This window comes from Schistocerca gregaria, chromosome 3, assembly GCF_023897955.1.
Source record: "Schistocerca gregaria isolate iqSchGreg1 chromosome 3, iqSchGreg1.2, whole genome shotgun sequence".
In the NCBI taxonomy this organism is placed as follows: domain Eukaryota; kingdom Metazoa; phylum Arthropoda; class Insecta; order Orthoptera; family Acrididae; genus Schistocerca; species Schistocerca gregaria.
The window spans coordinates 913,512,063-913,656,241 of record NC_064922.1 but is presented as its reverse complement, the minus strand read 5'-3'; the positions used below and the strand labels follow the sequence as shown (position 1 = coordinate 913,656,241).

At 42.1% G+C, this 144,179-nt stretch overlaps 1 protein-coding gene and 1 non-coding gene across 2 annotated transcripts; one reads left to right on the top strand and one right to left on the bottom strand.

Annotated features, from left to right (window-relative positions):
* Positions 1-25,447: 25,447 nt before the first annotated feature.
* On the bottom strand, positions 25,448-25,531 carry Trnas-gga (transfer RNA serine (anticodon GGA)). The gene is given in 2 exon segments: positions 25,448-25,482; positions 25,492-25,531. It is a non-coding gene; the product is annotated as a tRNA-Ser (tRNA).
* Positions 25,532-91,951: 66,420 nt separating this feature from the next.
* LOC126355429 (cuticle protein 21-like) lies at positions 91,952-125,273 on the top strand. Its single transcript, XM_050005737.1, has 2 exons — positions 91,952-92,005; positions 124,294-125,273. Exons 1-2 carry the CDS (start codon positions 91,994-91,996, stop codon positions 125,050-125,052), a joined length of 771 nt encoding a protein of 256 aa, XP_049861694.1. The 5' UTR covers positions 91,952-91,993; the 3' UTR covers positions 125,053-125,273.
* The last annotated feature ends 18,906 nt before the right edge of the window (positions 125,274-144,179 follow it).

The window sequence follows — 144,179 nt, the reverse complement described above, 5'->3', positions numbered from 1 at the left end:
GGTAAAAAAGAAATTTATTGCACAACTGATTAAAAAGAGAGACCATGTGACAGGATACATCCTGAGACATCGAAAAACCATCAGGTTATTGATGGAAGGAAGTGTGGGGTAACTATTGCAGACTGAGACCAAAGCAGGAACCGAGTAAGAAGCTTTAAATGGATGTAGACTGGATATCGCTACTTAGAAAGAAAGAGGGTTGAGCAGGATACACTAGCGTTGAGACCTCTACCAAATCAGTTTTCGAACCGAAGACGATGAGAACAACATGTTCATTTGCCGTCATGTAGGAGTAGAGTCCTTAGCTACTAGTTAAGGCATCCTGAGCCTCGGCTTACATTTTGAATAAAACTAATCAGAAATGGCGGCCAAGATCTTCCGATATAACAAGTCAAACTCACTGCCTTGCCAAACAGGGCGGAAAAGCGGACAGTGGAACATTGAGCCTAAAGGCGGAAGAATCAGCAATGATTAATGCCATGAAGACATAAAAGGAAACGGGAAGCAATACATTAAAGCCACACAATTTGTGTCCACAGGCCTGTTAATTGAAAGTGTGTGACGATGATCTCTCCATTCGCAACAGATTTCAGATTAGTCATCAGGTCGAATGTCTGGGAGGGAACTTCCCAAGGAGAAGAAGATTCAACGAAACGGTATCATCCTACGAGTCGGAGAGTTGAATGTCAAAAGCTTGAATGTGATAGGGAAGCTGGAAAATATGAAAAGGTAAATACAAAAGTTCTATCTAGCTGCAGTAGGAGCTACTGAAGTGAAATGGAAATGTGATAAGGATTTCAGGTCATATGAACATTGCGCAATACCGGCTGTAGCAGTAAATGTGTAGCGAGAGTAGGATCCTGCATTTCGGAGATAATGGTTCCGGGGAGGAAACCTCGTCGTCCAATTCTCCGTCTTTTTCTGGCACGCGATCTAAATCGATTTCCTCCTCGACAATGTCAATCTCATTCTCGATTTGCGCCGAATCAAGGAAAATGTCTTCTTACGTTAGAGAGAGTTAAGGCACAAGAGTCCCTTACAATTGCTGCATATAGCTGAACACGTTATAGACAATTACCTGTGGGAGCAAGCTGCTTGGGATTCCTTATTTAAAGTGCAGGATATTGTGTTGAGCAGCTGCTGGGGCGCTCATAGTTGGGTCGTTGCAATGGGAAGCAGGCCATTTTTCGTGGTCTCCCATCTCCATTTCAGTCAGTCCCGTTGGTTGCTCCTCTAGGTCTGAATCTGCAAGAAGAAATTGCGGCTACACTGACGAACGGCAGCTTTGGTGGACATATCAAACTGAAGTTATCATTTTTCAAAAAGTTCTCTTCTAGAACAGTTACAGACAAATTTCGTTCAAAGGTGTTGAGCTGCCACCCGTGTTCAAAGACATAATGAACTCCACTCCTGCTGAAACGTTTGTGAATTCCTAAGGGACAAAACTGCTGAGGTCATCGGTCCCTAGACTTACGCAGTACTTAAACTAACTTAAGCTATGAACAACACACACACCCATGCTCGAGGGAGGACTCGAACCTCCAGTGGGAGGGGCCGCGCAATCCGTGCCAAGGCTCCTCAAACCATGCGGCCATTCCGCGCGGCCCCCTTATAAAGACTGGCGTTGGGATCAATGAAGTCTGAGGCGATGTGTTGGAGGTTCGCATTCTATATAGATTAGTATCGAAAACATGTAGACGTGGCGTCGCGGCCACTGAAGGCGTGAAGAAATAACAATCTTTTTTGGCTTCCTCAGAGAATTTGGAACTGTTGGGGATGTAAACGAATGTGTCTCGGTTACCTTTCCCAAGTTTCATAAGGGAGATATTCCTACTACCAGCCATGTGATCAGTCATCAGGACCAACAAATCAATATCTTCCCCGGCAGTTAAGACTTTACCTGTCTGTCTAGGCTTTTCTATGACTCTGCCAACAATCAAAGAGTCTGCATTCTCATGGCCTGGTTTACCTGATATCCTTCATCATAAAATTTTTCTCAACATTCAGAAAAGGTGTTTCTTATTAGGTTATTTTAGTAAAAAACATTCTTTTGGCATAGTTGGTGGCACTGTCACATGGCGTGGGCTCTTCCGGCACATTCGGCAGATTTTATTCTTTTCGCGGCTCAGTCCTCATCGAACACTATGTTGCATCTGCACCCAAAGCATTTTTTGACGTAGTTCACGAAGTTCTCAAGACTGGCGGAAAACACTTCATAAGTATTCCACACAGTTTAGTATACTAGTGACCCAGCGTCCAGGCCGAAGTCTGTATTGCTTGTGATTTTAATACTGACTCGACTGAGCAGTTAAAAGACGTCTGATTGTATTGTCTTGCGCATTATTCCGGCTTAATCAATACGAGTTAATGGATATGGGAGTAAATCAAAGGCGAAGTATGACCTGAGCTGTTGTGGTGACTTCACACGGAAAGGGATTCGACAGAAAATTGTGTCAGGAATGACAGGGATTGTTTCATCTTGACTGCACACTTCATGGCTCGTAAGGAACTGCACTTCCTTTAAGTTTTTCGTTGATTATTTTCCAAGCTTTGTTTCCTTTTTGTTAGATACTCCTTGTAAGATTACCATAAACAGAAGTAATTAAGACGAAACACTATAAATTACCTGCTTGCACAATTAAATTAATAAATAAAGCTATCTACTTGGGTAGGTAGGTACCTAACTGAATTGCACTTTAATCTGAATATTTAGTTTGGCGTTCAAAAGTAAATGTATTTCACAAAAAAGCACTTTTCTTGTTTTTAGTTCTGCCTGTGAAAAACTTTGCGTAAATTTTAAAGTTTGAGCCTTTTTTTACGCAGAATTTGCTTCCCCACAACTTTTATAAACAACTCCTTCATCTCGAGTAGCCGTTTCTGAGTTACAGGCTTTGAAACATGCGCATAACTCTCTTTTCCGCCAAGTCAGTAAAAATTTCCAATTTTTGAAAATCGAGTGTGGCTGAACGCCTGACAATATCTTAACGTTCAAGTAGGTTGTTATACGTATAATTTTATTCTCTTTCATCTTAGTGTTTCGGAAATTTTCTGTAGGTTGTATTGTTTCCGAGTTATAAGGGAAAATTTTTAAAAAGTCCAAAAATTTCGTGATATCTCGGCCCTTAGAAGAATAATACAGGCGAGAAACAATCGCTAACTTATTTATCTCTTATTTGGAGCGCCTAACGACGATTAAATTTATTTCCAGTTTGCACATATTTATTGGCAAGCATGGCCTTTTTTCGGGCCAATTTTTATGTGCTGCATATAAGACGGTGATCGCGGCATGTATTTTACGACTTTAATCGATACACAAACTTGACTTGCAAGTTTTCCATTTTACATCTGGAATTCACAATTTTAAATTTGCCCCTGTTCCTACTACAGCTGTGCGGAATACTTACTAATGACGTCATCACATGTAGATTTTCCTCACGTTGCTGAATGGGTCATAAAATGCTGTAAGCTTTATGATGTAGCGTGGTAATGCCCAAAGGAACGAAATCATTAAATAATAAAATTGTTAGATAGTGATCAAATTTAAATGAATGTATAAATTATTGTCGGTGAATTTCTAACGTCTAACTTGAGAAATCCTCCAGGATCAGTAGATGTCTTTAACTGGAAGTATTAGAGTACAATAGTTTACGTCCAGTGCTAGTAGTACCAAGCATTCAAACTTATTTTCTTCTTTGAATGTAGTAACGTCTAACAGCGATATATTTTTGGTATAACTCCTCTTTGCGGAAAAGATTATTTCTTGCCTGGTAACGCGTAACAAGATTAATGTTCAGTGGTCTCACCTATCCCCTTGTAGAGATCTCTTTAGGTAGTTGATTATACTGTCAGTGGCCTCATAGGACGTTTTTCCCCGTAAGCTTTAATGTCAGGTATCAGTCACAGATCTAAGACGGCAGTATCTTTTATAAATACACTGAAGATTCAAGGAGACTGGTATACCTCCCTAATATCGTGTAGGACCCCGCGAGCACGCACAAATGCCGAAACACGACGTGGCATGGACTCGACTAATGTCTGAAGTAATGCCGGAGGGAACTGACACCATGAATCCTGGAGGGCTATCCATAAATCCGTAGCAGTACAAGGGGTTGAAGATCTCTCCTGAACGGCAAGCTACAGGGCAGCCCAGATATGCTCAATAATGTTCGTGTCTGGAGAGTTTGGTGCCACCGGAAGTATTTAAACTCATAAGAGTGTTCCTGGAGCCACTCTGTAGCAATTCTGGACGTGTGAGGTTCCGCCTCGTCCTGCTGGAACTGCCTAAGTCCGCCGGAATTCACAGTGGACATGAATGGATGCAGGTGATCAGACAGGATGCTTACGTAGGTGTAACTTGTTATAGTCGTATACAGGGTGAGTCACCTAACGTTACCGCTGGATATATTTCGTAAACCACATCAAATACTGACTAACCGATTGCACAGATCGAACGTGAGGAGCGGGGCAAGTGTAATTGTTTAATACAAACCCTACAAAATTGCACGGAAGTATATTTTTTAACACAAACCTACGTTCTTTAAAATGGAACCACGTTAGTTTTGTTAGCACATCTGAACATATAAACAAATACGTAATCAGTGCCGTTCGTTGCATTGTAAAATGTTAATTACATCCGGAGATATTGTAACCTGAAGTTGACGCTTGAAACCTCCGACGCTTGAAACCTCCGACGTGTGAAAAACACGGGCCACGGTCGGCGAGCAGCATCTGCAGGGACATGTTTACGATGACGACCGTGTTTACGAGTGTGGCTGTAGTGCACTGCTGTGGTTTGGTCTAGCTGTCGCAGTGGCCGCATGTAGCGCTTGTTGCTAGTGTTATTCTGCATTCGTCTCCGCACGCAGACCAACTCTGGTACAACGTGTTACGAGACGTCTGTGATAGGGTAGTGTTGTAGGAAGTGTGACCATGGTGTATTCGAACTCTGAAAAGGCGGAGATGATACTCATCTATGGCGAGTGTCGACGAAATGCAGCTGAAGCCTGCATGGTGTATGCAGAACGTTACCCGGACAGAGAGCATCCAACGTGCCTCACATTTCAAAACATCTACCGCCAACTGTATGCAACAGGTATGGTCGTAGCACGCAAACGGGTCCGTAACAGGCCCGTCACAGGAGAAGCGGGTGCAGTTGGCGTGTTACTCGTAGCTGCTGTTGCCATGAACCCACACATGAGTACACGGGACATTGCGAGAGCCGGTGGACTGAGTCAAAGTAGTGTCATGCGCATACTGCATCGTCACCGCTCTCACCCGTTTCATGTGTCGCTACATCAGCAATTACATGCTGATGACTTTAATCATCGAGTGCAATTCTGTCAATGGGCATTAACAGAGAATGGGTTGCAGTTCTACCTGTTTACCGATGAAGCGGGTTTCACAAACCACGGGGCAGTGAATCTACGGAACATGCATTACTGGTCCGTGGACAATCCTCGCTGTCTCAGATAGGTAGAGCGACAGCGACCGTGGACTGTAAATGTATGGTGCGGAATCATTGGTGACCACCTCATTGGTCCTCACTTCATTGCAGGGGCCCAAACAGCTGCAACATACATAGCGTTTCTACAGAATGATCTGCCAACGTTGCTAGAAAATGTGCCACTGTAAACGCGTCGACGTATGTGGTATCAGCATGATGGTGTACCTGCACATCCCGCAGTTAACACTAGGCTGACCCTTAACAGCATGTTTGACGGGCGTTTCATAGGACGTGGAGGACACATAAATTGGCCAGCCAGTTTGCCTGATCTTACACCTCTGGACTTCTTTCTGTGGGGTATGTTAAAGGAGAATGTGTACCGTGATGTGCCTACAACCCCAGAGGATATGAAACAACGTATTGTGGCAGCATGCGGTGACATTACACCAGATGTACTGCGGCGTGTACGACATTCATTACGCCAGAGATTGCAATTGCGTGCAGCAAATGATGGCCACCACATTGAACATCTATTGTCCTGACATGTCGAGAAACACTCTATTCCACTCCGTAATTGAAAACGGAAACCACGTGTGTACGTGTACCTAACTTCTCATGGTAATGTACATGTGCGCCAGTGAAAAAGACCAATAAAAAGGTGTTAGCATGTGGACGTAATGTGCTGTTCCAGTCTCTTCTGTACCTAAGGTCCATCACCGTTCCCTTTGGATCCCTATGTAATTCGGTGCTCTCCGATTCACACGATCGAACAGCGGAGGAGTGGTACTCAAGCGTCAACTTTAGGTTACAATATCCCCGGATGTAATTAACATTTTACAATGCAACAAACGGCACTGATTACGTATTTGTTTATATGTTCAGATGTGCTAACAAAACTAACGGGGTTCCATTTAAAAAAACGTAGGTTTGTGTTAAATAACATACTTCCGTGCATTTTTTTTATGGTCTGTATTAACCAATTACACTAGCCCCTTTCCTCACGTTCGGTCTGTGGAATCGATTCGTCAGTATTTGATGTGGTTTACGAAATGTATCCAGCGGTAACGTTAGGTGACTCACCCTGTATAGACGTATCAGGATCCCATGTCACTCCAACTGCACACGCCCCACATCATTACACAGCCTCCACCAGCTTGAACAGTGCCCTGCTCACATGCCGGGTCCATGCATACATTAGGTTTTCCCCATAACCGAACACGCCCATTCGCTCGATGCAATCTGAAACGAGACTCGTCCGACCAGGCAACATTTTCCACTCATTAACAGTCCAATGACGGTGTTAACGAGCTCAGGCCAGGCGTAAGGCTTCGTGTCATGCAGTCATCAAGGGTACACAAGTGGGCCTTCGGCTCCGAAAGCCCATACCGATGATGTTCCGTTGAATGTTCGAGCGCTGACGCTTGTTGATGACCCAGTATTGAAATCTGCAGCAATTTGCCGAAGGGTTGCACTTCTGTCACGTTGAACGATTCTCTTCAGTCTTCGTTTGCCGCGTTCTTGCAGGATTTTTTTCCGGCTGCAGCGATGTCGGACATTTGATGTTTTACCGAATTCCTATTATTGACAGTACACTCGTGTTATGGTCTTCCGCGAAAATCCCCACTTCATCGCTGTCTCGGGGATGCTGTGTCCCATCGCTTGTGCGCCGACTGTAACTCCACGTTCATACTGACTTAAATCTTGATAATCTATCATTGTAGCAGCAGTAACAGATCTAACAATTGCACAAGATACTTATTATCTTATATAGACGTTGCCGACCGCAACGCCGTATTCTACCTGTTTACATATATCTGTATTTGAATACGCATGTCTATACCAGATTCTTTGGCGCTTCCGTGTACAACAGAAGGTAAAATAATCTATGATGCCCATTTTCGTTGTACTTGATTGTCCAACTAACAAAAAAACTAAACTTACAAAATATTTACAAGTCACGACATAGACAGAGACTGTTTCGTTACATTAATGGCTATAGAAGAATTACGAGACAATTAGAGGTGGAACACGTGTATAACAAATTAAGCAGAAAAAAACGGGCAGGTCGAATCAGCGTGAAACTCAGAGAACACCACTGTTAATGATCTCCAAAAGGAAAATTTAATTCGACGGAGTGCTCATATGGCTTGTCCAGCTGTTCACAGAACATACTATCACAGTATTTTAATTTGAACGCAATGGAATTAAAATATACGGAAGTGTAGGTACATTCTGCCATATTTCGAGCTAACGTTTCTCCACTTACAGAAACTGAGGCAGGTGTGAACATTATTTTCAATGTTATACTTATCGGGTTACCGATAGCGGTGATAAAAATAAACATATCCGTTTAAGAAATCCAGAAGCAATCGCAATGAATCAGTTTATTATAATCGAAGGTATGATGTAAAGACCAACCTTATTAAACGGAAGAAAGGAAGATTAGAGTTTGTCCTGTAGACAGCACTGTCATTAGAGACGGTTACGAAAGGATAGGGAAGTAAATGGACCGTACCCGTCTCAAAGGATTCATTCCGCCATTTTTCTGGAAACATTTAGGGTAATCACGGAGAACCTAAATCTGAATGGCCGGACTGTGATTTGAAGTGTCGTCCTCCCGAATACTAGAGCAGTGTTCTAACCACTGCACATCCTCACTCTTTGATATCGGACAGGGCGTAAATATAGTACAAGAAAAGCTTTTGAAAAGAAAGAGTTTATGTCTAACAATATTTTAATGTAAGGGTCACGGAAGAATTTTTGGCGAATTCTGTATCTTAATTATGCTTCTGTATGATGGAGAAAAATGAGATTCGGGCAACACAGTTGAAAAAAAATGTAGAAGTAGCTGATCTGCAATGAAACAGTATTGTAAGAATGTGACTCACATAAGAGAAAAGAGTAAGAATCAGAGACTACTCTTTCATCATCCATTACCGTACATGCCATTTGGAGATATCGTGGCAATCTCATTTTGGGATCCTTGCACCAGGCCCCCGAATAAAACATTTAAGAGTGCGTTTAACACAGTGGATCTTGGAGATATGGCTAAGCAGCACAGCAAGTACTTCTCGTCATCGTTTCGCTAAAACGCGCGTGCTAAAAATAAAATTATACCTTGCTAAGATCGTAATGATCACAGAACGTGTAATTTAAACGCTTCGTGAAGCCTTACTCCAGCTTTTACGCTTCTGCGATATCAATCAGAATTCGCTTTGGTAGTTAACAACAGGCAAGGGTGAAATTTTCGGGCCACCAATTACTCTGCTAACGGCGTTTACCTCGGTTCCACAACACACCATCTAATTACGGATGCATTAGTGAAGGCCCCACAACTACGTAATTGCAAAAAGAACCTTGTACGGCATTAGAGCTTCTTGTTTCGTACTATTCACCATGTTTACATAGTGTCTACTGATACCAAAATCAGTTGCTGATACGAGGGGCGTCCAATAAGTAATGCAGATGGGGCATTTGTTGTTGGACATAGTAGAATATTTCCGCTTCAGCCGCTATAGTTTCATAATGTTGCGATAGGTGTCGCCTCTATACGAAACCTTCAAAATGGCGTCTGAAACAGAGGTGTATTTCAGGCAGAGAGCTGTCATTGAGTTTCTTTTGGAGGAAAACTAGGGCATCGCAGATATTCATAAGCGCTTGCAGAATGTCTACGGAGACCTCGCCGTGAACAAAAGCACGTTGAGTCGTATCATCGCCACAAGGCCGCGCAAACCTGTCCGATCTCCAGCTTGCTACCCAGTTGCACATAGCTGTGATTCCATCTCCATGACAGCGCAAGGCCTCACACAAGTTTGTGCTATCGAGAAGAGCTCACAAAACTTCACTGGACCGTTATTCCTCATCCACCCTACAGCCTCGTTCTTGTACATTCCGGCTTCCATTCGTTTGGCCCAGTGAAGGATGGACTCCACGGGAAATAGTACGTGGATGATAGATACGTTATTGATGCAGCATTACGTTGGCTCCTTAGTCGACCAATAGAGTGGTACCACGTGGTCATACTCTGCCAGTAAGGTGGCGTAAGTCCGTCGCAGTGCACGGTGATAAAGCTGAAAAAACAGGGTTTTGTAGCAAAAAGAGTGAAAATAATATGGCGTGTTGTAATCCTGAATAAAACCAAACTACTTCCAGTAAAAATGTTTTGCATTGCTTATTGAAAGTTCTTCGTAATACTGAATTCACTAATCTATGGGAAATATACGCATGTTCGATCTGGAGAAGCCAGTGACAACTTGAAACTCTCAGTCACTCCATGAGGCATATTTATTGTTGCAGTTGATCGTAAGGTGTTCTACCTATTGGCAGCTTCCTGACAACTTCGCTCTCTCTATCTGATCCTCTTCAATGCCAGTTCCTTCATAGTCTAGTATCGTCCTCTTTTCACATCATTCGACATAGTTATTCTTTTCTTTCCTCCGTCCTTCCACAGCACTTCGACAGCTCTGTTAGAATACCTTTTTCTCGCAATATCTGTCCCATCTAGCCTGTTTTCCTTTTCTTAATCTGGTTTCGGAGAGTTCTTTGTCCTGTTACCCTTTCCAGTACTACAGTGTTTTCCATATGCAGAAGCAGAGAGAATTATTCAAAACTCAGTTGTGTGCTACTAACAGAGAACCTTAGCTACCAAAACATACACAGTAAAATAAGTAATTTTCATCTGTGTTTTTAACACACCTTTCCCTTTTTCAGCATGTCACATGTATTTACTTAACTGTACACATAAATACATTTTCTTAATGAAAACTGCAAAATGTCCTCGCAACATTTGGACGTGAATATTCACCTAAAAAGAGCAAACCACTCCAGTACTTGGTTTGCAACACTATACACCAACTGAACAAATAGTCCTGTTACGGGAAAATCCACGTATAACACTATTATTCGGGGAATTGTGCATTAGTATACAATTCATAAACGTGCCTACTTTCCACGACTGTCATATACTGTTACACCTTTTACAGGATTTGACCGTGATGTGTGACTAATATGGATATGGAGATCAGACTATTAGTTCTTTTCATAAGAGTCTTCTAGCGGTTAGAAAGAAAAGCAGTAACAATGGAATACTACTGAATCTAGGACTTTTCTGTACCAAGATCATTAAGTGGTTTGTCTAATGCATTTACGGTCGCCAACCTATTTAGGCAAAGAAATGATTCAGTTTCAGAAAAGCAGAAGAAGTAAATCTGGTGTACTTTCCTGCTGTTCCCTAACATAGTTTCGCAAATAGCTATAAGTTTTGACGATATCGTTCTGAAAGAGACACAGAAATCTTTTAGCTATACCAAAAATACATACATAGCTTTGACCTAGAAATGCCACGAATTTTTAATTATCATTATGTGCTAAAAAAATTTTGTATCGGAAACTCCTAGTTTGGATTTTGTACAATCAACAAATTAAATACTTTAAGTATTCTAATAGCATAATACACACATTTAAATTTATTAAGGCAGTTTGTTTCTCTTAAAAAATGATTCGTCAAAAGCCAAAGCTACGGTGTGGTCACTCTATATTGTCATTCACTATTTGTATGCAAGCCTACTTCAGTGTTACTGAGACACATAAGCAATTTTGTTTTTATAACTCTTCGTACTTTACTGAATTTCATTTAAAACTGAAAGAATTTTATCTTTACTTTACTCAAAACTTAAACTTGCAAAACTTCAGTAGTTATACGTGACAAGTTCGTCTTTTTAGCAAAACGTATTTACTCTCTTCCACTTAACTTGTTATCACAGAGGGAGTAAGGATGTTAAAATGGTTAAATCTGTGTGAAAACATCTACTTCAGTAGTTAAGCAAAATTTCACTTCAGCACTTCTACTACGTAAATCATACAGTATATAACACTTCTGTCTGTCATTCCTGTACCATAACCTTAAAGCAGTTTGTGAAATAAAACAATATTATTGAAACAATTATGGTATAACGCAATAGAGCAGTGTTACCCTCTGGGAGGAATTTTATTGCGTTGACCGTGTTGTACCTAACGGAGGTGGCTTATCGGAAATGAAAGTCAGAATAACGGAAATATTTGAACAGTAACAAACAAAATTTTGCCTATCTGCACTGTTCAACAGGTAAAGAAAACGGTCACCAGCCTAACTAGGCAAGAGAATGATTAACATTCTCGTTCAAGAAAATAGTTATAAGTAACTTGAATGGATAAACACAGCCTATACTTTGTCACACGTGAGTGCAGTGAACTCTTGACACATACATATGTGTACGGTAAGATTGAAACTAACAGTTAAAGCAGCACAAACAATTTGCGAAATTATAACATATACCGAAACACACTATTACTTTCAGGGCTTACACAAACTGAATGGTCTTTATAACGTTATTATTACTATTAACTGCAGAATCATTAATTGGATATAGGTTAAGTCTCTCTCAGTTAAATACGTTACTATTTAAAATGAAAGTTAATTTGAGTCCACATAAAGGTTGCTCCTCAGTATCATTTGAATAAAGAAATTAAGGTTTCCTTAATTAGTGGTCTTTCCGTTACTTGTTACCGAGCATTAACCCAATAGACAAACTGTGGATCCTGTTATATTGTTAATAAGCACTTCTAATACACAGGTGAGACAAACACTTAGCAAACTTGAGTATATAACGTTCCACACTGCAGTTTTCCACTTTTACTACATTGAGACACAAAATTAACATATATGTAAGATACTGACTCATCTTCTGCGATTTACAACAGGCAGTAATGTGATCATTTACTAAGGAAAACTTTATAAGCCTCAGTCTTCACAACTTTTAATTTGAAGTTGGCAACAACACATTAATAAGCAGTTTTATTAGGAAAATTACTTTCATTAACTTTCTTTTTTTATTATGTTCAAGAGGCATTAATTAGCAAAAACACTGATCTTTAATGTTCTTTCAGTAGGGACACTCGGAAATCACTTTAGTTCAAACGGAGAGGAACCTGAGAGGTGTTATGATAAGGAGAAAAATAAAGGTAGGTACATAAACTCAGTTATAAATCACCTTATATTTGAGCACACTAACACCTCCATTTAGCTGATCCTTCACTGTAAATTGCTATAGTGCTCCATTACAGTGATTGCGCAATGTGGTGGCGATTGCATGTCGGTAGGTGGAATTACAGGTAGGATTGCTGGACTCAGTCATTTCTTGGTGGCGATGATAGATGCAAATTCCAGAATAGTTCCAGCTATTTATCCATCCATCCGAGGCATTGGAAAGTAGCAGAAAAAAACCTCTCTCGGAAGCAGCACAATATGCAACATTTACATGGCAGTGCACGATTTGGTAGCTCGTCCCGACTCGTAGCTCGTCCCGGACTGACTCTTGTTCCACCTTTTCCACCTAGGCCAACCACAATTTGCGCGCGCTACACAGTTCCGTCCCCGAGGGGAACCACAACTACTTTTACATACAGAATAACAAAGAACCCTAAGTGAGGATCAGCAGTTTACATAACAGTAAAGAAATACATTAAATAAAACAGAGCATTTGCACATACTGACATTTCTACAAAAAAATTATTCACACAGAAATTACAATTATATACAGTAAATTTTGTACCCTCCAAATGGGACAAAGAATTTAAATGACAGATACACTACTTTGCATAGAATCATATCATGACATCGAAGTTCTTACAAGGAAATGAGTATACAATTTTATGTTATCGATTCAAACCAACACATTTACAGAAGCTCAGTGATGTAACATTAAATGAAACAAAAACCAAAATAAATCATTGGAGTATTAGAGCTATGGTGTTACAAGTACTTCTACCTGCATTTTAAACATTAGTCCATAACAACTATTTTCAGACATTTATTCAAAGATTTTTGCTCGTAGATACCGATTAAAGCACATCAAATGCATTTATAACAGGTTTACTTGGAATAATCAAATAACAGTAAAGGACCCTACATGGGTGAATGGTTAGGAATGAAATAACCAGGCGAACCAAATGTTATGTTTTACTCAAAGTTATTCAACAAAGATTACATTTGAGTTAATGGTTCACGCTTGTACAATTCTAATTATACAGTTCGTAAACTGCTGTCTGCAGATGTTGGCTGTGACGAATAGTAACGGTGGCTGCACTACCCGTGGTACAGTGTACGATGTTCTTGAAGTTCGGACTAATTAATTTTTCTTGGCGTCGTTTTAACGTCCATAACACAGCGAAATAACTTGTACCAAAGCCGAAATAATGCAGCAGTCGTCATCTGACGCTATTGTACAACAATTTCCATGCAAGGCATCGCCTGCTCCATCCGACCCAAAGACTGTGTCCTCTCTTTCCCGCTCGCTAGCGTGCCAAAAATCCAAGCCACCTTCAACCCTTTGCCTTACGACTTAAGTTCCCTTAGCTTGAGCCGTGAAACATTTATTGTCTCTAACGCAACGATATATTCACAAACGTTTTATTTCCCTTTATAAGCAAACATACAGTGATAAACATAGGGTGGTCCAAAAGTCCGTAAACACCCTCATAAAATTCAAATGGAGTAGCAAGCAAGGAGACAGAGTCCCTACACACGAGGAACGGGAAGGGGGAAACTTTATAGGCTATGCCACCAACATGGTGGCCATCTTGAAAGCCGCCATCTTGGATTCAACTCCAAAATATCAAATGGGAATGCGGTCATGTGACATATCAAACAGAAAGATAATTTCACGAGAAAAACATAGCTTTAGTCATTCTCGGGTTATAGCCAGTTACATGTGGCAGCGGTGGGACGTTCGGCAGCATGTGTGTTATGTGCCGAAGAGACGTTACGCCGATGTTACACAGTCCCGAGAGACCACCAACAGTCATAGGAATGGCTCGATATGTTGTACATTATGTTGGATTGTTAATGCTATCTTCCGGACCCAGTCCTGATGAACTTTGACTAACACATCTGGCTCAATTTGACCACATGCATCAACAATGCGCTGCTTTAGATCATGCAAATCCCGTATTTTCAGAGAATAAACCAATGCTTCGACATGACCCCAAAGATAAAAATCCAAAGGAGTCAAATCTGGTGCACGTGGTGGCTTCTCCACTGCACCCCTACGACCAATCCACTTTTGAGGGAGCTGCACATCCACGTACGCTCGCACATTGTGCCCATAATGTGGTGGGGCTCCATCATGCTGGCAGAATTCTGGAAATGTCCCGTCCTCCGTTAAAAACGAGGGAAACACTTCTTCATCCAATAACTACGGATAACTGTTGGCTGTTAACGTACCATCAATAAAAAAAAAGGTCCAACGACTTTGGTACACCACACACCGTACCAGACCATCACTTTTTGTGAGTCGACCGTTTTGTAACCATCAATCCAGTGCGGATTTGTGTCTGACCAGTATCTGTGACTTTGCTTGTTCACTTCACCATTGATAAAAAAATTGGCTTCGTCACTGAACAATACCTGACAGGGGAAGCGTGCGTTTATCTACAACTGCTGTGTCACCCATTCTGCAAACTGTACCCGACGGTCTGGCTCGTCCTCGTTCAGGTGTTGGAGCAGCTGAATTTTGTTCGGGTGCCATTTGTGCTGCGATAAAATTCGCATTATAGAGGTACGGCTAACCCCACATTCTTGTGACAGGCGGCGAGTACTCCATTGCGGACTCTTGCTAAATGATTCCAACACGCACACTGTTGTTTCTTCATCAGTGGCGGATTTTGGTCTTCCAGCCTTAGGTTTATCTGCGACAGAACCTGTTGCTCGGAATTTGGCCAAAAGCTTGGCAACTGCGCTGTGAGTGATGGGCTGTCGGGTCGGGTGAGGACTGTTGAAATCCTCAGTAATGACCCGTGTGCTTCTTTCTACTGATATCAAGATGATTTCAATGCGTTCTTCATGTGTTAAGGACATTTTGTAGACTGTAAATAAGGAAACAATGATTAAAAAGTTAGTATGAGTAAATGATACCTAACAGTTAAACACATGTAACATATCAGGCGTGGGACAGTCACTTTGCACCGTTTCAGACTCCATTTTATGACTTCTCAGTACGTAATACTCACGCTGCCGAGAGTCCCACCGCTGCCATATGTAACTGACTATAACCCGAGAATGAATAAAGCTATGTATAAAATAGCAACGGCATTGTTTTTCTGGTTAAATTATCAATCTGTTTGATATGTCACATTAGTACTTTCCCATTTGAAACTTTGGAGTTGAATCCAAGATGGCGGCTTTCAAGATGGTCGCCATGTTGGTGGCATAGCCTATAACGTTTCCCCCTTCCCGTTCCTCGTGTGTAGGGACTCTATTTCCTTGTTTGCTGCTCCATTTGGATTTTATGAGGGTGTTTCCAGACATTTTACATCTTAATAACAATATTCACAACACTGCAATCATCTAAGACTGTATAAAATTTTGTTCAAGACATTCTGGGACCTGTTACGTTAGTACGTTGGCAGACATATTTTCAAACGCAACGTCTTGACAATGACTTGTACACGAATTTAATAGTCTTCGATTGTATGATACCGTTCAAAACAATCTGGCACATGTTTTGCAACCCTGCACTTTTTGCATTCCCACGTTGTTTCTCTGCGTCGTTGATGCTTTCTGCACACAACACAAGCTCTCGCAGGATTTACTTTTGATGGTGTTGGATCAATATATTTGAGAAAATGGGCCCAATGTTGCGCATGCTGTCTTTGTGGTACATCGTCGGATGCTAATCGTCCCTTCCAGTTATATTCTAGTAAAGGTGTAGTCTTCAAAAATGATTCTGCAATGTGAATCCTGTATTCTGAGTAGATCTGTCGTTTGCCGCAATGTATTTTGTAATACAAAATGTACGTGTTAAATAAAGCAACATCAAATGTTGTTGTTGTTGTGGTCTTCAGTCCTGAGACTGGTTTGATACAGGTCTCCGTGCTACTCTATCCTGTGCAATCTTCTTCATTTCCCAGTATTTACTACAGCCTACATCCTTCTGCATCTGCTTAGTGTATTCATCTCTTGATCTCCCTCTATGGTTTTTACTCTCCACGCTGCCCTCCAATGGTACATTTGTGATCCTTTGATGCCTCAGAACATGTCCTACCAAACGGTCCCTTCTTCTTGTCAAATTGTGCCACAAACTCCTCTTCTCCCAAATTCTATTCAATACCTCCGCATTAGTTATGTGATCTACCCATCTAATCTTGAGCATTCTTCTGTAGCACCACATTTCGAAAGCTATTCTCTTCTTGTCCAAACTGTTTACGTCCATGTTTCACTTCCATACATGGCTACCCTCCATACAAATACTTTCAGAAACGACTTCCTGACACTTAAATCAATACTCGATGTTAACAAATTTCTCTTCTTGAGAAACCCTTTCCTTGCCATTGCCAGTCTACATTTTATATCCTCTCTACATCGACCATCATCAGTTATTTTTCTCCCGAAATAGAAAACTCCTTTACTACTTTAAGTGACTCATTTCCTAATCTAATTCCCTCAGCATCACCCGAGTTGACTACATTCCAAGAAAGTGAGAGACAGAGGGAGAAAAAGACATCATGATTATTCCCAGAGCGAAAGCACAACGGAAAATGAAGGCAGCCAATCATTTTCGAGCCAAAGCTAAATGAAATAAAGTAAAAATTCAATCTTCTGTTTATTACCCATCCCCATTAACGTCTACCTCAATGTTTATACAGCACGACACCCTTCTAATTTCTCTTTCCATTCTTCATCTTTAGAGTTACGTACCTCAGTCGGTAGAAGCGCAATCCTTATAGGTTCAATTTGCTGTCCGTCTGTCTGTCTGCCCGACGGTAACAAATTTTTTGTCAGGATCGTGTAGACGTATCAAATTGAAATATTTTACATAATAAGTTATAGGTCCCTTGAAAATACAAAAATTTAAGATTCTACGCCCATCAGTCACATATTTTTATACAAACTCCGTCATCAAAACCTATAGGTTACACCTTTTTGATATAAAACCATGAAATTTGGCAATAGCAAAGGTTCCACAGTAAAAGTAAAGGAAGAACTCTGAAAATTGTTAATGTGTAATTACACTACAGGAAAAAATGTTTGCTTTTCTATTTGTTGTTCGACTGTGTCCATCCCTTCTGTTGAGACAATTTTCCTCAGGAGCCGTATGCGTTATCACATGGAAATTTACGTGGCATACTAAAGTCTATAGCCCACGACAGTGTAAAAACTGTAAGTTTCTAAGTCAATGAAATCAAAAATTCCGACCATTTATGTCACATGTTTTGATATCTTGCCCGTATCGAAATCATAACTCGCAAATATCGACGAAATTCTCGATTCCAGTTATGGATGAACTATCTACATATTAAGTTTGTTCGAAGGCCTCAGTGCGCTAGTCCTACTTTCACTTATACTGTCCTTTTTTTATTTCTTCCTACCTCTATTTCTCACAATAAAATACCGCATTCATTTATGCTACACACTGAAATTGTTGTATTGGCCTCAGAAATCTATTATCGAACTATACTACTGGCCATTAAAATGATGACGTGCTACAGACGTGAAATTTAACCGACAGGAAGAAGATGCTGTGATACACAAACGATTAGCTATTCAGAGCATTCACACAAGGTTGGCGCCGGTGGCGACACCTACAACATGCTGACAAGAGGAACGTTTCCAACCGATTTCTCATACACACAGCAGTTGACTAGCGTTGCCTGGTGAAACGTTGTTGTGATGCATCGTGTAAGGAGGAGAAATGCGTACCATCAAGTTTCCGACTTTAATAAAGGTCGGATTGTAACCTTTCGCGATTGCGGTTTATCGTATCGCGACATTGCTGCTCGCGTTGGTCGAAATCCAATGACTGTTAGCAGAATATGGAATCGGTCGGTTCAGGAGGGTAATACGGAACACCGTGCTGGACCCCAACGGCTTCGTTTCACTAGCAGTCGAGATGACAGGCGTCTTATCCGCATTGCTGTAACGGATCGTGCAGCCACGTGTCGATCCCTGAGTCAACAGATGGGGACGTTTGTGAGACAACAACCATCTGCACGAACAGTTCGACGACGTTTGCAGCAGTATGAACTATCAGCTCGCAGCCTATGGCTGCGGTTACCCTTGACGCTGCATCACAGACAGGAGCACTTATGATGGTGTACTCAACGACGAACCTGGGTGCACGAATAGCAAAACTTAATTTTCTCGGATGAATCCAGGTTCTCTTTACAGCATCAGTATGGTCGCATCCGTGTTTGGCGACATCGCGGTGAACGCACATTGGATGCTGGCGTATCATCCGGCGTGATGGTATGGGGTGCCACTGGTTACACGTCTCGGTTACCTCTTGTTCGCATTGACGGCACTTTGAACACTGGACGTTACATTTCAGATGTGTTACGACCCGTGGCTCTACCCTTTTTTCGATCCCTGCGAAACCCTACATTTCAACAGGATAATGCACGACCGCATGCTGCAGGGCCTGTACGGTCCTTTCTGAATACAGAAAATGTTAGACTGCTGCCCTGGCCGGCACATTCTCCAGATCTCTGACCAACTGAAAACGTCTGGTCAATGGTGGCCGAGCAACTGGCTCGTCATAATACACCAGTCACTACTCTTGATGAACGGTGGTATCGTGTTGAAGCTGCATGGGCAGCTGTACCTGTACACGCCATCCAAGCTCTGTTTGACTCTATTCCCAGGCGCATCAAGGCCGTTATTACGGCCAGAGATAGTTGTTCTGGGTACTGATTTCTCAGGATGTATGCACCCAAATTGCGTGAAAATGTAATCGTATGTCAGTTCATGTATAATATATTTGTCCAATGAATACCCGTTTATCATCTGCATTTCTTCTTGGTGTAGCAATTTTATTGGCCAGTAGTGTATTTCTTTCGTTATGTAGGATACTCATCGATGCCCCATGATACGGGACACTATCCTTTTCCGAGAGAAAATATCGAAAAATGTCTTCCCAAAACCTTGCAATTGGCAACTATATCGTTGTACCACCGTGTGAGTTGACGAGCCTGGGTAATCTATAGCTTGATCTGAGGAAACTGCAGCGGCGGTGGAATGGGATTCCGCGGACTTGGTCGGTGCAGGCGGCGAGAACATGCAGTAGGGAAAGGCCGGGAATTTTCGGTAAGGAACCTCATGACGGTGCCGGTGGCGTGCGAGTGGCCGACTGCCAATATGTCTTCTACCTGAGAGAAACTGTTACTCGTATATGTTACACAGAAAATAATTAAGTTTAGTCCAATACAAAACTGTGCGTCGCTACACCACGAGATGTGTGTAGAACTGCACGACACTGTGCGAACTCTAGTTTTTAAGTGTCGGCGATTTTTATAAGCAGTGGTTACGGAAACATATTTAATTACGCTGCTCACAAAACTGCTAGCATGATAAACAACGCGTCGAACAGTAACTGAACTGTACAGTGAATACTTAGTGATGTAGAATGACAAATGGAACCAGAATAACGCCATTTTCATTACGCCACTCAAACAGATTAGCCGTAACTGAAATACTCCACACTTATAAATAAACTCTAAGATAAAAAAAACCGAAGGAATTATCCGGATGCAACGGAAATTGGTGGAACGGATGTATAATTGCAAACAAACAAATGATAGCAGTTTCAGTACAATTGGATGGCCCTTACGCAAGCAGTTATTCGAACTGGCACAGACTGTTAGAGTTCTTGCGTGTCCTCGTGCCAATTCAGTCCAGCTGGCGCGTCAGGTCGTCAGAATCCCGAGCTGGTTGGAGGGCCCCGCCTGTAATACTAGACATGTTCTCGATTGAGGAGAGATTGAGTGACCTTGCTAGCCAAGTTAGTGTTTGGAGAGCACGAAGTCAGGCGGTAGAAGCTCTCGTCTTGTGCGGGAAGGCATTAACTTGCTGAAATGTAAGCTCATGATGGGTTGTCCTGGAGGACAACAAAAGGAGGCGCAGATATCGCCGACCTGCCGAAGTGCTGTAAGGGTGCCGTGGAGGGCGAGCAAAGCAGTCCTGCTACGAAACGAATCGGTGCTGCCGACCATCACTCCTGGATGTCGGGCCTTATGGCGGACGACAATGAAGTCAGGTTGGTATCCCACCGCTGTCTGGGACGTCTCCAGACATGTCTCCGCTGATCATCAGTGCTCAGTTCGTAGCGGGACTCATCACTGAAGACAATTCTACTACAGGCAATGGCGTTGCAGGCCGAAGGAGTAGTGAAAGTGAGATGTGAGGTCTGTTATTACGAGATGAATATAGCAGGGGACTGAAACACATAAACAGAAATAGCACCTCTGGAGTAGACGACACTCCCTCGGAATTACTGATATCCACAGGAGAGGCAGTCATGGATAAACTGTTCCATCTGGTATCCAACATACATGCTACGGGCGAAACACCCTAAGACTTTAAGAAGAATGGAATAATTGCAGTTCCAAAAAGTGAGTGCTGACAGGTGTGAATATTACTGAATTGTCAGGTTAATAAGTCATGGCTGCAAAATATACAGACGACTTATGTACAGAAGAATGTAAAAACTACCAAGAAGAAATGCAGATGATAAACGGGTATTCATGGGACAAATATATTATACTAGAACTGACATACGATTACATTTTCACGTAATTTGGGTGCATAGATCCTGAGAAATCAGTACCCTCCACCTCTGGCCTTAATAACGGCCTTGATACGCCTGGGCACTGAGTCAAACAGAGCTTGGATGGCGTGTACAGGTACAGCTGCCCATGCAGCTTCAACACGATACCACAGTTCATCAAGAGTAGTGAGTGGCTTATTGTGACCAGCCAGTTGCTCGGCCACCATTGACCACACATTTTCAGTTGGTGAGAGGTCTGGAGAATGTGCTGGCCAGGGCAGCAATCGTAACATTTCCTTCATGCATAAAGGCCCGTACAGCACCTGCAACATGCGGTCGTGCATTATCCTGCTGAAATGTAGGGTTTCGCAGGGATCGAATGAAGGGTAGAGCCACGGGTCGTAACACATCTGAAATGTAACGTCCACTGTTCAAAGTGCCGTCAGGTGACCGAGACGTGTAACCAATGGCACCCCATACCATCATGCCGGGTGATACGCCAGTATGGCGATGACGAATACACGCTTCCAATGTGCGTTCACCGCGATGTCGCCAAACACAGATGCGACCTTCATGATGCTGTAAAGAGACCCTGCATTCGTCCGAAAAAATGACGTTTTGCCATTCGTGCACCCAGGTTCGTCGTTGAGTACATTATCGCAGGCGCTCCTGTCTGTAGTGTAGCGTCAATGGTAACCGTAGCCACGGTCTCCGAACTGATAGTCCATGCTGCTGCAAACGTGTCGAACTGTTCGTGCAGATGGTTTTTGTCTTGCAAACGTCCTCATCTGTTGACTCGGGAATCGAGACGTGGCTGCACGATCCGTTACAGCCATGCTGATAAGATGCCTGTCATCTCGACCTCTAGTGATACGAGGCCGTTGGGATTCAGCACGGCGTTCCGTATTACCCTCCTGAACGCACCGATTCCATATTCTGCTAACAGTCATTGAACCTCGACCAACGAGAGCAGCAATGTTGCGATACGATAAACCGCAATCGCGATAGGCTACATTCCGACCTTTATCAAAGTCGGAAACGTGATGGTACGCATTTCTCTTCCTTATACGAGGCATCACAACAACGTTTCACCAGGCAACGCCCGTCAATTGCTGTGTGTATGATAAATCGGTTGGAAACATCCCTCATGTCAGCACGTTGTAGGCGTCTCCACCGGCGCCAACCTTGTGTGAATGCTCTGAAAAGCTAATTATTTGCATACCACAGCATCTTCTCCTTGTCGGTTAAATTTCGTGTCTTTAACACGTCATCTTCATGGTGTAGCAATTTTAATGGCCAGTAGTGTAGTAGAAGATAACCTCGGTGAGATCAGTTTGGATTCCGGAGAAATGTGAGGAGATGCGAGACAATGTTGACCGTACGACTTATCATGGGAGATAGGTTAAGGAAAGGCAAAACTACTTTTATTGGTTTTGTAGACTCAGAAAAAGCTTTTGACAATGTTCATTGGAATACACTCTTCGAAATTCAGAATGCAGGGAGCGAAAGATTATTTACAACTTGTACAGAAACCAGAAGTAGTCTAGGGCCGTGAATGGGAAGCATTGTTTGAGAAGAGTGTGAGGCAGGACTGTAGTCTTTCACAGATGTTATACAGTCTGTACATTGAGCAAGCTGTGATGGGAAAAAAATGTTGCAGATTACATTGTAATTGTGTCAGAGACAGGAAAGGACTCGAAGCAGCAGTTGAACGGAATGGATAGTGTCTTGATAGCAGGAAATAAGATGAACATCATCAAAAGCAAAACAAGGGTAATTGAATGTAGACGGAATTAAATCAAGTGAACCTGAGGGAATTAGATTAGGAAACTAGTTTTAACATAGTCATTTTGCTTCATTTCTTTAAGCACGTGGTTACACATTCCCCCCCCCCCCCTTTCGCCACTGGTATTTTCCGAATCGTTGGGTGCCATGGCCAGCCAAGTGGCAACCCACCCCCGTTGACAGCTCACTAACTTGGGTGTGCTCCCCAGTGCCCAGTGACATACCTGTCCCGGCCACACACGGCAAATTGCGAGTCACATGTCATCAACTGTCTGTGTTCTAATAAAACTGCTTGACACACTCAGCGTTCGTAAAGTCACAACCTTCGTAATACACACACCAAACAAAGTTTGGCATCACCATGGGTCCCAGAGTTCCACAACCTGTACAGAAAATTTGAATAGAGATCAACATAAACATCATTTCGCCCTTTTTATTGCTCATGAAAACCACACATTGCATTTTCTACCACCGTACAGCGAGACCTTCAGAGGTGGTGGTTCAGATTGCTGTACACACCGGTACCTCTAATACCCAGTAGCATGTCCTCTTACACTGATACATGCCTGTATTCGTCGTGGCATATTATCCTCAAGTTCCTCAAGGCACAGTTGGTCCAGATTATCCCACTCTTCAACGGCGATTCGACGTAGATTCCTCAGAGTGGTTGGTGGGCCACGTCATCAAAAAACAGCCCTTTTTAATCTATCCCAGGCATGTTCGATAGGGTTCATGTCTGCAGAACATGCTGGCCATCCTATTCGAGCGATGTCGATATCCTGAAGGAAGTCATCCACAAGATGTGCACGATGGGGGGCGAGAATTGTCGTCCATGAAGACGAATGCCTCGCCAACATGCTGCCGACATGGTTGCAGTATAGGTCGGAGGGTGGCATTCACGTATCGTGCAGCCGTTACGGCGCCTTCCATGGCCACCAGCGGCGTACGTCGGCCCCACATAATGCCACGCCGAAACAGCAAGGAACCTCCACCACGCTGCATTCGCTGGACATTGTGTCTGAGGCGCTCATCCTGAACGGGTTGCCTCCAAACACGTCTCCGTCGATTGTCTGGTTGAAGGCATATGCGACACTCATGGGTGAAGAGAGCGTGATGCCAATCGTGAGCGGTCCATTCGGCATGTTGTTTGGTCCATGGTGCATGGTGTCATGGTTGCAAAGATGGACCTCGCCATGGACGTCTGGAGTGAAGTTGCGTATCATGCATTCTATTGTGCACAGTTTGAGTCGTAACATGACGTCCTGTGGCTGCACGAAAAGCATTATTCAACATGGTGGCGTTGCTGTCGGGGTTACTCCAAACCGTAAACCGCAGGTAGCGGTCATCCACTGCAGTAGTAGCCCTTGGGCGGCCTGAGCAAGGCATGTCATCGACAGTTCCTCTCTGTATCTCCTCCATGTCCGAACAACATCGCTTTGGTTCACTCCCAGACGCCTGGACACTTCCCTTGTTGAGATCCCTTCCTTGCACACAATAGCAATACGAACCGCGGTATTGATCGTCTAGGCATGGTTCAACTATAGACATTCCTGGTGGAATGACTAGAACTGATCGGCTGTCGGATCCCATCCCTCTAATAGGCGCTGCTCATGCATTATTGTTTACATCTTTGGGCGGGTTCAGTGACATCTCTGAACAGTCAAAGAGAGTGTGTCTGTGATACAGTTTCCACAGTCAATGTGTATCTTCAGGGGATCTGGGAACCGAGTTGATGCAAAACTTTTTTTGATGTGTGTATTACCAGGGTCAAAGGTTATCTGCCGTACGCGTTGTTATACGTGTACGCTATGATAATTATCATTATTCATGAATGCACCTAAGTTACTAAAAACAAACTTTATTTTTAATATCAGCACCATGCTTTGTTTTACTGCAGGTGATTACACTAGTTTGTGAAGTATGTGACAGAAAAGGAAATTCTGTGAATCAGCAAAAGTTAACGGTCATCATTATTTTCCATACAGGCTATTTCTTTCTTATTTTTTAACGCGGAATTTGACCTCATCTTGGTACTCCGTGTTCAACACTACCTTTTTAAGCAAGACATTTCTCTTGGATTTTACGTTACATTCTTTAAATTATAAACTGGGCAGTATTGCGTGAAAACGAATTAAGAGAGACCATTATGCTTTTCTGCACACACTGCTTTCCATAAAAATCTAAAAAATAGTGGTGACTCTGAAACTGCTATCGATTATTTGGGTGAACGGAAGGTACCAGTCGTCAGAAAACTTTAATTCAAAAAACTTTCACAGACCTTTATTTCAATTTTTAATTTAGTAAGCTTCACAAGCCATAGCAAAGAAGCCAAGAGATGTGCCGTGTCCGGCTCGTTCGCCAGACTTGAAGCCTCTGGATTTTTTCTTGTGGGGATTCGTAAAAGACATTGTTTATGAAGACGTTCCAACTACACCTGAAGATATACGAGAGAGCATGTCTGAGCACGTGCTTCGAAAAGTGCCGGTTTGGTAAGGAATACAACTCAATCCATGATAAGAAGATTGCAGCACTGCATTTATTCAGATGGCTCTGAGCACTATGGGACTTAACTGCTGTGGTCGTCAGTCCCGTAGATCTTAGAACTACTTAAACCTAACTAACCTAAGGACATCACACACATCCATGCCCGAGGCAGGATTCGAACCTGCGACCGTAGCGGTCGAGCTGTTCCAGGCTGTAGCGCCTAGAACCGCTCGGCCACCCAGGCCGGCACACTGCATTGGATACCAATGGTCATCACTTCGAACACATTCTGTAAATGGATGTTCATGCCACCTTTGTGACATTCGGTGACCTTCAAACACCTTAGTGTTACATTCGTCTCGACAGACGCTATCAGAAAATAGGTACCAAACTGTAGTATCCCATTTTTTAACAAAGTTGTCCTTCATATCTCTGAAGCGACCCCATCTAGCAACAAAAGATCAACATCATATTATGGCCCCCGTTGTCCCATGCAACTTTTGTCCCTCAAACTTTTCAGCTTCCGGAGTTCATACTTGCGGAGTTTAGGTGGCAATAGTTAGTGACTCAGCCTATATATCTACTTCTTCCTCTACATCCATACTCGGCAAATCACCGTAAAGTGCATGACGCAAAGTCCTTCGCACTGCACGATATACCTCGTGCGTGCTGTAGTTAGTCTAGCCTTGTATTCACTGTTTCTCCGGGAGCAACACGTAGAAGGCTGCAGTATGATAGAGATTATTCACTTCTTATCGGTTCTTAAATCTTCGTATTGCATCGGTGCGGTTACTGAAGTTCGTCCTACAGAAAACAGGTCCGCACACCTTCTGCTATTCTTCTGCAGCTCAACCAAACGCCGTCCCTGATAGGAGCGAATTAGTGTTGCTCAACTGGACAAGCTGTAGTACTATCAGCCACACTAACTGTATCTACAGATTACATTAAAGATTTTTGGTATTAGGTGAATTCAGCTTTTAAATGATAGATAGTTTTCGACTGAAGACTTCAATATATTGTTATTTCTTTGATACAAAAACACCGCCAAGTACGTGTTAATTTCAAGTTACAGTTTCAGCACACACACACACACAGTAGCGGATCGAGAGAGCAGACTAAGGGACTGAAGTCCACCTCCCCCCCCCCCCCCCAAAAAAAAAAAACTATGACAAATCTCAAATTATACTTCATATTATCCTACTTTTTTGGTTCTATAGTACGTACACTAAAATTTTCATCGCTTATCCTTACTTAATCCAATTTACAAGTAAATAGGTTTAATGTTCACAAATTTAAAATTTCTGTAACAAGCTGTTTACGTGATGCTTTTTTAAACCGCACGCACTCAGTCGATATGTAGCCACATCAGCGCCCTGTTACATGAGCTCTGAAGTGGTTTTTAATTGCTATCATGGAATGCTTTTTGTTTGTTTTTATCAACTTTTTTAAAGTCATATATAAACGATTAAAACTGGTTCTTTGTTCGTTCCTTTTTTATGAAAAGAAAGATTGAAGAGGGCGAATCGAGCGAGAATGATGCAATATTACCTGAAAACAGTGTCAGCAATATTCCATTGTCGACTCAAAGCTCATCTGTCTGATTACTGAATTTTGTATGTACTTAAATGAAATTCATTTAAACACGATTAGTCAAGCTTGTGACATTTTATTCGGTTGAGTTCGTTGATATTTCCGTCGGTGTGGTGTGGGTGGCTTTGAACTGGAGTCTGGGCACTCTATCCTTCCTGTCTGTCTTCAAGGAACAGCGTGAAGCAATATTTAACGAAAATAATGTAATATAAAATCAGTCATGGGATTTTTTCGGTTCTGAATTCTTTCTAAACTAGCTATCTTTGCGCACCCGCCTCTGCCGTGAATTTTATAGTTTTATACCGCGTTATTTACTTAAAATCGGTCAATAATTTCTTAAGGGTTAAATTACTCATCAATAAGAACAACTTTTATTACTCGACCAACTTCAAAATCGAGAAAAGAATCAGTTGTTTGATACGTTTTCGTCAACTAGCTTAGTAGATATGTGACTTTTGTAGTCAATAGATGCTTTTTTCGAGATTTCGAAGTTGCTTCCATAATAAAATAAAAGCTGTTCATATTGATTGATGGGTATTATTTTATCTCCTTAAAGAAGTATTGGCCGTTTTTAAATAGGCCTTTAGAGCAGTTCCGAAGAGTAAATTTAGTTTTAGTAAATTGTTGATTTGGTTATGTATGATTCTATACTTTGTGTACAAGCTGTAGGTTTTGTTTGCTGTTGTTACAGAGCGAGAACCAGTGCTAGTCGATAGATACACTACTTCCGCCGAAAATCTTTTTTACATTTCTTATGTAGCGGGAAAAGTGCTTAGTGGCGAGGAAAAATACGAAAATCTGGCAGTCTTCAGAACCACAAAGTGGTTATGGATATCCGGAGCTCACAGGGTGGAGAAGGAAAGAAGTTACTGTCAGATTGGCTACAGGAATACTCTTGGCTAGTCTATAGCCAACAACGGAACGGTGCAAGTGTTTGCCTCTCGACGTATTTTCTGATCCAGATAGTGGGGGCAAGTATTCCATGGCTCTATGATCTCTAAGAAAGGATAACAACGACACACCACAAAGCAGTTCTCCGTGTAGGCTACAAATCCGTAGATATGATATAAATCTAGAGAAAACAAATGAATTTAATTTAAGAAAAATTTGGCTTCACAAATTTAGCAAATCAATAACGAGTTTATCCGCCTCTGGCCATTATGCAGGTAGTTACTCCGCTTGACACTGATAGTGTTCCTGGAAGTTCCAAGTTCCTTTCTAATTGTCTCTTTAGATCGTCAAAGTCGCGTACAAGCTGGAGAGACCCTTAGTGTGTGAGGTTCTCATATGTTTTCTACTATTGTAAACAATTCACTTTTACTGTATTGGTACAAAGACGAATGAACGTACGGCATGAGTAGTGAATAAGATCTTTAACCCGTGTTTCGTTTTATCTGTGGTTTCATAATATGAGTACTGTTTTCTGTGAATCTGGAACAAGCTCTCTGGAATACTTTACCATGGAGATGAAAACCCACTTATAATACTTTCTCGTTCTTTATACTGACGGAGAAGTTTTGGAGGTATTTAATGGTAACAAAGGCATGCGCAAGAATCAAATGTTTGTCAGAACTGGTGGCTGAAAGAAGTCGTCCCTCAGATAACTAATAACTTTCATGATTAGTGCTAATTTACTCTCTTTTTTTTATTATGTCACAAATAAGTCGATTGGTTAAAATGTTTTTAGTTTCTTTGCAATAAGAAAATTTTGCAATTGTTAGAGCCTTCTTCTGTTGTGCAGTCTTTTTGCCAATAAACAGATTTTTATCTGTCCTAAACTCTTTTACTTAAAGTAAAGTTTTAAATTTTCCGTCGAATGTGCATTGCACCCTACGGCGCACGAAGCAACAGATTGTGTCTGACAAGCTAAACTAATTACAGTACATTATTTATCTTTAGCTTCTGCATCTGCTGATTTGTGTCTAATGTAGCGAACGTTAATACTCCAGACACAAAAACAGCTTCCTGGGCAAGAAGTAAGTCACTTTATTTGCAGGGCAGACTTCAGCTTCCACTCTAGAGCAAACCATATGTGAATAGGACTGTTCTAGTAAGAAGATTTAATTTCCTTGGTATTTTCAAACAGTTATTCTCATCCAGATTGAGCAGTAATTTGTTTTAGTGGATATTCCGATTCAAACATTACACTTCACATCACGCAACTTTCAAAATGTACTTCGTTACTGAGCTTTAGTCCTTTGGCATTTAATTAGATTCATTTTCTTTATTTAAATTTTTTCATGTAATGAGCTTTAAAATTTTACTCTAGGACACTGTTCAAATGTGCAACACAGCGATAATTAATTATCGGCGTTAGTGATATGGGTGTGTAATTCAGCAGATTACTCCCGTTTGCTTTCTTGGGTATTGGTGTGACTTGTGCAAATTTTCAGTCTTCAGATACCCATCTTTAGATGAGTGAGCACTTGTACATGGAGTTATTGTATCAGCATACTCTGAAAGGAGCCTGACTGGTATACGATCGAACCGAAATCCTTACCTTCATTAAGTGGTTTAAGCTGCTTCGCTACACCGCGAATGTCTACTTCTAAGTTTTTTTTGTTGTTAGCTGTTTTAGATTTTCATAACTGTCATTTCGCGTTGCAAATGGAAATATTGCTTAAGCCGCTCTGCATTTCGTCACAATCAGCCAGCGACTGTAATGTCATATACTGTGTAACATTAAAAATTAAAATCTTGAGAAAGCTGGTCGTCCTATCTGTTAAATGGTTAATGACAAATTGAGACTGTTAACTGTCTTCATAAGGTTCTTGAGGCACACTCTATCGACTTTCGTAATTCTAGTGCATTCCCTGTCCAGCTTGGTCATCTTCGTAAAAACTTTGGTGAAAACTACATCATTTCGTATTCCTTCTGGAGGCTGTGGTGACTGCAGGCAGCAACTGAAATCGCGACACCATCCTGCGCCTTCGGATACATAATAAAGAATGTCCGTCATTGACGTCTGTCGTAGTCCTACAAGTTGATTCTATGGGACTCATTCAGGACGTCACAGACGCGTCGATGAGTTTGAAGGCGAACAGTGTCCTTAGCGCAGCGACCTACACATTCCTTTCCAAGGCCGAGCAGCATCAATAGCAAGAAGAGGCGGACCAACCGGCTCTGCCCACTTCGTTACTGCCCCTGCCTGCAGACGCCATGTGGCTGCTTTATCCTTTGTTTCTCCATCTTCATTCGCTACCCGTAACAGCAGGGCGGATTGCTAATGAGGTTCGTTCTTTTCAGCCAAACTGCTGGTATTGAGAGTATTTCCAACTCCGGTAAACTCATGAAGACTAAGTAAAAGCTCCCGAAAATCTTGGTCATCTCTGGTGACTTAGAACTATTTCAGTTCATTTCTGGGAGAATGTGAAGCGTTAACACGTTGCTCGCTTCTATTTTGCATTCCCAGTGTGTGCGATAGCGGAGACTTCGTTAATTGATACAAAGAACAGGTGAAAGACGAGGATTTGACGTGCTTTAAGTAATTTTCTCCATTAGGGTCATCTATTACCAATACACGAGGGTTGGAACTTTAATAGTGGCAACTATTTATTTACATCTCGTACAAAATAGATATTTGTTTCAAAGTTTTACTGACCTTCAAAGTAGTCATCAGCATTGTGTATAACACGTTGTCAGCGGTGTGGAAGTCGTAGGATACTTTCAGCAGTGATAGTTGTGTTGACAGTTGCAGCAACGCCGTCTATTGCCCGACGAATTTGTAGCAGTTCTGAAGTGATTGCCGTGAAGTGTTTCCTACAGTTTAGAAATCGAGTTGAACTTACAAGGACTTAAGTCAGGGTAGTACAGTAGGTGCTATAGCACTTAGCAGCCCCATCAGTCAAACAAATCACTGTACATGCTTGAGCATTGTCCTGCAAAATGATGGTCTGGTCCTGCAGAAAGTGTCATCACTTCTGTATCTAAGCTGGTCGTAGGCTGTGTTCCAAAAATGAACAGCATAGAGACTGAAGTGATGACACTTTCTGCGGGACCTGACCATCATTTTGCACGACAATGCTGAAGCACGTACAGTGTAAGCTGTTACTGATTTGTTTGACTGATGTGACTGCTAAGTGCTATAGCACCTACTGTACTCCCCTGACTTAAGTCCTCGTAAGTTCAACTCGATTCCTAAAGTGCAGGAACATTTCACGGCATTCGCTTCAGAAGTGTGACAATTTCGTCACTCGAACTGTCAACACAGCTGGTACTGCTAAGAGTATCCTACGACTTCCACATCGCTGACAACGGGTTATACACAACGCTGGTGACTACTTTGAAGGTTTGTAAATCTTTGAAACTCGTATCCATTCTGTACGAGCTGTAACTAAATAGTTGCCACTATTAAAGCTCCAACCCTCGTATATTTCACGTAAGGTTGTATCTAGGATAGGTTATCTTCTTCTCCATTTCCTTTTTGACTGGCGGTTAGTATTCTCAGCTTAATCTATTATTAAAAACCGCAGTTTATAGTAAACAATTTATACTGTATCCGACTTACAGTATATCCATCAGGTGATAACTTATGCCACAAAAAATACACCAGTAAAACTCATATGAATGGCACTCTGCAAACAAATTAATGGTTTCAGGAATTATTTGCAGTTTGCGGTCGCTTTTACGTAATCACTTGCATCCAGAATGCAGCTTTTATCCTGCAGCAGATTTTGGCGTTTACAGAAGTACATATCTATCGTTCTCGTTCTACGGGGAAAAAGAGTTTTTTTATTGGGGCTTATGGGCGCTCAACATCGAGGTCATCAATGAGTTTTTTTATTAGAACAGACTTGAAATATTCACTGTCTTAACTCGTCACAAGAAAAGTTAATTTTGCTTTGAAAAAAGAATTTTTTATTGAAAACGTCACAAACATTCAAGATGAAAAATGCTGATCAGTCTGTATCCATTTCATTTTAGTTTTGCACGTAACTGTCGTGGGTGAATGTCGTAGACAGACGTTTCTTCCACATTCACCGATTTCCTGTTTTGTTTTTATATTCTTTTTCGAGCCACACAAACAACATATTCCTCTCCTTGTAGGGGTTGATACAGCTGGATAAACTACGTCACGCTCACTCTAATTTTCCAAAAATACTAACAAATCTTTTGTTAAATGCTTCAATTTAGCTCTTTCTTTCAGGTTCAAATCAGTTCCAAAGGTAACGTATGTAAGAATTGTCTTCTCGTTTTTTCTTTCATATTACCTGTGCTGAATTGAAAAATTCGTAACGAATTTATTCCTGCCAAGTCACGTAAGTTTAAAAATATACATGCAGCCCACCTTTGTGTTCTTCTTGATGTTGAAATTCTGGAGCACATGAGGACTACAGTATCAACTCCACCTTTGGTTGAATTATAGTCTGTGATTTGTACAGGTTTTTTAATACCTTCATCAATGATGCCGGTATCATGCATTGTGGAGAGCACTACTACAGATTTCCTTCTTTTTTTTTTGTAATCAATGTTTTGTCATCTTGACAACCGAACATGTAGTCTCCTGCCAATGCATTTCCATTTACTGTCACAAATTCTGGGGAAATTTCTTTTTTATTTTTTCTCAGTGTACCTAAAAAAGCGAGGCCTTTGCTAAGGAGGTATTCAGCCAACGGGTAACTTGAAAAATAATTATTAGTTGTTACATTTCTATTTGTTCCGTCTACGCATTCAACCAATCTAATGACCGAGTCGTATGGTTTGTTGGAGAGTACGTTAGGGCCTGGCACTTGTTTTTCGCAGTACACTTATAAATTATATGTATAAAAAGTGCGTGCATCACACAATGCATACATTTTGAACCCGCGTTTCGCTGGTTTTTGAGATATGTACTGGATGAATGAACATCGTCCTCTAAACGCAACCAACATCTCTTCAACACTGACAAATTCCCCTAAACTGAATGATTTTTGGATGTTAGGAGCAAGTTTGTCCGTTGCTTGACGTTCCAATCTCGTGTTTAGTTCATCAAATCTTATAGCTCGTAACAAAAATCTAAATCTATTAATGCTGAAATTGGCTCGCAAAATTGTCAGACTTGTTCCATTGCTATTGAAATATTCAGAGAAATTTGCACGGTTTCCTCTTTTGACCGCAATCAAAAACAGAGCACCAAGCAATGCTAGCATTTCAGCCGTCGTTGTCGGCTTGTAATCCCTTTCACGTACGTCAGAGTTACTTCTTCCTTCTGCCACTGCTTGACTTGTCAATTTTTTCCTCTCAATATAAATATTCAAGTACCCTACGATCCCTTCTACCGTTTCGGGAGTTGTTACACACTGAAAACTTTCCAGTCGAGTTTCACATTGTCGGGCTTGTCCTCTAGGACCTGGTAGAGTTTTGATTATATTTTTTGACTTTGATTTTGTGCTGGTAATATTGCCTCTACTAGCCCAAATAGTTTTCATGTCCTTACCTACACAAAATCTGATGTCATTTGTTGGTAGCTCCTGTTGATCTATGTTATTTTCTCCCCCGTTTTCCAAATCAATTTCCGACTCACTTTGATGCATATCATCTTCAATCCCTTCTTGTTCATAATCTGGGTCATCGGAAACGTCATCTTCTAGGGATTCCTCATGGCCTTTCCCCTCTGCCTGCTCTCTCTCTCCAATTCAGCCAAGATTCTTGTATGTAATCAGACGTAAGGTTTCTACGTTCCCTTTAAAAAATAAAAATAATTGTTACTTCTGCCAACAGAAATTTCTTAGAATGTCGAAGTGCTAAAAAGTAGGAAGAAAAACAGAATTTGTGAATGGCAAAATGTATAGAAAGTAATGCACATTCACCAGAGAATGAAGAGCCTATAAAATTGAGGAATTATAGGGGAATTACAAAAAGAAGTACTTATATTCCGAAGAAGGCGAGTAGAACAAAGTCTCGTAAGCACTCGCAAGGCGGTAAACTGACCGCCGAACGTGTTCGGACCTATTTGAACTTGTCCTGAGATGCAGTGGGGCGCGACTTGGACGAACTTTGAGCAATATATGTCGGAAAAAGGTGCAACTAGAGAATACATGTCCCTTCCGCCGCGTCGTTACCTTTGTGGAGTAAGTACGGCGCGAAATTGCAAAAAGGCGGTCACTTCACCGCCCGCGCGAGCGCGTGAACGTTAACGTCGAGATTACAAACAACTACAGAATGGATTTAACATAAATAAAAGAAAACAGTTATCAGAAAAATGAATGGTTTATGGGGTCACCATCAGCGTGATGGTGGACAATTACTGTTGATATGTGAGAAGACATGTGAGGTACACGAAATACGTTTTCAACAGTGATTGTAAAACATTATGATCATATAAAAAAGAAAAAATATGAATCCCAACAGGGCACACAACAGATCAATAAATAAAGGAAGAAACAGAAAGAATTATCACCAGTCGGGTGGACCCTAATGAATTAACCCAGTAAAGAAGAGAAACATGAGTGGTTAGGGAAAAATGTCGCCTTTGGAACTGGACTTTGACTGCAGGTAAAATGCATACTAATCCATAAAGCGCGTAGGTCAGGTTATGGGAACGGAACGTGCGAAAAGGGAGTGAACTCCTTTCCCTTCACTGTATCGCAATTTCCAAAGCCGGGAACCGCACTGCAACTGTAGTCTTACCGAAACGGCAGTTGACATGGCTGCAGACGAGTCACGGTGCACTGTGCGGCAGTCGCTGTGGACTGTTGCTGGCCTGGGCCGATGAGGTGTGATCACGGTTAGTGGATCCGATCATCTTACCGGGGTGAAATTATCTCCAGCGATGAGTACCGCTTCGAACTGAGCCCCGATGAGCAGCGAATACATGTCCGCAGACGCCCCAGAGAGTGATTGGATACCAAACCGACTGTCACCTGCCGTACGGTCTGGCGACCAGGAGTGATGGTTTGGGGTGCCATTTCATTTCATAGCACAACCCTTTTCGTTGTCATCCGCAGCATTCTTACAGCACAGCTATGCACCAACGCGTCTTCGTGGTTGCCAAACGCTACCTTGGCCAACAAGGTCCCCATGTCTCTCCCCAACTGGGGCGTTTGGAGCGTTATGGGCAGGGCCCTCCCACCAACTCTGGGTTTTGATTACCGAAAGATCCAACTGAAAAGAATTCGAGACGATATCCCTCAGGAGGACATCCAACAATTCTGTCAATCAACGGAAAGCTGAATAGCTGCTTGTATAAGAGCCTGAAGTGGACCATTGCGCACTTGACGTACTCAGTCTGTGAAGCACTTCATCATGAATTATTAGTGGTTGGCAGCTCCAACGTTAGGCGGGTGATGGAGCATCTAAGGGAGATAGCGGAAAAGTCGGGGAAGAAGGCCAGTGTTCACTCTGTCTGCTTGCTGGGGGTTCTCATCCGAGATGTGGAGGAAGCCCTGCCGGCGGCGATAGAGGGCACTGGGTGCACCCGACTGCAAATTGTTGCTCATGTCGGCACCAATGACCCCTGGCGTCTGGGTTCAGAGGTCGTCCTCAGTTCATAGAGGCGGCTGGCGGAATTGGTGAAGGCGGAAAGCCTCTATCGTGGGGTGGAATCTAACTATTTGTAGTGTCGTTCCCAGAACCGATCGCGGTCTCCTGGTTTGGAGTCGAGTGGAAGGCTTGAACCAGAGGCTCAGACTATTCTGCGGCGATCTGGGGTGCAAATTTTTCGATCCCCGTTATCGGGTGGAGAAATGTAGGGTCCCCCTGAATAGGTCAGGAGTGCACTACACGCAGGAAGCGGCTACAAGGGTAGCGGGGTACATGTGGAGTGCACATGTGCGTTCTTTAGGTTAGAGCATTCCCTCCCTAGGCCCGACAAGACGCGACGAGGTAGTAGTAGGCAAAACGCAACAGGGAATAACAATATTACTGTGCTAATAGTAAACTGCAGGAGCGTCTATAGAAAGATCCCAGAACTGCTCTCATTAATAAACGGTCACAACGCCCACATAGTACTTGGGAAAGAAAGTTGGCTGAAACCAGATGTAAACAGTAATGAAATTCTAAACTCAGATTGGAATGTATACCGCAGAGACAGGCTGGACAATGAAGGGGGAGGCGTGTTTATAGCGATAAAAGTACAATAGTATAGAATGAAATTGACGGATATCCGAAATGTGAAATGATTTGGGTGAAGGTCACAGTTAAAGCAGGCTCAAACATGGTAGTTGGATGTTTCTATAGTCCCCCTGGCTCAGCAGCTGTTGTGGCAGAGCACCTGAAGGAAAAATTGGAAAACATTTCGAGTAGATTTCCCGACCATCTTATAGTTCTGTCCGAATATCTATAATGATGTTTACATGTTGAATAAACTGTGTGCACGCCGTAGTTTGTAACTAAGTTGCGTTTTTTTCATATAGTTCAATAATTGTCACTCTGTATGTACCACCCAAAACTTTAACCCCACTCTTGAACCTCATCCTTATTTTAGCCATTGTTTCCTAAATATACCTTACATCCGCGTTAATCAGACCACCCCCTTCTTGAATCCCATCTCCTTGTTCCCCTGTACCTGTATTTTCATGAGTCTTTCAAACTTCTTGCACAATTTCACGTTGGCGAAAGTTAAATACCACGAACAATGGAAAAAGTTTGTTGCTCGTAGGACACATCAATTTAAGAACCGTGCCAAGGAAGAAAGTTCTAAAGTTTCTTCAAATATGCCATATGTAGCTGCAGCGACTTATTTATGTTCATATTCTGAAGAATTACCATACTTCGAGGACTTCGACTGCTACGTTTCAGTGACTCATCTGACACTGCCAGACACTGCGAGCCAGTTGACATAGCATAGAGTGCTTGCAAGTTCGTCAAATCAGGAACATCTGCGTGCAGCCCAACAAAGCCAGTTGTTTTCAACTTGGAAGATGGGAGTGTTCATAGCAGTTTTTCGTTTTTCGAGTCATCAGTCTACCGACGGGTTTGATGCGACCTGCCACGAATTCCTCTCTTGTGCCAATCTTTTTTCATCACAGAGTAGGACTTGCAACACACGTCCTCAATTACTTGGTGGGTGTATTTCAATCTCTGTCTTCCTCTGCCGTTTTTATCCTTTACAGTTCCCTCTGGTACCATGGAAGTTATTCCCTGATGTCTTAACAGATGTCCTATCATCCTGCCCTTCTTCTCGTCAGAGTTTTCCATGTATTCTTTTCCTATCCGGTTCTGCGGAGAACCTCTTCATTCCTTACCTTATCAGTCCACCTAATTTTCAATTTTCGTCTGTAGCACCATATCTCAAATACTTTGATTTTCTTATATTCCGCTTTTCCCACAGTCCATGTCTCACTATCATACAATGCCGTGTTCCAAACGGACATCGTTAGAGATCTCTTCTTCAGATTATCTGTGTTTGATACTAGCAGACTTCTCTTCTCAGGAATGCATTTTTCTTACTGCTAGTCCTCCTTCCTCTGTCCGTCATGGGTTATTTTGCTGCCTACGCAGCGGAATTCCTTAACTTGGTCTATTTCGTGATCCATCGATTCTGATATTAAGGGGAATGATGACCTCAGATGTTAAGTCCCATAGTGCTCAGAACCATTTGAAACATTTCTGATGTTAGGTTTCTCTCAGTTCTCATTCCTGCTACTTCTCATTACTTCCGTCTTTCTTCGACTTATTCTCAATCCATATTCAGTATTCATTATACTTTTCACTCCATTCAACAGATCGTGCAGTTATTCTTCACTTTCACTGAGGATTTCAATGTCATCAGCGAATCTTATCGTTGATATCCTTTCACACTTAATTTTAACCATTGTTTCTGCTTTATTTCATTTCAACTCGTCCAAAGCACTCTTAAATTCTGATTCTAATAGCGGATTCCCTATATCTTCCCCGTCGACCCCTGCTTCTTCTTCCATCACATCATCAGACAAGTCTTCCTCCACGTAGAGGCCTTCGATGTATTCTTTCCACCCATCCGCTCTCTCTTCTGGATTTAACAGTGGAATTCCCATTGTGATCTTAGTATTACCGCCGTTTTCTTTAATTTCACTGAAGGTTGTTTTGATTGTTATGTATGCTGAGTCTTTCCTTCCGAGAATAATTTATTCCAGAATGAGATTTTCACTCTGCTGCGGAGTGTGCGCTGATATGAAACTTCCTGGCAGATTAAAACTGTGTGCCGGACCGAGACTCGAATTCGGGATCTTGCCTTTCGCGAGCAAGTGTTCTACCACATGAGCTACCCAAGCACGACTCACGCCCCGTCCTCACAGCTTCACTTCTGCCAGTACCTCGTCTCCTACCTTCCTATGTCCCGAGTTCGAGTCTCGATCCAGCACACAGTTTTAATCTGCCAGGAAGATTCAATAATTTATTTTTCGATTTATTTACAATTTTCATGCAGCCATATTACCTTAGCTTCCCTGCACCTTCTATTTATTTCATTCCTAAGTGACTGGTATATCTGTATTCCTCAGTTTTCCTGAACAATTCTGTATTTCCTTCTTTCGCCTATCAACCGAAGTATTTGTACTGTTATCGATGCTTTCGTCGTAGTTACCTTCTTTGTACCTACGGTTTTATTTCCAGCTTCTGTGATTGCCTTTCTAGAGATGTCCATTTCTGAACTGTTTGCTGATCTATTGGTTATCGCAGCATCTATAGCCTTAGAGAACTTCAAACGTATCTCACTATTCCTTAGTACTTCCGTATCCCACTTCTTAGTGCGCTTATTCTTCCGAACTAGTATCTTCATAGTACATAATGAAGATACAGAAGAAAGAGTACCGAAAAACATGTGAAACAAGAGCTCATTTCTCCCACAGAATTATTCTACAGTTTTCACAAATACATCAGCTATTGAAAACATCAGAGGAAGTACCTTACATGACGAAAATTTAGTATCATTTTGCCACGGACGTGGAATCTCAAGAATGTCATTTCAAATTTACGTTGCTTGTGTAACTCATATCATCAGACTTTGAATATTTATGTGATGATGCAAGAGAGAGGCGTAGAAGAAATAAGATGCTAATTACTGCTAGCATGAAAGATGTTCAAAGAAGCATTAGTTAAGAATATTTAAATAATATACCGCTGCGCTTCGTTGTTGGTTTCATGGGATGCCTCGCAGACGTGACATTCGAGTAGGTGTTATTTATTGTAATTGCCTGACGTGATAACAATGGCTAGCGGTTCCTACAAATTTGGATTCCTGACTTGGCACCCGGGCCGGAACAATAGTCTTCCGTCATACATTTTCAAGGGTTCGCTGGTTGTGCGCCAAATTTACTTGCATTTTTCTGAGATTTATGTAATTTTTGCCTACAAGTTTTGTCGATCCAGTTCTATGCATAAGTAAGCAAGATTTATTTTTCTTTTCATGTTGTTTAGTCTTAATTTTCTGTATTTCGTAAATATTTTGAAATAGACGTCGTATAGATATTACGTTTCGCTTCCCACATACCGAATGACATACCAGTTTGTGAAGTCTCAATGAACTTCTCTGCTTTCACAACTAACTCGTCAGTCATACTATGCAAAATTTCACGGCCGGTATTTACGTCTTTGATGCGCATTAGGGCGTGGTTCAAGGCGTATTTCTCTGCCCAAGGCTTCGTCTGCCAAAGCTGAAGACATTAGCAGCGGCTATAAAGACTCAGATAGTAGTATCAAACTCAGTTATCCGAGCGGTTAATAGGTATCCACACAACGGTATGTACGTGACATTATCACAGCGCTTCCGAAGACTGCAAAACAGTGGTACTTGTGTTTTGGAGCTTGTAGTGGGAAAGAGTCGACGCTGTTAGCTTTATTTAGCACTAAGGCTCGAGACTTATCTAATTTAAATCCTTAAAGTTGTTCTTTGTGATGTTGAATTTCTATGGCCTCTTGTACCGGGTGATCAAAAAGTCAGTACAAATTTGAAAACTTAATAAACCACTGAATAATGTAGATAGAGAGGTAAAAATGGACACACATGCTTGGAATGACATGGATTTTATTAGAACCAAAATGCAGGATGGGGCTCCACCCTATTTTGCTAGAGGCGAGAAAGATTTCTTGCGCCCGTTGTTTGGTGATGATCGTGTGCTCAGCCGCCACTTTCGTCATGCTTGGCCTCCCAGGTCCCCAGACCTCAGTCCGTGCGATTATTGGCTTTGTGGTTACCTGAAGTCTTAAAAGTATCGTGACCGACCGATATCTCTAGGGATGCTGAAACACAACATCCGACGCCAATTCCTCACCATAACTCCGGACATGTTTTACAGTGCTGTTCACAACATTATTCCTCGACTACAGCTATTGTTGAGGAATGATGGTGGACATATTGAGCATTTCCTGTAAAGAACATCATCTTTGCTTTCTCTTACTGCTATTCTGATCAGATGAAGCGCCATCTGTCGGACATTTTTTTAAGTTTTGGTCCTAATAAAAAGCCCATGTCATTCCAAGCATGTGTGTCAATTTGTACCTCTCTATCTACATTATTCCGTGATTTAATCAGATTTCAAATTTATACTGACTGTTTGATCACCCGGTACATCTTAGCATAGTATTCACGCGATCTTGATAAAATGGTAGTAGCGGAGAAAGGAATTTGATGAAATTCTAGTACCAGTGCATGAATTAATGCTGTCGATGTGTCTGTGTTTCCCGGCAGACAATCGCTATTTCGTTCCTTAAGGCGGATGTTAACGCTTCTTTCTGTAATTTCTACGCACAGCAGGCGACATGTGCAAAGGATTTTATGTATTCCTGCTGTGACAAGGGACAGCCGTAGGTGCATTGCAGTGTTAGAATATTGCCGGATCTTTCTTGTTTCTTTATATACTGTGTTTGTACACCATCTTAAAGGCGGAATCAAATTAAAACGAGACAGATGGGAAAAAGTAAGTAAACTGCTATCCTACAGTGAGACAAGACAGTCAATGCACTCATGAAAAAATCATTGCAGTTGGCTGTGGAACCATGATTGTGACCAGTCCGTCTTTCTTGTCTCCAGGAATATGAGGATGCCACGGAAAGACATCGGGACCGCGTGAGAGATGTGTAACGGCTTCCCAGCGATACTTCTACAGCATGCTCGAAAGAACCTGCAAAGGAAATGCCAACACATTTGCCGTCAAAGTTGTTTCGAGTATGCCGCAGAAGTTTCGCTGGGAAACTCTTGCACATATCCCCATGAGATTTCAATATTTTTGGAACCCTGAAGAAAGACATCCACGGCCAACGAGATGCTTCGGACGAAGAGGTGCGCGCCTGGATGCAATGATGGTTCAGTAGCAGACATTTTTCCATAACGGCATTGACCGTTTAATCTCACAGTACAAGAAATGTATTAACAGATACGGCGATAACATTTCAAATAATAAACAGTTTACTCAGCTTTTCAACTGTCTCGTTTGTGTTTGACTGTCCCTAATAGTACTTTACCGATGCGCTCTGTAATTATTTTTTTTTGCCGGCCGGTGTAGCCGAGCGGTTCTAGGCGCTTCGGTCCGGAACCGCGCTGCTCCTATGGTCGCAGGTTCGAATCCTGCCTCGCCCATGGATGTGTGTGCTGTCCTTAGGTTAGTTAGGTTTAAGTAGTTCTAAGTCTAAGGGACTGATGACCTCAGATGTTAAGTCCCATAGCGCTCAGAGGCATTTGAACCATTTTTTGTAATTATTTTTATGAATGCAGGAAAACTTCCCGATTAGTTGGTTCTTTCCCACTGGAAGCCCCATATCATTTACAATGTGATACCTTATTTATCTCTTTGCCAAAGTAGCCGCTTCTTCTGTAAGCTGTTCTTGAATGATCGAGTTCGTCCTCCAAATACTGTCTTGAAGAAAATTAGTACCGACAGCAGTAATTTTATTAATTACTTTATTTAACTAACAGTTTCGGTGCCTCATTGGCACTATCCCTAGACCACTATATACAAAGCTAGACAAATCATCTAAACGTCTGTGCTAGTATAGGGGTCACTGATTTCATCTGATTATCATAGATTTCTAAACCTTCTCTGTAGACTTTGACTATCCACACTCTAACGAAACAACATGGAACTACTACTATGGTTCACAGGCTAGTTGTGTACGCCATTGTTTTGAGCACTTTTCAGCTTGGGATGATGACTGAAATTTTTGTGAAGGTAATATCTGTGTTAGTGGAGTTTCTGTGGCTTTTGTACCCTAAAGTTCCGTCGGATTTTCTATGTGTATGCACACACAAAACTGAAATTTGTTCTTTAGTCTCTGTAGATGTCGTCCACATCGGGAGACGGAACGTTAGACAGCCTTGGAGCACAGCCTAACGCCCGTAAAACGGAAATCACCAGTAATTTGTCAGTCATTCGATTCCGCTATAACTATGAAGCGTTTAGATCATGATTGGAAACCAGTAGTCCACTAGTTCAGTTTCTGATAGTTCGTCAGCATCTGAGCTAAGGGATGACGACGATGTTTGGTTAGTGAGGCGCTCAAATGAGTGGTTATCAGCGCCCGTACATATTCCCAATCTGCACACAGTGCAGTCTAGCCACTTTGATGAATGATGAGAACAATACAAACACTCAGTCAGCGGGCAGAGAAAATCCCCCAACCCGGCCGGGAATCGAACCCGAGACCCCGTGATCCAGAGGTAGCAACGCTAGCCATTAGACCACGAGCTGCAGACGTAATGCGAGCCGTAGAGAGGAATAATCATAAGGGCGGACGAGTAGTAAAACATGTGCGACATATCAGTATTCCACACAAACACGCAAGAATTACTGCCAGACAGGAATAATTAAGTACGTCATAGCAAGCGAAAGACTGATGACGAAGTAATCGTGAGTAAGACGTACCAGCGTTATTAATTTCTGTGGTTGCTGAACATTATAAGGAGGTAATAGCCTTCTGAATTCGCAATTAATTGCGCTTGTTAGTATACTCATGAGTGAGTATAATGAATACAAAAATAGGAGTATGGGTAAGCTACTACAAACAGCATAGTGACGCCTTACTGTGGCCACGATAGACACGAGTCCCACGCCTACTACAGCAGTACAAGTTTATATGCCAACTAGCTCTGCAGATGACGAAGAAATTGAAGAAATGTATGACGAGATAAAAGAAATTACTCAAGTAGTGAAGGGAGACGAAAATTTAATAGTCATGGGTGACTGCAATTCGATAGTAGGAAAAGGAAGAGAAGGAAACGTAGTAGGTGAACATGGATTGGGGGTAAGAAATGAAAGAGGAAGCCGCCTGATAGATTTTGCACAAAGCATAACTTAATCATAGCTAATGCTTGGTTCAAGAATCTTGAAAGAAGGTTGTATACTTGGAAGAAGCCTGGAGATACTAAAAGGTATCAGATAGATTATATAATGGTAAGACAGAGATTTAGAAACCAAGTTTTAAATTGTAAGACATTTCCAAGGGCAGATGTGGACTCTGACAACAATCTATTGGTTATGGACTGTAGATTAAAACTGAAGAATCTACTAAAAGGTGAGAATTTAAGAAGACGTGACCTGGATAAATTGATTAAACCAGAGGTTGTACAGAGTTTCAGGGAGAGCATAAGGTAACCACCGACAAGAATGGGGGAAAGAAATACAGTAAAAGAAGAATGGGTAGCTTTGAGGGATGAAGTAGTGAAATTAAAACGTCCCCTTAGAAAAATTATACACGACTGTGCTTAAGCTGACACACAATATTTTTAGCGCAACGCAATCTGACTTCCAAAAATCCCTACGAAAGAATGGCCCTGACTAACATTAACCTATACGTTTCACAAATCACTTACCTCACAAAAATCTTCGTTACTCAAGCTACTGCAATACAGCGAGCGCCACTACTGCCAGCTAAATAAAAGATTCTAACTACTGAAGGCACTAACTACTGATAGGCATAGTTAGCAAATGAAAGATTTTAATACAGAACAAACAATGTATTTACCTTAATAGTCATAATATATATATATCAGTTCGTGACACCAATTCTTACAAATTTCAAAACTCCGCAATCTCTCTCCCCACGTCCACCACTACTGGCGGCTCACCTCCAACTGCGCAACGCTACGCGCTGTTAGCATCCAGCTGCCACTGCCCAACATTACAATGGCAGACAACAATGCAAACCAGCCACAGACTGCACACGGCACAGCCAGTGATTTTTTATACAAAGCGCTACGTGGCGTTACCAATAAGAAAACGTAAACAGCCTACTTATATAGCCCCCATGCTCCCCACAAAAAAAATTACAAATTGTTTTGAGCAGTGGCCAATACAGATTTGAAAAATTTTTTCATAATTACAATAACAAAGAAATGAAATGCACATACTTATCGATACAATGTTGGTCAAAAGCTAAAAAATTCTCACAGCCCATAAAGACAGTCCTCATCATTCATCAAAGTAAAATTGCAGTGTTTTTCTCAAAGTCTGAGTAGTAAAAGAAAATGCACACAGAAGTAGTGGATTTCCATGCAGTCTTGAAGAAGTAGTGTTGTCCTTTCAACGGAAAGACAGTGCTGACTCTTGACATGCAGACAGGTAATGGGCCACAACAGAGCAAACCCACAGCAGAGTCAGTCGAAGTTTTGAAGAATATTGGTAGGTAGGTCATCACAGAGTAGACCCACTGTAGTCCTGGTAGAGATTACAGTATTGGTGGGCCACCTTAGATGGAGACCCACTGTAGACCTTGTAGAAATAATGGTATTGGTGGGTCATCAAAGGTGTAGACCCACTGTAGTCCTTGTAGAGATGGCCAGCAGCCATCTGTTTGACTGTGCAGGCGCACAGTCACCATTGAAGAGTCTTGCGGATAATATAGCAAGTCCATAACCACCACTTGTGCACTCACAAAAAAGGTTTTTGAAATGTCCTTAGAACCAGCAATGCTGTTATCCAGTCCCTTACTGAATTATTAACACACGTGCAAACACTATCAGTCCCTACTTCTCACATATTGTCCATATACTATGACCAACAGAAACGTGTGCAGTGAAATGTTATTTACAAGTTACTTAATTTGATGAACTGGTGTCAATTACAATTTTATAACATAAGAATCTTCCCCCATGAACCATGGACCTTGCTGTTGGTGGGGAGGCTTGCGTGCCTCAGCGATACAGATGGCCGTACCGTAGGTGCAACCACAACGGAGGGGTATCTGTTGAGAGGCCAGACAAACGTGTGGTTCCTGAAGAGGGGCAGCAGCCTTTTGAGTAGTTGCAGGGGCAACAGTCTGGATGATTGACTGATCTGGCCTTGCAACATTAACCAAAACGGCCTTGCTGTGCTGGTACTGCGAACGGCTGAAAGCAAGGGGAAACTACAGCCGTAATTTTTCCCGAGGACATGCAGCTTTACTGTATGATTAAATGATGATGGCATCCTCTTGGGTAAAATATTCCGGAGGTAAAATAGTCCCCCATTCGGATCTCCGGGCGGGGACTACTCAGGAGGATGTCGTTATCAGGAGAAAGAAAACTGGCGTTCTACGGATCGGAGCGTGGAATGTCAGATCCCTTAATCGGGCAGGTAGGTTAGAAAATTTAAAAAGGGAAATGGATAGGTTAAAGTTAGATATAGTGGGAATTAGTGAAGTTCAGTGGCAGGAGGAACAAGACTTCTGGTCAGGTGACTACAGGGTTATAAACACAAAATCAAATAGGGGTAATGCAGGAGTAGGTTTAATAATGAATAGGAAAATAGGAATGCGGGTAAGCTACTACAAACAGCATAGTGAACGCATTATTGTGGCCAAGATAGATACGAAGCCCACGCCTACTACAGTAGTACAAGTTTATATGCCAACTAGCTCTGCAGATGATGAAGAAATTGAAGAAATGTACGATGAAATAAAAGAAATTATTCAGATAGTGAAGGGAGACGAAAATTTAATAGTAATGGGTGACTGGAATTCGAGTGTAGGAAAAGGGAGAGAAGGAAACATAGTAGGTGAATATGGATTGGGGCTAAGAAATGAAAGAGGAAGCCGCCTAGTAGAATTTTGCACAGAGCACAACTTAATCATAGCTAACACTTGGTTTAAGAATCATGAAAGAAGGTTGTATACGTGGAAGAACCCTGGAGATACTAAAAGGTATCAGATAGATTATATAATGGTAAGACAGAGATTTAGGAACCAGGTTTTAAGTTGTAAGACATTTCCAGGGGCAGATGTGGACTCTGACCACAATCTATTGGTTATGACCTGTAGATTAAAACTGAAGAAACTGCAAAAATGTGGGAAATTAAGGAGATGGGACCTGGATAAACTGAAAGAACCAGAGGTTGTACAGAGTTTCAGAGAGAGCATAAGGGAACAATTGACAGGAGTAGGGGAAAGAAATACAGTAGAAGAAGAATGGGTAGCTCTGAGGGATGTAGTAGTGAAGGCAGCAGAGGATAAAGTAGGTACAAAGACGAGGGCTGCTAGAAATCCTTGGGTAACAGAAGAAGTATTGAATTTAATTGATGAAAGGAGAAAATATAAAAATGCAGTAAATGAAGCAGGCAAAAAGGAATACAAACGTCTCAAAAATAAGATCGACAGGAAGTGCAAAATGGCTAAACAGGGATGGCTAGAGGACAAATGTAAGGATGTAGAAGCTTATCTCACTAGGGGTAAGATAGATACTGCCTACAGGAAAATTAAAGAGACCTTTGGAGAGAAGAGAACCACGTGTATGAATATCAAGAGCTCAGATGGCAGCCCAGTTCTAAGCAAAGAAGGGAAGGCAGAAAGGTGGAAGGAGTATATAGAAGGTTTATACAAGGGCGATGTACTTAAGGAGATGGGACCTGGATAAACTGAAAGAACCAGAGGTTGTACAGAGTTTCAGAGAGAGCATAAGGGAACAATTGACAGGAGTAGGGGAAAGAAATACAGTAGAAGAAGAATGGGTAGCTCTGAGGGATGTAGTAGTGAAGGCAGCAGAGGATAAAGTAGGTAAAAAGACGAGGGCTGCTAGAAATCCTTGGGTAACAGAAGAAGTATTGAATTTAATTGATGAAAGGAGAAAATATAAAAATGCAGTAAATGAAGCAGGCAAAAAGGAATACAAACGTCTCAAAAATAAGATCGACAGGAAGTGCAAAATGGCTAAACAGGGATGGCTAGAGGACAAATGTAAGGATGTAGAAGCTTATCTCACTAGGGGTAAGATAGATACTGCCTACAGGAAAATTAAAGAGACCTTTGGAGAGAAGAGAACCACGTGTATGAATATCAAGAGCTCAGATGGCAGCCCAGTTCTAAGCAAAGAAGGGAAGGCAGAAAGGTGGAAGGAGTATATAGAAGGTTTATACAAGGGCGATGTACTTGAGGACAATATTATGGAAATAGAAGAGGATGTAGATGAAGACGAAATGGGAGATACGATACTGCATGAAGAGTTTGACAGAGCACTGAAAGACCTGAGTCGAAACAAGGCCCCCGGAGTAGACAACATTCCATTAGAACTACTGACGGCCTTGGGAGAGCCAGTCATGACAAAACTCTACCAGCTGGTGAGCAAGATGTATGAGACAGGCGAAATACCCTCAGACTTCAAGAAGAATATAATAATTCCAATCCCAAAGAAAGCAGGTGCTGACAGATGTGAAAATTACCGAACTATCAGTTTAATAAGCCACGGCTGCAAAATACTAACGCGAATTCTTTACAGACGAATGGAAAAACTGGTAGATGCAGACCTCGGGGAGGATCAGTTTGGATTCCGTCGAAATGTTGGAACACGTGAGGCAATACTGACCTTACGACTTATCTTAGAAGAAAGATTAAGAAAAGGCAAACCTACGTTTCTAGCATTTGTAGACTTAGAGAAAGCTTTTGACAATGTTGACTGGAATACTCTTTTTCAAATTCTAAAGGTGGCAGGGGTAAAATACAGGGAGCGAAAGGCTATTTATAATTTGTACAGAAACCAGATGGCAGTAATAAGAGTCGAGGGGCATGAAAGAGAAGCAGTGGTTGGGAAAGGAGTGAGACAGAGTTGTAGCCTCTCCCCGATGTTATTCAATCTGTATATTGAGCAAGCAGTAAAGGAAACAAAAGAAAAATTTGGAGTAGGTATTAAAATTCATGGAGACGAAGTAAAAACTTTGAGGTTCGCCGATGACATTGTAATTCTGTCAGAGACGGCAAAGGACTTGGAAGAGCAGATGAACGGAATGGACAGTGTCTTGAAAGAAGGATATAAGATGAACATTAACAAAAGCAAAACGAGGTTAATGGAATGTAGTCAAATTAAATCGGGTGATGCTGAGGGAATTAGATTAGGAAATGAGACACTTAAAGTAGTAAAGGAGTTTTGCTATTTGGGAAGTAAAATAACTGATGATGGTCGAAGTAGAGAGGATATAAAATGTAGACTGGCAATGGCAAGGAAAGCGTTTCTGAAGAAGAGAAATTTGTTAACATCGAGTATAGATTTAAGTGGCAGGAAGTCGTTTCTGAAAGTGTTTGTATGGAATGTAGCCATGTATGGAAGTGAAACATGGATGATAAATAGTTTGGACAAGAAGAGAATAGAAGCTTTCGAAATGTGGTGCTACAGAAGAATGCTGAAGATTAGATGGGTAGATCACATAACTAATGAGGATGTATTGAATAGTATTGGGGAGAAGAGGAGTATGTGGCACAACTTGACAAAAAGAAGGGACCGGTTGCTAGGACATGTTTTGAGGCATCAAGGGATCACAAATTTAGCATTGGAGGGCAGCGTGGAGGGTAAAAATCGTAGAGGGAGACCGAGAGATGAGTACACTAAGCAGATTCAGAAGGATGTAGGTTGCAGAAGGTACTGGGAGATGAAGCCGCTTCCACAGGATAGAGTAGCATGGAGAGCTGCATCAAACCAGTCCCAGGACTGAAGACAACAACAACAACAACATAAGAATACAATAACAAAGGTACAAAATACATCTTTAAAGAACATAACAATACAGATAACATTTGCAGTAGTACAGGCTTTGCAAAAGAATCGAAATAGCAAATACATCAGTGTTACAAAAATTATAAGTACATACATAAAAGATCAGAATAACTTTTGAAACATCAACTTCACACATGAGCATAAGAACAAAACAGAATAAATAATGTGTAAACATCTTTACAAAGTAAATAACATGTTATTAATGCAAATTATATTTGAGGATAACAGTATTCCTCATCATAGTGAATGTAGCTTGGTATTAGAAAAATTCTGCAACATAAGTCTTATCAGATAAACATATAAAGACCGGTAGAACATAAATACACGAGGGAACCCAAACACATAGTGGGATAACAGAAGGAAAGGACAGGGTTTGTTTTCAGTGTCACATTTGGTACTTCAGTCCAACCCAAAACTTCATTCTGTAGATCTTTCGTCATACCTCAACATTTGTTTCCACCAAAAATATCCTATCCAAGCATGCTTTCTGTATTTTGTTCACATCCTCTTTCAAAAATAGTTTTTCTCCACTGTACACTACTTTTTTGGCCAAACCATTTTCTTATAGCTTCTCAATGCTTTTCTTCCAATTCATCATAGTTAGTTTCTTATATAATCTACCCCCTCTTAAGCTAACTTAAACCTACTGAGCTCAGATGCTAAACTAAGGGACGAGGCAATGCAGCAGCACAAAACAATTAATTCAAACAGCAATGACAAAAAAGTGCAAGTAACCAAAGCAAGCAACAATAAATGTAATAACTTATACCTAAACATGACAAACCCACAAGCAGAAAAAATAGTACACTAAAGACAACAATGCAGATAAGAGAAATGTATATTCACATCTTAATGTCTATGAAATTAAAGTGGCACACTACAAAAACTAATTCTAAAAAAATAACCAAGAACTGGAAAAGAAAATTATATATGTAGTTACTGTTACTAGTCCCTTCTTATTGTTCTTTCCTTTCCAAGTGCTCCTTTTTTGAAGAATATGGATCATAAAATTATTATTTAACATACCTGTTGACAGAAAGTTTTCACATTAGCAAATGCATTTAATTTTATTTTATAAAACCAATGCTGTAACACAGCTGGAAAACAGATATCAAATGAAACAAGCAACTATGAAAGGCAAAGCATAAAAATATCATTCAATAGTCATGTGACATTTCATAAGTTAGTACAAATTCTCTCAACTCTCGTAGAAAGACGCTTGTCATTATCAGGTGTGCAGATGTAAGAAAGTATCTTTCCAAGTAGTGAGCGTGTCGTTTTTGCGATGCTTTCTACAAAGAAATGTGAATAGCGAGGATAATGGCCTCTTTATTTTTTTTCTCCACCTGTGCCTCTGAAAGGCACACACTAATGGCTTGTTTCCAGGTGGCTGTCGCCCAGCTGGGTGCCCACGACGCATTACGTGCAGGTGGTCACTTAACTTTCTTACCGAAATATTTACGACTGCAGTTTCCGCTACAGTGGCAGTCTCATATAAAAATTTCAGGGATCGAGAATTTGCGTTTCAAATCTGTAGAAACAAAATTCTATTGATATAACAGTGTCCAAAAAATTTTCGTTAGCATTGTAATACATTCACGCATTTACATACATTTCATAGCTCTTAAAGTACGATTCTTGGTTTCAAACAACCTTTTTCACAAACCAGAGTCCCTAACCACTACTCATTATTCTTTACCTTATTCGTCGACACTTCAAAATTTCATCATAACATATGCATAGCATAATCAAATAACACATATAGCATCAGCTTATTGATCTTAAACATACCTCAGCAGCATAATACACATCATCGTCGTAAAAATAACATCATAACACCTCAGCCAAATCTCTAAATCGCCGTAGCTCCGTCCAATAATTTCAAAACCTAAAAAAAATTCTCTGCTCATGTCAAAAGTGACATCTGCCTCAAACGTACTTTAAATTATCATTATCCCATACCAAATACATCATTCAAAACTCTCATAGTATCACAATGGTTCCGAAACAATATGAACGTTTCATAAAGTACAGACAAAATACAATTTCATAAGTGTGAAGTTATCCAGCTGTGTAATTGCGTAAACATCTGTCACTGACATAGTAAAAAAAATGTTTGTCTCTCTCAATTAAATGATCAGATAGCTGTGTAATTTATGTGTTAGAGAAATATGGTGCCAATGTGTAAAATTGTATAAGCAAATACTATATTAGCTAGGGTTCCTTGTGCTTGCCATACACATGGTACACAAAGTAAGCGTGTACCTCCCTGAGGATTAATGTAATTATATTCTCAGGTGTTAAGGATTACAGCAATGGAATGAAATGTATCACGGAAAACCTTTGTATCATTGAACTTCAAATATCTTTAAAAATAAATGTTTTAAGTACAAAATTAGTCACTTAAATACACGTACTGTAGCACTAAACTGTGAGTCTTGTTGTAAGATAATCTTTGTGGAAGTGTCGTAGTTATCGTCCTCCGAAAGCTACATTCTGCAGAAGTCAATGTACTGACCTTATGATAAACAAAAGTGAAATGCTTCGCATATAGATATCGTAGGTACTACGCTTATTGCTGTGGTGAAGTAAGTACTGTACTGTAACGTATTGTTGTGCTACAGAAAAGGCTGTCTCATTGTAGCTATACCACAAAGTTACAACTAAAACATGTTTTCCTTTCCAGAAGAATTCAGAAAAACTGTGCAGATATAAAACAGATACAACGCAAAAGCACAATGTAAATTGTGTCACACATTAGTAGCGTCGTGATATAATCATGTAGCTATCAAAGAAACCAAATGCTAAGTCATCTTTAATATCACAGAAAGTACTTCAAATAAAGAATGTCTTTTCAACTAAACCAAAATGTTGCATTAAAATCTCATTAACAGTATATGTTCTAAGTATGTAAGCCTTATAGTCGTTACATAATCGTGCAACTAACAAGTAAGAATGTACAAATAACAACAATGTGTCGTCTGTTCACTATAACAATGCATTCGTAATTTCTGTTTAAAAATGTTCCCTAGGTTCTAGACTGGATAGTTAACTTCAAAACATTGTTGCATGTTAACAGTTTCTCAGTGTGACAAAGCATACTAGAAATGTGAAGTGAAATGTTTTATGGCAAAGACAAAGTTAAAAAGCAGATTATCTTTCAATAAACGGTTTTACATGTGAAATGTGGTGTAAACCTTTACTCTTCCTAGTACGCAGAGTTTCAACTTCAACGCAATTATCATGTGGTATACGTCGGATTCTGTAAGGTCCATTGTAAACTAGAAAGAATTTGTGACTCAAGTGTTTCTTCTTATGTGACAATGAATGAGCTTTAATGAGAACTTTCTGACCAATTTATAATTTCTTTGCATTTGCTATACCATGTAATGTTCTCCTTTTGTCTGCAGCAGAATTTATATTTTTAATAGCCAAGTCAATAATGTCTTTGTGTCGAAGTTTACGCGTATTCGGAAAAGGTACAAGCTCTCTGATTCTGTTCAGTGGTTCTTTATTCTTCAGTACAAGAACAGGTGGTAAAGCAGAGGAGTCATGAGGCATTTCATTCAGCACGTTTTGAAATAAGTGTAAATATCTGTCCCAATGCTGATGCTTTCTGTGACAATAAAGTCTGCAAAGCTTACTGATTTCTTTCATAATCCGTTCAGACGGGTTACAATGTGGTGAGTACAATGAAATAAAAACAGATTTGATTTTATGGTTACGAAGCATGCGTGACGAAACAGCAGATCTGAATTGCGGTCCGTTATCTGAAGTGACTTTATTAACGTATCCAACTTCACATAAGAAACTTTTAACAAAGGCGATGGATACAGACCGTCCAGTGGCTTTACGTAACGGAGTGAAAGAAACAAATTTTGAAGTAAGTTCAACAGCGACTAGAGCGTACGAAAATCCATTAGATGTTCTGACAAGCGGTCCCAAGAGATCAACAGCAGCAAATTCTTTTAATTTAGAAGGAATGATAGGAAACAATGGAGTACGATGAGAGACAGTAGATGGTTTCGCCTTTTGACAAAGTTTACAAATAGACAAGACTCTTCGAATTCTCTTTTCCATATTGTTAAAATAACAAGTCGTTCGAAGAATATGATAACATTTCCGTGGACCAAAATGTGCATAACTGAAATGAATGTACCAAATGACCTTATTAACAAAATCGTCTGGAATGCAAAGTACCCATAGCTTGTCATCAACAGTGCATCGTTTGAACAGTATGTTGTTTCTAACCAGATAATAATGCCGAATCTGTGTGTGTGTCTTTTCATGCCATTTACTTTTGATGTCTTTCCAAATCGGATCTTTATCTTGTTCATGAGCAATGTCCTTTAAAGATGTGGTGATGAAGTTTTCGAAGGCGACTTTCTGAATGTAAAGAATACTCAAACTTTTCTCGAGGTTGCTTTCTGTGTTACTTTTCTCAAGTCCAGCCGGTGCGCGTGACAGTGCGTCCGCAACAATGTTCTCCTTGCCGGGAATGTAGACTATTGTGAAGTGGAATTCTTGCAGAAACAATGCCCAACGTTTTAACCTGTCATGATTTAATTTTGAAGACATAAGAAATTGTAATGCACGATGATCACTGTATACTTTTACGTGCTTACCATAAAGAAAGAAACGGAATTTGTTAAATGCCCGAACGATAGCTAAAGCTTCTAATTCAGTAACGGAATAATTTTTTTCAGATTTTGTTAGCACTCGGCTAGCAAAAGCAATGGTTATCTGAACGGTAGTGTCATTTTCTGTGGCTTCTTGAAATAAATGGGCACCCAGACCGACTTTAGAAGAATCCGTGCTAAGGCAGAAATCTTGTGACAGATCTGGATGACCTAGTATTGGCGCGTTAAGTAACGATTCTTTCAAAGAATTGAATTGCAACTGTGCTTGTTCGTCCCAGTTCCAAGTAGTATTTTTTCCAGTGAGAGAATAAAGTTTTGGTGTAACTAGAATTTGCATATTCAGAAAACGACGTTAAAAATTTACGAGGCCTAGAAAACTGCGGACTTGTTTTTTTGTGGATGGAACTGGAATGGCTCTGATTGCTTCTAACTTTTCAGGATCCGGCTGAATGCCTTCAGAAGAAATAATATGTCCCAAAAACTTCACCTTTGTCCTACCGAATTCAGACTTTTCCAAGTTAACTGTAATTCCAGATTCTGCAAAAATATGTAACACGCTGTTGAGGATGCGATTATGTTGTTCCCATGAGGCTTCTGCTATCAGAATATCGTCCACATATAAGGTGATGTGACGTTTTAGGAACTCAGGTAATATGGAATTTAGCCCGCGAATGAATGCTGCCGAAGAAATGTTCAAGCCAAAAGGAAGTTTCCGAAACTGATAACAAACGCCCAAACAAAGGAAAGCTGTGTATTTTCTACATTCTGGATGAAGTTCGATCTGATAAAAGCTGGATCTGAGATCAATGGAAGACAACACTTTTACACCATTAAAATTTTGAAGAGGTTCTTCCAACGTTTGCACCCTGTCTGTTTCAGGAATAATGATAGTATTGATTTGTCTCGAATCTAAGACAAGCCTGATCGATCCATTTTTCTTCTCAACAACATGTAATGGATTGTTGTATGAGCTTACTGCAGGCTCAATAATGCCCTCGTCAATCATAGATTGTATTTCTGTTCTAACACAGTCCCTATAATGTGCCGGAATTACGTATGGTCTAACACAAAATTTAGTATGCTCACGAACACGAAATTGGTACTGAAATCCCTTGATTGTTCCTGTTTTGTGAGTAAAAACTGTGGAATGTGCTTGTAAAATCTCAAAAAGGTCCTGCCTATCAGTGTCATTACAATTCTCAGTTGTTTGAATTTTATTCTGAATTAACTCATTAGTTTCAAATACGCCGTCGATATCATCCCTTTCAGTACTTGCAGAGTGATTGTTAGTGTCTAGTTCCGTAGAAAATTCCGAACTGTTATCTAACAGAGGGTAAAGCCGATTAATTTCCTCGTCATGGTTTGAGAGCAAATCATCAAATTTCAAAGCTATTGACTTACCTTCTTTCTCTAAACTTATTTCAGCATCGTGAAAGTTTAAGATTGCTTTGTATTCATTCAAAAAGTCTACTCCCAGTATAACTTCCGTCGACAATAATGGAACAATAAGAAAGTTCATAGAGAAGTTGTGGCTTTGACAAAAGAATTCTAAGTTGGTTTGTTGGCGTACATCTACACTTTTTCCAATGACTGCACCTTGTAATTTAATCTTGCGTAACGGAAGTGTGGGGCAATCGTTCGATTTGTTGCATTTGCTAAAAGCTGTTTCACTAATTACTGAAATGGGACTGCCTGAGTCAAGCACTGCCGTAAATTTTACGTCATTTACAGTAATGTGAATCACAGTATATGCAATGTTGTTATGTTCTACGTCGTGTTCCAGGAGTAAGATGTCCCTAATGTCTTCCATTTTAACGTAATTACTAGCTACGGCAGCTGCGTCGTCAGTTTCATAAGTACGTTTTGTGGCTGCCAGCGCTATGAGTCATTGCCTATTGTGTCTTTGTTGGCGCGCGTCGTTATTGGGATTTGGAGACCTAACTTCTACAAATTCACCTTGTCGAGAGGGCCCTGCTCTGTTTGAATCCCGCCAGGTCTGCTGCAATTCAGGTCTGTCGTTACGATCATATCGTCTGTCGTCATGTCTGTAGATTCCATAGTTTCTTTCTTGTCGGTCACGTGGTGGAGAATTTCTCTCTGAATCGTAACTGCGCGCTAGACCGTTGCGTCTTAAGTTATTCTGTCTCCCTTGATAATAATTATTTTGGTTCCCATATTGTCTGTTTCTCTGATTGTCTCTGTGATAGTCACTACTGCGGAGAGGTGATGTTTCCCTGTAATTATTACTACTCTGCCAACGGTTGTCATACGGGTGGTGTCTGTTTTGGTCACGATTTGTGTTGTGAGAATAGCCTTGTCGTGTCCAGTTGTTTCTTTCATCGCGGAATTGCGACGGATGTGACCTGTAATTGTTGCGTTCCTGTTTTCGCGTTCCGCGATTGTCAGTGTCAATTTCTAATTCTTGTAAGAGTCCCTGAAAAGCTTTAATGTCGTCTTTGCAACGGCCTGCCAAAATAATATGCCGTAAATGTTCAGGCAATTTGATTAACCAAATGCGGATGAGTTCTGACGGGCTGTATGGGTTTGAAAGATACTGATTCTTATGTAACATGTCTTCAAAATATTTCACAAGGCTTGAAAATTCAGATTGTTCGAAATTTTTCATCATTATGATGCCATGTTTTACTCGGTCTTGTGTGGCTTGAGACCAATATGCTGAGAGGAAGGCATGGTAAAATTCTCCTTCACTGTGGCAATCGTGAATGACCGATCGCATTCTTACAGCTGGTTCATTCTCTAAATAGCCACACATAAATTCTAATCTGTGCTCTAATGACCAGTTGGGGGGGGGGGGGGGAACAATGAGAGAACTGATGAATCCATGCTTGTGGATGAATGTCGTTGCCAGAATTCTTAAATGTTTTGAATTTACGTGTAGTAATGAACAGCTTATAGTCAAAATCATCGTGTCGGCGGGTCGCATGTCGGTCATTGTTACGTCGTTTCGGCGGTTCCATCTCAAAATTCGGTGTACTTTGCCAATTTCTTTCATAATCTCCAAAGTGCCCTGTGTTATTATTTTGTGGCAGTTCAGTATTTTTATGTCCCTCTTCCCGCATTGGAGTGCGAGTGTCCTCTGAAATACGTAATTCTAGTATTACCTGTGTCAGCTGATCTTGTACTTCCCGGATTTCTCTTTGGTGTTGGGTATTAATTTGATTCTGATTTTGTTTGAATTTCCTAATTTGTTCAAACTCTTTTGTGTCATTAAAGACTACCGGTTTTGTGTCATTCAGATTATCATCTACCTTCGTAGATAAATTATTTAGCTGATCCGAAAGTACAACTACTTTCTCTGATAATGAACTAATGTCCTCCATGTGTCTTTATGAACCAATTTTCAGAGTATCTACTGTGTCCTTTAAGTTCGCTTGAGTTTTTGAAAGTTGTGTAACCGAATCGGTACATGCAACTGAGTCAATTTTAGCTTGCAAGGTCTCATGATTTTCATGAACAATAGTTTGCAGTTCTTTTATGGCTGCTTCGTGATTCTGTAATGCATTTTCATGCCGCGAAAAAATAGGTTGAAAATGCTCACAAATTTGTGTTTTTACGTCATTACAGACTTTTTGACATTTCGATTCGATTTTATGCAATTCAGTAGTTAAATCTTCACGTGTTTGTTCAAGCGTATGTTCCACTGAGTCCAAGTTTAAAAGATTTTGCTCCATTGCGTCTAACTTTTGCTGTGTTTGTCTCTGATTTTGCTCCATTGCGTCTAACGTTTGCTGTGTTTGTCTCTGATTTTGTTCCATTGTGTCTAACTTTTGAAGATTTTGTTCCATTGTGTCTAACTTGTGAAGCTTTTGCCCATTTGTTTCTGATTTTGTTCCATTTGTTGCATTAATTGCAATAATAATGTATTAGCGTCTGGAATCTGTTTTTCTATGCTTTTTGGCAGTGCATTTTCACCGGCAACATTTACATTTTGACAGGCAGAAAATGTGTCTTGACTCATTTGAGAAAACGGTGAGGACCCATAACCTAAGTCTACGGTATTTGCAACATTGTGTTCTGTCATTTCGGAATCCTGAGGCGAGCTGTTGCCGACTGATCGATCGATAATTGTTCCCTGTTCACTACTTGTTTCATTGTCTACACCATTATTTGCCGCCTGCTCCATTTCCCTATGCACAGTTACCAAATTACTACTTCGAATGTCTGTTAATTCACTACACAGTGGTGCTGATAAGCGACGCTCGTCGTCACTATTATTTCTCAGTTTACTTTGGAGCCTAGTGTTACGTTTTTCACACGCCATTATTGTCACAATGTTTCACACGATAACACATAAAAGCACAATTTGAAGAGCAAAAATAAGAGAACACATTAACATAGCACTGAAAATAATATCTAGTTAATTGCAAGCGAAGCTGCAAAATACTTGGTGCAAATCTACATGCATGCCACAACTGTTTTACTGCACAACAATGAAAGACTGCAACTATAAAGGAAATTCTCTCTATGATTACGCGCTAGCAATAAACAAAGGCTACACTAACTACACAATTTACAAGAAAAAATCAGAAGATTCCAGTGAGGTATCCTTGGCTAAGGGTAGACATATGAAACGTACCCTTAGAAAAATTATACATGAGCGTGCTTAAACTGACACACAATATTTTTAGCTCAACGCAATCTGACTTCCAAAAATCCCTACGAAAGAATGGCCCTGACTAACATTAACCTATACGTTTCACAAATCACTTACCTCACAAAAATCTTCGTTACTCAAGCTACTGCAATACAGCGAGCGCCACTACTGCCAGCTAAATAAAAGATTCTAACTACTGAAGGCACTAACTACTGATAGGCATAGTTAGCAAATGAAAGATTTTAATACAGAACAAACAATGTATTTACCTTAATAGTCATTATATATATATATATATATATATATATATATATATATATATATATATATATATATATATATATATATATATATCAGCTCGTGACACCAATTCTTACAAATTTCAAAACTCCGCAATCTCTCTCCCCACGTCCATCACTGCTGGCGGCTCACCTCCAACTGCGCAACGCTACGCGCTGTTAGCATCCAGCTGCCGCTGCCCAACATTACAATGGCAGACAACAATGCAAACCAGCCACAGACTGCACACAGCACAGCCAGTGATTTATTATACAGAGCGCTACGTGGTGTTACCAATAAGAAAACGTAAACAGCCTACTTACAAAGTCAGCAGAGGACAAGTAGGTAAAAAGATGAGGGCTTGTAGAAATCCATGTGTAACAAGAAATATTCAATTTAATTAATGAAAGGAGAAAATATAAATATGCAGTAAATGAAGCAGGGATGGCTAGAGGACAAATGTAAAGTTCTCACTAGGGGTAAGAAAGATACTGCTTACAGGAAAATTAAAGACACCTTTGGACAAAAGAGAACCACTTGTATTATTATCAAGAATGGAAAAACTGGTAGAAGCCGACCTCGGGAAAGATCAGTTTGGATTCCGTAGAAAAGTTGGAACATGTGAGGCAATACTGACCCCACGACTTATCTTACAAAATAGATTAAGGAAACGCAAACCTACGTTTCTAGCATTTGTAGACTTAGAGAAAGCTTTTGACAATGTTGACTGGAATACTCTATTACAAATTCTGAAGATGGCAGGGGTACAACACAGGGAGCGAAAGTCTATTTACAATTTGTACAGAAACCAGATGGCAGTTATAAGAGTCGAGGAACGTGAAAGGAAAGTAGTGGTTGGGAAGGGAGTGAGACAGAGTTGTAGCCTCTCCCCGACGTTATTCAATCTCTACATTGAGCAAGCAGTGCAGGACACAAAAGAAAAATTCGGAGTAGGTATTAAAATCCATGGAGAAGAAATGAAAACTTTGAGGTTCGCCGATGACATTGTAATTCTACATCTACATCTACATTTATAATCCGCAATCCATCCAACGGTGTGTCGCGGAGGGCACTGTCATTACCTCCCTTTCCTGTTCCAGTCGCGTATGGTTCGCAGGAAGAACGACTGTCTGACAGCCTCCGTACGCGCTCGAATCTCTCTAATTTTACATTCGTGATCTCCTCGGGAGGTATAAGTAGGGGGAAGCAATATATTCGATACCTCATCCAGAAACGCACCCTCTCGAAACCTAACGCTATCACGGTTACCAAATAACCCTGTGACGAAACGCGCCGCTCTTCTTTGGATCTTCTCTATCTCCTCCGTTAACCCGATCTGGTACGGATCCCACACTGATGAGCAATACTCAAGTATAGGTCGAACGAGTGTTTTTTAAGCCACCTCCTTTGTTGATGGACTACATTTTCTAAGGACTCTCCCAATGAATCTCAACCTGGTACCCGCTTATCAACAATTAATTTTATATGGTGATTCCACTTCAAATCGTTCCGCACGCATACTCCCAGATATTTTACAGAAGTAACTGCTACCAGTGTTTGTTCCGCTATCATATAATCATACAATAAAGGATCCTTCTTTCTATATATTCGCAATACATTACATTTGTCTATGTTAAGGGTCAGTTGTCACTCCTTGCACCAAGTGCTTATCCGCTGCAGATCTTCCTGCATTTCGCTACAATTTTCTAATGTTGCAACTTCTCTGTATACTACAGCATCATCCGCGAAAAGCCGCATGGACTTCCGACACTATCTACTAGGTCATTTATATATATTGTGAAAAGCAATGGTCCCATAACACTCACATGAGGCACGCCAGAGGTTACTTTAACGTCTGTAGACGTCTCTGCATTGATAACAACATGCTGTGTTGTGTTTGCTAAAAACTCTTCAATCCAGCCACACAGCTGGTCTGATATTCCGTAGGCTCTTACTTTGTTTATCAGGCGACAGTGCGGAACTGTATCGAACGCCTTCCGGAAGTCAAGAAAAATAGCATCTACCTGGAAGCCTGTATCTAATGTTTTCTGGGTCTCATGAGCAAATAAAGCGAGTTAGGTCTCACATGATCGCTCTTTCCGGAATCTATGTTGATTCCTACAGAGTAGATTCTGGGTTTCCAAAAACGACATGATACTCGAGCAAAAAAAAAGTTCTAAAATTCTACGACAGATCGACGTCAGAGATATAGGTCTATAGTTTTGCGCATCTGCTCGACGACCCTTCTTGAAGACTGGGACTTCCTGTGCTCTTTTCCAATCATTTGGAACCATCCGGTCCTCTAGAGACTTGCGATACACGGCTGTTAGAAGGGGGGCACGTTCTTTCGCGTACTCTGTGTAGAATCGAATTGGCATCCCGTCAGGTCCAGTGGACTTTCCTCTGTTGAGTGATTTCAGTTGCTTTTCTATTCCCTGGACACTTATTTCGATTTCAGCAAGTTTTTCGTTTGTGCGAGGATTTAGAGACGTAACTGCAGTGCGGTCTTCCTCTGGGAAACAGCTTTGGAAAAAGGTGTTTAGTATTTCAGCTTTACGCGTGTCATCCTCTGTTTCAATGCCATCATCATCCCGGAGTGTCTGGATATGCTGTTTCGAGCCACTTACTGATTTAACGTAAGACCAGAACTTCCTAGGATTTTCTGTCAAGTCGGTACATAGAATTTTACTCTCGAATTCACTGAACGCTTCACGCATATTCCTCCTTACGCTAACTGAGACATCGTTTAGCTTCTGTTTGTCTGAGAGGTTTTGGCTGCGTTTAAACTTGTAGTGAAGCTCTCTTTGCTTTCGCAGTAGTTTCCTAACTTTGTTGTTGTATCACGGTGGATTTTTCCCATCCCTCACAGTTTTACTCGACACGTACCTGTCTAAAACGCATTTTACGATTGCCTTGAACGTTTTCCATAAACACTCAACATTGTCAGTGACGGAACAGAAATTTTCGTTTTGATCTGTTAGGTAGTCTGAAATCTGCCTTCTATTACTCTTTTTAAACAGATAAACCTTCCTCCCTTTTTTTATATTCCTGTTAACTTCCATATTCAGGGATGCTGCGACGGCCTTATGATCACTGATTCCCTGTTCTGCACATATAGAGTCGAAAAGTTCGGGTCTGTTTGTTATCAGTAGGTCCAAGATGTTATCTCCACGAGTCGGTTCTCTGTTTAATCGCCACCTAAGACTATAACATGCTGAGAAAATTTATGTGAAATGTATTCCAAATTTTCTCTCAGTTGTTCTGCCACTAATGCTGCTGAGTCGGGAGGTCGGTAAAAGAAGCCAATTACTAACCTAGCTCGGTTGTTGAGTGTAACCTCCACCCATAATAATTCACAAGAACTATCCACTTCTACTTCACTACAGGATAAACTACTACTAACAGCGACGAACACTCCACCACCGGTTGCCTGCAATCTATCCTTTCTAAACACCGTCTGTGCCTTTGTAAAAATTTCGGTAGAATTTATCTCTGGCTTCAGCAAGCTTTCTGTACCTATAACGATTTCAGCTTCGGTGCTTTCTATCAGCGCTTGAAGTTTACAATTACAATACCGATTGCTGCTTGGTCCCCGCATGTCCTGACTTTGCCCCGCACCCGTTGAGGCTGTTGCCCTTTCTGTACTTGCCCAAGGCCATCTAACCTAAAAAACCGTCAGAGACAGCAAAGGACTTGGAAGAGCAGTTGAACGGAATAGACAGTGACTTGAAAGGAGGACATAAGATGAACATCAACAAAAGCAAAACGAGGATAATGGAATGTAGTCGAATTAAGTCGGATGGTCCTGAGGGAATCAGATTAGGAAATGAGACACTTAAAGTAGTAAAAGAGTATTGCTATTTGGGGAGCAAAATAACTGGTGATGGTCGAAGTAGAGAGGATTCAAAATGTAGACTGGCAATGTCAAAGAAAGCGTTTCTGAAGAAGAGAAATTTGTTAACTTCGAGTATAGGTTTAAGTGTCAGGAAGTCGTTCCTGAAAGTATTTGTATGGAGTGTAGCCATGTATGGAAGTGAAACGTGGACGATAAATAGTTTGGACAAGAAGAGAATAGAAGCTTTAGAAATGTGATACTACAGAAGAATGCTGAAGATTAAATGAGTAGATAACATAACTAATGTGGAGGTATTGAATAGAATTTGGTAGAACAGGAATTTGTAGCGTAACTTGACCACAAGAAGGGATCGGTTGGTAGGACATACTCTGAGGCATCAAGGAATCACCAATTTAGTATTGGAGGGAAGCGTGGAGTGTAAAAATCGTAGAGGGAGACCTAGAGATAAATACACTAACCTGATTCAGAAGCATGTAGGCTGCATTACGTACTGGGAAATGAAGCAGTTTGCACAGGACAGAGTAGCATGGAGAGCTGCATCAGACCAGTCTCAGGACTGAAGACAACAACAAAAACAGTGTACTCGTTGTCTCAGAATGGTTATTGTTTATTTTGTTACATTTTGTCACATTAGCCAAAAAATGTCATATGTGGAATTTTCGAGCAGTACTCAGTACAAACTAAAACCGATGCAGTTAGAAAAAGGGAATGGAAACCGTGCTGCTGAATGTAATTCTGGTCTTCCTGCGACCGAAAAACAATTCCACACTAGATACAGAAAGAAGTTACTCAACTGAGAAAGCCACGACAGAAGGCCTGGAGAGGAAAGTCAGTAAAGTACCTTATTCTGTAGAATGAATTGAAGACTGAAGCGCAAAGAGCAAATGTAATTCTTGTTTCTACAAAGATTGTTCAGCATGCTACAGGAACACTTGCTGATTAATAAGAAGTTAATTACGTCAAAATGCATGTCTGGTGCTTCACGTTCAGTATAAGTAATGTAATACTTACGCATACAACCATCAGACTGAGCTGCTATTAAAGTCCCTGCAATATCATGATTACGATATTCAATGTTGGAAGACAGTCAGCTTGATTCGGAACAGATTGTAAGCATGCCAAAGTTTCATACCAATCAGATAACACAACAGTTGATAAGAAAGAAAGAAATTGCAATTGTGAAGACAGGCGGCTTTGGAAAGAGCTGTTATACATTTGTGCCAACGAAGAGAGGTGATTGTTAACTGTCATAATAGTGGCTACATGTATTGGGATGGGATGAATATCTCCTTCGAGAAAGTTCGGGGTTCTAGAAATAGTTATTATTAACAAATAAATCAGTTGATAATTCCTAAATCACTTGATAATTAGAACAAATTACTGAACAAAAACATTCATTAAGCAAAACCTGCTTATAACACATAGCTGAATGAGCAAATAAGCAATAAAATCCGAACTTCAGAACAAATAAATGCCGTCATATATAAAAACATTAAGTATTATTGTTGCTTTATTAATTCAAAGAACTTATGAAAAAACAAAATTCACACACACACAAAATGTGGGATTTCAAATCCTATAGATGGGACGGAAGACGAGGAAATACATGAATAAAGTGGTCATCACTTGGAAATTGCTAAGTCCACCATGTTGATTTGATTAGATTAATCATTCATTCCATAGACCCACAAAAGAGGGGATCCTCCTGGGTGTGGAACATGTCAGATAAACACATTACAAAAATTTAATTAGAAAAATTTGAATTTCATTAATTTTAATGATCCTAAGTCAATAAACAGTAAAATTCTGTATATGAATTAAAATTCAACTTCTAATATTTACAGGTTTAATACTTACATCTGCTTTCATTAAATCCATTATTCATACAGTAGCTAGTTACTTGGCTATTACAACCAAGTATTGTCGAAAATTAAAGTAAATTATCCATTTTAATGTTCCTCAGTTAAGAACAGTCTAATTATGTACAAGATTTAAAATTAAACTTCCATCATATACAGACTTAACACTTACATCTGCTTACATCCATCATTCACACAGTAGGTAGTTACTTGGCTGTTACAACCAAGTATTGCCAAAAATTAAAGTAAATTATCCATTTTGATGTTCCTCAGTTAAGAACAGTCTAATTACGTACAAGATTTAAAATTAAACTTCCACTATATACAGACTTAAGACTTACATCTGCTTACATCCATCATTCACACAGTAGGTAGTTACTTGTCTGTTACAACCAAGTATTGCCAAAAATTAAAGTATAATAAATTCTCACTAAAATGGTCTACTGCACTTGTTGAGAAATTCATGGATGGAATAGAAGGAGTAGGCCACGAGAATTTTTTTTAAATTATTTTTGAATTGTCCCTTGTCTGAAACTAAACTCTTAATGGTTGCTAGTAACTTATTGAAAATATGTGTTGCTGAATACTGGACTCATTCCTGGGCAAGAGCAAGTGATTTTAAATCTTTATGTGTATTGTTCTTATTGCTAGTATTGATACTGTGTACTAAGCAGTTAGTTGGAAAAAGAGATGTATTATTTACAACAAACTTCATTAAGGAATAAATATACTGAGAGGCTGTGGTTATTATGACCAATTCTTTGAATAGGTTTCGACACGATGTTTTTGGATTTACACTATACATTACTCTTATTATACGCTTCTGTACTTTTTCTCGGTTTGTGGAGTTACCCCAAGACATGATACCATATGACATAATGGAGTGAAAATAAGCAAAATATGTCAGTTTTTTTTATATTTGTATCTCCCACGTCTGACATCATTCGCATTGCAAACACAGACTTGTTTAGGCGCTTTAGCAGTTCGTTATTATGTCGCTCCCAACTGAATTTATTATTACGAGAGTGAGACAAGGTGACACTGGAAGTAGTTGTCTGACGTCTCTTCAAACTGAGATACCATCTCTGGAGTCTAGTCTTGCTTTTTATGTTCGTTCGGTCATCTGTCTGACCATGAGGGAGTCTTCCATCACTAGAGGTGCGGGACTCTACGAAGCCACGTTTGGATTTCTATTTTCGATGCTTCGTGTCTCAGTTGGCGTAAGGAACGTCTGTGTTGACTTTCACCATGAACTTGTTTGTTGGTAACTAAAGAGAACATATGAGCATATGATATTGCTCTTCTGTGAATGCTACTTGTGGTGGAATGCCAGGATGAGAAATTCTAGAGAGTAAATACAGCTTTTCTAGAAGGGTAGGTGGTAGACAACCCATAATGACGTGGCATGTCCCGTTGAAAGGTACATCCGCTGCTCTGGTTACGTTAGGTTATGCACTGTATGGGTCACGCGTACGTAGCTGTAGAGTGGTTACAATGCGAGTGGGCAAGTCCTCGCAGTTCCTTATTTTGTTCCCTAAGTTGTTCATGTGAACATGCGCGCAACATTACCTCCGTCAGCTACGTTCACCGTAAACGACAAGGTGCCGACCAACAACATAGCCCATAGGTGGTTTGGAGCAGCACAGTGTTCCACTGTTTTTCCTTCCAAGATGTATTTATAATCTTCGCTGATTCCCTGCTCATCAGCTGAAAAACTCATGCGTTTTCAGCGGGTTCAGTTTAAGTCGGCTCCTTACATAGTACGTGCAGAGTGTGTCTAGAACTTCTCATCCACTATGTCAGATTTCTTGCCTTGCGCAGTGGTAACACGATCGTCAGCATAAATGGACCTGTGAACCAAAGGTTGGTCAGATTTGTAGATGATAAAGAAAGCTGGTGCTAACAGAATTTATTGCGCCAAGCTATTTTTCTGTTTCCTCCATCCGTTTCTCTGGCATTGGAATCCGAAAGAAGAGTTCTAATAGTACAGTCGCAGAAATAATACCTTGTGATGTTACAGATTTTTTTCTTATAAAATACGTTGGTTCACAGCAGTGCAAGTTCTTATTAGATACACTGCGAATATCGAACAGGTCATCAACTTTCTATATGACACACAAAATCTTTAACTCAAACGCTCACTTCTTTTGATTTGCCTATTCCCGTTCCTCTGTGGGTTTGGCATTATCAGCCGGCGCGGTAGCTGGGCGTGTTCGGTCAGAGGGCCGACTGTCCTCTGTAATAAAATAACTGAGTAAAGGAATGAACGATCAACTTGAACTGATGTCATGTGACGTCCACCCAGACCAAACGAAACGAACAATACCGAACAAAACGGAACAAAGTGGTCAGCGTTAGTGCATAGCAAGATGGCCGTGGAGAAGGTAACGGTTCTTATCCCGCTAACATATATTTTCTAATCTTAATTTTAACTTAACAATAGTCTCGGTTGCAATGTTTACCTAGATTTACCTAGGTTTCAGTTGGGATAACCCAACCTTCTTCAGAATAAAAGGAACTGCGATTTGTCCATAATGGACAACGTTAAAAACTAAAAACTATGATATAGTAATACATCGTCATATTGCAATAACTTATCTGGGAAACAGCCTCGGCCCCACTTGGCGACCGCAGTACGGCGGCAACGGGTGTTGTACTGGAACTGGCTATAGCCTCGAGAGCGGAAGCGCGATAGTGAGTCATGCGTACTTGTTAACACTGGTACCAACACGTACTCCTAAACTTATAATTTTATGAATAACCAGATGTGGCTAACGACATTGACGCATAGTTTATCCTGTAAGGAACAAAGATATATCGACTCTCTTAACATTTGTAATAATTTGTAGGACGTCAAAAGTGAAGGGAGCGATGTGCTTACTGTTCTAGCATATTCGGGCTAATCGTCGAACTTGACCGCATGAGGATAACTACGGGTTTGAAGTACCAGATAGTCCCAGCTATTAAGCAAACGGGAGCGCTAAAAACATGTTGGCAAGGGTATAACGATTACTCCCTAAAACTATGGCGGATGAAATAACCGTTGAAAACCTTCAAAAAAAGTTTTTGTTTCGCAGTTGCAGCTGGTCTTTAAGAACGGTATTTTTGTCATTTAGTAGGTGTTTAAGAATTTGGGTTTATTCCAAAATATCCAACGTCGCACCCTTCACTTCGCAGTGCAAGAGCTGAGTATTATCTGGGGGGTTGGGTGCGTGAGCCGTTTGCACTAAGTGTTCAGCGAATGTCGAAATACGTGTGCCATCTCCAACTTTAATAGGGATATGTTCCTTGTATATTGTTAGTAAGGCTCTTTCTGTTTGGCCGATGTAAAATTTGGGGCAATTGTCACATGTAATCTTGTAAACTGCGGATAGTGACAATTTATCTTTAGGCTTTTTGAAAGTATGAATCAAGTTCTTCTGCAGGCTATTATTAGTAGAAAAAATTGTCTTGAACCCCTGGTTCTTTACAAGACGCCCTATATGAAACTTTATCTGTCAATATGAAAGGTTTTACGGCAGATGGACTAACTTCCGGCATGGTTCCTAACGTGGAACTTGTTGTAGTTCTACTATTATTTACTTTCTTGTTATAGAGCCGTCTCACCATTCCAGGCTCGTAACCGTTATTTCGGGCTATTGTTTCAAGGGTTACCAGTTCGTGTTCCAAGGCTTCTGCGGATAGGGGAAGGAAAAACACTCTCTGTACACTAGAATGAAAAACTGCCATTTCATGCACTAGCGGGTGTGCAGAATCAGTGGGTAATGACATTGTCAGAAAACGTACGCTTCCTGAAGGTGTCATATTCTATGTGATTATCTACTATAGATAAAGTAAGATCTAAGTAGTTCAACGTCCTACTCGGTGACTCGTTATCAAGAGTAAAAATAGTTCTCTCGTGGAGATCGTTAAACAGTAGAAGCATCTGATCTATCTCTTGTGGGCCCCGTCGATTACCAAGAGAATATCATCCACGTACCTTGCATAGAACTTTATTTTCTCCGCTGTCTCTATAGTGCCAACAAAAAACTGAGATCCTATCGAATTCAAAAATATACCGGAAAGATTCCCTGGTAGCGGGCCACCCACATATTCTAGGTCTCGTGTTTATACGTGGTAACGTTTTCTACGTTTTTACGTAGTTTGTCTCTGACCGAGAACTTGGGTACCAGCCCAGTCCCTACCCAAGTGGATGTGGAAAACCGCCTATAAACCTCATCCAGGCTGGCCGGCTCACCACCCTCGTCGTTAATCCGCGAGGCAGATTCGATCCTGGGTTGGCTCGTCTCCCCGTCTCCCGGAAGCGGTCGCGTTTGCGCGCTCGGCTATCCTGGCGGGTCTATTCAAACACGCACTATGCCTTCATATTTTTATGTGTAGCGAACTGCCACAAAAATTTGATAGCCAGAACCTCCATGTTTTGACCGTTTTCGTTAAATTTCCCTTGGCTGTAAGGCAAATGCCGGGACCGGAAATACCCTCCCAAAAATTCCCGATTGATATCCCCTTTGCCCCATAACCAACTGACCTTGTGTTTGGTAAGAATTGAGCTCTACATTGTTAGTATGTTGACTGCCCGATTTACACATACGGAATTCAGAAAGAAACACATCCCAAAAAAGTAAATATCGTAACCTGCTGTAAGGGCTGTTAAGACTGTTCCTGTAATATAGTTTCTTTCGTATCTACCTTCCATATGCATACAGTGTCCAACACACAAAATTTTGTGGAAATGAACACACAAACTGTAATGGTAACGAAAGTGCCTATCCTACGTTGACGTAGTGTCACTGGATACGAAAGTGCCGCTGTAATTCACAACCTGTCTCTACTTTTCTAATAGAAGGCATCATCTATTGTTAGGTTTTTTTCACTAACAAGGCGGCCTCACGCACTGCTCTCTCCTTTTAGATTCAGAGGTCAGTTGCCAGACATCTATTTCCTAAAGTAGATCCCGGGTTCGATTCCCGGCGGGGTCAGGGATTTTCTCTGCCTCGTGATGACTGGGTGTTGTGTGATGTCCTTAGATGTTATGTCCCATAGTACTCAGAGCCATTTGAACCATTTGAGCCTAAAGTAGAGAGAGACAACAAAGTTCTAAAAACACTCGAAAAAATCACCTGCAATGATTACAAGAGTGCTGTTAAGTACCAAATATGGCTTACTAACGTATTCGTCGGTACCTGATGGCTGCCTTTTCATTATAATTATTATTAAGTCTTATCTAAACATAAGTAATTTGAGGCGTATATTGACAACTTGTAAGCTGTGCATCAAAATTCGCGAATCGTTTTATTTCACTACAATAAAACATAAATAAAGGAATGTGCTTAGTGTAATAGAATTTTAATTGATAAGTTGTTGGTTAGGATCTCGCTAGCAGCAACAGCAACATTTTTTACTTTTACTTAAATTCCCCATTTGTTAACAAATGCTAATGTTAATTAAAAATAGTGAATCATAATTTTTTAGTAAATAGATCACATTTTTATTTTTATGTACCGGTCATACGGAAATAAGTTCCTGAAGTCATGTGAAATGACTTTTTGTTAAATGATGAAAAATATTTGCGTGAATAATATTGCTCGATCACTAGATATAAAAAAAGTATTTTATTTTCTGTCGAATGTTTCGCAACGGTGCACCTAATTGTAATTTATTGTGAAATTAAACAGATATAGTTTTTATTAAAATATTGGATTAAATACTTGTTAGGTAACATTTCTATTTTAAATAAAACAAAAAAATTCCACTAGCGATTTTCCAACTAGCGACTTTACGATTAAAAACCTATTACAATACTTTTTTAAAGAAAGCATAGAGTCGCACTGTTTTATAAAACTGATGTTCGGGCATTGACTTTCAAATCTTGTAACTGTGAACAAAATCAAAGAGGATCAGATTGGACGATAGCCTTGCTAATATCAGGCACGCCTATAATTAATTGGTAGCACTGCCATAGCATGTCACAAATCTCGTAGTGTGGTATCAATACGAAGATCGGTACATGCTCTGCGTGCTTTAAGTACCGTTGCGTCGACAGAACTGCACAGTCTTAAACAATTCTTAGGGTAAAATGGTTGTCATGAAAAATGCACACAAAACAAACATTCCCAAATATGAAAGACAATCTGTCCGACTGTGCGAGATGCTAGTGCAATGTTTTTGGGGTTTTAGAGTCACTGTCGCCGGCCGCGGTGGTCTAGCGGTTCTAGGCGCGCAGTCCGGAACCGCGCAACTGCTACGGTCGCAGGTTCGAATCCTGCCTCGGACATGGATGTGTGTGATGTCCTTAGGTTATTTAGGTTTAAGTAGTTCTAAGTTCTAGGGGACTGATGACCACAATAGTTAAGTCCCATAGTGCTCAGATCCATTTGAACCATTTTTTTAGAGTTATTGTCACATTAATACGAGTGCAATCCAGCTACACAAAGTACAGCTGCTTCTTGTGCGAATGGGATTTGCGTGCCAGGGACAAACACCATTTGTAAAAAAATTCATCCTAAGAGACAAATATTAGCTCCAAGAAAAAAATTAACCACTAACAGAGTCAAACAAAGTTTACTTTCCGGTATTGCATATAAAATTCGGTCTCGTGGAGAATTTTGTAATAGATTCAAATGTGAATCAGTGTTCTTTCTCACATTTACTCCGAAAGCTCGGATTCGAAATAGTCAAAGCTGGTGCGTTCATCTATCCACAGAACAGACAACGTTTTAGACACCGTTTGAATCAATGATAAAGTACAAGGAGAAATCAGCTTGACATTCTTTAAAGAATGTGTCGAATAGTTTTCTTGGGAAACGTGAAATCATAAAATTTCAAAGAACTTGTAGATGATCAGATGCGCTTGTATGAACAGTTACAACATGAAATGTCAGTATAAATGCATTTTTTGCTATCACACCTCGATATCTTCTTGCTAAACTGTGATTATGTGAGCGAAGAACATAATGACCGCTTTCATAAGGATATTTCACTGACTAACCAGAGGTACAAAGTGAATCGGAATGCCGTCACGTTATATGGTTATAACAGGAGAGTAAAATGCTGTGGTAATGCCACACGGCACCAGAGAACTTACGTGTTTTCTATTATCTTAAAACCAGCATTTATGTTTTGTTGTAAGATAACTACAATAAATATCACTAGATTCGTCTCAAAAATTAAAGCCAATCAATACATTTAAGATTCATTTCTGGGTTCTTTGAACCAAAAACGTGAGCAAACCGTATTATTTTCAAATAACATTTAGCTTTGTAAAAAGTTGTATTTATTATGTGAGATGTACGTCCCTTCCCTGCCCTAAGACCCCTAAGACCAACATCAGGTACAGATCACGAGAAGCTTATAGACAGAGTTTCTGAAGGTGATGGAGTGTTCTATGAAAGTAATGTTCGACGAAACTTTAATTATGGCCCAAAAATAATGGAGGTTGTATATGGGTTTGCCTAAAAATGAGGAAGTCAGTGTTCTAAGGTGGTTTCTTGAGGGTAGTCATGGTGATACTCCCAGGAATCTTGTAACTTGGTGGGTTCTTTTGAAAACAAACTACTTCTAAGCGTAGAAAATTTAGAGCAGCAATGCTAATTCTCTAGAACATGTTGCCAATAATACAGACAGCAAATACGGTAGACAAGGACACCGCACAGTCCAGGTCTGTGGAATAGTTGCAATAAGTGTTCCCTTATAGGGGTACTGGAGCACCGGATCTGCATGGCGAACCTACTTCTTCTCATCGTTTGTTTTCCACTTTGCTCGGCTTCAGTCTGACGCCTATTCCCTCACTCACTTTTGCAGGGACTGCTACTCGCCATACGCGACCCAACAGGCATGTTTCCCTACTACGACGCAGAGCGAGGATGAGCGGTGATTAAAAGGAAACGCTTCGTGCCTGCACACTCTCCACCTAGCAACCCACGCGCAAGCAGTAACTGCCGAGTGAGCGCCGCGTGAGACCGCACACGCCGACACGCACCTGTATGACTGAGGCCAAGCAGCAGGGCCAATATCACGAAGACAAATATCACTAGAAGAATCTAACAAAATATACTTTATTGTGAAAGCTACAAGAATTATATACAGAAGTTTTGAATGTATATCTACATAAGCTGCTAACAAATGGCGCTTCACTCTGTACAGCTCGTATCAGCGTATACAAGTAAACTCGTTCTCTGCAAGCAGTCTTTGTAATCACGTACCAATCTTTTTAAAATGAAATTAGAATTATATTAATACCGTCAGTTGCCGACGAGCGTTGATATATATATATCAACGGGGACAGGTGAAAATGTGTGCCCCGAGCGGAACACCAACCCGGGATCTCCAGCTTACATGGCAGACGCTCTATCCGTGCGAGCCACCGAGGGCACAGAGGATAGTGCAACTGCAGGGACTATATCGCGCACGCACCCCGCGAGACCCACATTATCACCTTTCATGTCCACACACTACATTCGTAGTGTCCCACCCCAACACACTCATTACTCGTGGAAGACATTCGTACCAAGTCCCGTAAGAGTTTGGGGAATATGCGTGCATCCGCACAGAAGAAGAAGGTCGTGGCCGGTATTGCCAGAACTATATACTTATATGGATGTTGTGTCTGTTCTTTCTGACATGCCATGAAAGAACAGATACATTGTCCATATAAGTATATCTTTTTAAAATGTTTATAGCAGAGAGATAGCCCAGAAAAACAATGAACTTTGCTTTCACTTCTTGTAGTGTCTCAACGGAAACTGATTCAATTGTCACCCAGATCTACCTGTCCAACAAAGACATTGTCTTACATCGTGCTCGCCAGAAGGCAGTCGCAAGGACACAGATAGCTTGAATATGAGGGCTACACCATACGTACGCCAGTAAATTTGGAATAATCCAACGTAGTGAATCACTCTACTCTCGAAGCATTCATAAAAACAAAATCAACTGTTCGGTGCGACGTGATTGGGCCCCATCTTGCATGAACCAGTCCACGCCTGGTTGATCCTCCAGCTCTCGTTGTGTTGTTGTTGTGGTCTTCAGTCCTGAGACTGGTTTGATGCAGCTCTCCATGCTATTCTATCCTGTGCAAGTCTTTTCATCACCCAGTACCCACTGCAACCTACATCCTTCTGAATCTGCGTACTGTATTCATCTCTTGGTCTCCCTCTACGATTTTTACCCTCCACACTGCCCTCCAATACTAAATTGGTGATCCCTTGATGCCTCAGAACATGTCCTACCAACCGATCCCTTCTTCTGGTCAAGTTGCGCCACAAACTTCTCTTCTCCCCAATCCTATTCAATACTTCCTCATTAGTTATGTGATCTACCCATCTAATCTTCAGCATTCTTCTGTAGCACCACATTTCGAAAGCTTCTATTCTCTTCTAGTCCAAACTATTTATCGTCCATATTTCACTTCCATACATAGCTACACTCCATACAAATACTTTCAGAAATGTCTTCCTGACACTTAAATCTATACTCGATGTTAACAAATTTCTCTTCTTCAGAAACGTTTTCCTTGCCATTGCAGGTCTACATTTTATATCCTCTCTACTTCGACCATCATCAGTTATTTTGCTCCCCAAATAGCAAAACTCCTTTACTACTTTAAGTGTCTCATTTCCTAATCTAACACCCTCAACATCACCCGACTTAATTCGACTGCATTCCATTATCCTCGTTTTGCTTTTGTTGATGTTCATCTTATATCCTCCTTTCAAGACACTATCCATTCCGTTCAACTGCTCTTCCAAATCCTTTGCTGTCTCTGACAGAATTACAATGTCATCGGCGAACCTCAAAGTTTTTATTTCTTCTCCATAGATTTTAATACCTACTCCGAATTTTTCTTTTGTTTCCTTAACTGCTTGCTCAATATACAGATTGAATAACATTGGTGAGAGGCTACAACCCTGTCTCACTCCTTTCCCAACCACTGCTTCCCTTTCATGTTCCTCGACTCTTATAACTGCCATCTGGTTTCTGTACAAATTGTAAATAGCCTTTTGCTCCCTGTGTTTCACCCCTGCCACCTTCAGAATTTGAAAGAGAGTATTCCAGTCAACATTGTCAAAAGCTTTCTCTAAGTCTACAAGTGCTAGAAACGTAGATGTGCCCTTCCTTAATCTAGCTTCTAAGATAAGTCGTGGGGTCAGTATTGCCTCACGTGTTCCAGCATTTCTACGGAATCCAAACTGATCTTCCCCGAGGTCGGATTCTACTAGTTTTACCATTCGTCTGTAAAGAATTCGCGTTAGTATTTTGCAGCTGTGACTTATTAAACTGATAGTTCGGTAATTTTCACATCTGTCAACACCTGCTTTCTTTCGGATTGGAGTTATTATGTTCTTCTTGAAGAAAACTGGCATTCTACGGATCGGAGAGTGGAATGTCAGATCCCTTAATCGGGCAGGTAGGTTAGAAACTTTAAAAAGGGAAATGGATAGGTTAAAGTTAGATATTGTGGGAATTACTTGTTGAGACCATACCACATCAAGTTTTTTTTTATGGTTTTAGGGTACAAAACTTCTACGGTCATTAGCGCCCAAACCACACCAAGTTGCTACACTACACCAGCCAAAAGAAGATTCGACACGATATTCGGAGATTTCTCATGTGGTTTAGTGTACTAATGTCCAGTAATAAGTGTCGAGATGCATTTGACCGGGTGGTGTCAAATCATGGCCCACCGAACGATGCGGATCAGGGCAGTAAAGTCTCAGTCTTGCCGCGTTGACGCAAGTTCGATTCGCAGAGCTGTGAGAGGGCTACAGAGGGCAGGATGGTGGCGGGTAATCCCTCGCGAACTCTGCTAGACGAGCTTAAAGCGCGCCGCAGCAGGTAAACACTGGCAGCTGGCAGCGACGCGCTGCGCCTGCTAGTTCTGCTGCCCGCTCAGCTGCTCCAGCGGTCGGCGAACCCGGCGGTGGGCGGCGCGCAGCGGCGTTTCCTTCCCGGCGCCGGTCAGCGACCCGTGGTGAAAGGATCGCTCACAGCATTGAACTTGGCCTACAACAGCGCAGTCTTAATGGTGCTCGTGATATAACCCACGCAGCCGACTCGCTCTGTAGAAAGGAGTCAGCTGCTAACGATACGGCGTCCAAGGCAGGTTTGCAGGCGAAAGTCGTCCGAACGCACGTTACGTACGTCCATTCACGTAGCCAGCGAGAGTAACAGGTGGCCACTAGGTCGCCCATTCCCAGTCACCGCGATCGGTATTTATGTAGTCTGCGAACAGCGAACCGGAGACAATCTACGGCTGTTACAAACGGATACGCTTTTGGACAGCGTCCTACAGCGAGCCGTGATGCAGAAATTTGCAGATTAAGTCACGCACACATGGACACGGTTGTAAAAGTACTTCAGCCGATATTGGTATGACGTAGTAAGTCGCACCCCTCACTCATCGCTGGTTGCCTGAAACTTCTGTAGGCGAGCGCGCCTTTTCTCGGTAGAGCCATTGTCTTGCCGTTAAATTCAACCAAAACCTAATATATACAATAGCGACACTCACTGCTGTAAAAGTTGTTACCGTCCAATAGACAGAACGACACTAGCGCCCCTACCAGCGGGAAAGCCAGCCGTAAGATTAAGCTTTGGTTTCAACTGAATCGGTGACTCTGAAAAGGGGTTATTTCCCAGAAAGTAAGTCTTTCAGGAGACACAAAAATTGTTTCTTTACCCAAACAGTTTAAGCATGGTGTTGTGGAGGTGCTATGTAGCAGTTAGCACCAGAGTGAAATAAAATACACCATTTCAACGTAATGAAGCCATCGAGTAACCCAGTTTGAAAGTAATTGAGAAGACCCCTTTTCCGAACCTGATGATGTTGGTGAGGCAACTACCATTCTTTTTGCAGCGGAAGGAGGGTGTTATGCGAGTATATATTATTGATTTCATTACAGCAGTAAAAGAGGGTGTTATGAGCAAACAGATTCATTCATAATTCATCCAAAATACAACCACAATCAAAATACAGCAAAGCAGAAAATGGTGAGCATGCTTCATCTTTAACTTATCCATCCTTCGCTGTCAACCGGCAGATGCTGTTATAAAATGGTTTATGCTCGTATAGTTTCGTCCTCTCTTCGAACACCTCCTCCTTATGATTGTTTATCTGGGCATTGACCCTTTTCTAACTCAGTAACTGTCTAACGAGTACTTCTGTTGACGGGATGTGACCCCTTGTTATAACAAACGATGCGTACAGATATAAAGATCAGTTATCGCTGGTAAACGTAATATCAAAAAAAGTGGACATTACACCAACTCTCCAATTGATTTTTTTAACTTAATTAACGAAACAGTTATTACATTTTCATGTTCCAGACTTGAATAAATCATCAAGAGAAATCGATTATTGTAAAATAAATGAAAAATAACCAAATTTCACTGATTCAAAGACATAGCTACAACTTATTCACGACGAAATACTTTCCAATGTGTGCATAATTGCAGCTTACTCCGTTGAAAGCTGGAGGAATACAAACAACTGTTTCAAGTGTGGGAAGCACGTACTTCTATTGTTGTCTTTTCTTATTATGATTGACAATTGCCTTAACTTGCAACAATTTTGTGTGGCAGATAACGTTGTATATACGGCAACCACAGATGTGAATAATCACCTTGCGTATTAATAAACAGCTTCAGCTGTATTTAGTCCTTTATTTTTAGGAAACTACCGGTTTCATGACCCATAGAGCCACATCTCGAGGTGAACATTAACATAACAATAAATCAATTTGGAAATTTGTCGTAAGATCTTAAAGGACTAAACTGCTTAGGTAATCGGTCCCTAAGCTTACACATTGTTTAGTGTAACAAACTAACTTACGCTAGGACAACACACACACCCATGCTCGAGAGAGGACTCGAACCTCCGACGGAGGGAGCCGCACGGAGCATGATACCGCGAGGCTGCCCCGTGCGGCAACAATAAATCAAAAAGAATAACAATTCTGAGGTATCGATTGATACGGTAATTTTCTAAAATTATGTTAATATTCTTTTTTAATTTAACAAACTTTTACTTAAGGATGTAGTAATATTTGTACAATGTTCGTGCTTTACATTTACGCCGTCAGTAAGTGCACGCCGTCGCATCCCATGCTCCGCGATTGCGTATAGACCGGAGAAGAGATAAGTGTTCTTCTTAGGTTCTACTTCTGCGTCGATAGCTATTTGCTTGACGCATTTTGTCCTGGTTACTTACAATATTCCTCTATTTTGCTTCTTGTTTTATCAAGACAGCTCCAAGTTAGGTCTTAATTTGATTAACTTCTCATGGTTGGGATTCACAGTCACATAAAATTTCTTGAAAGACATCATAGTGACCGTTGACTGTATAAAATATTTATTGTTGCTACTGCAATTTCGGCCTTATGGCCATTTTCAAGTAACACTGTGAAAGTTACCTAAACACAAAAATGCAAAAGTGAAGCACCGGGTGTATACACATAATTAAGCAAACATTTCATTAAGAAAGTAGCTCAATTATAAAAACTGGAGATAAATGTACATTACTTTCATTCTGTCAGAGTATAAAACTATCTGACATGAGTACATGCGTCAAAATGCAGCCTTTTGACTGTGAATGTCCCAAAAGATCCGATGAGTACGACACTTATTACATCGTAATACGTTGTTAAAAATATACTAAACTGTCGATGTTACCATCGTTCTAATAATCTTTGACACATACAAGTTCAGGTGAACTGACAACACGTGGAGCTAAGTCAGTTGGCGCGAAAACACATTTACTAAAGACAACTGGCTGTGCACATAGCAAAGATAGTGCATACCAAGGATACAACTTATAAGCTTTATATCGTAAAGTCTTCTCATCTGTCGACATCATACAGCTTACTAAATAGCGCTATGATTGTCATGGGCCGTAGGATAGGATTAGAATATTTATTTATAACATAATAGAGGATAATACATGTGTTATCTGTTAATAAGCTCTCACATTGACTTAAGTGCTCGTAAATGAGATGAAGACAGAGCTCTGATACTTTGTAAGCGTATAAATTTTACGAATATGAACGGCGTAAAACGATCGCCAGCAATCCAATTCACTGTGCAGCACAATAAATTCTGACAAAACATCACAATACCTCCGCACAAATACAGGATGCATCCTTCATCCAGGCTTTATTATAGCAAACAGGACTAAGTAAATATGTACACTATTCCACCGAAATTGTTTAAAATGTTTTCGGTAAGTGTCTGAAATAACTGTACAGTTCTATGAATTACTGTTACTGTTGAAGTAGATTGATACAATAAATCACATTCTTCGGATACAATGAAATTCATTTCCTCCTTACCAGTAGATCCGTATGGCGCGATTTGTTTAGGCCCCATCTACAGTACTGTATTTGAAACCAAGCATCCGGCTGTTTTATTAAATGGCATACCGTCATTTAGTGGTGTTTTATTTTGAAGTAGAACCAATTTTGGGTGGCAAGTGCCGAGCTTTTTAACTCTAATACTTTAGTTATATGAGTACAAGTATAATATTATCCTTAAGTAAAAGTTTTTGAAAGATTTTTTTAAATCTTAAAATAATTTCAGAGAAAAAAAAATGAAAATAATCGCATGGCATTGTTGGCTGGTGTGGGGGAGTTTGGCCGCCGTATTGCAAGTTCGTTTTACGGGACGCCACTTCGGCGACTTGCGGCTCAATGATGATGAAGGACACACACAGAACAATTCCCCAGTCGGGAATCGAATCTGGGTCCCGTGCGTGGTAAGCGGAAACGCTACCGCTACGCTACAGAGGCTGGCTAATTATCATGACAGTGGATGACTCAAAGTTGTTTTTCCTTCTTTTTTTATTGCTATGCAGCTGTTCGCCTGAAGATGTAGCTCTCAGTGCCATGAGACCGGCAGTGATCTAAAAATAAAGGACTAAACACGTCTGAAGCGGTTAATTAATACCCAAGATAATTTTGTATGGAGTCTAATGATTCATACGTTCTTGCTCGTCACTCAACTTTCCAATGCAGAAATATTTTTGTAAATGATACTGCTTTTGATAAAGATTCTTTCCGTTTTGCGGCTCAAAAGTAGCAATAATTGTGGAAATTGTTTCACTTTGTTGGAAGACAGTTTTCTTGCGTTTGATGTTTTATTATTGTGATTTTCGCCTCTGTTACAGTTATGGTGTTATTTTTGGTACGTTAAATAATGTAGGTAATGCATTCCACACAAGTTTCTTCTGTTCCACAAGCAATGATTTGACTAGGAATGCAGTGAACAAAATTTCACGCTGTTGGGTTGATACGTGATGTCTTTCTGTAAAAGATCACGTCTTCTGCTGTTTACTTGACATCCTTCTGTTTTTGAAAGAAAACGACTTTCCTCAATAAAGAAAACAATGAGTGAACTGTTTTGTAACACAGTTTCATACCTTCCAGAAGCCGTAAGTAAGTAAAGACAGACAAATGCAGTGTAAATTTTTAGCAGATTTTTATAGAGTACATACACTCTCAATTTCAAAAGCTATGTTACAAGTCACTATACTATTCGCAATCGTCCGATATCTTATTCGTGTAGCTCGCTGGCTACTTGGAGCGCTGCTATCGCGGAGTATAACAAAAATGCGTATGAGTGTCATGATTGTATGTCTCACATCGTGATTCATCAATGTCCAAGAGATTTTGGTCAGGCGTCAGAGTACAAAGAGGAAGTCGTTGTATACGTAGCGTGTTCAAAAGTGACGGAAATTTTGAATTTCGCATGTTGTATTAGACGAATTCGAATTGTTCTTTTTTATGTTGGTAAACATGTCTGAAAAGTATATGTACAGTGTTATCCATATTGTATATTTAATATTTTATCAGCTGCCAAGAAGGTTGCATGTGTTTTCGCAGTATCAGTCATTATTTATTTTGTGTAAAACTGTGTTAGAGAATATCCGTTACGTTTTGCTATAGCGACGGAGTAAAATGCAGCAGAGTTTTAGAATTGTTAAATATTGCTGTTGATGACTATGCTATGGATAAAACAAGGCTTTAAAAGTGTTATTAAGCTTTTAAAAGAAGACCATAAAGACGTCGAAAATGGGGAGCCATAGCACATCATTAACCGACGAAATCGCGAAAAACGTGATACAAATTACTATGAACGATCGTTGAAACACTAAGATCGCGCTGATGATGTTGGTATCTAGTGGTGCCTTGAAGTTTTTCCAGTTGTTTTCGATATGAAACGTGTTAACTTTCAAACAAAACCGGCGATTAATGCACGTCGCTCAGGAGTGGCTAGACAAAGTCAATAACGATGCATTAATATCGATACGTGTCGCCACAGGTGATGAGATATCGGTTATCGCTTGTGACGTCCAAACTAAGGCCCTGTCATCCCAGTGGAAACATTCTGGATCGCTCGACAAGGCTATGCGCACTGTGTTCCTCGATTTTAACGGCGTAGGGCACCAAGTGTTATTGCCTTGAGGTCGAACTATCAATTAGGAATTCTTCATGCAAATTCAATGCTTATTATATGAAGAAACCTGAAAAAAAGTTTGGATTTGGCTTTCCCACCACAATAATGCAGCTCTGTCGCAGAAAAGAAAAACAAATATTTTATAATTAGTTGCGAGAATTCTAGGATATATTACAGGAGAGATGTGTTCTGTCTGCGAACCAATGGACCAGTGGGACACGTCTTTGATTAGTGACAGTGGCGCATCCACGGGTGTGAATTAGGGAAATTGAATACAGATTTCGGTTATGGGTTGTACCGTAAGAGTGTGGGATGAGTGAACCTCATTTGAAAATAAATGTAGTACTAAATCTTAATCCGATCTATGAGATTGGTATAAACATGGCTCAGAATAAAAAGATCTCTCGTAAGCGAACATAACATTTCCAAAATGAAATTTTTCCTGTGCAGCGGAGTGTGCGCTGCTTTGTCAGGAAGTGACATAAAGTTTTAATATACCAGGAAGTTTCACAGTAACATACCGGGTGATCAAAACGTCAGTATAAATTTGAAAACTGAATAAATCACGAAATAATGTAGATAGAGAGCTACAAATTGACAAACATGCTTGGAATGACATGGGGTTTTATTAGAACCAAAAGGAGACAAACGTTCAAAAAATGTCCGACAGATGACGCTTCATCTGATCAGAATAGCAGTAATTAGCATAACAAAGTAAGACAAAGCAAAGATGATGTTCTTTACAGGAAATGCTCAATATGTCCACCATCATTCCTCAACAATAGCTGTAGTAGAAGAATAATGTTCTGAACAGCACTGTAAAGCATGTCCGGAGTTATGGTGAGACATTGCCGTCGGATGTTGTCTTTCAGCATCCCTAGAGATGTCGGTAGATCACGATACACACGACACACCAAACGACGCGCGCAAGAGATCTTTCACGCGTCTAACAATATTTGTTTTCTGTTTTTTTTTTTTTTTGTTTCTAATGAAACCCCGTGTTATGCCAAGCATGTGTGTCAATTTTTACCTCTCTATCTACATTATTCCGTGGTTTATTAAGTTTTCAAATTTATACTGACTTTTTGATCACCCAGTATATGTACTTATTTGCCATTGCACTGTCTTTCTGATTGTAGAATACTAAAGATCATGACGCCTTTGCATAGCTCCACGTAAATGTGACGGTTTTGTACACATTGCTGTAAAATGCTTACATATCCACTTGCATTTGGCGTGTTCTTGTGTGCAATGTGGGAACCATAACCTAACCATCAAAAACAAGCCATTGCAGCCCAGTCACTTACCTTCCTATGCATAATCACTGTGTTAGCTGAGGAGGTGACAGCACATTGCAACTCACGGGTGATAAGTTGCATTGCTTTCATACAATTTTTTACGAGAACCTTTGAGTGTCCTTGACCGTCAGTACATGAGGTCCCTCTGGTCTTGGTTTAGCTGTTGTTGTTCTCAAGCGTCTCCACTTGACAATCACGACACCAGCAGTGGAACTTCGCAGCTATGGATGGCCTGAAATAACGTCCCTGATGTATTTATTAAGGGGACCGCACCCTGCCTATCTAACCCATGTTAGTTTAGGCAAGTGTTTGGCCCATTTATGAAAAAAACTATTTGATGCAGGAGCTTAAAATCTACTTTATCCATCTTATAGTTTTAAGAAGTACTTTTTTTTTAATTTATTAACAAAAAGTATTAAGTTTTTTCTGCAGAATTTTTTTGTGCACTTCCTAATGGGGTACTATTAATGAATGTAGTACCAGAGGTTCCTTTTTATGATATGCAGAGACTCTGAAAATTTTATTCATTTATCTATGATAGCTTCTGAAATAATGGGGCATATATACTGAAAATTTTAGTTTTGCGGGAAATTGACTTCAAAGAAAAACTTTTGAAATTTGTTACAGTTAATTAAAACTGTGCTGCTGCATATGATGGCAATTCTTTGGCCTCGCCGGCCGGAGTGGCCGAGCGGTTATAGGCGCTATAGTCTGGAACCACGCGACCGCCACTACGGTCGCAGGTTCGAATCCTGCTTCGGGCATGGATGTGTGAGATGTCCTTAGGTTAGTTGGGACTGATGACCTCAGAAGTTAAGTCCCATAGTGCTCAGAGCCATTTGAACCATTTTTCTTTGGTCTCTAGCAGGTCTTCCAGCTTATTTTTCACCTTCCTGAATGTTTGTCTTGTTTTCTTGGCGATATTAGATGCAGACCTGTCTGCATCGGCTATCCTCATTGCAATCTTGCAGCCCAGTGATCATATTTTCACCAGGATGAATTCCCAGCTTTCCAATATTACTACGATTGAATGTAATAACAGCATCATGAACTCCTAGACTCATTGTATGCATGCCTACAAATACAGTTTTAGGAAGGCGGCTCCAAATTATGCTGTTGAAACATTAATTTGGGTTCAGTGTCTGCCCATGCAGACATTTCCTTAGAAGGTCAGGATAAGCCAAGTCTCTGGCAATAGGTTGAATTGCTGTAATAACAGCAGCAGGAAGAGAATGCAGGTGAGATTAAGATTCTCCAGTTGCCTGAGCCCTATTTTATTTGCACCACCTCTTGTACAGAAAGCTTTCTAAACTTGTTTCCTCTAAATTGTTGTTTCTTGAAAATGCCTTTACGTTTCGTCATCTTCAATAAATACTCGTATAACAAAACACACGTAAAGAAGCACTGCAAACGTAAGTGTAACAGCTACTCGCAATCACACTTGAACAAAACTAACCACGTGTTTGAAAGCGTGTTGCTTACAAACAGCGGAAACAAAAGAATACCGACCGTTGCATTCCAAGGATAGCCAACACACTCGGAGGTAAAAAAAGTCCCTAACGGGATATAAAGATCTAAAATATATGCAGAAAAGTGGGTGACAGAAAAGTGGGAGTGGCACATAAACACACGTGGTAGGAAAATGCTCTTTAAATGCACGAAAAAAAATTTTTTTCAGCAAAATCCTTTTCAGAGTACTTAAATAAAACCATAATCTATCGAAATGTGATGAAAACCGAAAATCGATTTTTTTCGACCTGAACCACGGTATGCTTCCCCTTAAGGTGTGTTTAGATGGGTCGTATTTTACCACAGTATTTGGCCACATAAACATTACCATCAACATTTCTGTAGTATGAGCACAAAAGAAGACAATTTTGCAGAATGCCTGGAAAAGATTGCTGATCTTGCAGGTTGTTGCAGGTAGTTTCCGGTGTATTACCAAGGGTTTGACGGTGTTGTCCACCAAGGTTGGAGAATATTTCGTATTGCGGTGCAATAGCTATCTCTATCCTCGTTTGTAAGTGCTTCCCTCTCGCTCTACCATTGTTTCCTACTTCTCTAACAGCGCTGCAGTCACGTGCCTGAGCCAAGGTCTGAGCGAAAGCAATATCGATTTGGTTTTTTCCGAATGTTCGCCCGCAAACATATAGGCATGTGTTTCGTAGTTGTTTGCTGTTGTGACTTTGTTGTGTACAGCAATAAAATGGACAACGAGAGACTTATTTAATTTATAACTGCGATTCGCTTATGACCAGAGATATATGACGTCGAAATTAAGGAAAAGAAAGATTCTAATCTGAAAAAAAAGTAGTTTGTCAGCTGTTACCGATGAGCTCAGAATCACACTTGATGAAACATACAATAATTCCGAAGCCTTCTAACGTACGCCAAATGCGTAAGTATTCCGCCGGCCGGAGTGGCTGAGCGGTTCTAGGCGCTTCAGTCTGCGACCACGCGACCGCTACGGTCGCAGGTTCGAATCCTGCGTCGGGCATAGATGTGTGTGATGTCCTTAGGTTAGCTAGGCTTAAGTAGTTCTAAGTTCTAGTGGACTGATGACCTTAGATGTTAAGTCCCATAGTGCTCAGAGCCATTTGAGCCATAAGTATTCCATAGGAAGTGTGTAAGTGCATATCGCTCTTCATCTACATGGTTTGCACTTGATACCATGACTTTCATATTAATCTCGAGATGTACCTGATGCAGAAATTGCCAGTAAAAACAGCGATGAGTGCGAGTGAACAAAAATAAACTTTAAAGAGATACTTAAACTTCCGTACGAATCACCAGTAGCAAAAAAAATAAATAAATAAATAAAAACAGAAGGGCGATCACCAGTTGGGTTGTAACTCGTATAAAATTTTGGAATAAATAAGTAAATAAAAAATAAAATACCTTGTCCCAAATCTGCATCGGTTTTAGCAATTCTCGGACAGAGATATTGGAAACTTTGTTTCGAGATCCCTATAAGATTCTGGAACAGGTTTGTATTGAGCATCAGACACTAGTTAAATTTTCTGAAAACATTTTCTTAAAAAGTAGCGCCTCCACTAAGCCCGACTCACCTTTTTCTTTGTAACTTCATTATTTGTGTAATGTGAAAGCAGGAGAGCCACGCTCACTTCCGCTAGATCGCGTTCGTCCATTTTGTTGCAATAGTATGGCCTCTTCTAAACACTTCTGGCCCGGAAATGTTTTGCCGCAAAAATTGGCAGGCAGTAGTGGCCAGTAACGTTGTAGTATGTGTGGCCGCAATGTTGCAGGACAATGTTGTCGAGATATATTGTCGGCAATACGAAGTTTTTGTGGTCCATGTAAACGAACCTTTAGGTGACATCCAGTGAGTAGTCCACATCGAAGTCACTCAGCTCTGTTGACAACACATTACTCCCTGCCTCCTTTATTACTGGCGGATCCGCCTCTTGTGAGACCTAATGTTCAATGTTACATAGGAGTGTTCGGAGAATTTTGAATAGCTACTGTATTTGAATGAAGTGCCTTGATATCAAACTGCTAGCAAGTTGAAATACCTTGTTTCGGGCTTTTCTCTCACTTGTGGGTAGACCATTCCTTATGTCCCAAAGGTGCCTACCAATCCCCATATACCCCCCCCCCCCCCAAAAAAAAAAAATTAAATTTCAGTCGTTCCAGCCTATACTTCTTCCATTAGTACCTCAGGTTGATATCGGTATGTTTGAATTCTCCACGCAATTAATACGTCATCTCATACTGCTGCTTATATACTAATATAATTCGTATTTTATGGGCCTCAAAAATCATGAACAAAAAAACGGAGTGAGGTTAAGCAAAACAACCAGTTTCTTGTATACTGACAAAACTGCAGCAATGGTTGCAGGAAGCTTTTAGTTAGAAAGACGGAGGAAAATGATAAAACGAAAATATGCTTTAAAATTTAAAACTAACTAGTGAAAGAGGTTAGAATCTTACCTGAAGTATGTTATCAACTTGTTTAGGTCAGTCAGTGCAGTCGTAGACAAAAGAGAACTTAATCTGATTTAGTAATAATAAAGAAGTGCACTAAAACCCCACCAGCATCATTTAGAAGCGTACGCCTAATTGAATATTGTATTCACAAGAGGCAAAACTGGGTTTAAACAATGAAAATGCTTAACAAGTCAGAAAGACATAAAGCGCTTGATTGTTTTCGGTTTCTTGGGAGAATTTTAAAAAAGTGTGGTTCATCTGTAAACGAGACTGCTTATAGGTTGCTGGTGCGACCTATTCTTGAATACTGCTCGAGTGTTTAGCATCCGTACCATATCAAATTGAAGGAGGACATTGAAGCAATTCAGAGGCGGGCTTCTAGATTTGTTACCGGTAGGTTCGAACAATACGTGATATGGAGATGCTTCGCGAACTCAAATGGAAATCCCTGGAGGGAAGGCGACGTTCATTTCGAGGAACACTGGTGACATAATTTAGAAAACTGGCACTTGAAGCTGACTGCCGAACGATTCTATTGCCGCCAACATGCATTGTGCGTAAGTACCACGAAGGTAAGATACGAACTATTAGGGCTCAAACGGACGCATGTAGACAGTCGCTTTTCCCTCGCACTATTTGCGAGTAGAACAGGAAAGGAAGTGACCAGTAGTGTTACAGGGTACCCTCCAACACGCACCGTACTGTGATTTGAGGAGTATCTATGTAGAAGTAGGTTTAAAATATGTAAGAAAGAAAATAATTAATTGCAATAATGTAGGACACGAAGAGAACGAAATAGAGCAAACTGTCTCGAAAGCAGTGGGCAATCTGGATATGAAAGAATTAAGCATTACAGAACACACACAACCAGTAAAACACAGGTTTCATTGCGACGAGATATTTTCACGAAATTTCAGTCACCAAATGTTCCCTTCGAATTCAAAAATAATTTTTTAGCCCCCCATCTATGTAGGAAGAAGTGGCCATCTTAATGAAATAAGCGAAATCACAAATCATTTTTCCCTAAGTGCTACACAAGAATGTAACGATCGAGAAATTATCTGAAAGTGGTTCTGCAAACCCTTTGCCAAGCACTTAAATGTCAGTTGCACAGTAATCATGTAGATGTAGACATACAAATTAGATTTTGTGATTTTTTTGGTTAAATTTGACTTTGAGATCGCAACAGTCGGTGTCACTTCTACAAGTCCTTCAGACCGTCTTTAATGACATAGGCAGTTCTTTATCTTCGTTACCGGGCGAGGTGACGCAGTGGTTAGCACAATGAAGCCGCATTCGGGAGGACGACGGTTCAAACCCGCGTCCGGCCATCCACAGGTTTTCCGTGATTTCCCTAAATCGCCTCAGGCAAATTCCGGATTGGTTCCTTTCAAAGACCAAAGCCGATTTCCTTCCCTAATCCTAGCTTGTGCTCCGTCTCTAATGATCTCTTTGGCGACGGGACGCTTCACATTATTCGCCTTGCCTTCCTCCTCCATCACCGTTGTCCCGTTCGGTGGCTGAGTATCGACCACCCACCGTTAGGTTTTGAATTGTATGGTCTTTGTAGGGTGGATGTTCATTCCACTTCTCAATGACGTCGAGTACGACTATGACCCGAAGATCGACACAAGGTGGTTTTGTGTCATTTCCGGCGTATAGCTGGTGGATTATGGGAAGCGCTGCGATGTCTGAAAAACATGTTCAGAGATTCCATAATGTTACTACACTTGAAAAATAAACTTACATAACTTATATTGACAAACAAACGGGTCAGGAAAAGATGTAGTGCGTAATAGACATTTTTAGAATGTATCTTGGAGGTGTAATACGAGAGTGCAAGCTCAGTTACGATAGACAGAGTGCTGAATCAAAAACAGACAGCCTTATTATATTTCCCTGTCTATTATATTAAGACGATACCTTGCTTTTGGCAGAAAAAGAGGAATATTTACAAACAGAAATTTGCTTATTGGACAAGACAAGTAAAGAGTGTGATCGTAAGGTATTGAAAGAAAAAGCAAAAAATGGTCTTAAAGGGAAAGAATACATAAGATTAAAAGTCGTTATAAATCATGGAATGGTAGAACAAATTAAAAGTCACAAATTAAAAGTTTTAATTACCTGGACTGCAAGAGAACATACTAATAAGATAAAGATATAAAGAAGAAACTAGTTAATTTCGCAGATATACTTAGGCAGTAAACCTGAAACACAACATATGATTGAAATTTTCTAAGGTCGCAGAGTTACTGTATCAAAGTAGGACCTGGGTCGTAAGTAATTCAAGAGTAGCAGATTTCGGGCAGCAATATTAAAATATCTCAGAGTGGTGTAAGTATGTCACAGATTAAAATTACAAATGATGACAATGAGGAACATTTCTGACGACTGTAGATTATGAAATAAAATTCACAAAAATAGAACAAAATTGATTGAATTTATTAACAAAATAAGTGGTAAGTTATTCCTTTTTAATAGATAAACCTGAAGAAACCAGAAGGAAGGTTGACGAAAAGATGGGCTCGCTACAAGAAAATGCTCAGTAGTTGAAGTGCAGAAGAAACAGGAGATAAGCAATGTCCAGTCCCTTGGTACAGGATGTAGTAATGGCACACGATATACTAACACGTACAACGGAGATACACCAACCGATTGATCTACACTGGATACTGGGTCATTTCCATATTACAACTTACAGACCAACAGGCGAAAAAGGTGCAGCACCTGCTGCTACCGAAATAATCCAAATGTGCAGCAATCACCTTAGCACACTCGCCTACATATCAAACACGGGATGGACAGTGTTTGTGAAAAAGGACTCTTAACATCAATGACACATGGTATCGGGCGACACTGCTACATATAACAAAGCTACACTTGGTTTTTCAACTTGGAGATGGCGAGAAAAGAAATTGCTCCTATCAACAGACTAAAAGCATGTCATATGAGTACCCGCTAAGAAAGTGAGACATTTGTCAAAAATAATACCCTGTCCAAACTGCGATTCCTGTCTCACTGAAGATGAATTTGTACATAATTTAAAAGAAGTTGACAAAGGTAATCATTCAATACTCTTACACTTGGCCATGTTTTAAAGATTACGAATTATTTTTCTGTTAGATTACCTCTTAGTTCCTTGAACAGGATCGTTGACAAATTTGGTATACATTTAATTCCTCTCAGTAAAAGCAACTTAAGAATTTTACAAGCATTCCCTGTGTATCACGTTGTATACTTCTGCATCTATATAGTTTTCTGTCAAAATTTGTGTTCCTCATTGTACTAGTGCAGATAGACTAACATACTTTTTAGAGTCATTGTTTTAAATAACTGTTCTCTTATCATTATAAAATTTAGTTTTGTGTAATATATTGTTTTGTATTTCGTTGTTAATACCTGCTTGCATGGCGTAGCGTGAGGAGCTCTACCTTGTAAGACATAGAGGCGAGGCAAACCCCCCAGGATAGAATCCGTGTGACGGATTATTGACCGTGAGCTGGTACACCGGCCAGTCTGAGTGCTGTTTTTAGGCGGTTCCTCACGCTCGTTTTGGTAAATGCTGGGATCGTCCCCACGCTACGCCTCACACAGTACGATTCAAGAATAATCAACATACGATAACACACTGAACAAAGTTCACGCGATTCACAGACATATAGCGCTCACGACTTATTTCCCTAAGGTTACATTGACGAAAGTGGCTTCAGGAAGCGCATTCGATCACAAAGTCAAATAATAAAATAAAAACTGCCGAATTTTGATCAAAGCGGGCCCCGTACAAGACGGGATAGAGACATTTTGTGTTTAATACCAGCAAATGTTCTGCTTGTATTTTTATGACACAAATTGTATCTTTTCAATCTTTCTTTGCCTGAAACGAATAACAATTTTAGAAATAATAGTGTCCAAAGTCCTCGATTGTTGTAGATTTCAGTAGTCTTGTCAAGAATGGCAGAATTATGTACTAAACAGTTCGATATAATATTTCGCACACTGATTACGATACCGACAGAGCGATGTTCACACATTGTTGCCCAAAATGATTTATGTTTCTGTAATTTCTCTGAATGACTTTACGGGATACAGGAAATTTATTCAGTTGCAAATATCAACCAAATTCTGTCTTATATTGGAATGAAGACGATGAGAATTTGTACCGGACCGGGACTCAAAGTCGGAAATTCCACTTTATGCGAGCGGTTGCCTTAACTGCTATGGCCATCCAAGAACGAATAAGATCCAAACTTCCATATGTCGTCGTTCATGTGCACAACCTGCACTTGTAAGTCACGAATATTCCCGTCCGAAAAGGACATATTTATTGAGAGTCGAGGGACTGATATTGGCGCCTGTATTATTAAGAATTACGATGTAATGTTCCTTCGGTCTCACATGCATGCATGACCGAAGAAACCGAATAGCATCGTGCACCCTAATAACACAGGCACTGCTGTTTCGTGTCAACTTTAAAGGAATTCCACAGTGGTTTCCTCAACAACACATCGGAAAATTCCCAATCTCATTGTAACATCCACGAGATAAATTTTATCTACAATGCGACGAGAGAAAATTATGCTCTAACAATTATAAACATTATCTATTCAACATATGAAAAAAACAGTGGAAAAGACGATAAATATAATTATTTATATATTGTTTTATGATGTAATTGGACATATCGATGTGTATCATACAAAGACAATGAGAATTGTAAATTCCTTTTATGATCTGCGTTTGTCTTCCTTTGTTTTTACCTTTTGTTGGTTTGCTTTTGTAGGTTGCGGACGCATACCAAACTGAGGTCTGTTAAGAAATTGTAATTATTTGTTAATGAAATGAAATGTCGTGTGACGAGGGCCTCCCGTCGGGTAGACCGTTCGCCGGGTGCAAGTCTTTCTAATTGACGCCACTTCGGCGACTTGCGCGTCGGTGGGGATGAAATGATGATTAGGACAACACAACACCCAGTCCCTGAGGAGAGAAAATCTCCGACCCAGCCGGGAATGGAACCCGATCCCTTTGGATTGACAGTCTATCGCGCTGACTACTCAGCTACCGGGGGCGGACTATTTGTTAATTATTACTTGAGAATAGAGTTCATTATTACTGTAAATATGAGTGTAATTATTTGTAAGTTTAATTCCTCTCTCAGTAAGCATTATCTGTGTTAATTATTTCTTTCTGCTGCAAGGAGCGCATCCATTGACGATAGCAATTTCTATCGCGTTTTAGTCCGTGTTTTCGTTAGAAAAAAATTAAATGTTTGCTTGATGAAGTCTAAATAGTGCACAACACGACAGTAAAGTTTAATAAGAATTTCAAATACTCATCGTATTTGCTCTAACAATAGAAAGTCTCTATCAATTGTCTGCCGCCATCTTAACAATTATCTCAGCGGCAAATTCAAGTTACTCAACACTGCAGACATAAATGCCGAAGATAATACAAATGTGTAAAAGTAAATGTGCACCGGTGGTTCCGAAGTCATTTTAATGAAAATAATTCTAATCAGATTGATGCTCATAGCACGATCCTTATAACAAACTTTTCTAGCTGATGTATGGAGCCGAAATTAATTAGGCACGAATTGCAAAGAATATAGTTTCAGGGAACATACGTCAGTGTTGTGCGTGGCTGATATTCGGTGGTTTTAATGATCATTTTGCTGAAGATAACTGCTTCCATAATAATCAATAGTTGTATAGAATCTGTTGTATGAACTGTGATTTAGTGGCACTTACACAACATACAGAGAACAATTTAACACGACATTAACTTGGAGTTCTTTAGCAACTTGACCAAATCCTTAGCTGGGAGAAATATTATTTAGTAATTGCTCAATCTAATAAAATTATCACTTTCATTTACAAATTAGTTAAATACCAAACCACAGAATAACACAGCGAACGCCACATCATCTTTGTCGAACTGACGTTGCGCTCCACCTTTAAATATCTTCCTCCTCTTTTTGTAGCAAAAAAGCCTTGCCTGAAGTAAATAGAAGATTTCTAATCAGTCCTACTGTGACAGTGGTCTCAGCGGTCTGGCTGCCGTGTGAAGTGACGATGTAACGTGACACAGCTGCAACTGGTGTCGGCGGAGGCCGTCCGTATGTGTGTGTGCAGTACGTGCTGACTCCGTACCGGAGTGTAAGCTGAGATCTGGAAATCGCCCTCCGTGCCTGCTGTGAGGCCTTCAGGTCTTGGGTGGCGTCCCAGTCCCAGTGCCCCTGGCCACCGTACGGGTATATAAGTGGTCCGCCACCACCCCACTGCAGCCCACACCCGAGATCGCCACAACGGCTGCACCGACGTCCGCTGCGACACACAGTATGAAGATCCTGGTGAGTTTCTGCACGTTCTTTGCTGCGACATGCCGTCTACGTTGCACACCATGGTTTCGCTCGCTGCTTCCTGTAGCACACCGTCTGCAGCTGGCGCGCCTGATGCTTTAATATGATCTTTAACTTAGCTGTCTGCCTCCGCAGCCGAAGCAACTATTGCACTCCTCTCTCTTCACCCCTGCGTCACCTCACGTAGTGCGGTAGCGCTAGGTGCAGAGTCAGACGGACAGAATAATGAGCCGTAGCAATGATCCAGACAATCATAACTGGATTACGTTCTGGGTAAAATATTGATTAGATTTGATTAGTACTTGTTCCATAGATCATGAATACGACACTTCGTAATGATGCGGATATTAAATTCCACAAAATATTACATGACACATAACATTTTTAATTTTTTTTGTGGGGGTAGGGGAAATTACCCACTTACTATATCTAAAAATTCATGAGTAGAAGGAGTTTCCATTAAGAAATTCTTTTAATTTCCTTTTAAATGCTATATGGCCATCTGTCATACTTTCGATGCTATTAGGTAAGTGACCAAAGACTTTTGTGGCAGCATAATTTACCCCCTTCTGAGCCAAAGTTAGATTTAATCTTGAGTAGTGAAGATCATCCTTTCTCCTACTGTTGTAGCCATGTACACTGCTATTACTTTTTAATTCGTTCCGATTGTTAATAACAAACTTTATAAGTGAATATATATATTGTGAGGCTACAGTGAAGATCTCTACCTCTTTAAATAAGTGTCTGCAGGATGATCTTGGATGAGCTCCAGCAATTATTCTGATTACACGCTTTTGTGCACACGTTAGTCCCATGAAGGCATATGACGGTGTATGGGCCACTCTTCTGCTGCCCGAGAGAAGTAAACAACGAATCGACAAATAATTTCGCCATCTCTCTTTCGTTCCCGTAGAATTCCTCAACAACACAGACAGTGCACTCTCTGCACGAGCTCTAAACACACTACTCATCGCAACACAGAATCACCGCTGATGTACTAAGCTTCAATCTGACTCGTATTCTGAAGGGCAACGTTTCGAATCGAATGAAGCATATACTCAGATGGTTCAGAGCAATGGGCAAATAATCAGTCGTTGCCTATTGAAAGCTGTCATTCTCTCACTGGATATAAATGATTTTGGAATTATTCTCAAAACATAAATCTGGATAGAGAAACGGAGACTAGATATCTTAGGCGTGCATGGGACCTGTGGTAGTAATCGAAGGCATCACGACAACTACTGACTGCGTGAACATTATTGCAGACCACCTGCTTCCCTGCACACCTGAAGTCTTCTAGGGTTAACTATCAGAGTTACAAGGCGAGATTGTGCTACAGAGGCTTGAGTATCATGATGCTGAACCCCCGTTGATGTAATAGCTATCACATTCGCTTCAATTTAGCCCAGTGGAACACATCTGGGACGATACCTGACGGGAGCTCTGCACTCATAAACCGCCGGCCTGTAACTTACGAGAAAATCGTGACCTGTGCTTAGGTACATGGTGCTGCATACCTCCGAAAACATTCCAAGAACTTCTCGAATTCACCTCACGCAGACTTGCTGCTGTTCTGCGTTGCATTGGTGGAACAACATTCTAGTGAACAAGTGGTCATGATCTTTTCGCTTATGAGCATATATCCGACGGATGGAAATTTAATACTGCATACAAAACTTGGAGCTAAACACTGACCCTTGCTTTAGAGACAAAATAAAAGTATTACTTATCTCTGTTGGCTTGAAATATCAATCACGAAATTCTGCGCCGGCCGCGGTGGTCTAGCGGTTCTAGGCGCTCAGTCCGGAACCGCGCGACTGCTACGGCCGCAGGTTCGAATCCTGCCTCGGTCATGGATGTGTGTGATGTCCTCAGGTTAGTTAGGTTTAAGTATTTCTAAGTTCTAGGGGACTGATGACCACAGATGTTAAGTCCCATAGTGCTCAGAGCCATTTTTTTTTATTCTGCTCGTATTTCAGATGGGGTCTGAGTTCGCAATTTAAACATATTTTCCCAATAAACGGATAAATGTATTCGGTTTTGTACTTGGATGCCATGTCCATTTGATTTGAGAGTTTATTTGCGTTTCGCTGTATCTTGCCGTTATGGTGCTAGCTTCGAAATCTACGTTTAATTTCCACATTTTAGTTTATTTTTTATAGTGTCCACTAACACTTTATACAACTTTTGAACTGTACTGACCATTTTGATATTTCATCTAAGTCGTTCTTGTAGGAGAGTGAAAAATGAGTTGTTTATCCATATTGTATCCGCCTCCGTAGCTGGGTGGTCAAAGTAGATGGCTGCAGTGCGGAGGGTCCGGGTTCGATTCCCGATACTGCCGAGGATTTTTCCTTGGTGGGAGGACTGGTCGGTGGTGGACTCAGCCTCGTATTGCCAACTGAGGAGCTGCCTGTCCGATTCATAAGTAGCGCTCCAAAGCTTAAAGATCGACAATGGCCGGGAGAGCGCTGTGCTGACCCCATGCCCACCGATATCGCATCCGCATGATGCCACATGGCAGAGGATGACACAGAGGCCGGTCGCCATCTCTTGATGATCTTTACGGCCTGAGCGCAGAGTATCAAATTTTTACTTTTCCCGTATTGTCATCCACATTCTTCAAGTGAATCTCGTATCTATGTGGTTCTCAGGGCGCCTTTTTTTCTTTTTATTAATTCACTGTACACACTTCTGGTTGCCAAAAATTAGTTGTGTCCCTACAGTCTTAACTCTGCTTAGTACATTCACCATGGGAAAAAGCGTTATTTGTCATACCGATGTTGATTGGCTGGATAATTTTCATGGGTTGTAAGATTTCGAATACATCTTCGTTACTGTATTTTCTTTACCCTATAAGGAATTAGGTCCTTTAACTGTAACATATGAATAAGTTTTGATAGAATATACACTGCCTCAAGAAAGGGGAAGAGAAACGACATGAAACCTTATGGACTGAGAGGGTATGTTATTTCGATGACTACAATACCATGTCATATTTACAAAGAACTTGGGAGTGTGGGCCCACTTGTCGGTATGACCTTACACCCTCTTTTAGCTGGATCCATGCTCTAATTCCTTTCCTGATGCGAACTGGTCCACAAATGTGTGAATTCTGACAGTGGGACAAACATCCGAGATAGTCAACCAGGGGACAGTTTGGGGATCTTGCTGGCCACGGGAGTACCTGAACGTCTTGCAGACAGTTCATAGAGATACGTGAGTATTGCCCTGTTGAAAAATGACATAACGGTACTGTCGTATAAGAGGTAACACATGACGCCATAGGGTGTCCGTGGCATACCGCTGTGCCGTGAGAGTTCCCTCAGCCGCTACCAGCCGTGAACTGAAGCCATACCCGACGGCTCCCCACACCATGACGTCAAGAATAACACTGCTGTGCCTCTCCAAAACATAGCCGCCGCACTCAGCGACGATTATCATCCGTGGTCCGTGATTCATCGATAAACATAATGCGACGCCTTTCACCAACAGTATATGCCTCTCGGTCACGACACCACACCAAACGCAGCCGTCCGTGCCCGGGGATAATGGCAGACTACGCATGGGACGGTAATTCCTTAGTGAGGAAGCCGCTAGTCTTCGACCAATGGCTTGCGGATGACACAAAACTTTGCAGGGAGTCCATAAGTTGCTCTCGGATGGCAGACACGGAAGTGAAAGGATTACGATGTGCTTGATGTACAATACGGCGATCATCCATTGTTGTTGTCAGAGATTGTAGACCGGGCTCTTGCCGAGGAGTATGGGTTTTCTCACTTTCCTTTAAGGGACATTGTTGCTTCCGAATTCCGCGTAAATCTGGATATTGCATGATTCCAGGCACCCAAATGGAGACCCACAATGAGGCACCTTTTAAACTGTGTCAGAAGGTGGTAGCGCTGTCTTACACGAGTACGGCGAATTTCCATGCGCTTCGCTGTGATCACTCAACACTCAACATCTGACGCTGTTCACGCCCTTATACACCGTACTAGGCTTGCTAATGACCCCAAATACGAACGACAATAATGCACTTTGGTGGCCATTCTGCCTGTCTCAGACAATCTCAACGAATCATTCACATACCTGCCGTCAGTGTGTAAGAGTACACTCGACCATCTCTTCTGGGTGGTTCGCTTGGTGTCAAGCAATGGAACGGCGATGGAGTAGTGTTATGATGCCGATAATGTGAATTCTATTGTTCTGTGTAGTACTGATGGCGAAGGCTACTAGCAACTGTAAGTAAGGAATTTAAATGAAGTTATCTGGGAGGTATTGTGTATAACAGAATGTGAGATGTATTTGGAGGAATAAATTGATAGATGAAAGGTCGGCACTAGGAAACAAGTAGAGTTTCAGTCTGGAAGAAAGGGAATATGTTGGAGCGTTGATGTGGAACAGTTAAGATCAGGTAAGTTACAGTTGATAGGACGGATAGATTTCAGAGATTATCACATGATCTGGAAGGCGGAGGTTAAAATTATGCTGGGAAAGGATTGGCAGTGCAAAGGATGTGGGGTGTGTTGATATAATCATGGTAGTGGGCCAGAATACCCAAATTCGGGGGTAGAGATAGATGTTAGAACTAACTTCTACGAAATGTGGAGAGCGGGCGAAGGTGCTACAGGAGTTCCAGAAGGCGAGGAAATTCCATCAACTGGTAGAGACTACAGAAGAATTCCGAAGTGTTGTAATCTATGTTATGATATGTTATGTTAACCGGGGACCTAGAAACGACGGAGAGGATCCGTCCCCGCCGCAGCCGCAATGGTCTGCAATGCCACGACGACTACCGCAGTCCACTTCACCCTTCCGCCGCCCCACACCGAACCCACGATTATTGTGCGGTTCGGCCCCCGGTTTACCCCCCCCCCCCCCCCCCCCCCTTCCCAGGGAACGTCTCACACTAGACGAGTGTAACCCCTATGTTTGCGTGGGTAGGCGTACGTGGAAAACTTGTTTTGCGCAGCAATCGCCGAGTGTAGCTGCGGCGGAATAAGGGGAACCAGCCCGCATTTGCCCGAGGTAGATGGAAAACCATCTAAAAACCATCCACAGACTGGCCGGCTCACCGGACCTCGACACAAATCCGCCGGGCGGATTCGTGCTGGAGAGCTGTGCGCTAGACCGCACGGCCAACCGGGCACGCTGTTGTAATCTAACTGAATAGGTCACTGTCGCGAAACACGTAGATTGTGGAAAGATGAACGCTTACTTGTTGTACGGAAACGCCCTAGAGAGAGAACGTTACAGTTGCAAGTAACGTGAGTAAAAATCAGAACCGATGAACGAAAATCAGAATCGTTTTACACAATAACACACAATCCAAACGAGTTCCAAGCCACAGTCCACGTTGAAAAAGTTGCACAATAGTTTTGTACGAGGTCGGAGTGACTATGGCTTCAATAGAATGACGAAAATACGAACTGCTCTAGCAACCTTCAGTGTCGAGTGTTTATTTCTGATAGAGGGCTACGGTCTTGTGGCTCCCAAAGCTAGAAGTGTTAGACTTCCAAAAAATATTGTCATCTCCAAGCAGCTGAAGTGATAGTGTGTTGGTCCGAAGTATTTTAGTGATTTTCGTACCTATACGTCTATGCATCTTTCGCCATTGTTACGTGACGACAGACGGAGGATGGGGCGAGGATGGTCCGCCGCAGGTCCACTCTGACACAGGCCATAGCAGAAAGAGCTCTGCAAAACTACCGGGTGATCCAAAAGTCGACGAAGAAAGGGAAAAGTTTTGCAACTACTGAAACTTCACACAAACGTGGGAATTTTTTGATTACGAAAACTTATTATTCCAAAATAGCTACATTTCGCAGGCAGTTTGGAGGGGGGTGGGGTGGGGAGTGATCTCTCGAGTAAGTAGCATAGTATAACTCACAGCCATACGTTACTGCATTTCGATGGAATTAAAAATCACAATTTTACCAACTGATATTTTACAGCTTGTCCATGTGCACTAGTTGGGACATCCGATTGATTAACGACGGACCGCATCTCCGGTGTAGATCAAATGCAGACAGGTACTGGCTAGTCCGCTAATGGCCGCCACGTTTTTACCAGACTGCATGTGGGATGCACCATTAGGTAACATCGCAAAATGAAACGCAGTCTGCCGTCTATAATAAGAGGTGGGTGTCAAAAATGACACCAGAGCAGCACTTCTAATATACTGCATCTGAAAACAGATTAATGGAAGCGCCATCCCCGTTTAACTGTACATCTTAAAATCGTAAATTAAAGTCTGCATCTAAGCAATTTATGTGTCCAACAAACTCTAATATTAGTCAGACAATTCGACATTCTGGAAAATACAGAACCTACCAGAAAAAATTGTTTCATTTCTTACGGATCAAAGAGACTGCAGTGATTTCAGTTTTTTTTTTCTTGCTGGGATTTTCTTCGTTAAAGTTAATAACAATTAAACTTTCTAAATCTCTAATCTCCATACAGAAAGTTTTCTATGAATAATTGCTGTTCTAATCACCTGATTGTTCCACTGAAAAAATTCAAAAAAATCTCGTTCTTACTTTACCATTAAATCAATCTCCAAAAGTGGAAAAAGCAGCAGAAGTACGTAATACATCTTGTAATTATGCTCATTGATTCACTAAGAGAGTCCGTAACGTGGTTTGGCGATTTGCTATGCCATAACATTCCAGTAGTTATGTATGAGTTTAAATGTGATAAACAATAGACGAGAAACGATTTTAAAGAAATTCTGATACTACGTTTGCTGTTTGTGAACAACGAATGCAGTATTTTGTTCTGTTTGCAACGTAGTTATTGTACACTGCCACTCTGACAAGTTCTGGAACGAAACTTCCTGGCAAATTAAAACTGTGTGCCGGAACGAGACTCGAACTCGGGACCTTTGCCTTTCGCGCGCAAGTACTCTACCAGTTTTGAATGTAGGAGACGAGGTACTGGTAGAAGTAAAGCTGTGAGGATGGGGCGTGAGTCATGGTTGGATAGCTCAGTTGGTAGAGCACTTGCCCGCGAAAGGCAAAGGTCCCGATTTCGTTTCTCGGTCCGGCACACAGTTTTAATTTGCCAGGAAGTTTCATATCAGCGCACACTCCGCTGCAGAGTGAAAATCTCATTCTGGAAGTTCTTGAACAATAGATACCACTAAATATTACTATCACAGGACTAGATACTTACTTCATACAGAAAATGATTATTTGAAGTTTTCTACAAAGCGTCTTAACGATTTCCATTTTGCTCGATAAATAATTTCTTTCGGGATTTCTGTATTTTTTTACTGAAGACCCTAACTTCATGAAGTCTTCTTCACATCACCTTTTAGAATTAAAAGCGGAAGAACTTGTCATATATTTGTAGTGTCCTTCGTAATTACGAAAGCTACACTAGGTATAGTGTATAAATCACTACTACTTAAAATTTCTCGAACGAAACTGGTGTAAACAGATGTTATCTTACAGCATGAGTGATCATCGGTGCTAAATTACGTAAGATGAAGCGATAAAAGGTACACAATACCGCCTTTTATTCTGACCACTACATCTGGTTCTTTTTTTAAACGTTATAGATTAGGTATGTAAGATTCTCCTGTCATAATTAGTGTTGTCTCTGGGGAATAGAAACATTTCTCTAACTATTTTGCATTAAAATACCACTAGTCTACCATCTTCTCTTTTGTGAATCCACGCTTTTCTGATCTGTATGTTAAAACTAGTACATGTATTATACAAGGTGTAGCATAATTAATGACGCAAAGGCATACGGTTAGAAGTACATTATACTAGAAGCAAAAAAACTCAGTAAATATAGATTCGTGAGGTTATTGGTACGTCACCAACCACTATTGACGTGATTCTGTAAAGGTCGCATGCCGGTCTGTGGTGTGGTCTTTGTTTACATTTTCGGTTGGGGTTGGGTTGTTTGGGGGAAGAGACCAAACAGCGAGGTCATCGGTCTCACGGATTAGGGAAGGACGGAAAAGGAGATCGACCGTGCCCTTTCAAAGGAATCATCCCAGCATTTGCATAGAACGATTTAGGGAAATCACGGAAAACCTAAATCAGGATGGCCGGACGCGGGATTGAGCCGCCGTCCTGCACAGTGTGCTAACCACTGCGCCACCTCGCTCGGTTACATATCCGAGAAGTGGAGCTGTACGACAATACAGTATTAGCCAACAACAATATTGTTGCACCTGGGAGGGAGGGTAATTTGGTCCTCATTTCGTGAGACAGCGCTTAATCTGGTCTGACATTATGTGAGCAACTGGCCTGAAAGTACTGACACTGCGATACGTTTTCCTGGATCTGCACTGTACTTGTTTACTGTGCCGTCACCGCGTGTTTCCGATAAAGGCCAAGTGTAATAATATCGTGTGGTTCGGTAGTTAATAGTCAGAGAGCCTCTTATGTCAGTTGTGTTGTGGGAGCATCAGTTGTGTTGTACGAGTGTTGGCGGTACCATGCAACATTACAGTAAAAAGGTGTATCCGGATATGCGTTCCATGTACGGTAGTACCAACGGCAATGCACGAGCGTGCTGGAAGACACCCGGAGAGCTCAACTTGTACAAGGATGTATCAACGCATCCGATAAACTAGGAGCTTTCCACATTCCTCGGGAGCGGGTGGGTCTGCACGATTTGCACCTGTACTTTAAGATGCGGTGCTGGAAACAGTCGAACACTCTCCAAGAATCTCGGCAAAGAGATGTGCCGCACAAATTCCTGGAATGATCCACAGTGGTGTTTGGAGAATAATCCACCGCAGTGCAGAGTACCTGCACCACCAATGATTACTCTTAGTGAGGCGAATTTGGCACTTGCCAGTGGATGCAACAACAATCTATAGGTAACCCTACATTGATAATACACTACTGGCCATTAAAATTGGTACACCAAGATGAAATGCAGATGATAAACGGGTATTGATTGGACAAATATATTACACTAGGACTGACATGTAATTACATTTTCTCGCAATTTGGGTGCGTAGATCCTGATAAATCAGTACCCAGAACAACCACCTCTGGCAGTAATAACGGCCTTGATACGACTGGGGGTTGAGTCAGACAGAGCTTGGATGGCGTGTACAGGTACAGCTGCCCATGCAGCTTCAACACGATACCACAGTTCATCAACAGTAGTGACTGGCGTATTGTAACGAGCCAGTTGCTCGGCCACCATTGACCAGACGTTTTCAGTTGGTGAGAGATCTGGAGAATATGCTGGCCATGGCAGCAGTAGAACATTTTCTGTATCCAGAAAGGCCCGTACAGGACCTGCAACATGCGGTCGTGCATTATCCTGTTGAGATGTAGGGTTACACTGGGATCGAATGAAGGGTAGAGCCACGTGTCGTAACACATCTGAAATGTAACGTCAATGCGAACAAGAGGTGACCGAGACGCACCCCATACCATCACGACGGGTGATACGCCAGTATGGCGATCACTAATACACGCTTCCAATTTGCGTTCACCGCGATGTCGCCAAATACGGATCGACCATCATGATGCTGTAAACAGATCCTGGATTCATCCGAAAAAATGACGTTTTGCCATTCGTGCAACCAGGTTCGTCGCAGAGTACACCATCGTAGGCGCTCCTGTCTGTGATGCAGCGTCAAGGGTAACCGCAGCCAGGGTCTCCGAGCTGATAGTCCATGCTGCTGCAAACGCCGTCGAATTGTTCGTGCAGATGGTAGTTGTCTTGCAAACGTCGCCATCTGTTGACTTAGAGATCGAGACGTGGCACCACGATCCGTTACAGCCATGCGGATAAGATGCCTGTCATCCCGAATGCTAGTGAGAAGAGGCCGTTGGGATCCAGCAAGGCGTTCCGTATTACCCTTCTTAACCCACCGATTCCACATTCTGCTGACAGTCATTGGATCTCGACCAACGCGAGCAGTAATGTCGCGATACGATAAACCGCAGTCGCGGTAGGCTACAATCCGACCTTTATCAAAGTTGGAAACGTGATGGTACGCATTTCTCCTCCTTACACGAGGCATCACAACAACGTTTCACCAGGTAACGCCGGTCAACTGCTGTTTGTGTATGAGAAATCGGTTGGAAACTTTCCTCATGTCTGCACGTTGTAGGTGTCGCCATCGGCGCCAAGCTTGTGTGAATGCTCTGAAAAGCTAATCATTTGCATATCATAGCATCTTGTTTCTGTCGGTTAAATTTCACGTCTGTAGCACGTCATCTTCGTAGTGTAGCAATTGTAATGGGCAGTAGCGTAATATTTTAGTTAGAGATGAAGCAGGGTTTGTTCGTGCGAGCGTGTTTAATTATCACGCTTCTCACGTTTGAAGTCATCTAGGCTCCAGCCCACATTCTCTGCATTAGTCTTCAGATCAGCGAAGTTTCTCATTGAGTGTGTGGTTCGGAATACTGGGTGATCGTCTTATTGCGCCGTACATGTTATCAGACAAACGCAGTGGACGGAATTACCTTCGGTTTCTGGAACATCATCTTGCAGCATTGCTTGAGAATGTTCGCTTAGAACAGACGATGTGGTCCCTTAGAACAGACGATGTGGCGTAACGGGCGATCGAAAAGTTTTCGTTCGAAGGCCCGCACGGTCTAAAATCGGCACGCCAGACAGCAAAATCGCCATGAGCTTTGAAGCAATTATCCCATCGACGCACCAGGTTCAAGATACTCGTTTGGTAAAACAGCGTGTTCTGCTGTGTGAAAAATTCCGCAACTGAGTGATGTACATCATCGTCCGACTGGAATCATCGACCCTTCAAGCGCTTTTTTAAGAGATCGAGGGCGTGAAAATCGCATGGGGAGAGATCACAACTGTAGGGCGAGTACTCGATTGTCTTCCTCTTGAGTTGGTTGAACTTCGAAGTTACGACTTTTACGATATGGGTAGATGCGTTACTATGAAGCAGCAGTAGCATCCCTTGTCGCAGTTTTCCCGAACGTTTCGCCTGAAGTGAATGCCGCAATTTCTCCATCACTGCACAGTACCGTTCCCCAGTGATGGAGACACCAGGTCCCTTGAAATCAATAACCAAGACGGACCAGTAACAGCATGTTTGTATTCTTTGGGCGCTTTTGTTCATAACACTGCTTCATTTCACGTTTCCACATTTAGAGCATGCATGTCTGAAAGACACGAATGTCACACTAAAGCCGCGCGGGATTAGCCGAACGGTCTCAGGCGCTGCAGTCATAGACTGTGCGACTGGTCCCGGCGCAGGTTCGAGTCCTCCCTCGGGCATGGGTGTGTGTGTTTGTCCTTAGGATAATTTAGGTTAAGTAGTGTGTAAGCTTAGGGACTGATGACCTTAGCAGTTAAGATTCCACACACACGCTCATCTCTTTCCCAAATTTCGGTGTTCATATACCCACATCTGAGTCGCAATACGTTACATATACGCTGCAGCAACGCCCTCGAACAGAAACTTTTTGAGCGCCCTTTATGCATGCTTGATGGAGCAGCGACACGTTTGTTGCTACGACGAGACCACATCAAACGCGCCGATGTCGTGAAAGATGGATTGCGCCAGGAAGACCAGTACCGTGGCGTCCAAGATCTCCTGCTATGAACCCCAAGCATTTCTGTGTTTTGGGCCACCTTAAAGGCTCAATGTACCCCACTCTGGTTGAAACAGTTACAGAATTGAAGTAGAGACTTGTCAGTGCTTGTGAAGAATGTAGAAACGATCCAGTCGTGTTTGAAAGGGTTCGAAACTCATTGCGGCGACGGTTACAGGCGGGCAGGCAGGTGCGATGGTGAGCCAGCCGGAGTGGCCGAGCGGTTGTAGGCGCTACAGTCTGGAACCGCGCGACCGCTACGGTCGCAGGTTCGAATTTTGCCTCGCGCATGGGTATGTGTGATGTCCTTAAGTTAGTTAGGTTTAAGTAGTTCTAAGTCTAGGGGACTGATGACCTCAGAAGTTAATTCCCATAGTGCTCAGAGCCATTTGAAGCATTTGTGCGATGGTTACGTTCTAAACGCTTCCTTTAACTACGAGTACAGTGAAGTAACTGTTGTGTTTGTTCAAAACACCTGCACCTCTGCCACAGTATCTCTTAATAGCTTTTCTTGTCCGCCACCCGTAGCTGAGTGGTGCCGGCCGCTGTGGGCGAGCGGTTCTAGCCGCTTCCGATCGGAACCGCTCTGCTGCTGCGGTCGGAGGTTCGAACCTTGCCTCGGGCATGGATGTGTGTGATGTCCTTAGGTTAGTTAGTTTTAAGTATTTCTAAGTTCTAGTGGACTGATGACCTCAGATCTTAAGTCCCATAATGCTTAGAGCTATTTTTAATATCAAAAAAGAAGTGCTCAGCGCGACAGACTGTCAGTCCTAAGGGCCCGGATTCGATCCGCTTCTGGGTTGGAGATTTTCTGCGTTCAGGGACTGGGTGTAGTGTTGTCCTAATCATCATCATTTCATCCCCATGGACGCACAAATCGCCGAAGTGGCGTCAAATCGTTAGACTTGCACACGACGAACGGTGTACCCGACGGGAGGCCCTAGTCACACGACATTTACAATAGCTTTTCTTGATTTTCTACAGCTTTTTCACCTTTTATTAACTGGGATGATATTTATGCAGAATCAAGTCAGTGGTGGCTGGTAACCACAAAGTCACAGTTATCTGTCAAACGGTTCGTTTGCGGACCTGTGTTTATTGTGAGTTTTTTGCTGCTAGTGGCGCCTAGTTTTAACGTTAAGCGTATACAATATTAATTACGGCAAATGCTGTACCTGTGTGTGCAGTTTCGATTTACTAAAATGATATTTTGTTCTGAAAACTGACATAAGACCACAGTAACATTTGTCGGCCTTTTTAATTACTGATTCTATTTCAGCACAAGTTTTCAGAGTTAAGCGAGGTGGACTTAAGATAGTTTACCAATTCTGTGCTTCATGTAAACCAAGGTGCTTTTCTGTGTGTCGAACTAATTAGTTGAATCTCTGATAATTATCACATCTGTAATCAGGTAAGTAATGTCATAATAATGCTCATTGTTAACTTGTGTTTTTATAGTGGACAGTATGCGGACCATCAGCATGAGAAGCTAATTTGCTTTATGTCTGCTTCAACACGGTCATTACCACAGCATTATTTAGTTGTTACAAATGTAAAAAAAGAAAATAAATTTCGGGAGCTATTGGATGAAGATCAAATTGGGTTTCGGAAAGGTAAGGTCACAGAGACACATTTTTGATATTAAGCTCGGTAACGGAAGCAAAACTTACGTAGAATGGAGACACGTTCATAGACTTGTAGACCTATAAAAAGCGTTCGACAATGGGAAACGATGCAAGATGTTCGAAATTCTCCGGAAAAGAGATGGTATTTACAAGGAAAGAGTGGTAATAAACAATATGTACAAGAACCAAGAGGGAAGAAGAAGAAGAATGTAAGATCAAGAGACAAGTAGTAGTAGTAATAGTAATAGTTGTAGCTTTATTCATCCGTAGATCTCTTTTTACACCGATATAGGACATGTCAAAGTACTTACAAGTTTAGATCAATTTAAAATAAGCTAATTCGTATACACATATATTTACAGAATTCTAGTTAGAGACAATCATTAGATTTACTCCTGGTATACATCACTTTTCTTACAAATAACTTATTAAATAGTGTAATGCCACACTGTTCACCCATATCTCACTATCAGTCACTGCACACACTATACACACATTGTTTCATAACACTTCACTCATTACACGCACACACACACACACACACACACACACACACACACACACACACACACACACACACTGGCGATCTCGGGACCATTTTCTGTATCGCAACTTCCCATTTGCTATCCTGAAAAACTGAGTGAGCATCCCTCCATAATGAGTGAGATGTTGAGCTCTGAAAGAGCAAGAGGTGTTAGTATTGTGCTATGCATAGCTTGGGGGTAAGTATTTCTAGAAACGAAAGAAGAAGGAAAACAAACATAAAGTGATGGTTTTATGTGGAATGTTGGATGATTTATAATCATTATTATTATTATTATTATTATTATTATTATTATTTATTTGTATGACATTTATTATCAACCCCTACTCTGTTTTACTCGGATAAGAAATGGTATAAGACAGGATGGAGTCTTCCACCCCTAGTGTTCAATCGATACATCGAAGAAGCAGTTACGGAATTAAAAGAAAGGCTAAAGAGTGGGATTAAAACTCAAAGTGAAAGGATATCAATGATAACAATCGTTGATGACACTGCTATCATCAATGGACGTGATGAATAATCACAGGATCTGTTGAATGGAATGAACGGTCTCATCAGTGCCGAATGTGGACTGAGAGACAGCGAGAAAAAGGCGAAAATAATGAGAACCGGCCTAACTGAGAATTAACATCAAACTTGGGGACCACGAAGTGAAGGCAAAAACAAACTACCACAAGCAAACAAGGAATTCCTGACCAAATGATATCCGCAGGTATCAAACATTGGCCTTATAAGGAAGAAATTTCTGAGAATGGACATTTGGAGCACAGGGGTGCATGCTTCTGAATCAAGGACTGCGGAATAGTCGGAAAAGAAGAGAATCAAAGTGTTTGAGGTATGGCGGAACAGAAGAAGCTTGAAAACTAGGTGGACTGGTAAGGTAAGGAATGAGGAGCTTTCCAGAGAATCGGTGAGGAAAGGAACATATGGGGAACCCTGACAAGAAGTGACAGAACGATATGGTACTAGAGAAAGACAGAGATTCAGAGATTGCAATATATCCAATAAATAATTGAGAACGTAAGGTGTAGGTGCTACTCTGAGACAAAGAGGTTAGCGTGAGAGAGATTTTCCAGGCGGGCAGCATCAAACTAATCGGAAGACTGGCTTACTACATGTCGTCGATTATTGACATTGGAGTGGTGAGGAGTTGTACGTTGGCTCGCTGGTCAAAGCGAGGCTGCGATCCTTCTTGTTAGCTAAACGTTACGCGTGCAGCAGTGCAGGGAATCTGTCTGAGTCCGCCAAAGAACGTTTCCGGCTATATCTGCGAAGCAGCACATCACATAGTTTGTTTTGAGCGCCGCTTATAGCCAGAAGTGCATAGAGCCTGGCCATGGCCGCGAATGTGATTTAGTGCTACTCCACGGAAGCTCCGACGTGCGGACGAAAGTGGCGTTTCACATTATATTTACTCTGTCTCAACCAAGCGTGACACACCGGAAAATAATGTTTTCATGGGTATTGTTGTGTCTCGTCTCCGGACAAGTGCTTTACTTGTGATCATTTCCTGTCCCCACATCTTCCACACGCCTAGAAACATGTTAAGGTAACTTCAACAACATATTGCATTTACTTTACCTCGCAGATACCATCAGTTCTCTGGGGCTCTTTGGAGAAAGCTTAGCTGTTACCTGGTCTGTTCGCTTCTTCAGGTAATTGTTGTGATGCACAGGAACCAAACAGATTATCAATGTTGTTTCCGTGAAAGACAGCCCAACCTATCAACATGAAACACGATTTATATTGCTTAAAACAAGCTTAAAAGTATGAGTGCACACTCGGTTATGAATCATTGGAATCTGTTGTAAGTGCGGAACTTTAATGGAATCCATCTGTAGTATTTTAAAGTGGAGCGCTCATTAGTTACAGGGTTGAAACCAAAATTTTACAGTGAAGAGTTAATGGAAGAATAATTTATCCACAAACGTGACCGCTTGCTTCTGTGCAATTGATATGTTACATTTACAACACTGCTTTAACAGAAAAATTAAAATTCAAAGAATAGCTACGCAGTTCCTCAAATAGTTGTTCAGTCAGTTCGAGAGCGTCACAGAAATGAGCAATAAACTCACGTAACTCAAAACAAAGGCGTTGTGCGTCGTAAATATGCTTAATATTCCGAGAGCAGTTCTCTTTGCAATGTTCGCTCGGAAACCGGTTGAGATAGACCTACATTTATTGACAGCAGAAATTCGTGTCGGTTTTGAAGCCGACTGACATTGACAAGGACTGACGCTCATGGTTTCTCTTAGTCAAAATTTTATTGCGACCACTGTTCTTTCTCTGTGTTACATGGCGTCAGTGGTACTTCGTTTCTTACAGTTCGTTATACAGTCCGTGTTGATAAACCAACAACTCAGGCAACTTCATTCACAGTGTGGTCACTGGCACGAAAGTTTCTTTCAGTCATTCTGTCACGTCTGCACGTCGGCCCATCTTACTGCACTGATTACATTCAGGCTGACTCACTTGCTCCTACCCCTGTCGTTTTCTGCAACCCGCAGTCTAATAGCTGGCCTTCACAAACGACATGCGAGATCTTCATATTCTCTCGCTCGCTGCGCGGAAACCATTTGTCCTACGGAAAAAAATAAATACGACCTTTATGTAGGACATTTAATGTAGTTAAATTTTGTACCGGAATACGTATTCGCTAGAGGCCGTAGTTTTCGGATTATTAGAGAGTAGCGTACAAAAGTGACCTTCAAATGCACCCCTACTTCCACACTCAGCCCTCACCGGTCAGGATTTCTAGCATGTTATTCATGGCACTTTCTACTGTCACTGTACAAATATCTGTGACAGCATGAGTTATTCCTCACATTCGACGTTTTTTGGTCTTCATTAGCTGACCTAATTACGCCACCGGCCTAATCGGGCACTTAAAAATAGTAAAATTGACGATTGTGTAAAATTTACCTAACAGTTGTGCGAATAAAATAAAGAACCACATCGCTGTATTCGTCAAACCTTCTGGCTACGAAACTGCTCTGCTTGTAAGGCTTCAGTTTCGATTGAACTGTCAATGCAATTAGTTTTAGCATGACGTTTAGAAAAGTCGTTTGTGGTTTATTACCCTTGCGGGCACGTTTAAATTACTAATGTTAACGAAGTAGGCATATTAGCCCAATCAATAGATACCGAAAAAGATCGAATATCAGGAATAGTTCGCGTAGTCGGAAATTTTTTAGTTCAGTGGCAGCAGTGAAAGCCACCAACAACATACTAGAAATCCAGGCTAGTGAAGGATGAGTATGGGTTGGAGGAGTACAAGAAATCCAGTCCATTTTTGTGTAGGAGCAATAGTTTGCACGTAACAAGCGAGAGAATACGAAAATCTCGCGCGTGGATTATGATGGCTAGCTGTAGCATGGAGAGGTGCATAAAACGACAGCGTTAGGTTCAGCTGAATCACCTTGTATAACCAACTGTTGCATACACACCACTTCACTGACATGACTTTAATCAATCGCGGAGAGTCACGTGTTCACCTGGTACTAGTTCTACACAATCTACAGTGCTCCAAAGCGACCAGCTTGCTCTTATAACGGGGTCGCCAGTATTTTGCTCAGCGAGCTTATTTACACAGTGAACTCCCGCTGTTTTCTCGGCTTGCTGATGAAGCTCAGGTAAAGCTACACTCACAGTGTGCGATTACTCTCCCAAAACACACATATTCAGTACCGCCTTCTTGTAACCGATGTTCTCAGGAGCTGCAGTATTTCGGCCAAGCACATGCTAGTCATCTTCAAACGTTAGACTGTTGATGGATGAGCCCTCAGTAGGGCACTAACACACTGCTCAAAAGTATTAAGAAAAACACGTTATCAGCATCCGGTATGGTAAATCTATTTTGATGCGTGCAGTAACTGTGTCTTACAACATGGCCTGAGATCTTCGATTTCAATGTTTGCAACAACTAAAGTAATGCGCCCACTATAGGCTGCGTTATACATTACAGCATCAGGTGACCCCTCAGAAGAAGTTGGGAACCGGTGCTCCAGTGCTCTCTAGTGATGTGCACAGACGACAGTTGCCATTTGTGGACGTTGCAATCAACCGGGCACACGCAGTGCGACATCTCAGTGGAGTGAAAGATGCAAGGGCACTCTCATTCAAGAAGGATGACCTTACCGCCGCGTTGCAGCAGATACCAATATCCCTCCATCTGTCATTCGTAGTTTGTGGAACGCTACAGGGAGTTATGTCAGCACAAAAGACGAGAAGGACATAGTCACCGACGCATTACAAACACACGTTAAGACAATATCTGGTCACTTGTGCGTTGCGGTGACGCACGGATCCGTATTTTACGGGCTATAAGGCGCTACGGACTATAAGACTCACGTCAACTTTTAATCAGTTTTTTAAATAACATTTTACCATTTCATTATAAGAATGACTAAAAAAATTGTTAGTTTATAAAACAGACCCGACCTTCAAGATCCCTGAAAATCGTCATCTGAACTTTCTTCTTCGTCTTCTTCCTTTTCGTCGGGTTGCTGCCCTCTTCAAATAAAAGATAGAAATTCGCTAACATCTGGAGCGCTACTTAGACCGCACTTCTTGAAAGATTTAACAATAATGTCTTCTTTCACTCGAGACAACTACTACTGTTTCGTCCACTGACACACTTGTTTGATTATAAGCCGTTTTAAAGCTCCCTTCATCGTGAATTGTTGTTGGATTTCATCCATCATCCGTTTGTTCCATTCCTTTCTCATATACACTTTAAATGGTTTATTTATCGAGCTATGAAAAGGTTGCACTTGTGAAGTCAGTCAACCCGAAATAACAACAAGCTCATTATTTCCCTGTCCCAGTTTCTCATCCACAGAATTTGTCAAATGGCTTCTAAACTGATATAGCACAAGAAGAGAACTCTCCTTCAGTAAACTACCTTTACTTCTCTCCCACACTCTGGTAAACCGTAATTTCATAACAGCCTCGTCTATCCAACCCTTTTCATGTCTGTTAACTAGAACACCTGGCAGTATTTCAGAAGGTTTTGGCATTGTTTTGCGCTTGCTAATGATCATTGCATTAAGTTAGTACCGTCAACACAACATGAAAGGACAACGCAGAGCCTTTTTTCATGTGCGCTTGTTTTTATACTTACAATTTTAGCACCTGTCATGGCAACAGTTCTGTTATTCGACACATCAAATGTCAGAGGTTTCTCGCGCATATTCGCTATTTCGCTTAGCTCAACACGGGTTTTCTTTTTATGTTGAACAATAAATGGACGGAAAGATAATATTTTCTGAAATTACAATGAAATGGATACACGCGTTGATTATAAATCACGGGGACAGTTGAAAATGTGTGCTCCGACCGAGACTCGAACCCGGGATCTCCTGCTTACATGGCAGACGCTCTATCCTTTTTTTTTTCCTTTGCATTTTGTTCGGTAGTGTTCGTTGTCCATCTCAGCCACCGAGGATACAGAGGATAGTGCGACAGCAGGGACTTATCTCTGGCACGCCTCCCGTGAGACCCACATTGCCAACTTGATGTCCACACACTACATTCGTAGTGTCCCTGCCTATTATACTCATTACTCGCGGCTTTTTGCCGATTCCCGTAGTAGTTCGGGCACTTTTTGGGCATCCGCACAGAAGAAGATGGTCAAATGGCCGGTGAGCCTTAACTATTATAATATTTTCTATTCATCTTCTTGTGGCATTTCCTGAGATATTTTGGTTTTGGTTCGCATGTCAATCCATGAAGCTTCATAAACCTGTAGAACCAACCAACTCACCCCTTAAAGTCTGATAAGTTCTATTGTAGCGCTTGCTTATGAGCGTGTATTTGAATCATTTTTGCGTGTGTATTTGAATCAGTCATGTGTTATTTCCAATGTCATTTTGACGGTGTTCTTGAATCCATTTCAATAAGTCATATTCTAGTTTTGGGCATTTTGGGTTCAGTCTTCTGTTTGCACCCTTAATCCTCCTCAATTTTTTAATTTCTTCTTTACTAGTCCGCCAATCGCGAATGGTTTTTTCTGTTGGTGGAGGGCTAATACAAGTATACTGCTGAGTTTATCTGTTTTCCTGTTCTTCTGCATATGCTATTACTTTCAATTTATGGCCTGCATCATATGAATACCTTTTATTTTTTTCCCGTTACGAAACTAGCTACTAACAAAAATATTGCGCTGTTTCCTATAATACAAATTACTTCAAAGTTCACTAGGATCCAGTGATGCATTATAGGCTAGACATTGTTCTGGGATTGTGAGATAGTGTTAACAAGCTTGTGAATCCCCGCTACTCATGTTCGTCGTATTGGTGTACAGCTGCTGTCGGTTGAATCCAGTGTTGCCAGATAGAGATTTGTTTCTTGCGACATCGAATATATGGACATTTCTAAGACTGACGGGGATTTTAAATCAAACACAGGAGGATTTATATTTTCGAGACCCACCTGAATTTTGAAGGCAGTTTTTCGAAGGGAAACGTGCGTCCTATCGTCCGTAAAGGACGGTACTGCCAGAGCACTGCAAGACGATCTCAGAAAGGCCACTTGAGCCTCTGTATCCGATCAGAGTAACGAACAGGTAACGAGAGAGAACCTTAACACCTAGACCTCTTCTTTGAGTACCCTCCTTGATAACATACTGCAGCTCGCCTTCAGTTCTGCCGTTCCCATGTCTACTGACAACTTCGTCACTGGCGAAACGTCGTACTCACAAACTTGTCCAGATTTCCTCTGAACCAAGATGATGGTTGTGTTCCTGTGTGGAGACGCCATGGTGAGCGATACGTGGCAAATGTTGCTCAAGAAATAGATTCGCCTAGGTTGTTTTACGGTGTGAGAGGCATTAGTGTTGGCAACCATACGGATATTAAACAGTTTTTGATGTTGCTGAGCAACAGTCATACAATAATTTTTAAATGAACACACTGTCATTTGGCTGTATTGTTGTTCATTTAATTACCTCTCAGGTTTCGGCATTGGTACCATTTTCAAGTGACATAAACAGAATCACTTGAAAATGGCATAAAAGGCCGAAACGTGGGTCGTAATTAAATGACAATACAGTCAAATGGTGGTATGTTCATTTAAAACCGTATGGATATTGTTGTCCGTGGTCGCCTTACCGCCAGGCAGTACCTAGAACGAACGGACCATGTGGTGGCTGTTCCATACCGTAGTGGCCCTGAATTCCTTCTCATGCAGTATAATGTCAGGGCCCATGTGGCGTGTGTCAGAAGGGGCATCTTGCGAAACCTGCACTTTAAAGTAATGGAAATGCCAGCTGTGAGTTCCGAAGTAAATCCCACCAAGCATGTGTGAGTCATGCTCGACAAACATGTTTCTGGTTGCCCTGTTCCACCACAGACACTCCCAGAACTCTCAATGTCCGGTATCACAGGGTACGACCGGGTAACATCTGTGGACTTATACGGAACGTGCCACGTAGGTGTCACACGGTGATAAACACTCACGGAGGGCGTACACGTTATTAAAGTTCCGAAATTTCAATCAAAAGCACCCGGAATTACGGGACGAATTACTGTTTCAGCTTTGTTTTTGACATCTATCGAATATTTCAATTCTTTTTATGTAAATGAACAAGGATGTAAGATGTTTTGCTGTTTGCATAGTTTTTGAAAGATAAAGGTATAATTTGCTAACACACACAGACCTAAATTATCGCTCAGTCTAGTGTTAATAGTCAGCTCAAAGTAATGTGCCTCTAATTGTATTGAGCATTGTACGTCGTGGACAAAAAGGAATCTCGCAACAGCACCTCGCAACGGCTTCCATCGCAGCAAGCTGGATGACGAAAATACTTGCTCTCGTGAGTTCCCAAATGAAGAAGAGTTTTTCTTAGCCTTTTATGAGGATAGTTTTTATTTATCATGTACAGGCGTCCTTGGTATCAATATGATTTCAGAACGGTTATTTACGATTTCATACCAGTTTTATAATATATGGGGTGCGTCACTGACGGTGCATACTCTCAGGGACGATAGAAAGCATAAATGGATCAATCCATTGGGACCCATGGACGGGGAAGTCCTTAACGAAAAGCGAAAGTGTGAAAATTTCAAATGTAGCATTGGTCTGCAGACAATGATAAAACTCCAAATGGACACATTTTTGCAATAAATTATTTTATCTGCAGTGCTTGCACAAGCTGACACACTCACGACAGTTGTTCAAAATGACGCCCGCAGTCTCCACGCGGACACGACATCGTCTACAGTCCTGCTGTACTCGTTCGTGTAATCCCAGTGTCGTTCGGTAATCCCACAGGCAGCAGAGAAAATCATTCGCTGGAATTCTTCTTGAGTCGTAACAGATGTCTCGTACAGAAGGTCGCAAGCAAGATCAAGCCAGCAGGAATGAAGTGCGCTCAGGTCAGGGCCACAATTTCCCATCTACCTTTCAGAGACCATCTGACGCATGTGTTCATAAGTAATATGTTCACGATGGGATGGGGTTCTGTCATGTTGGAACCACACACGTGGACGAACAGAAAGTGAGATATGTTCCAACGTCGTGGGGAGGATGTATCTCGGTAAGTCTTGCTGATTTCAGTAAGAAGGGAACAACGGCGCGCGGGCAGAATGATTGTCGGTATATATCCGTATGAGCTCTAAGTTCTCTGGTTATTTCGCCATAACCATTTCGCGAGATGTTTGTGCGAGTTTGTAAGACGTTGCACGATATTCTCTTGAAAGTTCAATAGTAATTCACAAAATCCCTCATGCAGCGTCTGACAATGGAGTTGCTTCATCAACAAAATTCAAATGGTTCAAATGGCTCTAAGCACTATGGGACTTAACATCTGAGGTCATCATTCCCCTAGACTTAGAACTACTTAAACCTAACTAACCCAAGGACATCACACACATCCATGCCCGAGGCAGGATTCGAACCTGCGACCTTAGCAGCAGCTTGGTTCCGGACTTAAGCGCCTAGAACCGCTCGGTTACAACAGCTGGCCTTCATCAACATACTGGGGTGGGTCAAAAATGTGGAAACACCAAAAAGTAAAACACAGTACCGTACTGAATACGGTGTACGAAAACCGTTGGCTTTCAAACCAGCTTGCAGTCATCTCGGAATGGATGAATACAGGCCCTGTATAATTTTCAAGGTAATCTGATACCATTCTTGCTGCAAAATACTGGCAAGTTCAGGCAACGCTAAAGGAGGTGGGTAGCGATTAAACACTCTTCTCCTCAAAGTAGTCCACTAGGGCTCAATAATATCGAGATCTACTGACTGTGACGGCCAGGCTCGTACGAGGTGATATCGGTTGTTGTAACCAATGGCGCCTCAAACCATCAAACCTGGTGTTTGTTCGCTATGCCGCTCCACAATGCAGCCCTCCAGGTTGCGCTCACCACAGTACCGCCGGACACGTATGCGGCCATCTCTTGTTGACACGTTGAAGTGAGACTCGTCCAAAAAGACTACATGTTGCCACTCAGCACCCCAGTGACGGTGTTCACGTAGCTATTGCAGTCGGAGGAGTTTGTGGTTTCTGGATAATGGAATCCAACGTAATGGCATGCGTACAACCAGTACAACCAGCAGCAGACGGCGACGAACCGCCGATGCAGACGAGTTCACACCTGCTGCAGTGCTCCAGCGACGAGCCAACACTGTGGATGACGCTGTACGGTCTGTAATGGCCATGCGGACAAGATGCCGGTCATACCGTTATGTGGTCATGTTCCGTGGTCCAGTTCCCGATCGTCGCCGCGTATGACCTTCCTCTATCCACTGCTTCCACATACTGTAGTAGCACTATGCCCTGTGCGATCCGAAATGTCACGGTATGACAACCCCGGTTCTCGGAGACTGATCATTCTGCCCTGTTCGAACTGGTTCACATGCCGATACCATTCCCTTTGACGCCGACGAGGCATACTGGCACTCACTGTATTATTTCCACCTTGTGTGACAGCTCTGCACGAACTACACTAGGCGCAACACTGACCCTGTCGGGCCGACCTCAGAGGGCTCTGTTCGACCTACGTGTACCCCATCTCACTGAAAACGTATCACGTATGGCCTGCACACCCGTCACCAATTCCACCAAGTGTGGCGCTATTCGGATAATTCCTTCTCGGTGTTGCACTTTTCACAAACGGCAGTGTAACTAAGTGGGACGAATTCTTCTGTTAACTCACTCGCAGAGCAGAGTGGGGCGTCAATTGAAGACAGCAAAAGGAAACCCGAATTTTAAACTTCGCCTTTAGAAAATCTTTTACGCGGAAGGATCGTACAGGCATACCATTGTTTGACGCCGCACAAACTCTCTCATAGAGTACATAGAAGTAGTTGTACATAGAAACAGGCGCCCCTGACCGTGGAAGACTGTTGAAGGAGCCGAAAACAAATAAGGCGAATCCCAGTTAGGTTTTACGGAAAGTACTCCTCGGCACTGTACGATCCTTAGCCTGCATTTGTCGCGAACGTTTCCCGTAGCGGGAAGTCCCATACCATTGGAAGAAAGCACAGGTGACTCCCGTACGTAAAATGCATAAGAGAAGGAACCCGCAAAATTATAGCCCAGTATCCTTTACATCAGTCTGCCGCAGCATTCTTGAACATATTATGATGTCGAATATAATAAATTTGCATCAGACAGAAATAGTTCTATTCGCAAATCAACAAGGATGTAGAAAGCATCGCCGATGTGCAACCTAGCTTCCCCTTTTCTCGTACGATATTCCGCGAACCATGGATAAAGGACAGAAGACAGGCTACACAGAGCCGCACTGCAGACTATTAACGAAGGTCCGAGCATACGGAGAAGCTTTTCAAATACGTTAAGTGGGTCGAAGACTTCGTAAGTAAAGGAACCCAGTACGATGTCCTGCACGGTGAGTGTTCTTAGACAAAGGTATCGTCAGGAGTGCTGCAGGGAAGTGTGACAGAACCACTCTTATTCTCTCTATACATAAATGATCTGACGGATAGGGTGAGCAGCAATCTGCTACTGTCTGTTGATGACGCTATAGTATAAAGGGACAACGTCGTTTTTAAACGTCTGTGGGAGATTACAAGATGACTGTGATAGAAATGCTATTTGGTGTGATGAACAGCTGCTTGCTCTACATATAGAAAAATATAAATTAATGAAGACATGTAAGGAAACAATCCTGTCAAGGTCGACCACAGTGTTAGTGGTGTGTTGCCTAGCGCAGTCATACCTTTTAAATGTCTAGGCGTAACGTCCAGCGAGCGAGCTGGCGCAGTGGTCAGCACGATGAACTCGCATTCAGGAGGACGACGGTTCAAACCCACGTCCGGCCGTCCCCATTTCGGTTCTCCATGATTTCCCTAAATCGCTTCAGGCAAATGCCGGAATGATTCATTTGGAAAGGCACGGTCGATTTTCTTCCCCGTCCTTCCCTAAGCCGGGCTTGTGCTCCGTTTCTAACGAGGTCGTTTTCGACGGGACGTTAAACACTAATCTCCTCCTCTTTGTAACGTCGCAAAGCGACGTAAGTTGTAGCGAGCATGTGGAGCCGGTCTTAACGAAGGGGAATGGTCGACTTCACTTCAAATGAGAGAATTCTAGGAGCGTGTACCTCTCGTATACACTCCTGGAAATTGAAATAAGAACACCGTGAATTCATTGTCCCAGGAGGGGGAAACTTTATTGACACATTCCTGGGGTCAGATACATCACATGATCACACTGACAGAACCACAGGCACATAGACACAGGCAACAGAGCATGCACAATGTCGGCACTAGTACAGTGTATATCCACCTTTCGCAGCAATGCAGGCTGCTATTCTCCCATGGAGACGATCGTAGAGATGCTGGATGTAGTCCTGTGGAACGGCTTGCCATGCCATTTCCACCTGGCGCCTCAGTTGGACCAGCGTTCGTGCTGGACGTGCAGACCGCGTGAGACGACGCTTCATCCAGTCCCAAACATGCTCAATGGGGGACAGATCCGGAGATCTTGCTGGCCAGGGTAGTTGACTTACACCTTCTAGAGCACGTTGGGTGGCACGGGATACATGCGGACGTGCATTGTCCTGTTGGAACACCAAGTTCCCTTGCCGGTCTAGGAATGGTAGAACGATGGGTTCAATGACGGTTTGGATGTACCGTGCACTATTCAGTGTCCCCTCGACGATCACCAGAGGTGTACGGCCAGTGTAGGAGATCGCTCCCCACACCATGATACCGGGTGTTGGCCCTGTGTGCCTTGGTCGTATGCAGTCCTGATTGTGGTGCTCACCTGCACGGCGCCAAACACGCATACGACCATCATTGGCACCGAGGCAGAAGCGACTCTCATCGCTGAAGACGACACGTCTCCATTCGTCCCTCCATTCACGCCTGTCGCGACACCACTGGAGGCGGGCTGCACGATGTTGGGGCGTGAGCGGAAGACGGCCTAACGCTGTGCAGGACCGTAGCCCAGCTTCATGGAGACGGTTGCGAATGGTCCTCGCCGATACCCCAGGAGCAACAGTATCCCTAATTTGCTGGGAAGTGGCGGTGCGGTCTCCTACGGCACTGCGTAGGATCCTACGGTCTTGGCGTGCATCCGTGCGTCGCTGCGGCCCGGTCCCAGGTCGACGAGCACGTGCAGCTTCCGCCGACCACTGGCGACAACATCGATGTACTGTGGAGACCTCACGCCCCACGTGTTGAGCAATTCGGCGGTACGTCCACCAGGCCTCCCGCATGCCCACTATACGCCCTCGCTCAAAGTCCGTCAACTGCACATACGGTTCACGTCCACGCTGTCGCGGCATGCTACCAGTGTTAAAGACTGCGATGGAGCTCCGTATGCCACGGCAAACTGGCTGACACTGACGGCGGCGGTGCAGAAATGCTGCGCAGCTAGCGCCATTCGACGGCCAACACCGCGGTTCCTGGTGTATCCGCTGTGCCGTGCTTGTGATCATTGCTTGTACAGCCCTCTCGCAGTGTACGGAGCAAGTATGGCGGGTCTGACACACCGGTGTCAATGTGTTCTTTTTTCCATTTCCAGGAGTGTATTTGCCACACAATGGAAAACAAACTTACTGCCACCAAGAAATATCTGGCGTAAGAAACGCGAAGACAGATAAGAGAAATTAGGTGTCGTACGGAATCATATAGACTGTTATTTCCCTTTCTCTCGATTTGCAAGTGTAACAGGAGAGGGAATGACTACCAGGAGCAGATCCATCGTGTGGTGGCTTGCCGAGTATGGAGACGGCTCGGAGAAAATGAAGAAACACGGCAAGAAATGCTTTCTTGGACATAAATGCAGATATTAGCCAACCTGCGGGATGCGCTGTTGTATTTGGCCACGGACGGCACCTGTGCAATGCCCTCAATACAGGGTGGTCGGAAATTCCCGGTATTAACTTCTAGGACATGTAGAGGGTAGTGAGTACACAACGTTTTGAATAGGAACACATGTCCGGGAACCTATCGTTTCCGTTCTACAACAGTTTCAATTCAGATGTGTACCTCGTCAACGTCTGCTTAGGGCCAGAGAAACGTCTCATTGTTCTCTGTCCTGGTATGCAACAGGGTAGACACGATGACGGGTACTACGTCAAACGATCCTCAGATGTCACTTATTGTCCGCTTTGCTGTGAGACCGAGTCAATACCTATGCAGTCCGCAGCTCGTGGTCACAGGTAGCTTCCGAGCTTCCAACGCACGGGGCCCCTGGTTCGATTCCCGGCGGAGTCAGGGATTTTCTCTGCTTCGTGATGACTGGGTGTTGTGTTTCTTTCATCATCATTTCATCATCATTGACTAAAAGTCGCCGAAGTGGCGTTCAAGGACTTGCAGTACGGCGGCCGAACTTCCCCGCATGGGGCCTCCCGGCCAACAATGCCATACGATCATTTCATTTCAATACCCATGCATCACTGATAAAGGAAACAGTGCAGCACAAGTTTGTGGAATACACAGACATACTCCTTGTGTATGAGGTAACGAAGAGCTGCTAGTCGGCTGTCTCACGAACGTTTCCCACGCCGTCACACTCCATCGCACAAACTGTTTGCCCAAGTTACAGAACGGCTACGAGAAACGGGTACCTTCACCGTGAGGAGGCAGGACTGTGGTGCTCCACGGCGACGTTGCACTCCCGAATTTGAAGAAGGTGTACTGCGTCGCATTGAAGATAGCTCGCCAACGATTTCGCGAACAATTGCGCGTGCAATGTCTGTTAGTCACAGTACCGTCTTGGATGTCCTGCATGAGCAACAATTACACCCGTACCACTTACAAAAGGTAGACGCTATGAATCCAGCAGACTTTCCACGACGCGTCGCCTTCTGCACATGGTTCCTGCACCGTTGCATCGACGCGCCCCTGTTTCCACGTCGAGTTCTCTTCACAGATGAATGTAGGTTCCCAAGGGATTGTGTTCTGAATGCTCGAAATAGCCATGTCTGGGCGGACGAAAACCCTGATGCCACGCATGTGCAGGGATTTCGAGACAGGTTTGGAATTAACGTGTGGGCAGGTATTCTGGACGTCATGTGATTGGACCATGACTCCTTCCATCCAAGTTTACGGGGCCCGCATTCCTAAGACACGTAATGGACCCGTTCTTGGAAGCTGTGCCATTGAATGTCCGTCAGGAAATGTGGTCTCAGCATGATGGAGCACCACCTCACTTTTCACTGGCTGTCCGAAGACATCTTAACAGACGGTATGGTGAAAGATGGATAGGCCGTGGTGGTCCAACCGCGTGGCCGCCACGATCGCCCGACTTAACCCCTATGGACTACCTACACCATGCATGAATCACTTACCTCACAAAAATCTTCGTTACTCAAACTACTGCAATACAACGAGCGCCAATACTGCTAGGAATAGTTAGCAAAGGTAAGATTTTGATCGCCCGCTCTCAAAATTCTGTCATCTCTCTCCCCACATCCACCAGTGCTGGCGGCTCACCTCCAACTGCGCAACGCTACGCGCTGTTCACATCCAACTGCCCAACACTACAATAGCGAATATTTTAACAATGCCAACCAGCCACAGACTGCATACAGCACAGTCAGTGATTTCCATACAGAGCGGTACGTGGTGTTACCAACACAAAAACCTAAACAGCCCACTCACAACATCTGGAGCTTGGACTATTCACTGTTTATATTTTCCCTCTTTTTTTCACAGTTCAGCACACCTTCGTCCTGTTTTCCTGTTTGATCTGTCTTCAATTTTTGACGGGCTATCCGCTGGATCATTTTACTACTAATTCTGAGGGGAGAGGGGGAGAGGGTGCGATGGGGAGTTTCCCTCGTTCATAACCAAACACGCAAAACACTGACGAAAATACACAAACAGATTCTGCTCCTAAAAGAACGCTGCACAGATGGAAGTGGACTCCGGTCTCCATAACGGGGCTATCGAAAACCTATCACAACTTTCACATACGTGCCTGCACTCCTCCGCGACACAACTAGAAAAATTCTCACACAACCGCTAGAGGCGGCCCTTACTGCTGGCGAGTTCCACACTGCACTTGCTCGCTGTCACGAAAGATAAGATTACTCTCTGGCCACCGCTCGCTTCACGTCGCGAGAACAAGCCTCCAGAGAGCGTCACTAGGACAGCAGCACCCTCGATTGCTACGAACAGTCCCCCTTCTTTGATGCTTAACCTCTGTTTTCGATCAACCTTCCGCGCTCCGTTAAATATTTCTGAGCTTTCTCTTTCTGATTTCATAGAGTATACACTACTGGCCATTAAAATTGCTACACCAAGAAGAAATGCAGATGATAAACGGGAGTTCATTGGAGAAATATATTATACTAGAACTGACATCTGATTACATTTTCACGCAATTGGGGTGCATATATCCAGAGAAATCAGTACCCAGAACAACCGCCTCTGGCCGTAATAACGGCCTTGATACGCCTGGGCATCGAGTCAAACAGAGCTTGGATGGCGTGTACAGGTACAGCAGTCCATGCACCTCAACACGATACCACAGTTCATTAAGAGTAGTGACTGGCGTATTGTGACGAGCCAGTTGCACGGCCACCATTGACCAGACGTTTTCAGTTGGTGAGAGATCTGGAGAATGTGCTGGCCAGAGCAGCAGTCGAATATTTTCTGTATCCACAAAGGCCCGTACAGGACCTGCAACATGCGGTCGTGCATTATCCTGCTGAAATGTAGGGGTTCGCAGGGATCGAATGAAGGGCAGAGCCACGGGTCGTAGCACATCTGAAATGCAACGTCCACTGTTCAAAGTGCCGTCAATGCGAACAAGAGGAGACCGACACATGTAACCAACGGCACCCCATACCAACACGCCCGCTGATAGGCCAGTATGGCGATGTTAATACGCGCTTCCAATGTCTGTTCTCAGCGATGTCGCCAAACACGGATCCGACGATCATGATGCTGTAAACAGAACCTGGATTAAGGTATACCGATAATTTTTACTTATGGACCGTCTGAAACAAACCATTCCACATTTGCAGAGCATTTAAAACACCATAACCATCATCCTACAAACATGGAACAAGAAATGAAAATAATGAGCAACCATGACAAACATCCTATACAAACGCAAGAAAACTTCAACATCCAGAAAGCCATAGCAGAAAACAAACACATGATAAATGAACAAACGCACACCAGCACAGGCTCCCTACTACAGTTAATAAAGGAAATGATAACATAAAACCAAAAAACTCTTCCCCACACCATCTGGACACACACCACACACACACACACACACACACACACACACACACACACACACACAACGCACACACAAATGCATACACGAACAGATCACAGATACTTCAATAATTACGCTCGAAAGTTTGGCAATAACATTCGACCTTTGGCAAAAACTTTTGACAGTCGGCAACAGAAACCAAAACATTGCAGTGAAACAAGCGTTTAGTTCATAGTGCTGTGGAATGTGGGGAAAAAACCGCAAATTGGCGTTCCTAAGAAGACGAACAACGCCAAAAACACAACAGGAGCGTAATATGTAAGAAATTGTCCACGCAACCTGTAAGTACAGTTCAAAACACTACTACTTAGTAGGAAATACCAACCACCAGAACTGTTTATAACCTATGCGCACAGTGACAAAAATGTAAATAAAATAGCTAACATATGTACATATTCCAGGCTACTGATGATGCCTTGCAGAAAAAAAAGGCGAAACGCATATGGCACTAAAATTGTGTTTTATTTAGTTGCTGTCAGGCGGTCCATAGGTAAAAATTATCAATATACCGTAATGTTACACGCAACTGAGGATGAAAGGACTAGAAAAGTTGAAGAACCTGGATTCATCCGAAAAAATGACGTTTTGCCATTCGTGCACCCAGCTTCGTCGTTGAGTACACCATCGCAGGCGCACCTGTCTCTGATGTCATCTTCGTGGTGTAGGAATTTTAATGGTCAGTAGTGTAGTTTGTGTGCGACAGCTTTCCAAGATTGCGGTAAAATCAGGCACTTCCTAACGAATGGTTGCTCTAGAAAGCTTCTCTACCTTGTACGCTTTCAGATTTCGCTCTTTGCATACTGACTGACGCGTTCGTTAGAGCTCTCAAGTATCGCGTAGCCTTGATATGAATGTTGTGCATTCCACATGTACTCTGATGCACTTGCCCTGTGTAATACACCGTGACCTATCTACGGGAATTATACAATTATATATATGAAGACAGTAACTGTTCGCGAAAGAACAGATACTGTAGATGACCGTGCAGCTTTTCCCTGGAATAAATGATGACTAACTGAAACCCTCAGCTGCCGACAGATGTTGTTGGCATACCTCGATGTGGACAGCTGAAAATGTGTGCCCCGATCGGGTTCAAAAATGGCTCTGAGCACTATGGGACTCAAATGCTGTGGTCATCAGTCCCCTAGAACTTAGAACTACTTAAACCTAACTAACCTAAGGACAGCACACACATCCATGCCCGAGGCAGGATTCGAACCTGCGACCGTAGCGCCCCGATCGGGACTCGAACCCGGTATCTCCTGGTTACATGGCAGACGCTCTATCCATCTGGGCCACCGAGGACACAGATGAATAGCGCGACTGCAGGGACTTAACCCTTGCACGCTTCGCGTGAGATTCACACTCCCAACTGTCCATAATTCTACCTATATAATGTACCTTACAGACATTTGCCCATTCATGCGAATGCCACAGGTTGCCCTAAATCTTACAGGAATCGCCAAAGCGTGCGCGAGAAATGAGTGAATGGGCAAATGTCTATAAGGTACATTACATATGTAGAATTGTGGACAGTTGGGAATGTGAGTCTCACGAGAAGCGTGCAAGGGATAAATCCCTGCAGTCGCGCTAATCAACTGTGTCCTCGGTGGCTCAGATGGATAGAGCGTCTGCCATGTAAGCAGGAGATCTCGGGTTCGAGTCCCGGTCGGGGCACACATTTACAGCTGTCCACATCGAGGTGTATCAACAACACCTGTCGGCAGCTGAGGGTTTCAGTTAGTCATCAATTATACAATTAGCGACGCAGTAACGCTGGTCCAGGAAGGAGACGAAAACTATATTGCTGCGCAGTGTCCGCGATGTGAACGCAAACGTACGCCCGGCAGGTCCTGCTGAGCGCCGTGACGGCGGCCTGCGTCGCCTCCCCCGGCTTCCTGGCTGGCGGCGCGGCGCCGCTGGACGCCTTCCGCTGCGACGGCGCGCCCTGCAGCCTGGTCGGGCTGCCCGCCTTGTCCTACGCCGCCCCGGCGCCCGCCGGCGTCGTCTTCCCCGCCGGCGCGCCCGTCGCGCTGACGTCACAGTTCCACGCGCAGGACGAGCTGGGCCAGTACAGCTACGGCTACCAGGGCGGGCCGTCGGCCAAGTCCGAGGCGCGGGCCTTCGACGGCTCCGTGTCCGGCGGCTACTCCTACGTGGACGCCAACGGCGTGCTGCAGACGGCGCAGTACGTCTCCGACCCGGTGAACGGCTTCCGCGTCGCCGCCACCAACCTGCCGACCGCCACCGCGCGGCCCGTCGAGGACACGCCCGAGGTGATGCGGGCGCGCGCCGCCCACGCCGCCTTCGTGGCGGACGCCGCCGCGCGCTCCGCCGCCCTCGCCGCCGCCGCCACCCCCGCGCCCGCGCCGGCCGCCGCCCCCGAGGCGCGGGACGGCCAGCAGGCCGCCCGAACCGCCCCCGCACCGCCCGCCTCCGCTGCCACAGGTCGCGCCGCCGCCCCCGCACGCCCACCCTCTGCTACCAGCTACGCCAACCTCGTGATCGGGCCCTCGGGAGTGCCACTGGACACTCCGGAAGTGGCCGCCGCCCGCGCCGCCGACGCCGTCGCCCACCTGCAAGCCAAGGCGGCGGCACTCTTCGGCTGAAGGCGCAAACTTCGCTGCGGGCTCACAGTCTGCGAGTTAGTCATTACGAAAACCTACAGCTTTCACACTTCTCCTCTTCCTTCAGCAGTGCGTTCGCTTATGTTGCACCGTATCTTCACACCGTATACTTGCAAGTGTATCTCAATGACGACTATGGCGTAGACTCGTATTTATGACTACAAGTATGTATACTGTATAGGAAATAAACAGATCCCACAATATTTCTTCTTTATTCACAAAAAGTTTGAGGTTTGCCAGTACCACTTGATGCGCCAGCATGAAACTAACCCATCCTCAAAACAAAGTATCAACACAACCGCCAATGTCCGCAGCTCGTGCTCGTGCGGTAGCGTTCTCGCTTCCCACGCCCGGCTTCCTGGGTTCGATTCCCGACGGGGTCACGGATTTTCTCTGATTCGTGATGACTGCGTGTTGTGTGACGTCCTTAGGTTAGTTAGGTTTAAGTACTTCTACGTTCTAGGGGACTGATGACCTCAGATGCTAAGTCCCATAGCGCTCACAGCCATTTTAGCAACAACTGGCAAGAATTACTTATTGGGTTGGGTCAGTTCACACACAAGTTGCGCTTACATTACACATACATTTTACAAATGGTTCAAATGGTTCTAAGCACTATGGAACTTAACATCTGAGGTCATCAGTCCCCTAGACTTACAACTACGTAAACCTACTCTCTAGAGGAACGGAAGGTTCCAAATGATTGGAAAAGAGCACAGGTGGTCCCAGTCTTCAAGAAAGGTCGTCTAGCAGATGCGCGAAACTATAGACATATATCTCTGACGTCGATCTGATGTAGAATTTTAGAACATGTTATTTGCTCGAGTATCATGTCGTTCTTGGAAACCCAGAATCTCCTCTGTAGGAATCAACATGGATTCCGGAAACAGCGATCGTGTGAGACCCAACTCGCTTTATTTCTTCATGAGGCTCAGAAAATATTAGATACAGGCTCCCAGGTAGATGCTATTTTCCTTGACTTCCGGAAGGCGTTCGATACAGTTCCGCACTGTCGCCTGATAAAGTAAGAGCCTACGGAATATCAGACCAGCTGTGTGGTTGGATTGAAGAGTTTTTAGCAAACAGAACACAGCATGTTGTTCTCAATGAAGAGACGTCTACGGACGTTAAAGTAACCTCTGGCGAGCTACAGGGGAGTGTTATGGGACCATTGCTTTTCACAATATATATAAATGACCTAGTAGATGGTGTCGGAAGTTCCATGCGGCTTTTCACGGATGATGCTCTCGTATACAGAGAAGTTGCAGCATCAGAAAATTGCAGCGAAATGCAGGAAGATCTGCAGCGGACAGGCAATTGGTGCAGGGAGTGGCAACTGACCCTTAACATAGACAAATGTAATGTATTGCGAACACGTAGTAAGAAGTATCCTTTATTGTATGATTATATGATCGCAGAACAAACACTGGTAGCAGTTACTTCTGTAAAATATCTGGGAGTATGCGTACGGAACGATTTGAACTGGAATGATCATATAAAATTAATCGTTGGTAAGGCGGGTGCCAGGTTGAGATTCATTGGGAGGGTCCTTAGAAAATGTAGTCCATCAACAAAGGAAACACTCGTTCGACCTATACTTGATTATTGCTCATCAGTGTGGGATCCGTACCAGGTCGGATTGACAGAGGAGATCGAGAAGATCCAAAGAAGAGCGGCGCGTTTCGTCACAGGGTTATTTGGTAACCGTGATAGCGTTACGGAGATGTAGCAGATGTGGCAGTCTCTGAAAGAGAGGCGCTCTGCATCGCGGTGTAGCTTGCTCGCCAGGTTTCGAGAGGGTGCGTTTCTGGATAAGGTATCGAATATATTGCTTCCCCCTACTTGTACCTCCCGAGGAGATCACGAATGTAAAATTAGAGATTCGAGCGCGCACGGAGTCTTTGAGACAGTCGTTCTTCCCGCGAACCATACGCGACTGGAATAGAAAAGGGAGGTAATGACAGTGGCACGTAAAGTGCCCTCCGTCACACAACGTTGGGTGGCTTACGGAGTATAAATGTAGATGTAGTAGGAGATCACACACTTCAATGCCCGAGGCAGAGTTCGAAACTGCGACCGTGGCAGCCGCGTGGTTCGGACTGAAGCGACTAGAATCGCTCGGCCGCAGCGGCCGGCATTCATTTTACTAGAATATCCCAGTGTCTTTATTAGTATTTATGACATTGAATAATGCATTAAGAATTCTTTGCTAAACCCATCATTTATTTTGCCCAAAAACACAATAGCATCACCAAATTACAACACAAAGGAGTTTTGCTATTTGGGGAGCAAAATAACCGATGATAGTCGAAGTAGAGAGGATATAAAATGTAGACTGGCAATGGCATGGAAGCGTTTCTGAAGAAGAGAAATTTGTTACAATAGAGTATAGATTTAAGTGTCAGGAAGTCGTTTCTCAAAGTATTTGTATGCAGTGTAGCCATGTATGCAAGTGAAACATGGACGATAAATAGTTTGGACAAGAAGAGAATAGAAGCTTTCGAAATTTGGTGCTACAGAAGAATGCTGAAGATTAGATGGGTAGATCACATAACTAATGAGGAGGTATTGAATAGAACTGGGGAGAAGAGGAGTTTGTGGCACAACTTGACAAGAACAAGGGACCGGTTGGTAGGGCATGTTCTGAGGCATCAAGGGATCACAAGTTTAGCATTGGAGGGCAGCGTGCAGGGTAAAAGTTGTAGAGGGAGACCAAGAGATGAATACACTAAGCAGATTCAGTAGGACGTAGGTTGCAGTAAGTACTGGGAGATGAAGCAGCTTGCACAAGATAGGGTAGCATGGAGAGCTGCATCAAACCAGTCTCAGGACTGAAGACCACCACAACAACAACAACTTTATATCTAATTTTTACGTGTGTCTTTTTTAAAGAATTTAAAAGTTTTTATTGAAATGTAAATTTACTATACCTTAAGGTTGTAAAATCTCTTAGAACTAGTATGAATCTCGAACTGGCTCTACACCTCAAACGTGACTCAACAGTAATCATTTTGAACAGATACAAAGCACACTCTGGAGCGTCTCTATCTTGGACCATCTATTAACATGACAAGGTAGATCACATTAAATAGCACCTGCATTAACCTTCTTTCGTCTTCTTCTTTTACTACCGTCTTTATCTCGCATTCTGCGCAGGGTTGGCAGGGTTTTAGGGGTTGGCCGGATGACCTTCCTGCCGCCACCCCATACCACACCTACCCTCGCCACCCCCGGACGAGCGTAAATGGTGAAATAGTGTGAATGTGTTTCAAATGGCTGCGAGTCGTATAATTGAGGCGGGACATGGGGACCAGCCCGGTATTCACCTAGTAGGATGTGGAAAACGGCCTAAAAACCACATCGAGGCTGGCCGGCACACCAGCCGTCGTCGTTAATCCGCCGGGCGGTTTGATCCGGGGCCGGCGCGCCTTCCCGAGTCCAGGAAACAGCGCGTTAGTGCGCTCGGCTAGCCTGGCGTGTGAAAGAACTCTAATTAATATCTCATAATAATCACATTAGGCGTCACAGGAAGCAACCTACAATGCACACTGCTGATTTGACTTACACATTAACGCTGCATCAAGTAAAACAACTTAAGCTAATAATAATACGCTAAATCGGACATACAACACCACTGCTAAAACCGCTCCAAGGATTTTTCTTTGTTTTACAAATAAACCACTCGATCAAAGCCGCTCGACGCCATTTGACAACAGGTTCATGTTACAGATCGTTCAAGGGATGCATGCATTAGCTAAACTCAAATGACATACTAACACTTCACTTCAAAGATACCACAGTAGAGACACGGTGCCTAAATTTCTGCCGGCCGGAGTGGCCGAGCGGTTCTAGGCGCTACCGTCTGGAACTGCGCGACCGCTGTGGTCGCAGGTTCGCATCCTGTCTCGGGCACGGAGGTGTGTGTGATGTACTTAGGTTAGTTAGGTTTAAGTAGTTCTAAGTTCTAGGAGACTAATGACCTCAGATGTAAAGTCCTTTAGTGCTCAGAGCCATTTGAACCGTTTTTGAACCCAAATTTCTCATGGGGCCGCATGGATATTCCAGACGGGACGACGAATTATACTCCAAATTACAGGTCTCATAGCAGACCGAAACAATTAGACATTTCACTACTCATAGCATGGCTATAATTTCGGTTAACATCCATCATTCGGAAAGCAATTCCATCACAGTTCACTCCTAATAAAAATCAGGGTGCCGTCACAATACAGTGACTTATAATTCGCTGTTGCTGAACCCACGACCTCCCCGTATTCTTTAAACAACCACCACAGTCCTTAACGCACACTTTTGTACTCTCCCGCGTAAAATTTGTCACAGCGACAGTTTCAAGCCCCACTGTTCAAAGGCATCGCCTACCGGTTTCCAAACAGCATTTTCTTCATCACGAGCCACGGCTGCCCTCTGCATGCGCGCCGCTGCAGGCACCCAGTCGTCTCTCTCCACGCCAATGGATTCTGCTCGTTCCGACAATCCCCAGTAGAAGATTTAAAATCTGCAGGCTATCGGCACACACTGTAATTCTTTCAGAGACAGCAGATGTCTTTGAAGAGCGATTGAACGGAATCGACAGTCTCTTGAAAAGAGGTTCTTCTTTTCGTGTTCAACCCTAAGGTTGGTTTGCAGCAGACCGCCATTCCTCTCTTCTGTCTGCCTTCCACTTCATTTCCACATCATTTCAACGCCACTCATGATCTGTTGCATGTATGATATACTTGGTCGCCCCCGCTGATTCCTTCCCTCAATAGATCCTTCTGCTATTGTTCCAATGATGTTGTTGTGTCGTAGGATGTGCCCTACAAGTTTGTCTCTTCTTGTTTGGATGTGCCTTCACAGAGATCTGGTTTCCTGTACTCTTCTAACCACCTCTTCATTTGTTACTTTGACTCTCCAGCTGATCTTCATCATTCTTCTATAGCACCACATCTTCAGGGCCTCTAGCCGTCTTCTCTCTTCTCTTCCAATTATCCAAGTTTCACATCCGTATAGGGTCACACTCCAAACGAAACCTTTCATGGTACGTTTCCTTATTTTCAGACTTATGTTGTTGCTGGTGAATAAGTTGCTTCTTCGATTAAATGCAATTTTGGCCTTTTGTATTCTGGTCGCAATTTCTTTCCGGCTTCTACCATCTCTTGTGATTTTGCTTTCCAGGTAAGTAAATTCCTCTATCATTTCCAGCTCCTCTCTTCCAATTCTCATTCTCAAAGGTTCATATTCCGCTCCTGTACTGCATACCACCACTTAAGTGCTTTTCTTGTTTATTCTCATTCCATACTGATTGCATAGAATTTTTTCCATTGTTCTGAGGACTTCCTCTAGATCTTCTTTTGTCTCCGTGACTATAGCAATATCACATGCATAACGTAGCATGTCTATCTTCTGCCCATTAATTTTGATCCCCACCTCAATAGTTTCTCGAAATAATAACAAAAGTAAAATGAGGATAATGGAATGTAATGGAATCAAATCAGGCGTTGCTGAGCGAATTAGATTACGAAACGGAACACTATGGTATTAAATAAGTTTTGATATTTCGGCAGTAGAACTTAGTAATCGCGAATGCGTTACGGAGATGATAGATAAACTCCAGTGGAAGACTCTGCAGGAGAGACGCTCAGTAGCTCGGTACGGGCTTTTGTTAAAGTTTCGAGAACATACCTTCACCGAATCACCGAAGAGTCAAGCAGTATATTGCTCCCTCCTACGTATATCTCGCGAAGAGACCATGAGGATAAAATCAGAGAGATTAGAGCCCACACAGAAGCATACCGACAATCCTTCTTTCCACGAACAATACGAGACTGGAATAGAAGGGAGAACCGATAGAGGTACTCAGGGTACCCTCCGCCACACACCGTCAGGTGGCTTGCGGAGTATGGATGTAGCTGTAGATGTAGATGTAGATGTAGATGTAGATGAACTACTTGCACCTAACTAACCTAAGGACATCACACACATCCATGCACGAGGCAGGATTCGAACCTGCGACCGTAGTCGTCGCGCGGTTCCAGACTGTAGCTCCTAGAACCGCTCGGCCACTCCGGCCGGCGGCAGTAGAACTGAAGCGTGTAACATAAGCTCAGCTGTGAGGAATTGGAAGGACTACGCCTGAAACAAGTAGCATTTATTAACCATAAATATTAATGTTTAAATATTAAGTTGCTTAATGCAGTCGAAAAGTCAGCAAAAGTGCGGTTGAATGGTTGAGTTGAATGATGATGAAAGAAATGGAACAGGACTCAGATCCGTCCAATAGTTCCAGGCATCAGACACCACGTAACGGGAGGCTGAGAAATGTAGCACAGTACACACCACTTCTATAACAAGGAGACGAAGACGTAAAAAAAAGGCAATAATGAAAACAAGGAGAATTACAGACTCAATGTTAATTACCAGCTGCATCCATAGTAAGACCAACCTGCTATGTCACCAGAACGGACACATACATTTACATCCATTAATAGAAATATATTTAATAGCTAAGTTTCAAGTGGCTCTCAGTTTAAACCAGTGCCTCTCAAATCCGCCAAGCAATAACCACCTGAAACCGGGCTGTGGCGGACATAATTCCGTATGACGCAGCTGATTTACGTTGACTTGCCGTGGCAACCATCAATTTAAGCACGAAATCACACGATTCACATCCGATGGTGAACAACAAACCAACGGTAGCTATTCTAGCAGGGAGCAAAGGTAGCTGTTCCCGTTGTTCTACCGAATAGTAAACAGTTGTGAAAACACACTTGACCTGTTAGCAACAAATAATTCTCAGTTAATAACGAGCATCATAACCGATATAGGGGTTAGTGAACAAAGGGTTTTTGTAGCGAGATTGAATATTGTAATCCCCAAACCCTAGAAAAATAAGCAAAAAATATACCTATTCAAAAAAGATAAAAATTCACTTTACGCCTTCCTGATAGACAATCTCCACTCATTCCAAATTATTAATGTAAAGTGTAGATCCAATGTGGCTTAAATTCAAAGAAATAGTATCGACAGCAATCGAGAGATTTATACCAAATAAATTAACAAACGACGGAGCTGATCCTCCTTGGTACACAAAACGGGTTTGAACACTGTTGCAGAAACAACAAAACAAACATGCCAAATTTAAACAGACGCAAAATCCCCAAGATTGGCGGTCCTTCACAGAAGCTCGAAATTTAGCGCGGAGTTCAATGTGAGATGCGTATAATAGTTTCCACAGCGAAACCTTGTCTCGAAACCTGGCAGAAAATCCAAAGAGATTCTGGTCGTATGTGAAGTACGTTAGCGGCAAGAAACAATCAATGCTTTCTCTGCACGATAGCAATGGAGATACTATCGCAGACAGTTCTACCAAAGCAGAGTTACTAAACACAGCCTTCCGAAACGACTTCACAAAAGAAGACGAATATATATTTCAGAATACGAATCGAGAACAGCTGCCAACGTGAGTAACGTAGAAGTAAATACCCTCGAAGTAGTGAAGCAACTCAAATCACTTAATAAAAGCAAGTCTTCTCGTCCAAACTGTATACCAATTAGGCTCCTTTCCGAGTATGCTGATGCATTAGCTCCATACTTAATAATCATACACAACCGTTCGCTCGACGAAAGATCCGCGCCCAAAGACTGGAAAGTTGCACAGGTCACACCAATATTCAAGAAAGTTATTAGTTGTAATCGACAAAATTACAGACCCATATCGTTAACGTCGATATGCAGCAGGATTTTAGAACATATACTGTGTTCGAACATTATGAATTATCTCAAAGGAAACGGTCTATTGACACACAGCCAACATGGGATTAGGAAACATCGTTCCTGTGAAACACAACTAAACACATCTAGCTCTTTATTCATATGAAGTGCTAAGTGCTATTGACAAGGAATTTTAGATCGATTCCGTGTTCCTGGATTTCCGGAAGGCTTTTTGACACTGTACCACACAAGCGGTTCGTAGTGAAATTGCGTGCTTATGGAATATCGTCTCAGTTAAGTTTCTGGATTTGCGATTTAGTGCCAAAGAGGTTCAAATGGTCCAAATGTCTCTGAGCACTATGGGACTTCACTTCTGAGGTCATCAGTCCCCTAGAACTTAGAACTACTTAAACCTAACTAACCTAAGGACATCACACACATCCATGCCCGAGGCAGGATTCGAACCTGCGACCGTAATGGTCGCTCTGTTCCAGACTGAAGCGCCTAGAACTGCTCGGCCACACCGACCGGCTGTGCCAGATAGGTCACAGTTCGTAGTAATCGACGGAAAATCATCGAGTAAAACGGAAGTGATTTCACACTTTCCCCAAGGTAGTGTTATGGGCCATTTGTTGTTCCTTATCTATATAAACGATTTGGCCGACAATCTGAGCTGCCGTCTTCGGTTGTTTGCAGATGACGCTGTCGTTTATCGACTAATACAGTCATCAAAAGATCAAAACAAACTGCAAAACGATTTATAAAAATATCTGAGTGGTGCGAAAAGTTGTAGTTGACCCTAAATAACGAAAAGTGTGAGGTCATCCACATGAGTGCTAAAAGGAACTAGTTCAACTTCGGTTGCACGATGAATCAGTCTAATCTAAAAGCCGTAAATTCAACTAAATACCTAGGTATTACAATTACGAACAACATAAATTGGAAGGAACACATAGAAAATTTTGTGGGGAAGGCTAACCAAAGGCTGCGTTTTATTGGCAGGACACTTAGAAAATGTAACAGACCTACTAAGAAGACTGCCTACAGTACGCTTGTCGGTCCTCTTTTAGAATACTGCTGCGCGGTGTGGGATCCTTACCAGGTAGGACTGAAGGAGTAAATCGAAAAAGTGCTAAGAAAGGCATCACGTTTTTTATTATCGCGAAATATGGGAGAGAGTGACACAGAAATGCTGCAGGATTTGGGCTGGAAATCATTAAAACATATGCGTTTTTCGTTGCGATGGAATCTTCTCACGAAATTACAATCACCAACTTTCTCCTCCGAATGCGAAAATATTTTGTTGACGCCAACCTATATAGGGAGGAACGATCACCAAGATAAAATAAGGGAATCAGAGCTCGTACGGAAAGATATAGGTGTTCATTCTCTCCGCGCGCTATACAAGATTGGAATAATAGAGAATTGTGAAGGTGGTTCGATGAACCCTCTGCCAGGCACTTAAATGTGATTTGCAGAGTATCCATGTAGATTTAGATGTAGATGTAGCAGATAATCCGAGGGCGCACAAATACCACATTACGAACGTTCCAAAATGTGCTCACCAAATTCAAGTGTTCTGAGGCAACTACAGAATATTACGACGAAGCTCCGCGGAGAACGCCGGTGAAGGCCTCGCCCCACGGTAGGAACACGGTACCTGAAGACAAGAGACGCCCCGTTAGACTTCCGAAAGCGGGTTGCAATTCAGTGGTCTATTGCCGTTGTGCCCCCAGTCGCCCACTGGCTTCCGGCACCTTCCGTCGATGGTTGAGAAGCTTGCTGTCCCCTGCCGAAACGCAAATTGCCACCATCCGGTATCGCTCGCGTGCAGCAAAACTGAAACATCCGCTCGCACCCTCTGAGTGGGAGACGGAGCAAGCGTTCAGTCACAGAGATTACATATGCGGCCTGTCGACATGAGCCACGACGGCTCGAAAATAACTGATGATGTATATAAAATGCAGACTTGGCAAGAGCCTGAAAAGTATTTCTGAAAAAGAAGAATTTGCTAACATGTAAGTGCAAGTGTTAGGAAGTTTTCTGAAGGCATTTGGAGAGCAGGTTGTGGCAGCTCCCTTTCGTAAAACAAAAAGGTATTTCAATAAGGATGCTACCCATGCTCTAAGATCATGTTTCTATAGTTCGGCTCGGGTGAGTCACCACTTTTAGAGACAGTGCAAGGGGCCTTAGAATATGCATCTGAATTTCTGTTTATGTTGCTCCAATGCTCCGGGCGTCGCTAAGTTCGAGAGAATACTAAATGACAAAACAAGGAATAAGGAATTACACACAGCAAGTAATTAAAAAAATGCTGCACACTGTACTCAATTAATAGAGACAAAAGTAGAATATCTTTAACTCAGTTCGCTTTGTAAAGGAAACGACTGATTACTCGATTAACTCTGTAAACAAAATTAGGATCATTGTACCTCGTCGTAATAACTTCCTAACCATTTTTAAATCAATGTTAATAATAACAGCAATATCCCTAGTTCGTCCAGTGAAATTGTAGAAACACCTTGCAATAGGTGGGGTAGAAGAGTTTATTTTTTCAACTCGTTCATATGGGTGGAAATATTAGAAAACCGAGTTTTGCCAACAAAATTTCGCTTGGGAAAACTTTCTGCAGTCAAAAAACTTGGAAAATTTCGTTCTTTTTTCAGTTTTTTGAAAATATCTCCGTTTCACTTGCTCCTATCGCTTTAACACCTACTTTCTTTTTTAAAGAGCACAAAATTTTCTACAAATTTGATTCTTGCCATTTTTTTCTACTCCCAATATCAAAGGCGCTACAGCGCCTGAAAAAATACAAATTTTTCAAATTTTGAGCATAGTGGCAAGATACCTTATTTTTGAACACTATTTTTTCATTTTCTCTTTGTGTAGTATAAATACATTACACATCATGTTATATGTTGGAATTTACCACCTCACTTTCAGTTATTCTATTTCTCCGTATGCAACATGAGGATTGCTGGGCAGCCAACTATTGTGATTCTTACATCACTACCAGAAGTTCACTATGGGCCACCTCAGCCCTGGTATTTGTAAAACTAATAAAAATACATCATTAAGAGACGCACACACACACACACACACACACACACACACACACACACACAAAACACATTGTCTCACGAAACTGAACTCTTATTAGCTGCAATAGGCAACCTAATTAGGTAGGTAATTATTCTTGTGTATAAAAGCCAGACAAAGACATTAAAAATAAGTAGCTTTATTACAATTAAATGCATTGTCAGTTACTAAAAATGTTGACAGTTCTGGGTGTGTAATACTTGTAACATTGCACTTAAGCGCACTTGAGACAGATATGAGCATCACTTCCAACGTTTTGATGGGCCAGGTTCCTCACTGTCACCAGAAATACCTTGAGGTTACGGATTCAGCGTCTCTACCTAGAGTTGACCCCAGATTGACCTCTTCTTTAAACAGCGAGTCAGCCTCAGCAAGTTCGTTGATTTCGTCAGCGGTTTCCTCAACATCCTCCATAACATCTTCTTCACTGTCTTCATATAAAAATTTTGACACGTTTTCACAGTTGACCCCAATACATTTCTTGCAAATTGATGAACATTTCAAACCCGCTTTTCTGCAGCATCACGCTCCGCCACAGTTCAGCTTGCATGAGCACGAAACAATGTGAAGACGTGCTTCAGGTGCTGGGTCTTGGCTCATTGTAACGGGTATTGGACCGTGGTCACTGTGATTCCAGCCCCATTTTTCAGGAGGTTTCCAGTTTCCCATCCAACTTTGGTCTTGTTGGTAAGTCCGCAACTAATGATGTTGTGCAGCATCTAGTGTAGGTGGCAACCGTGCAAGAATCAGTTTGCTTTTTGTGGCAGACTTGGCGAATAGCTGGTACCGCAAATGATCTAGTGTGTGGGAACTGCTGACACCTCCACTATACAATACGATAGTAACCTGTTCTCCTGCAGTTATTATTTCTTCACGGGTAGCATGTGCTTTATTGAACGTGCAAAGCGCTGAGGTTAGGTGTTCATTTTTCGCAAAAATATTGCAGCACTTAATTTTTCCTTGACCAAGAAAAGCGGATGTTGTGTAAGATCTGCTAAAGGCTTGAGTGAAAATAATATATTCACTGTCAAACTTGTAAGATACAGTGGAAAACCACTTGTCTTCTCCATTTCCTCCTTCTGGCTTTAAGAAAAATAAGTTTTCAATGCCTTGCCCCAAACCGGTCATGTGCACAACAATGACAACACTTCCAAAATCTTTGGTTCTTGAAATGACGTCAGCATCTTCTTGTGCCTGGTGCACTTCAACGCTACACTCCAGAAATTCCTGTTTAAGAAATGTAATCAAACGCATCTTGTTTCGTTCTTTGTACAAGAACTTGTCCTGAGGGACTTGGTTCACTGTCTCTGATTCAACCACAACGTCAACAGAAGAATGTTTTTTGGACCTACGAATCCTCTCAGCACTCTTTGTGCTACATTTGTCTCCCTCACATGGATACCCATCAAATACAATAGCAAATTGAGATCCAAATTGACGTTGCAGGTAAGAAACATAGCTTAGGGCTATTGACTTGAAGCAAACATTTCGAGTCCAAGTCACTTTGCGGATAAGGTACCCTCCATCAAAATTTCGTTTGGCGTATGGCAGTCTTAACTGCTTGGTTAAAAAGTCATCAGAGTTCCCTTTTGCACATAAGAAGCATTTCTCTTTGAACTTGATCTGACCTTTTTCCTGCGACCGACGTAGCACGCCTGTTGATTCCTGAGGATGTCGCAGGCTGGCTGCTATCATTCTCTCATTAATGTACTTCTTGTAACATGCTTCATGCACCATCACTTCACTGAGCGTTTTCAAAAAACGGGTGTGAGCAGACTCCCTGCGCTTAGCACTACAATCGATAAGTGTGCTCAGTCCTTTCTTTTTCACATTGCATCCACCACTCACCACAGTTTATTCGCAAATGAAACACAAATTCAAGTCAGACATACTCATTTTCAGCACCACAACATGTACTGAATGGAAGCGACTCCAAACTGTAGGACCCTTATTGTTGTGTGCTAATAGCTGTCAATGCGCTGTGAACAATCACTAGAGATAATCGCCTTCCGCCCGCCAAAGAATAAATACGCTTTTGTCCACTAAAGAACAACTCCTACATACTTTTTCTTATAACTGATCATCAACGTCAATCAACTGTAGAAAATGAATGGCACCTGCATGCAATCGTATTACATATTGTAACACAAGTAAACTTCATGCAATCCGACGTGAATGTGTTCGTCGTTACTGAATATGATGCTGTTTGTCCTGGCCCTGCAGCAGAGTGAGATGGTAAATTCCAATGAATAACATGATGAGTAATATGTTTATACCACACAAATAGAAACTAAAATAACAGTGTTCAAAAATTAGGTAATCTGCCACTTTGCTCGAAATTTGAAACATTGATATTTTTGACGCGCTGTAGCACCTTAGATATTAGGAGCAGAAAAAAATGGTAAAAATCAAATTTGTAGAGAATATTGTGCTCTTTAAAAAAGAAAATAGACGTCAAAGTGATAGAAGCAAATGAAACTGAGATATTTTGAAAAAACTGAAAAAGTCCGAAATTTTCGAAGTTTTTTGACTGCAGAAAGTTTTTCCAAGAGAAATTTTGTTGGCAAAATTTGGTTTTCTAACCTTTCCAACAATATGAACGAGTTAAAAAAATAAAATCTCCTACCCCACCTTTTGCTAGGTACAGGCTTTTTTTCTGACAGTTTCACTGGACTAAGTCTGGCGCAAATGTAAACACTTGGATCAAAAAATGGCTCTGAGCACCACGGGACTTAACATCTGACGTCATCAGTCCCCTAGAACTTAGAGTTACTTAAACCTAACTAACCTAAGGACATAACACACAACCATGCCCGAGGCAGGATTCGAACCTGCGACCGTAGCGGTCGAGCGGTTCCAGACTGAAGCGTCTAGAACCGCTCGGCCACTCCGGTCGGCTATCACATCACATGCCTACATTGATGTTTTAAGCACCTTCTTGCTTCCTACTGTTGAAGAGCAATCCGGGGATGGCGATTGCAGCTTTCAACACGATCAAGCACCTGTTCGTAACGCACGGCCTGTGGCAAAGTGGTTACACGACAATAACATCCCTCTAATGAACTGGCCTGCACGGAGTTCCGACATGAACACTGTAGAACACCTTTGGGATGCTTTAGAACGCCGACTTCGTACCAGGCCTCACAGACCGACATCGATACCTCTCCTCAGTGTAGCACTCTGTCATTCCCCAAGAACCTTCCAGCACGTGAGTAAACATATGCCTGCGAGATGGGAAGTTGTCATCAAGGCTAAGGTTGGGCCAACACCACTTTCAATCCCAGCATTACCGGTCGAGGGCGCCACGTATTTGTAAGTGACGAATTTGTAAGTGATTTTCAGCCCGGTGTCCGGATACTTTCTATCAAATAGGGTATATTTGAGCTAGGTGTACCTGGCCACGTGTTGCTGCGAGTCACTCCGGTTAAATGAAAAAGAAAATTGGATGTACGCCCTAATCTCCTTCTCGCCCATGTCTCTGTCCATATCACCTCCCCTCTCTTTGTCCGCCTCTTTCTCCTCATTCGCCCTCTCTCTGTCCACCACCTCCTCCCCATTCCATGTCCTCTTTTTTAACACAAAACCTGCAGATACTTGTCCAGAAATATGTGTTGTATGTACGTCTGAATGTTTAGTGGAGTATCGTTTAAAATTTGAATCTTTAGTGGAGTTCCGTTTAAAATTTGAAGTAAATCGCTCCAGAACTTGTCGATATTTTTGATAACAACTTTTCCCCTTTACATATTACATATTTATTTATATATCATAGTCAGTTAAATTAAAACAATGATCTCATTCACTTCGAAAACTGGATGAAGGTAGAATTCTGATCGACTGATTTGGTTTCACGGTTAACTTCCAGTACAAAGCGAATTATAGAGCTCTCAGTTCAGTTCATCGAACTTTCGCCGTAAATGATAACTGGGTCCAACATCGAAGAAACACGTATTTTGGAACGTGCTGTAGACTATTTAAAAACAATGAAATAAACTAAGCAGATTTAAAAAATACGTGAACCCAACTGAAATAGAAATGGAACAACATCAGAAAATGTTATCAACGGAAGAACCCAGATCCTGAACTTCTTTCCATCATAATCGTCGGGAGAGTAGAAACTGTTTAAAGACAAGTAACGTAATGCGAGTGTGAGGCCCCTTACAAAGAGAACTTGTCGAGCTGAATGTGTGATGAAAAGACCAAGTCGAGGGGCAGTAACACATAAGGAAACCTTTGGCGAAACTAAACGGGATTCAATTTTTTGTTAAAATTTAACTCTATTGACGTGGCTAATAAAGTCGGTTTGACAAATACTCTTAGAATGTTTGTGTAACTGTTTCTTAATAGCAGGTGGAAATTAGAGGTACTGATAAACATAGACTCGAAAACCTGAACGAAAATACTCTGGAACTAGTTACCCCAGGCACACATTGGCCATAGACATGGACAAGCTCAGGAATACAGGCGTAATTCAGATGTTCCTTTGTAGGAAACAGAGGAACGGACAAACATCAATCATCATACAAAGAACACATAGAGAAGACGTATTTTAATGAATAAACATTTCCATTCAAACGCTTTTCGTGCATTACTCTATAGTACTACTTTAGTTTATCCAGATTTGGCATCTTTTCACTGCTACAAAGCATTCTGAAAATGCCACCAATTGCAGTTCATAGAAACCCTGAGGCTGCAAAATAACATGTTGTACGGCTGCGTGAAGCATCCACAAGGGCATATCTCATACCTCTGTTGTTAAGTTCCTCTTCGGTTTAGCACTTGTGCAAACGTTTTACTGAAGAAAGTCAGTAGCTTTCAGATGGCACCACAATTTGAAATCATGGACACTGTGACCGGAAGACCCAATTTCGAGTCTCAGTCCGGCACACAGTTTTAATCTGCCAGGAAGTTTCATATCAGCGCACACTCCGCTGCAGAGTGTTAACCTCATTCTGGAAACTTCCCCCAGGCTGTGGCTAAGCCATGTCTCCGCAGTATCCTTTCTTTCAGGAGTGTTAGTTCTGCAAGGTTCGCAGTAGAGCTTCTGTAAAGTTTGGAAGGTAGGAGACAAGGTTGTGGCAGAAGTACAGCTCTGAGGACGGGGCGTGAGTCGTGCTTGGGTAGCTCAGTTGGTGCCGGCACGGTAGCTCAGCGTGTTCGGTCAGAGGGTTAGCTGCCCTCCGTAATAAAAAAAAAACTGAGTTAATCCACCAACAACGAACTGAAACGGATGTCTTACGACTTCCGCCCCGAGCAGCTGCACCGAACAAAAGCGAACAAAATCAGATTTTAAAAAAAAGTTGGTAGAGCACTTCCCCGCGAAAGGCAAAGGTCCCGAGTTCGAGTCTCGGTCCGGCACACAGTTCTAATCTGCCGCTGCCCAACACTACAATGGCAGACAACAATGCAAACCAGCCACAGACTGCACACGGCACAGCCAGTGATTTTCGTACAGAGCGCTACGTGGCGGCGGCATTACCAATAAAAAAACCTAAACAGCCTACTTACACAGTTTTTACCCCATTATCTTGATTTCAGTGAAAGTATAGCCACAACAGTGAAAAGGATCGTAATAATGACTAAAACGTACAACAGCTCTCAGTACTGTGATGATGTCGCCCTCTCTGTGCGAACATCTCAGCATAGCATTATAGTGCCGAGCTCCCACTACACTCTTTGAACGCATACAAGAGACGTGTGGTGGTCAGCTTTCGATCATCAAACCTCTCCGTACCGTCGTGTATCACTGTTAACGACCAACTAACACTGCAGAGGAAACAAACCCCAAACATAACCGAGAAGTTCTGAATGCAAGCTTCAGGGCGAAGAGTAAGTTAGGTATTACTGTTGTCGGCCTCAAGCAACGTGAGTCAATGGAAATTGTTTGTTTCCAAGCAAGTCAGACAGCGTATACCATCGACAGTTCCCCTGCTATGTAGATATTTTCAGTTCACTACAGATACAAAGATAAATAGGGCAAAGAAACAAATTGAAGCAATTACGCTTTATCGATCCAACGGGGATGGCAGGTCCCTTATATCAAAATGAGCAATTTTTGTCGACGTAGGTCTGGCTGATCCTTTATGTACACCACATCGTCAAAGAGTTTGCAAAGAAAAGGAGAGCAGCATCAAACAAGTAATATACTGAGACGTCATCACCCTCCTACTCCGTCTGTTCTGTGCAGTAGTTGAGAACGTTTCTCTGTAATGGGATATTTATTCTACATTCCCAGTTTTTCCGTGTTTTACCTATTCTTTGTTTATAAATTTTGTGATCAGATTCCGTAAACTATGTACCGACTCGGTCCATGATCAAGTAGCTTTTACTCTAGCTGTCACATGTAGCCTGACAAATAAATAAATACCTACTGTTGGATAATAGTCTCCTGCTTCTTTCCTAACGTACTCAACTCACCTTGTATCAGGTCATCTGCTCTGTATTTTTCTATCTTTTGGAATCCAGCGAAGTTCTTCGGTCAATCTACCACCCATTCTCCTGGCTATAAGTCCGGTACATCTCCACCTCATTTTCGTTAGGACCGTCATTACTCCTTCCATTCCCGTCTTTACCTGACGTTATTTTTTCCTGTCTCTTCCACACATTCCCAACGTGAATCTCTCCAATCTTCCTGTGCAATCGTCAGATTCTGTAAGGTTTTCGCATTAAAAGAGCGTGTCCCGCTACCATCACACAAAACCAGAAATCTGTTATACACAGAGATTGTCAGCTTTGCTTTTGACCCATCGGAAGCTTGATTTTCGAAATTCTGTTTAGTTTGCTAACAGCACTTCAGGCCATTTTAACAGATCTTTTTTTCCAGTCGTCGTCTACAGTTCCCCTAGCCATGGGAACGTTTTTCATTTACACGTTATTTTTTGCTAACAGTCATAGGTACTATTTGAGTTATCACTACAGCAAATATGCAGTACTGCAAATATGCAGTACTTTGGTCTAGCCGTAAGTGAGGATCACTAGAAGTGTAATACCTGCACAGTAAGCCCATTTTCCCCAACTGCTGTGATTACGTGGGTGGACAACATGGAGTGTGATCATCAAGAACCTGATTCTGTGGAAGGACGGTGGGAACACAGCGGATATTCCCAGGCTATGAGTGGCAGTGTGTGGACTATATGCACCGTTCGACTCGTATGGAGGCGAGCGTTGTCGTGTTGAAAGAGCACTTCGTGACGGTGCACAATCTCCACTCACTGCAACCAATCGCCTGTAAATATCCGTAGTGTTTACACCCTTCTACAAAAGAAACCACTTTGTCCGGCGCTGATCTTGATGACGACATACGGTGTTGTCCGCTTACGTAATGACAGAAGTTGGTAAAATGGGCTGTACTGTGCACGGATTACACTTCTAGTGGTTGTCTTACGGTTAGATCGAAGTACTGCTTACTTGCAACTGTGATAATAATTCATATACGGTTAGATCAAAATACTGCATACTTGCCACTGTGATGATAAGTCATATGGCGCACAATGACTGATGAGAAAAAAATGTAAATCAATATGGAACGCCCCTTCAACAAATATACAATTGGGTCATTCCACGTGAAGCGTCCTAGGGCTCCCAGCGCGACCATCTTCAATTCTGATGAAATTTGTACAGGATGTACCTGAAGGCCCTACATGAACTTACGCAAAATTTCAGGCTCAACTATAATTTGGTTGAGGTGCTAGAGCCATTTTCGTGAAGACCACTTTTACAGAGACCGAAAAGTCGTGAATAAATTGTCGGGTTTGGCGATCCACTATTCCTAATGTAAGAGAGATAGACTCTTGCTTCTGGGTATAGTGGTACAACATTGTGTGCTCTACACACAAATTTTGCAAGCAGAGTTCAGAAATCAATGCATTTGGCATAATCACAGTTCAAAGTGGGCAACAAATCATGTCGCTAGAAATTTGCCCCATAGTTTAACGAGGCATAACTAGTGAAGAAAGTGCGCCATGGACCTGGTCTTTTGCCTAACTACTGCTTGTCTTGGTGTTTAGTATATCACAAATTTTGGCCTGGCTTGTGTGTTTAATTACTGTGCTGCCGTCCTGTAAATCTGCTAAAAAACATGAATGTATAAAAATATACCCGAGTTCAAAGTCATGTATCTCAAAATGGACATCTACAACATTACATTCATAAACACCATTCAACACAGCACATTTCATTCAATTAGAAAAACTTATTTTCATTTTGGTGTCTCTTTGGGTAAGGTGCAAAAATTTCGCCTAAACTATTGACTTTTTTGGTAATTCGGAAAATCCTTGCGTTGGTCCATGTTGGCGATACTTTCA